Raw genomic sequence first — 144,179 nt, 5'->3', positions numbered from 1 at the left:
AAAACAAAAAAGAGAAAGGAAAAGAGAGAGAGAAAAATGAAAAAACAAAGAGAGAGTTTGGTCTGAGACCGTTCATCGCAGGCCCTTTCTGAGCCGGGGAAGAACCAAGCTTGTTGCCGCTGCCGCTGACGCTGACCAGTGCTGCTGCCTCCTTTTCATCCTCTCTTATTTTTCCTTTTGGACTAAACCCCACGAATCTCTTCTTGTTCTTCTTCCATTCAACTGAAACCCACCTTCCATTAGTCTATCACCAAAACCATCCATTAATCCCACTTCTACCATTTTTGTTTTACCCCACCAACATCAATCACCGATCCATTTCCCCATTCATTTTCTAATCTTCTTTCATCTTTCCTATCTTCTAAAATCCCAACCCAAATCCACCGAGCCACTTTCTCTTCCATTTCTGTAATTGATTTCTTGTCTTTGGAATCCAAAATACCCCCACTTCTCCACTTTCATTTCCGGTTCTTGTCATTCCATTTGGGAGGTATCTGCAACATTTGTGAAGAAGGCAATGGAGCAGCTCGTGAAGTTTGTTGTTGTTTAAGCGGTTCTGTTAGCATCACTTGAAGTCTCAGTTTCCATTTTTGTTTGGTCTTTATTTGTTCAAATCAGTTTGTAATAATCCTTTCCCCATTTTGATTCCCTGGCTTGTAATAAATCCCTATCCCCTGCTTCCAAAGTTCATTGATCGATTGCATCATGGAGCTACAAGTACCTTTCGTGTGGTCGATTGAGAGTTGCGATGGAGATGAAAGAAACCGGTGTTTGAAGAAGAGTTGCAAAGAACGAAAAGGAGTTGCAGGCCAAAAATAAAGTATTTGAAAAAACAAGAGTTGTGGAGAACAAAACAACTTTTCCTTTTTTTTCTCTAATCGTTCTAGTTCTCTTTTTTTATTTATTGTTGATATATACAAACGTATTTGAAAGAGTAACCGCATAGGAGAAGTATATATCATTACTTTATTCTTGGACGGTTCAGATTAAAACAATTCAATCTAACGGTTATTAAAATTCAGTGTAAAAGATTCCTCTTATACACGATCGTGCATGAAAACCGCCCCTAGATTAATATTTAAAGTTTTGGCCTTTAAATCATTTTTAAAATAAAATAAGATTACAATCAGACGGCCCAAGTGCTGCCATGCACATACGATGGGACAGAGCATCCGTACACACGCAAGCCAACTGCACCCCTGTTGTGCCTCACAACCTACCCACGTTACGTTACGTCTATTATCAAAAAAAAAAAAATGTTACGTTATGTCGTAGCAAACCACATGTCACAAACTGAGGGCCATACCTACGAATTTAGCTCGTCTCCAGGGAGCCCAAGACACCCAGGGTGCTGCCAGCCGTTGGGCTGTGCTGCACACATTCCTATGCATGCGCCGAGATGTGTGCGACACAACTCAACCACTGGATGCCCCTTGGCAGCACCCTGGGCGCAGAGCTCCCTGGAGGCGATCCGGATCCCATATCTACACCCGTGAACATCTTAGCCCATAAGCCTGCAACCCGAGAATCCCTGGCCCGAATCTGCGTCATGTTTGATTTGACTGGCCAACAATTTGGGCTGGCCCATATACCAGAAAACCCGAATTTGAGCCCAAAATCCAGGATTTTCATTCCTCTTTTTTTTAAAAAAAATCTCAAGCTTTGGGGGTTTGATATGGGTTCTGCTAAGATTGAAGATCGAGAATGATTCAATTTGTATGCTTGTTCTTTGATGTGAACTAATTCGGACATAAGACCCACATTTTGTATTTTTCACTTTTTTCCCCTATTATGATGTTGCAGAAATTATTTACATTTTCAGAAATTACAAAAAAGAAATTCTAAAAAAATATGGGATGTTTCTTTCACTATTTCGAATATTTTAGGCATAATCCCCATTGTTTCTATGCATCTATCATGTCTAGTATGCTTCCCTATTCATAGCTGCATGTAAGCATGAAATATGTTATTATCTAATGTTTATAATGTTTAACCATGTTAAGATCAGCCTGTATTCAAACTCAGAAGTTTTAGTCCAGTCCAAGGCTTAGTACTTAGGTTTGACTCATAATACAAAGCAAGCTCATGACTAATATTTCTTAGTCTTTATTATGCAATATAAGGATTTAATCTCAATCATAGAAGCTCAATTGGAATCAACGGTTGAGATAATGTAGGAGCTTTTAAGGTTTGATATGTGGGAAGTAACTTTTCAGTTTCTTAGTGAATGTTGATGTGGAAACCAACTATGGTCAACAACAAGAGTCTTCTCATAGTGGGTAATGATGTGTAGAGTCCTTATTGCATATCTTTTCATACACCCTAGTGGAAATATGTTGTGGAAGCAAAGAAGATGATGTGAACTCTTCGCATCCTTAGTGCTTGATGATGTGGCAGCCTTTCTCCCAAAGATTCAATTGGTTTAGACTCTTTCAACTACACTCTCTTTGTCATTTCAATTCTTCTCCTTGGAACAAGTTTCAATGTTTAGGAACAAATATACACACTTTGGGACAAGTTTCTATGTATTGAAATTATTAAATTATTTATGTTTTTTCTTTTTATTTTTTCTATGTGCAATCTTAGCCCTAGGATTATAGGGGATGGTTGAGATAATTTTGAAGGATTGTAAGACCTATAAATAATGGTCAATTCTCAAATACTAGATAGTGAAGTTGAATTTTGATGAATGAAAATTATTGTTGCTCCATTGAGTGTACACTTAAACCATGATGAGTTCTCCATAGAAACCAAGCTGAGTTTCTCCTTTCTTTGAATAGTTAGGCTTTCATTCATCTTTGAAGACCTGTACTTTTCAGCCTAGAAGAGTTGAAGTTATCGCCTCAAAGATTCAACCTTGAAGTGTTAAAACTGAAGCCAGTTTCGAACCCTTCTTAAATTCGGAGCTATGTAGGAAGAGTTCCTTGACACCCTATTTTGACCCTCTCCCGTGTGGAATTTGAGAAAATCCTATTTCGCACAAGTTATGGCCTGTCTCTTAGCTTCAAAACCCAATTTGAATCATCCTAATACGATATTTGATCAAAGAGATATCTGGGATATAGTGATTGGAGGTCATTCTGCTAGAAGCCAATATTACATTATTTTTTTTTTAAAAGGGAAAATTTCACGGACACCCCCTCTAAGTATATCGAAAATCATCGGCACCCAAATTTATCACAATATATCACAGACACCGTTTACTTTATGAGTTTATTTCCACTCGCTGTTAACACTTTTATAAGGTGGCAAAATTACCCTTATCATAGACTGAACTTCCCATTATACCCTTAAAGGTTAAATCCCAAATACAAACCATTATTGACCGATTCCCATTATACTCCTCGTTTTCGCTGGGCTGAAGGCAGAAGAAGAAGAACAGAGAACTCCTCTGGCCACCTGCAATCACGCCATTATTGACCAATTTCCATGCTCTGAAGGCGGAAGAAGGAAGAACTTCGATAACCGGTCAAATCCAGGTGAGCTCAAATTTACATTATTATTGCACTATGATAACTGGTCTCTCAAATATTCGATGGTTTCTTATTGATTCTACAAATCTTTTTGTTTAAGATACAACAACTTTTTTTTAGATTTGAAGTTTATTAAACTTTTGATTCCAGGTTTTTCTTATCCTTTCTGTTTGCATTGAAAAATGGCCGTTTCGGGCTTTCAAATCCAACTCCAAAAGGGGGAATTTGGGATCTTCTTCCAATAACAAATCTTCTTCTGCAAAAGATTCAGAGTTGAAAAAGAAAGTGCCCCTTCGTAGGTCGAGAAGCGTGAGTGCTGTGGTCAGAAATTACCAAGACAAGGAAATGCCTTCTTCTAACTCTACCTCGACAAGCACTGTTGATTTTCTGAATAAGAGAGATAATCCATTGTTCAATAGCAGCACCTTGTCACCACCAAATGTTATTGAATCAGAAAACGTGATTGGAATCGTCAAATTCGATGAGCAAGCATCCAGATTAGGTGAAGCAGCGGGGAAATCAGTGGGTAGTGGTTTTGTTTCGGATAGCAGAAGAGGGCGATCAGTTGCGAGGCATTCTGATTATGGGAATCAATCTTTGGCTAATCGATCGACGCCATTATTCACGGATTGCCGCAGGTAATGGTCGCCGGAGCTGGAGCTGGAGCTGGCGCAGGAGATGACCGGTCACCCAAAATGGACTTGCAGCAGTTCTCCAACAGTAAGAATTAAGACGCTGGGAGAAAATGAAATGAGAGTTTTTTTTTTTTATTTAAATAATTAAGGGGGTTAAAATGGATATTTCAACTTTAGATACTAACTTTGCTTAACATCAGGGGGAAGGTTGATATTTTGTGATAGATTTGGGTGTCATGATATATGATATACTTATAGGGGGGTTTCCATGAAATTAGAAGGCTCTCATGGAAAATTAGGAGCATTGTCAAGCCCTTAGTTAGTAAAGTCGCGTATCATAGCGTATTATATGCGTTCCGTATTTTTAAACGTATAATACTCCCATCCCTGTATTTTCCCGTATTTTTATAAAAAAAAACGCGTTTTTTAAGCAAGCACATATTATACTTGAATAATACACGTATTATACTTTTTTTTATAAAAAAATTATCCAAAAGATTAGAATTTAGGGAAACGATTTCACTTTCCCTTTCGTCCCTTTCGATTTGCGTTGAACATCCAACCGTAGCAGGCAAAAGTAGCCGCCCTCCATCTCCAATCATCTCGCCATCTCCGTTCAACAAAGCGGCACTTAAGTCCTACTTCCTCTTGTTTCTCTGGTCTTTCAACTTGCTCATGTCATTTTGACAATCTACATTCATTTCTGTAGATTATTGATATTTTGGTATGTTAAATGATAATCTTAGAGATGTTATATAGCATATTATATTATTGTGTTTATTTTAGTTAATAAAATCATGATATTATTTTGTTTATTAGGTGGTGAATGCATGTTATATAATGAATATATGTCCGTTTTTTAAAGTATTATTGCCGTCTATGCCGTATTATATCCGTATTAAATGCGTCATCGATATTACCGTATGCATTTTATGAAGCGGATTTTTAAAAGTATTATTACCGCTCAATCCGCTTAACGCCGTCGTATCCGTCCCGTTCAATTGCCGTCCCGAACTTACTAACTAAGGTCAAGCCCAACCACCTCCCTCTTCAAATGGAGAATTGAAAATTCCTTTATATGATTGTAATAAATAGCCAAAAATATTGAGAAAGCTTCCCTTCCATTCACTAGCTAACGGATATATACAACTATAATTATCCTATCCAAAAGGAACCTTAAGGTATGTAACATCAAGGAATGGCATCTTTCCAAGGACTTTTGAATGCTTTATGATAGAAGAGGAATCATCTTTTTATTGAGTTCAATCCCTTTTAATTTGTTCTAGAAAGCCTTTATTCGAACTTATCTCTCTCGAATCCCTTCAACCAAAACTGATCACTTTTATATTTTTTAGTGGCAGTTAGTATCAGTCTCAAAGGTAATTAAGATTTTTTTTATTTTATTTTTTGGATAGAAAACAAGGCTATTCATTCATGCATGTCCAACGTCAAAAGAAAAAAAACAAAAAACATAACGCAGATAATTGATATGTGATACACAATATTTCAAAATTGACAAAGTTTAGAAACTAGTGAAAGACATATGGTCTTGATATATATGTCATAGGCGGGACCGATCGAAAGAGAGAATAAAGGTGAACCGACCGGGTTTGGAGCGCACTCGTACACCTATAAAAGCCCCCACTTCTCCCTCTCTTTTAATTCATCACTAGCTAGAGAGAGGCCTTCGAGCTAGTTTCCTGCCATTTCAGAGTTAAACAACAAACATGCCTGTCGCCTGCCCGATTGATAAGGATGAGATGGATCGTTTTATCAAACAATTCGACAAAAATGGTGATGGTCGTATAAGCAGCGATGAGATCAAAGAGTATCTCAAGAAACATGGAAATTGGTTCGTCAAATGGTTCACCGCCGGTTCGAAAGCCAATAATGCCGTTAGAGTTAATGACTTGGATCACAATTCGTACATCGATAAACCAGATGAGTTCACTGCCTTCATGAAGTATGTAAAAGAGAAGGGAATTTTAGTAGAATAGAGGGAAAGTAAGCTGTGTGCTCGCTCTTGTGTTTTTCACTTGTCTTACTTTGGAAGATATATGGGAATAATAGTCTTTGTATTTGGGTAGGGAAGTGACTATGAATGTGTTTGTACGTGTCCTCGTCTTTATAATATATAACTTGTTTATTACTACAAATAGATGTCTTCATTTTTTATTTTTTATTTTTGGTATGTATCCTTGGAAAGCGTTCTAAGTCAATTTTGCATTTTCGATTAATAAAAATTGTTGATTTTTTAATTATATGATTGATCTTTGTCTTGATCTCAAAATCTATTTGACAAGCAAATTACAAGGTGCATGTGGACGGCATACCAATACATTGAGAAGATATATATATATATATATATATATGATCAAATTTGACATATGGCCTTGTTCATAATTTGATAGATATTCATCCAATGATTGGAAATGCCACAACATCTTTCCATGTCATGTGACACAATTATTAAGTGCTTAATCCATAAATTCTAGGAGTTTATGCAATCTTGGAAAACTTCAACCAAATAAAGAAACATCTAATAAGCGAATTGCAAGGATGGCGAGGGAGAACATCACCTTGGTCCAACTAGTGTAGGTAGGAAGTTCAATACTAGTGGGCAAGCCTTAATTTGTTTGACACATGCTTTAGCTATTAATAAATTTTTATTTAAATTAATTTTCCAAAATATATTTTTTTTTTGGTAAAGATTTTCCCAATTTACTCTCAAAGTCCTTGTTCATTAAAATCCCTCTGCTTGAGGGTTTGCCGTCTCCCTCTTTTGTATGTTCTTCTTATAGTATTCAGTATGTGTGAGTGATGGAAGCCCATATTGTTTTGAAGAGGAGTTCGGAAAATCCCAAAGATCTCACCCGAAGGAGCTCTGATGATTAGCCCGCATTTAGGCCTGACAACAAGCGGCACATTCAGTTTTCAGTACCCCAACTCTAAACAATTTGGATCCTCTATTGCCGAGCAGCCGTGCGATCGGTGTGTGGCCTCACACAAGCAAGGCATGGACCCCACCCTGGCAGGGTGCTTGGGCAATGGGTGCGGTGGTCATTTCGCCCCTACTTGAGTGAGGCCGCACGGGTGCCCGATAGTAGAAGATCCTAATTGTTCAGAGTTGGGCTACTAAGAACTGAATGCGCCGCACCGCCTGTTATCAAGCCTGAATGCGGGTTAATTGTGAGTCAAAAAGAGGATCTAGAACCATTTTTTGGGTCTATTTAACAAAAATATCCTAGAAGTACATGCGTGATCCACTTCAAAGTCCAACATTTTTTAGGTGGTATAGTCCTTCAAGAGAGAGAGAAATAGTCAATCCCCTCAACCTAAGTTGGGGTTCTACCCTAATTCGTTAGTACAGTGTGCTCAATAAGTCGGAGTTCTGTAAGAATTTCAACAAGTTCTCTCGATAAGTCGGGTTCTTGCTAAATTTTGTCAACAAAAGTTAATTTGTTTGATAGGTACGGGTCCTGCCCGAATTTCGTCAACAAAGCTCATCAAATAGAGCTGAAGCTCCGTCGAAATTTTTATGCGAAAGTTCACCCGTGAAGCAAGGAATCTTCCCTTTCTGATTCTCGTTGAGGGTTGTATTCTGGTATGTTCACCACTCATTTTATTTCAAATTTGGCATAATGTAGGTCTTTTAAAGTAATATGTCTTAGTGTAAATATAATTAGTGTGTTTGCATCTAGTTGATGTAGGACATGTATCATGATCGCATTTATAAATTTAGCCTTGCATGTGGTATAGAATACTTTATTCTGAAAAAATCTTTGAACCTTAGCATCTAATAGAAGACTGGCTCATCCAGACGGAGTGGGTTACGTAAAATCTTCCCATCTCCACTATCTGACCTCTTACCCATACTCTGGCCAGACCATATAAAATCAAGGGTTTTTTATAATTACCACCCCAAAATCTTTACTATCTACTATTACTCCCCCAAAAACTTTCAAACAACTAGTACCCCGCTCTGATGAATACTAATCACTAATTGACCCCCTCCGTTACATTTCCGTAACAGTGGGGGTTAGTCGTGACAGTGTGTCGTAGTCACAAATTTTTTAAGACCAAAATACCCTTTTGGGGTGGTAATTGCAAAAACAAAAGACAAAAAAAACCCATCACCGCCCTCCTCCTCTTCCTCCTTCTCCTTCTTCTTCTTCCTCCTCTGCAACCCCAAAATGTGGCTGCCATCAAACCAAAATCAAAAACCTTGGATGGAATGAAATCACGCCGCAAAGTCTCTTCTTTCTCTCTCTCTCTCTCTGGTGAGGGGGATATGAGTAAAATAAATCTCCTTTCCTTCAGCTGGGTTCTTCCAAAGCAAGCTTAAGAGTCTGATTTTGCAGTGATTCCTTGTATATTCTTTGGTGAAATTCATCCCAATTTTCCCTTCTTGGTTATTGTGTCGCATGAAACACTCATTAATAATCTGAGAGACATCAAAATTAAGAAATAGCACCAAAATTTAAGCACCCACCACGTTAATGGATCCAACTATTATTAGCATGAAGAGAAGAAAAGAGAGAGGAGCAGAATCCTATAATATATGCTAGCTCGCTCATCTCTGTCCCTTTCAATGTCTTTGGATGCACCCATTAATGGAGACCTGAAAGCATTATCCACTACCCAATAGCATTTTAGAATAAGTTCCCTTTCATGTCTCATCTTCCCCCCTTAATTATTTCACACCATATGTCCATTACAGAATATCTGTTGCTCCAAAAGTCCAAATCCATTGATCATCCATTTTTTACTTTGAATGACAAAAGCTTCCTTCACCCTTCCTTCACTCCCCGATTCCTAGAATCTTTCATCGAATAATCTTATCTTTCTAATTACGTATTTTTTCTAACTTTCAAATTTAAAAGTGAAAGATTAAATGGGGCACATTGGTGGGGTATCTGATTCAAGTTGAATAGATTATTATCCTTCCTAAAAATGGGGAAATAATTCATGAAAAAGTAAAATTGAAATCAAAAGGCAAAAATTGATAATAAACAAACAAAATACGAAAACCCTTTCCTTTTCTTTTACGATATTAACACTGTACAAGTGTACATCCATCCATGGCGTCACGAAGAAATCATAAAGTAAAGAAAGGGATACAAGGGGAAATAAATAAAAGGAGGGTTTGCTCATTGGTGGGAGGATTTTAAATGTTCTTCTTCTTAGGCAGCAGTCAGAACAGTGGTAATTTAAGATTTTTATGTTCATCACAAATTTAGGGTTTACGATTTGAAATTTTTTCAAGAGAAGCTTGTGGGATCAGATGTTTACTGATGATCCTTTTATAGGTGGAGAGACTTCGCGGCGTGGTTCATTCCATCCAAGGTTTTTGATTTTGGTTTGATGGCAGCCACATTTTGGGGTTGCAGAGGAGGAAGAAAAAGAAGAAGAAGGAGAAGGAGGAGGAGGAGGAAGGACGGTGATGGGGTTTTTTATTTTTTGTTTTTACAATTACCCCCCCAAAGGGGCATTTTGGTCCTAGAAAATTTGTGACAACGGTACACTGTCACGACTAACCCCCACCGTTACGAAAATGTAACGGTGGGGGTCAGTTAGTGATTAGTATTCATCAGAGGAGGTAACAATTGTTTGAAAGTTTTTGGGGGGATAATAGTAAATAATAAAGATTTTAGGGTGATAATTGTAAAAAATCCTAAAATCAATCGTAGCCATATCCTTTAACCAAGGTTGGGTTACCTAAAGAGGGTTCTAGGCACATAAAAACCTAAGCGGCGACTCATTTTACTTTTAAATTGTGCATCTCGCAACCCTGCATCATGTTTCATTTGAATTGAATCGCTAATAGAAACCAACCTACAGAAGGTGCTCCCGACACCCGCAAAGTGTCTTGCATCCATGTTGAACCTTACACAACCGTAGGATCGGATTGGTGAACCTTCACTACGTGGTGAAGAAATTTTGTTTATCAAATGATTCAACTAACCTAGTGTCACCAAAACCTAATTTACCCGACTGAGGCAATCATCGGTGTATGTATAAGTTCTCTCGTGATGACTCACCGAGTTTCAGAACGAAGCGTCCATTGTAAATGTACTTGTATCTCATTCTGGCCGGTCCAGCCCGGCCCGGTCCAGGTCTCCATGATGACCAAGACAATTCCATCTTTCTTTTGACTGCCCAATTACAAAAGGCCACAAAGTTCGAATAAAGGTTTAAAGAATATTTTTCTTTTTTAAAATGGCAATTGACTTTGAATTAAGATCATTTTACATTCACGTGGGATAAAGGGCTGGGAAATATTCCGTCATACCTTTGACCGATCAATTACAATAATTTCGAATAAAGGTTTGGGACCATTATTCTCTTAGGTTCCTGTCCGGTCAGTTGTTCGGTTCCTCTCATAGGGGATAGAAATGACGACCTCACCTCCTATCCAAGTGAGATTACGTCGTCATTTGGGCCCCCTATGAGAGGAATCGGACAACCATACAGTGAATCTGAGAAGGAAAAAAATTCTTTGGAATAACCAGACCATATTTTAAAGAAAATTTTGCCACGTGGATTTGAAAAAAAAATTTGGATAAAAGAATATCAATCGATCTCGTGGTTCTTATGTTTAGACATAGGACAATGTGAAATTACCAATTGTTTCCCTGAGAATTAAAAATTCTCACTCATTCAAATTTTTTTCCTATAAAACTGATATCATTATACCATCATGGCATCCAATTGGGCGTTAAGGGGGTGGGTAGTTTGACCGCCTCATGAATGTCATACACTCATACTAAAGCCTAAAGGGTGTCAAAACCAAGTTGAAACCTTTTATCACGAGACCATTCAATAAATGGTTTGGTTTTAGTTTTAAAACTAGGATCGATAAGTTAAATGGTTTGATTTTAATTTTTTTAATTATTTAAATCAATATTAAAATTGATTAAATTTTGATTTATATATTAAATAAATAACACCTTCCTAAATTTTCGACTTCCACATGACTCCATCCTCACATTAATGAAATTGTTTATCATTTTTTTTTTTTATCTAATCATTCAAAAAGACAAGATAGGTTTATATTAAATAATTGTATATTTCTTTTTATATGAGAGTAAATTTATATTAAATATTTAATATGCATTTTTCTATGAGAGTAGCTTCTTGGGTACGTATAGTATTTTCTATTAAACCATTCAGGAAACATTTAATCGTTAATAAACGGTTTGATTTTGATTTCTATCTCTAACACTGTGAACCGAACCAAACCATACCGTTTAACACCCTTGTTACTACTCATACTCAATCCCAAAACCTAGCTATCAACGGCAATGGTCCTTAGTCCTTACTATTATGTAAGACTGACACAAAGGAACTCAATTGGTCGACTCTAATACTGAAGCGATAAGGAATTTGGTCTTTTTCTTGTCTTCTTTTTTTTATCTTTTTTCTTAATTCGGTCTGGGCGCTTTGGATTGGGTCAATCAGTCTAATCTTACTTTTGACAACTCTGTAAATAGGTTTAGGAGAGGATGATCATTGACTAATTGATTAAATGATCGAGATAAACTAATTGGAAATTGTGTGAGGCTGGGCCGGTTCAATTAATTTTTTTTTCTGGGCTTGAGATTCTAACAATAAATACAAATTAACCTTATCTCAACTAAATGGAGTCGGCTACATGAATCATTGCCCTTCAATCAGTTCTATTCGAGGTCATACTTGGTACAAGGTCTAAACTATGCATGTTTTTTTTCTCCACTGATCTCTTAGGGTCATTTTAAGTCTACCCCTAGTTCTTTTTGTTCCTTCTATCAAAATCAAATTAGCATCCAAAGGCTTTCATTGATGTGGTCATGCTCACCTCAAACAACTTTCTCGTAGCGTATCATGTATCGGAGCTACTCCCAAATCAGCTCTAATTTGATCATTTTATACTTTATCCTTTCTAATTTTGCTACACATCCATCTCAACATCCTCATCTCTACTACATTGAATTTATCAACATGATGTTTCTTAACTGTCCAACATTCTGCACCATACATCATAGTCGATTGTATGATTATACTATAAAATTTTCCATTAAATTTTAAAAGAATCATCGATCGCACAATATTCGGAACGTACCTCTGTACTTTATCCATCCTATTTGAATTCTGTGTAAAGCATCATCTTCTAAATCATCTTCTTCATTTATGATTGAACCCAAATACCTAAAATAATCAATTTGCCAAATTTCCTTCTCATCATCAATATTCACTACATCATTATCTAGCCTAGTGTATCTAAAGTTACACACCTTATACTCTATCTTCATTCCACATAAAACCTTTTGATGATTCCAAAGTTGATCTCCATAACTCCAATTGGGTGTTAAGTAACAATAATTAATGAAAAATTTTCCCTTCCCACAAACAAGCTAAGAACTCTTTCTAATAGATACAACTATAATTATCCCATCCAAATATTAGAAAAAACAACGCAGTAGAATGGCGATTTTGCAGAAGAAATGCAAAAGAAAAAGAAAACAAGGTTGTACGTAATTCCACCTAAGAAGGAAGGCTACATCCATTGTCGAGTGATAGAATAAATCCACTATTTCTTTGAAGCAAATACAAACCCTCACTTTCACATCTTTCAAAGAGATAACTACAATATATAAGAAAACCCTAACCCAAAAAATACAAAACTGCCCCCAGAGACCCACACTATCTGATTCGAGATTTGAACCAAAACAGGAAAAAATACATATCAAATCAAAGATCTCGATCATGACAAAACGGCCCGCTGACGTATGCACTTTTAGGCCATTTATGCACGTTTCAAAGGCTAAACGATCCACCGAAAGAACACCACAGCAGATCAGGCTTCACCAATTACACCAAATGAGACCGTAAGTAATGTAGCACCAAGAAATGGCATCTTGTAAGAACTTTTGAGTGTTCACACTAGAAGCTTAGAGATAGCTGAAGAAACAGTCTTGAGTTAACTGAGCTTTTTAAGATACTAAAGGTCGTTAAAATGTTTTCAATGAGCTCCCATTCCCTTATTCTAGGCCGGAAACCCTTTATTCGAACTTATCTCTCTCTAACCAAGCTTTTTTCATTCAACATGGTTAAGAATTCAAAGTTTGTAAGGATCAAGGAAGGTATATGGATATTCCTTTGTTTTAGGATTCTTTTGACTGCCATTTCTTAATTCCCAATTACGATAAGTTCAAATAAAGGTGAACGGGGTTTGGTGCTCTTGCTCTATAAAAGCTTGCTTCTCCCTCTCTTTCAATTCATAGCTAGCAAGAGCTTCGAGTTACCTAACATTCAATACAACCAAGCAAGCAAACATGCTTAACTGCCCTTCCCCAGTGGACCAGAAGGAGATTGAACGGTTTCTCAAACAATTCGACACCAACGGTGACGATCGTATAAGTAGGGATGAGATCAAAAACTTCCTCAAGAAACACGGCAAATGGTTCACCAGTATCAAAGCTAGGGGTGCCATGACAACTTATGATTTCGATAACAATACGTACATCGATAAACCAGGAGAGATCGCTGCCTTCATGAAGTATGCAAAAGACAATTGGAAGGGAATTATAGCAACTACTTGACGATCTTTATCCCCTCCAGTTCCCTGCCCAAACAGTCTACCCGTGTGCCCCCCTCCCCTCTTATTAGAGGCACTGGGAACTGGCCGGGTAGAGAACTGAAGGAGATAATTTTCCGATTATAATAACATAGGCAAGGAAAGCTGTGTCTAGTGTGGTTTTTTTTTTTTTTTTTTTTTTTTGTGTAACTTTCTCTTTACTTTGTAAGATGGGTATAGAAGTCCTTGTATTTGGGGAGCGGAGTGACCATGAAGCCTGTCTGTGTCCTCCCCTTAATTATAACCTGTTTAGTACTATAGTGAATAAATATCACTTTGGGCATTTAAGTATAACTCTCTTTGAGAAGCAAACTAAGGTGTGCGAGTTTACTGAAAAACAAAATAAATGACAAAACCAATCGTATATTAATTTAGGGGACGAGTTTTCTATTCGGGAGTGTCGCCCCTCCACCAATGAGAGAGGCCAATACGAAGGTGCATGAAAGCATCAATAATGACGGGATTTTCGACTTTCATGAAAGCAGGGCGGTTATTTTGCCTCATTTTGTGTCTGGTGCAAGGGCCACACTCTCGGACAGGCTCATTCGTCCCATAACCCTTTACTCCCGGGGAAACTTCTTACTGACCAAATTCAAACTTGATAAGGATTTTCTTAATCAATTTGAATAGATGATCCGACATCTTATTATTAGTCTGTTTCATATATAAAAGAAGGGAGGGGGAATTGCTGCTTAGACTGTGTGGCCCATGCATCAAAGCGGATGACAATGAGAATGCGCGAAGGTATCCAACAGGGGTGGAATTTTTCAAATTACAAAAAAAAAAATAAAAAAAATTGTAATCATCACCCTTAACTCCAAATCATTTGATATTTGATTGTTAAATTCAATTTACTTTGAATTAAATCTTTAATTACATCTAAAACGATCATTATTAAATAAGATAAGAAATTTAAATAAGATCAAAAATTTGATGTACAAGATTTACATCCAAGAATTATCCAGATGGCCGGAACAAAATTTAAAAAAATAAAAAACCAGAAGCCTTGAAACTCCACCTTCGACATGTCCATTATTAGAGTTCAAGAACTCGAACAATGACTACGGGATCCACCTTTGGCATTACCATCAACAGAAACCCCATAGACAAAGAAGCAGACTATATTCTAAACATATAATTATACTAGAAAGTCTTTATTCCAACTTATCTCTCAATTTTCTAATCCTTCCAATTAATTAAAACTAGCCAAGGCAGGTATCCAATTCCTTCTTTTAGGGTTTTTTTTTTTTTTTTTTTGGCTGCCACTTCTGAATACCCAATTACGATAAATTCGAATAAAGGTGAACAGGGTTTGGTGCCCCCATCGTGTTCTATAAAAGCCCATTTCTCCCTCTCTTTGAATTCATAGCTAGCTACAGCAATTTTCAGAATTCAATACAACAACCAACCCAACATGTCGTATCGCTGCCCTCCCCAAAATGCAAAAATGCAAAACCCAACATATCGTATCACTGCCCTCCCCAAAATGTGAAACCCAACATGTCGTATCACAACCCTCCTCAAATTGCGAAGGTGGAGATTTCAGTTTCCAGAATTGAATACTCCAACCAACCAAACATGATGTGTAACTGCCCTTCCACAAAGGAACAGAAGGAGATTGAACAGTTTCTCAAACAATTCGACACCAACTGTGATGGTCGTATAAGCCGCGATGAGATCAAGAACTTCCTCAAGAAACACGGCAAATGGTTCGCTGGTTGGAAAGCCAGGGGTGCCACTACAACTAATGATTTTGATCAAAATTTGTACATCGATAAACCAGAAGAGATTGCTGCCTTCATGAAGTATGCAAAAGAGAATTGGAAGGGAATTGTAGCAACTGCCTGATCCATGATCAACTTCCCTCCATCACCTCACCTCAATAAAGTTGATGATATAATATATACATACCTGCAGGGATTATGTACTTTTCCTTGCATGGGTTGTAGCCTGCATGCCTGTGCCCTCCTTTATAACCTGTTTAGTACTTTATATTGAATAAATGTCATTTTGACCATGTGAGTTTCAGTGTGTATGTGTGTGCGCACGCATGCGTACAAGGCGTACAACTAGGGCTGCAACAAGGTTGGGGTCATGCTTAGCTGAGGCCTCAACCCTGGCCCGACTCGACCTGACTCAGGGCTAGAAATTTCCAACCCTGACCCGTCCTCAGGGTTAAATATCTCAGCCCAGACCCTGTTCGAGCTCAGGACGAATTCGGGCCGACAAGGCCAAACTTGCACCCCTACTTACAAATCTCATCACTCTAGAAGGTAATACTAAAAAATTCAAAAACTACCAAAAGGGTACACGCCAATACTTGGACTATGCATGTTTTGAGAAAATATATGGTCAAATTTTTCTAATATTTGGAATTGCCGCAAGACATTTCCACGTGACACAATTAGATGTAAAATCTATAAATTTTAAACATCTACTAAGCTAGCTAGTAAGGGTGGCAAGGGAGAACATCACCTGGTCCAACTAGTGTAGGAAGTTCAATACTAGTGGGCTAGCTTTTGTGCACAAATGGTTTAAACTTTTATTTATTATGTTGCAATTTTATTGAAAATTGAAATAAATGACAAAACCAATATTATGTAACTTTACTGTCAACCTCCTTAGTGATCGAATTCGAACATGATAAGGATTTGGATAATCAATTTGAATCGACGATCTAACATCTTATAATTATTCTGTTTCATATGTAAAAGAAGGGAAAATGTTCTATGTACCGAGGGCACAGGCTACGCTCAGACATATGGGAGGTGGGCGAAATAACAACCCCCCCCTTAATGGCGAAAATACCACCCTCATGTGTCTAGGCGCAGCCTATGCAGTGCCTATGCTGTGCCACAGAAAACATCGACCCATAAAAGAAGGGAGGGGGATCGATACCAGGCTGCGTTGCTCCTGCACCAACATGGGGGCCAATGATAGCATGTGAAGGCATCCAACATGGGTGGGATTTTTCATCTCATGGAGGTAGGATGGTCATTTCACCTTTCCTGTGTCTAGGTGCAGGTAACCATGCAGGCTGACAACCTTCTTTTTTTTTATAAAAGAATTACACAAAAATGTATCATATTAATAAAAATAAAACGAAAAATTGATGAAGAAGTGTCTCCAATCTAGCTTAGGTCTTTTCCCTCTTAACCATTTCATATATAATCCCATATACAATCTTATTTAATATTGGAAAATAATTCCTATAGGCTCTAGGTAGGAACCCATTTCCATAGTCTCCCACTATTCTTTTGCCTCGTGAAGAGTTGATGTGATTATTTAGACTGTTTGTTGGATAGAGAGGTGTGATCTACATTAACCACGTGTCAAATTTCATACTCAAATTCAGTCAAAACCCTCTCATGCATGTCATTCATAGCTTCTCTGTAGGCAGGGGGGCATCTTCAACTATAAATAAATCACCACCCATTAGGGTGTTTTTTTTTTTTTTTTTGCTAAAGGTCAGCAATGTATATATAAAAGAAATGGGAAAATATGTACAAGGAATGACTCATGATTTCCAAAAAAGCTATCCTGAGTTCTAACGTGAAACCTTCGGCATAGCCCTTAGTTTACCGTTAGCCGAAGATGCAATCTAAGTAAATCTATAGAAAAGCCGTTCTAGCGCTTCCCAATAGACAGTCTGCATAATAAAATGGGGTGGACTAGTCCAACAAGTGGTGCATTTCCTTTTCGCTGCGTGGGTTGCAAGCGCATCAGCTGCAGAATTTGCTTCTCTGTAGCAATGAGTGATTCGCCACCTGATAGTGTCCAGAAAAGATGAGGCCTTCCACCACTTATTCATTAGATACCAAGGAAGCTTACTAGAGAGAATTGTAGAGACGACCGCCTCCGAGTCGCATTCAATCCCAATATTTTCAGCTCCCATTTCTCTAGCATGGTCAACTCCAGTAAAAAAGGCCCCCAGCTCAGCCATGTAGTTTGAGCCCACTCCTTGGTACTGAGAGAAGCATCTTAAAACCACTCCTAAGTGATCCCGAATTATTCCCCTGCTCCAATTGATCCTGGGTTGCCCAAGGAAGAGCCATCGATGTTCAATTTCCACCAACCTTGTAGTGGTTGCTTCCATCGCATTTCTACTATTCTTTTAACAGCTGGTTTTGAGATTGTGACTTTTAGCATACGAGCCAAGGCAAGGTCTTGCACCGTTTTTACTTGTACCCCTTTCGCCCATGTGCAATCCCCAACTTCCTTAAAGCATAGCTTTGCCACTTCGGCTGGAGTTCTCTTGCAGTTTTCATGGCGACGTCTATTGCGCTCCCACCATAAATTTTTGCAGCTTATAATCAGTAATGCGCCCCAAGCCTTAGGGAGGGCTACTGCCTTGGTCTTCCTGCGCCACCAAGAAAAGATCTCTTACCGATTTGATTACAAATTTTGCGAATTCGAACAATCTTCTACAATCTCTAGATATCTTGAAAGGCTTCTCTATCGTACCGATTTGGCCTTGTTTAGACAATTCAGTAGATATCTAATATTTGGAATTGCAAAAGCACCTTTCCACGTGACACAATTAGATGTAAAATCCATAAATTCTAGGGGATCACAATCGAAAAAAAAACTTCATCCAAATAGAAAAACATTTAATAAGCTTCTAAGGGTGGCAACAGGGAACATCACCTGGTCCAACTAGAGTAGGAAGTTCAATATCAGTGGGCAAGCCTTGGTGGAGACATGGTTTAAAATTTAGATATTAATAATTTATTTATTAATTTTAGAAATTTACTGAAAAACAAAATAATTGACAAAACCAATAGTACATTAATTTAGGGGACGAGTTTTCTATCCAGGAGTATGGTCCCTGCAATGCAGGAGGGCCAATGGGAACATCCATTAAAGCATTAACAATGACGGGATTTTTGACTTTCATGAATCGATTGCTTGTCCTCCAAGGCAAGCTTCGTGACACATGTCGCGTTGTCCTTCTAGTGGGTTACTTGATAAGATCCTGCCACGTGCCGACCGCTTGTTGATTGGCTATTTTTGGGCGTATAAGTAGAGATGAGATCAAAAACTTCCTCAAAAACACGACAAATAGTTCACCAGTATCAAAGCTAGGGATGGCATGACAACTTATGATTTCGATAACAATACATACATCGATAAACCAGGAGAGATCGTTGCCTTCATGAAGTATGCAAAAGACAGTTCGAAGGGAAGTATAGCAACTGCCTGAGGATCTTTATCCCCTCCAGTTCCCTCCTCAAACTGTCTGCCCGTGTGGGTCCTCACCCCCCCCCCCCCCCCCACTCCCTCACCCCCCTTATTAGAGGCACTGGGGAACTGGTCGGGCAGAGATCTGAAGGAGATAATTTTCCAGTTATGGTAAGAATGGTTACAGGGTCTACTTTCGACATTGCCATCAACAGAAACCCCATAGACAAAGAAGCGGACTACATTTTAAACATATAATTATACTAGAAAGTCTTTATTCGAACTTATCTCTCAATTTAGTTTAATCCCTCCAACTAAAACTGATCGATCACTAAAATCTTTCGGTGGCAGTTTTTTTTTTTTTTTTTTTTTTTTGATGAAAGTGTAATCACACAAACCACACACCAATACCAAAAGGTTAAGTATTAATTTAAAGTTTGTGAGGGTCAAGGAAGGTATCCAATTCCTTGTTTTAGGGTTTTTTTAATTTGGCTGCCATTTCTTGATACCCAATTACTATAAGTTGGAATAAAGGTGAACAGGGTTTGATGCCTAATCGTATTCTATAAAAAGCCCATTATTTCTCCCTCTCTCTTTCAATTCATAGCTAGCAAGAGCTTCAATTCAAGTTACCTAGCTAACATGTATAACTACCCTCCTCCCCAAAATGCAAAACCCAACATGTCGTATCACAACCCTCCCCAAAATGCGAAGGTGGAGATTTCAGTTTCCAGAATTCAATACACCAACCAACCAAACATGATGTGTAACTGCCCTCCCTCAAAGGAACAGAAGGAGATTGAACAGTTTCTCAAACAGTTCGACACCAACGGTGATGGTCGTATAAGTCGTGATGAGATCAAGAACTTCCTCAAGAAACACGGCAAATGGTTCGCTAGTTGGAAAGCCAGGGGTGCCACCACAACTAATGATTTTGATCAAAATTCGTACATCGACAAACCAGAAGAGATTGCTGCCTTCATGAAGTATGCAAAAGAGAATTGGAAGGGAATCGTAGCAATTGCCTGATCGATGATCAACTTCCCTCAATCACCTCAATAAAGTTGATGATATATATATATATATATATATACCTTCAGGGATTATATACTTTTCCTTGTATGGGTTGGTTGTGGTAAGTTAGCAGGGAAAGCCTGTCTGTGTCCTCCTTTATAACCTGTTTAGTACTTTATATTGAATAAATGTCATTTTCACCATGTGAGTATCTCTCTCTCTCTCTGTGCGCGCGCGTACAAGTCTTACAACTAGGGCTGAAACAAGATCGGGGTCATGCTTAGCCTGAGGCCTCAACCCTGACCCGACCTGACCTGACTCAGGATCAGAAATTTCCAGCCTTGACCCGCCTGCCCTCAGAACCAAATATCTCAGCCCAGGCCTTATTCGGGCTCAGGGCGGACCTGCAGGGCGGGTTCCGACCGACAGGGCCAGGCTTGCACCCTTATTACAACTCTCAACAATTCTAGAAGGTAGTATTGAAAAATTCAAAACTATTAAGAGGGTACACGCCAATACTTGGACTATACATGTTTTGAGAAAATATAGGATCTAATTTTAAATTTTGACAAATAATGGACAATTATTATATATATATATATATATATTATAATGTTTGGAATTGCCGCAAGACATTTCCACGTGACACAATTAGATGTAAAATCCATAAATTCTGAACATCTAATAAGCTAGCCAGTAAGGGTGGCAAGGGAGAACATCAGCTGGTCCAACCAGTGTAGGAAGTTCAATACTAGCGGGCTAGCCTTTGTGTACAAATGGTTTAAACTTTTATTTATTATTTAAAAATTTTACTGAAAATTGAAATAAATGACAAAACCATTATTATATAACTTTACTGTCAATCTCCTTAGTGATCGAATTCGAATATGACAAAGGATTTGGATAATCGATTTGAATCGACGATCTAACATCTTATAATTATTCTGTTTCATATGTAAAACAAGGGAAAATGTTCTATGTACCAGGGGCACAGGCTGCGCCCAAACATATGGGAGGTGGGCGAAATAACAATCCCCCCTAATGGTGGAAATACCCCCCTCATGTGTCAGCGCAGTCTATACTATGCCACAGAAAACATCGAGCCATAAAAGAAGGGAGGGGGATCACTATCCGGCTGCGTTGCTTCTGCACCAGCTTGGGAGCCAATGATAACATGCGAAGGCATCCAACCTATGTGGGATTTTTCATCTCATGGGGGTAGGAAGGTCATTTCACCCTTTCTGTGTCTAGGTGCAGGTACCATGCAGCCTGACAACCTTCCTTTTTTTTTTTATAAAAGAATTACACAAAAATGTGTCATTTTCATGAAAATAAAACGAGAAATTGATGAAAAAATGTTTCCAATCTAGCTTAGGATTTTTCCCTCTTAACCATTTCATATATAATCCCGTATATAATCTTATATGATATTGGAAAATAATTCCTATAGGCTCTAGGTAGGAACCCATTTCCATACTCATCCCACTGTTCTTTTGCCTCGTGGAGAGTTGATGTGATTATTTAGACTGTTGGATAGAGAGGACGTGATCTACATTAACCGTGTGTCAAATTTCATACTCAAATTCAATCAAAACCCTCTCATGCATGCCATGTATTCTCATATATGACTATAAAACTGAATTGCAAATCACTTATAGCTCCTTCCAGTTCTTTCTATAGAAAATGAATAAGGGAGAATTGTTTAAGAACACTTATCTATTGTTAATGATTCTACAATGGAGAAATGATGTATCCAAGATGATACAATGGCTGAAACGACCATGTAAAAATGCAAACACTGACTTGAAGATATAACAACCAATCATGGCTTTCTGCATCCAACTTGTACTAGTCTGATGCACCCCTTCGAGTAATTCGTGATTGGGTTTCAAATCAACAGCAGACAGTACAGAAAAACCTTCTAAAAAGTAGGGGAAGAAAAGATTGTGTGAGAGATAGAGAGAGAAACCACAAATGACATGTTTTGGGCTATCCATTTCACCTCTATTTATAGTGGTGAATGCATCTCTTCAAGGCACCCTATGGAATGGGTGTGTCCATTAACATGGATGGATAGTATTAAAAAGATTTCAATCCAAACACTCATATGCAAATGTCTCTTGAAGGTATCACATGGTGTAGGTGTGTCTCTTGGTTCCAATGGATTGGATTAAAAGATTCCAATCCAAGTGCTATGAATGCACCTGTGCAAATGGATATGTCTCTTTAAAGAGACATGTCCATTACGTAAACTTTTTCAATTAATTAAATCCAAAAAGGATTAGTACGTGACTAAGCCAAAAAAAAAAAAAAAAACAGGCCAACTTTGAACCAAATATTGACCCAAGAGTGGATCAACTTTTACCTGACCAACTTTGAACAAAAAATAAGTACACTACACCAAATCGCACTATCATGACACAACTTGTCTCGACGTACGCGGATATGCATTTGTTCTTCAATTCTTAGCTTTAGAGAACTACCACAAACAACCAAAGACAATTTCCAAGTTTCTTTAAATTAATTATTTTTTGGGAGAAAGAATGCTAACCGGTGTTGTGTGTGGGCATGTAGTACCTATGCCCAAACACAGTCTGGCACAAAAAGTCCGCCGCACCCTTGGACCTTTCCACTTTTCCAGGGGGTGTGGTGGTCTTTTGCGACGGGCTGTGTTGAAAAGTGAAATAAAAATTACATCTATAAAAGTATAATAATTATTTACCAAAAAAAAACAGTATTATTATTAAATAGGATAAGAAATTTAAGTAAGTTATTATAGAATCATATTGGGTAATGATTTTAAAAGTTCTCTTTTTTAGGTTTGATTACTTTCACTTCTCTTCCCTTTAATTTTCCTTGCGCAGCCAAATGAAGCATACATGTTTTCCAAACCTTCCCCACCTCCCTTCCCCTCAAAAACATATTACTAATTAATCCTTGTCCTAACCAAATGGAAAGTAGAGAATTCAGTTATAATAATGCAGGAACAAAAATTAATGATAAAATTTCCCTTCCCACACAAAAACTATGTTTTTCTATTGGTAGCAAAAGAATATAGGGCCAATTTCATGGATACTCCCTATGACTATTCGAAAAGGTAAGTATACCCTAAATTTTGCAAAAATGTCACAAACTATTCTTATTTTATATTTTTATTTCAACTTAATCCACTCTGTTAGGTCTGTGCAGTTAAGGAGCTGTTAACTCTTTTATAATGGCGAAATTACCCTTATCATAGGGTGAACTTCCTATTATACCCTTAAAGTTAAATCCCCAATATCCCAAATACAAAGCAGAGAGCGTCGCCGACGGGGAGCAGTAGCACCACCCGGCGACGCTCTGGGTAACGGAGGGACGGATGGTCGTGCAAAAGGTTATGCACGGGAATGATGTCATAGGGTTCTTCCTCTGGAGGACCTGCTGAGGCGGAGGGCTGTGGTGGTGGTGGAGGCGGCGCTCCTCCTCCGATGTCGACGGAGGCAGAGCGGGAGGGAAATGGTCGTTGTCTCAAGCTCATAGCATCGGATTCGGAAGCCCAAAATGTACGCTAAGCGTGATTTTCCGACTTTTAGGGCCTGAGCTGTGCAGATGGATCGAAATAGCGTGCTTTTTGGGGCGGTGTGGGCCTCAACATGGGAAGTTTAAACTGAAATTTACAGTAAAGAAAAATCTTCTGAAGAAAATAAAAATCGACAACTTGAGCCTTAAGAACCGTAAGGAACAAGAATAGCAATAAGGGAAATAATCAGTGGAAGAAGAAAATACAGGGGAAGAACAAAATTAGAGGCAGGTTCAAAGAAGATTGATCCAAGTAAGTCCTCAGGAGAGAGAGAGTTTTAGTGGACAACATCAACGCTCCCTTTTCCTTTCTTTCCTCTTCTTCCTCCTGCAAACCTTGAACCCAAATGAGATGCAACATCACTCTTCTCTCCAAAACCCACCTCCTCATCCTTCTCGTTTTGCTTCCACAGCTTCAGATGCAACAATGCTCTTCTCTCTAAAACCCTAGAGGCCAAACCAGAATCAGTCCTAACAGCCGTCAAAACCTTCGCACCTGCAACGATCGCTAACCTCGGCCCTGGCTTCAACTTCGTTGGTTGCGCCGTCGATGGGGTTGGCGATTTCGTTTCTTTACGAGTCGATCCAGATGTTCGTCCAGGTGAGATTCCAACCGAAAAGAAGAGAATCAAAGAGACTTAAAATTGGTAAAATTTCCTTCTATTATAAATTTTATCAGTTTGGTAAGTTTGGCTTCTGAGTGAAATCAGTGGCGGTCGGAGATACAGTGGTGGTGATGAGTAAATTCGATTTGGAAAGAAGATAGAATCTTAGTAATTTTTATTTAAATTTCTAAGAGGGTAAAATTGACATTTTAATTTTAGGGGTAACATTGCTTAACGTCAAGGGGATGGTTGACATTTTTACAAAATTTTTATTTAAATTACTTATATATCATATATACCATCTCTTTCTACACATTGTACAAACTGTTGAATCTCAGGTAGTTCACACAAGTGTTGTGAAAAATCCTCTTCAACCACTTCTGAATTCTGAAGAAGGGGCATCATCTTGAAGCCATCTTTAATTTATGCCTCGCAATATGCTTCATTTTTTATATCTAAATCATTGGAAAGCAAATACTAAGGCATTGTTTATTCATCATCTTACTCCCATGACATTCAAATTTACATACATAAAAGAAAAAAGGTTCCTTTGTAAGTGAATAGTATATATGTCTTGTTTGATGATTTTTTCTAGATTCGCTCTGATTTATTTAAATAATTTCTGTTTTGCAGCCTTGTACTGTGGGTATTGAATCTTTCCTTCTCAAATATAATAAAGGCTTGGGGAGGTCCTAAATGATTTGAGGACTTAAAAAACCTTTCTACTTTCAAGTTCAGTTATAAGAATCGGGTCTACCTTGGTCGTGTTACTATGGTTTGGTGCAAGTTTATGCCTAGAAAATCGATGCCAGCATTTTCCTGGGCTTGGGCTGGGATTTCCAGCTCAAATCTACTTTATTTTTAGATTTTTTTTTTACCCCGAATATTAAATGGGAACCAAGGAGGCCCCTATTGCTTTATTAATGAAAAATATAATGAAAACACAGTTACAAGGGGGGGACATATCCGCCTTACCCCAGCCCAAGGGAGAACAGATCTCTCAGTCACTCAAACAAATAACACAACCCTTACACCAGAAACAACCAAAAATTTATTTTCTGAGAACTGGAAAACTAGCCTTTCCAAGGAATACGCCTGAAAGCACTTGGGTGCTCTTCACCAGTGAGATAAACATTGTTGGAGACAGTTTCATAGGCAAAATTAGCAACCCAATCTGCCGCTTTATTACTCCCCCTGTAAGAAAAAGCAATAGAAGGTCGGGTGGATTCACATAATGCAAGAAAAACCTGAAACCAATACAACCCCCTCCAAATGTTTTATTAATTTATTTATTTTGAGACATATTGCATGTAGCTTTGCTTAAATTAGCAAGCCAATCTGCCGCTCTATTTTATTTATTTATTTATTAATTTTTTAACTATTGATTGAATCTACCTCTTTATTGTATCTGTTTGGTTGCGGTATCTATTCAATAGACAAGATGTGGCTGGCAATGTTTCTTTGGTTCTTCAATAAATGCACTTACCCATATCTTTTCCCTTTTTCCTTGCATTAATGGTTTCCCTTTGGGAATTCCATACTCCCCCACTTCTTTGTTCTGGCCTATTACAGTGCTTCATTATCTGTCATCATATATATATTATGTGTGACCCAAAGCAGAACTCAGCTACCTACAGACCTATCATCTTGTTACGGGTCATTACTTATTTTGAAATTTTAGTTTCTCTTCGAAGTTCATGTCTTGCTTTAGTTTAAGGGGATATTGGTCTGTAGTTTGGCAAGCCTTATTTGATACTTTTACAACTATTCGTCCATGTCACAACTTTGAAGTAATTCTTTCCCTGATGATCATTGAAGTGATATTCTATTTTCTATTAGATTGAAAATGCATATGGAATTTTTTTTTTGACATCCATTTTTATCACATTATATTCCATCTCTCTGTGTCATTAAGTATCACATACATGTACTCACCCTATGATCATGTCATCTTTTCGTGCTCTACCTCTAATATTCAGTATTGCATCTCCATTTCTCTCTCTCTCTCTCTCTCTCTCTCTCTCTCTCTCTCTCTCTCTCTCTATATATATATATATATATATATATATGTGTGTGTGTGTGTGTGTGTGTGTGTGTGTTTTGAAACTCTCACTTTTGTGATATTTACTTAACATAAAAGAGACTTAAACTTAAAATATATGATATCCCATGGTAAATAAGTAAGGAATGTTGTGATATTTAATTTTTACGTAAGTTATTTTTCAGCCTTTATCTCGTGGTTCTTTAAAGATTCAATACTACATTCTCTTATTTTATTTAAAGTTTTTAATGATTCTCTTTATAATCTTATTCTCAATTTATGTTGTTATGCTTTTGTTGTGATGTTATTAAATGTTTTGTTCTTCTCATTGTGTTATTGTTTTTTTTTTTGCCCAATTCCTATCGTAGTTTTTTTGGAAATCTTTCTATGTTTGAAAAAGCTTCTTAACTCCCTTTCTCCACAATTTTCCTCCCTCATATTTCTTTCTCCCCGAGCATATGATCATATGGTCACACGTGCATGTTTGCTAGTATATATATATATATATACCAAAAATGGCCACTAAAATCTTCCGGTTTAAAAGTTTGTAAGGGTCAAGGAAGGTATCCCATTCCATGTTTTAGGGTTTTTTTTATTTGGCTGCCATTTCTGAATACCCAATTACTATAAGTATTAGGATTTTTGATAAATGCCTCCCTGAAAAAATCCATTTGTCCAAATGCCCCCTAAAACTTTTTTAATTGTAAACTCTCTCTTACTTTCAAAACATTTTAGCAATTTGGTCTATGTCGTTAGTCTTGAACGTTATGTGCAAACGGATTGATTTTTTTAACCAGTCTTAGACCATTCTACCCTTGAAAGGGTAGAATGACCAAACTACCCCTTAAATACCTAATATGACCATTGGTACGAACTTCTCAAGCAACTCATCTTCAACCCTGCAACTCATCTTCCTACAACTTATCATTAAAATAGTAAAAAATCAAAGCACCCACCCGCTTCTTCTCTCTCCCGTTTTTACTCTAATTTTTAGTTTTTTCTTCAATTCTTGTATTTAATTAATTTTTTATTCAACATTTCATCCTCATCGTTCTTCTTTGAACAGATCGAATCATCCTCATCGTTCTTCTTTGAACAAATCGATCTGCTTCAGTTCTTCTCCTTCTTTTGCAGGATGAAACCCAATGATGGACGCCGTGAAGAGGTTACCGGCGAATGGTTTGCCACGTGTGAATGCACCTGTAATGGAGACGAAGGAGAAGAACTGGATCACGGCGTCCATCATTAGGTTGCATCCTACAAATGAAGAAGAAGAACTGAAGAAAGTCGATCTGTTCAAAGAAGAATGATGAGGATGAAATGTTGAATAAAAAATTAATTAAATAGAAAAATTTTTATAAAAAAAAAAAAACAGGTAGGTGTTTTGATTTTTTACTATTTTAATGACAAAAATAATTAAAAAAATAAAAGAAGAATGATAGATTAAATACATTAGCAAGTTAGTAGGTAAGAAGGAAAGACAATCTAGATATTTTCTTACCAAATGAAAAAATGGATGAGAATCATGGATCCCCTGTGTTTGGCTTTTTCCGAAGAAAGAACATTTTTTGGGGCGAGGAATACTTTAAATGGGGCAGCTTCCCCTGACCGCTTTATCTTGGAAAATGCTTCCTTACAGCCACTTGTTGATCCCACCACCCTAACTTACCCTACTATGATCATGAATTATTACGTAAGAACTTATTCTCTCACATGTCTGAACTCTGAAAGTTCTGAGAACAAATAGAAGACTTCCTACGAAAGCTGGTGGTACTGGTGCGTCATCAATTGACGCACTAAACCTTTTCTCTATATTTTGTATGTAATGAAGGATTCTGTCATTCTTATTATTAGATTTACATTGCCCGCTGAAAGATTGACTAACTTGAATCACGAACAAATCATCTCAAATATATTGGATCCTTATAAGTAAATTGATCTAGGAAATTAAGACCAAGCATCTCTCTCCATTCTCCAAAGATGGTTGATTACACGAGCTTCTCCTTCAAGATAGAACATGAGGGCAAGGAAATTCAGCTGGATAACCACTAGCATAAGTAAAGATCGACACCCACATGGTATGGAGGAGAGAGTCTCAAGGATGTGAGAGCATATGGGAAAGAATCCTTGCACCGGAGGCATGGGGATATTCCTCCCCCACACACACACCCAAGTAACACCCACATGTTAGGGAGGAGAGAATGTCAATGATGCGAGAGCACGTGGGAACGAATCCTCGCACCAGACGCATGAGCCTCCCAATCCAAACCCAACCCAACCCAACCCAAGGAATTTGTTCTCCTAATTTTAATCACACAAGCATTAAAACAAGGAAAAAAATAATTCTATTAGTTTGGACGACAATCTTCTCATAGTGCATGTCATTAAACAATGATTTAGCATAATAAACACGAGTCGAGATCCTCTCTAATGAGACGCACGATCAATAAACATCCAATGGCTGGACTGACTGGGCGTGTGTCGGTTAAACACCGTAGTTATGATTCTTATTCCATATAAAGCATGAAGAAAGCAAGTCCTTTGTCTCAAAAGAATTTTATAATATCAGTATACAACCATTGTATGGAAAGCAGAAAGGATCTATAAGGCAGAGGTACGTACACACATAGATGCAAGAAAAGAAAGTAGTTTGTGAGAAGTGTTAAGTGCTGTGCTAGGAATGGCCGTCAGTTGGCCGCCGGCTTACGTGAAACCTCCCTTCCCCACAGGTGGGAAGCGTGAGATGAGTATGGAAGAGTTCAAGCAATGGTTGAAGCACTTTGATGCCAATAGAGATGGCCGTATAAGCAAAGAGGAGCTCCGGCAGGCCCTCCACCTCGTCGGAGGATGGTTTACCAGGTGGAACGGTGAACGTGGGGTACGCTCTTCTGATGCTGATTGTAGTGGGTTCATCGATGATGATGAGATTAAAAACCTTGTTTCCTTCGCAGAGAACCATTTGGGTGTGACGATTGTACCTTACTAGCCTTTCTCTCTCCTTCTACTAATTCCCCCTTACCTCACTGTTATCTGGAGTGGAATTGTAATGCTTTAGTCTCTTGAGTTGCTTTCAATTGTGGTTGTTATACGTTATTTTCCTTGTAAATGGAATTATTACTTTGTATTTCGTTTTCAATACAGATGTGAAAACTAAAAATTTTGGTCTATATATTTGTTGTGAATTATAGCACACAGATGAGATCAAAGGGAATAGTAAGAAAATAACCTAAACAGATCACAGAGATCGTGTGTTCAATCCATGTAAATAGGGCAACAGAACAGGACTTTCTTTACTACCAAAATATAAAATAGAGAGTATAAGCTTATCTTTGTGTATCAAAAACTAGCATAAAAAACAGTGGAAATAAATCCAAAAAAAAAAAAAAAAAAAAAAAAACAGATGCAGAAGTGTTACTAGGCATTGAGATGAGCTCTTCAAGGCTGTAACGGAACACCCTTGTGCTTGTATTGCTTCCCACCAAGTGAATATGAGTAATTCCACCTTTAATTATTGGGTAATCAAACCTGAGTAATCCTTACTTGATAAGAAAGAACAATTCAAACAAAAGGAATGGAAAAGATGGAACAAAACCTTGTGTAGCATGAAGAAGAAGGTGAGACCAGAGAGATTAATCACATTTTCAAGACCACAAAGAAACCAAACAGGGTGAATGGGTCGAGGAAAAGAAGAGAGGAAAGAAAAAATTGCTTTTGCATGTAGAAACAACAATACATGTATGTTTTCAGGGTAATGCCCATATTTTTATTAGCTTTACCCATCAATGCTTACAGTGTTAACTGGATCACATGAACACAACTTTTATAAATTCCAGTAACCTGATAGAGAATACGTATGAATCCATCTAATACATACTAGGCTGTACAACATTTTCTGCCATGAACGTATAATCAAACCCAAGCACAAATAATCGCTCAAGTTTGTCTCTGTCGCCACCCATCCCTGACCATGAACATCATAGCTGCACATAACCCCAGAACTGTTAGCCATATCAAGTGAATATGCTTATCTTCTAAAAATAATTAATATAATAATTCCAAATATAAAGCACAGAGAAAATATTGTCATGACTAAACTCCAAATTTATTTTTTTTAAATATAGGTAGGCCCCGAAGGAGAGTTGAACTCATCACCTCTTAATTATGTGGTGTGGTCCTTGCCAACTGAGCTAACCCCTTGGGGTTTTCAAGGTCTCTTTGGTACACAGACAGTCCTCCAATGGAGAGTATATTCTACTCTCTTATAATAAATCTGACCCATTGATCCATGGCGACAAAAAAAGAGGAGACACTATCGTTTCCTCAAAATTGATTCTATAAATCCTTACATCACCTCTCATTTTCTGTTAGTAAAGCCCATATGTAACCAGTGCTTTGGTTGCCCAAAGATATGAAACAAGCAAATCATTGGATTTCCTCAGAAAGGCTATTTTTCTCTTTAAAATAGTCAATAAGTGAAATTTTTCCAAAATTGGAATAGTTAGCGAAATATTTCTGGAAGCGGAAAAAACAGAATGCCTGCAGTCCACATGATGAAGTATCTAGAATTTAACTTTGGGTAATGCCCTGTTGGAATTTTCAGTTTGTTGGCACAAATGGTATAATAAGAAATTACTTAAAAGAGTCCTAACTAGCAAAACTCTTGCTGAAGTTAAAAAGTAGCAGAAACAAATGACTACGTCTTTAGATTGCAGTAATTCAAGCAACAAGAGGCTAGGGGGAACAGGAAATATACCAGATTGAATTCTAGAAACGAGATAATGACACTTCTGCATCCGAATCAATATGGTTGACCGAGAAACCAAGAAATCTCTTCAGTATCTTCAAACAATGATTTCAGGTAGAGGCACTTTCCAGTAATTCCATGAATTGAAGTCCTCCTGGTGTCAAACCAGATAAGAATCAGTTTATATACCTTCAAATTAGGACCAAAACAACGCAAAGCTTCCCAAGGTTTAAGCTTTATTTTCCAGTTATCCCATGGACTGAAGTCCTCCTGGACTCGAGCATTATATGAGCAACACTTTTTATAAATTTCAGTCAGGCTTGAAATTTTTTTTGAAGATGTAATTCTTATTCCTGTGTTTTGTAGAGGTGAAGTAGTAATGTTGGACAGCCTGATTCAGAGACAGTCAACATACTGAAGTATGAAATGGCATAAAAAAAACCCATGATTAATGGGCATCAACCTTTTTCTGTCATTTGTCTGTCTGAAAATCTGGGACCAAGGCTCAGCCCAGTAGCAAATAATTTTTCAACCAGAACTGGTTCACACCTTCGACTAAAAGCTTGTTACCCTGGAAGGGCTAGAAACTACTGCAGCCAGCTTTGGGCTGTCTTTGCTTCCTTTAAGAATCTTTACATTTCTAAAGATAAAAAAATTTGAGAGCAGATTTTATTGCTTCCTCTTGTCCATCTTCAAATAAAGTTGTATTTCAACACTCTAGATCTTGTTAAGAATGCAGAGCAGTGATACATAGGCAGTAAAAGTTTCAAATTGGACCTGCTCAGCTGAGGACATGGCTGGAAACATTCCATTCACAAGTGCGTGGAGAGATGTGTATGATTTTGTGTCAACCCACCGGTTTATTGCAACCTCACCCTGAAAACTCCACCATAAAGAGGGAAGTTAGAATGGTTACGAACCAGCCCTCTGATTATCATCTGCATAAATTGGCATAAAGGAAGGATTACCTTAGGATTAATGATGAAGATTTTTCCTTTGGGAATTCCAACCTTAAGGTAGCTAATCTCATCAGTATCTCTATTTCCAAAACCAGCATAGAACGGGTGACAATCTGGAGGAAATAACGCCTTGATAACCTGGAATTTGGATAAGCTGATCATTAAAATCAAACTCCCCTCCAGAAATACAACAACCTTCATCAATATTACAAAAATAATTTATAACTACCATCTGATTGTGTAGTATAGAGAAGGGACTGGGGGGGGCGGGGGGCAGAGAGAGAGAGAGTATGATCAAAAACTGTTTGTGAGCCATACTTGGAAAAGCAATGTACAACCAAATAGTGCTAAACTGTAAGGTATAATTCAAATGGGACTCAGTATTATAACGTGTACACATACAAATCTGATATGCCTAGGTTGTTTATTGTCCTTTCCAAGTTGCATGTTCACACTTTTACGCTGCACATCTTTTGGCAGTATTGTGCTTCTTTTGCCTTCCTGTTTCTTTTTTTTTTTCTTCCCCCTCCCCACTTTTTCCCTTCTCTGTTTGCAGGTCTGTCTTAATATCTGCTACATGGTATCAAAAGCAGGTGTGAACCTGTGTGCTTAATTTCTCTATGTTGTCTTCCCTCCTTTATTCACTTTTCATCCTTCAACAAAGTTCAGCAATTTTTCAGTTGATTGTGTGTCTTGGTGACATTAGTACAGTTAAAAGGGTGTTACCGCCACTTTATGGGTGTTTTGGGTATTCTGTAATTGGTTCTGGGTAGTTCTGTACTGTTTAGTTTTATTTATGTACTTACTTGTAATTTCACAGTTTTATACTAATATATTGATGGTTGGGGGTCTCAGCTAGGAATTCTATCGATCCTGGATCCCTCTATTCTCTTCTATCGTGTTCACTCCTCTAGCATCTCTTCTCTCTTCTTCTTCCTTCTCTTCTCTATATCTCTCTCTTTGACCACGTGGGGACTGGTTTTCCAAATTCTACTTTGTTTCAAGTAGATCTAGCGACGACTAGTATAGAAGAAGTTAAAAAGGTTAATTTTGAAGTACTTTCAGACCATAGGATCCAAGGAAACTGCAACACTTCCTGGTGCAAAACCAACCGCTACTCTTAGCCAAGGCCTTAGCCTAGTGCTGCTTGTTTGTTGTTGTCCTTTTGGGCTCTTGTCTTCCTCCTTCTTTAGTAATTAAATTCTTTTATTCACCCAAAAAAAATGTAGAAAAAACGGTTGTTTTTTGAAGGCCCTAAGTAATAATACGTGTCTTGTTGGGAAGGCAATGTACTTGTTAAGGATAAGGATTATGTAACCGTCCAGATTCATTGTATGTAGGCTAAGGGCTGTGACTGTGCTATGACTCAGCCCTAGCTAGACATACCTTACTTGCAAGCCTTGTCCTTATTATACATAAGAACGGCCTCTGTCATCTCTAACAAGCCAAATCATTCTTTGTCACTTCTCTTCTCAACTTGGTATCAGAGCCCAATCCTTTTTTCGGTTTAAAGTTCTTTTCGCCAAAGATTTTCTTTCAAACATCGCCGCCACCGAGACTTCGGCATCCCCTCTTGGTTTAGCATGGTCGACTGAACATGCATTAGTGCATATTGTCCCACGCTAAACACCACTAACCGCTGACCACCTTCACTCGCCGCTTCCATGGAGACTACCCACCATCCTAGGGACAGCACGGTTGCTTCGTCGATCGCCACCACAACCCTAGCGGCCCCTTTCCACTCCGCCTGCCACTGCCGCCAACCGGCACCTACCAGGCCCTCCGCCTGTTGTCGCCACCATTGTCGACCCCCTAGGCCCTCAGCTTGCTGCCATCTGCCTCCAGGCCCTCCACCTGGCCTGTCGCACCTCCCAGGCCCTCCGCCTGGCCCCTGCCGCCCCTCCCAAGCCCTCCACCTGGCCTCTCACACCTCCCAAGCCCTCCGCTTGGCCCTTGCCGATCTGGTTGGCCCTCCGTCTGGCTCATAGCGCACTTGTGGCCCCTTCAGCTTGCTTAGTCGATCCTTACTTGCTGCCGGCCTCATGCTACACTTCACCATCGCATCTTTGAGCCACTGTTGATATGTTTTAGTTACTCCTTGCAAGGTATTTCTCCTGCAACTTCTTGTGTTTATTCCTTTGTTTATATGACGGAAGATTCTAGTACTTCCCTTGGCATTGGGGTGGGGATTTGCGCTGCCTATGTACTCACCATCATCACCACTCTCTTCATCCAGGACCCACCAAGTTGAATGGGATGAACTACCATGCATAATCACGTGCCTGCCTCCTTACCATTTGCGGTAATCACTTTTCGAGGTACCTCACTGGTGACACCCCCATGCCTACTGAGGCTCCTGCCGAAGACAATTGGTTGCCTAATGATGCATAGGTTATGCCATTTCTGTTGAACTCTAAGGACCTATCTATCAGTCTCAGTTTTGTTCTGTTGAATCTTGCAAAAGAGTTATGGGACACTGTTAAGAACACGTATGGTCAGACAAACAACTATGCCCACATTTATGAGATTTGTCATCTGGTCTGTGAGACCACTCATGGGAATTATCTGTTTCGGCTTATTATTCTGCCCTCACTTCATTGTGGCAGCAGTTGGTACCACCCAGTTCCCCATGATTTGCGCCATTGATGCTGCCAAGCTCATGAAGGAAAGTTAAATGGAACGGGTTTACAACTTCCTTACTGGCCTCAACCCAGAGTATGATCAGATCCACATTCAGGTCCTTAGCCGAGATACAATCCCTACACTTCTCTAGGCTTATAATCTGATTCAGCATGAGGATCGACGCTGCTCTGCTATGATGCCCCCCCACTATCCCTCCTCATTCTGCACGTATTACAACTCCGCAGCTCCCTCTGCCTTCGAACTCTGCTGGTACCGTCACTAAACCTGGTCCTCCTCCACATGACCCGGTTAAGTGTGATTATTGTGGACGTTCTCGCCATACTAGGGAAACCTGCTGGAAGCTTCATGGTCGTCCTAAAGGGGGAGGGTGTGGCGGAAGAACTCCTCTCACCCACAGGCACATCTGACTGAGACTACTGATAGCTCTTCCTCTACTGGTACCTCTCTAATTTCTTCAAAACAACTGGTTGCGCAATGTATGATGACTCAGCTTGGTACTGCTTCCGCTATCACAGCATCTTCCACGTCACCTACTTCCCATTTAGCCCAGTCAGGTATATTTTTAGCTTCCTCCCACTCTCGTCCTTCTTGGCTCCTTGATTCTGGAGCCTCCGATCATATGACTAGTACCTCCAACCTGTTTCGTACTTATCTCCCTTGTTCGGGTAAGGATAAGGTTCGACTTGCTGATGGTTCCTTGTCTGCAATTACTGGTAAAGGTTTTGTGTCTTGTTCTCCCACCTTCTCCTTATCCTCAGTTCTTCATGTCCCTAGCCAATGTGCAAATATGCTTTCTATTTATTGTCTTACTATTGATCTTAAATGTTGTGTTCATATTCTACTCATTGTGTCTTTCAGGATCTAGTTACGGGGGCAACAAATGGTTATGGTAGGGTGTGGGATGGGCTATACTACTTGGATCCGGATCTCAATGTTACACTGCCTTTGGTCTCAGCTCACACTCTTCGGGCAGAAAGTTCTCTTACTCAGGTACATCAACGGCACCGCTGTCTGGGGCACCCTTCAGTTCATGTTTTACTTCATCTGTTTCCGTCTTTAATTAAGCATTGCTACTTGGACAATTTTAGTTGTGATATCTAGCAACTTGCAAAGCATTCCAGGTCCTCTTATTTTCCGACTGATAATAAAAGTATGATCCCTTTTTCTATTATTCATTCCGACCCATGGGTCCTTCTGTTGGAGGAAATCCAGTTGTAAGACAAAGTGAGAAGAAAACTACAGTAGTCCAGTGCTCTCTCTCTCTCCCTCTCTCTCTCTCTCTCTCTCTCTCTCTCTCTCTCACACACACACACACACACACACACACTAGCGAATTAATAACATAGAAGTAAAAAAATCTAACAATTGTAAGCATCTAAAAAACCTTGACTTCCTCTATACTGGCACTGTAAACCTTAAACAATTGAGTTGAACATAACACACAAATACATCCAACATACCTCCAAGCATGCTATCTTGAATTCATGAGGAGCTCTTCTAATAACTGCAGAAAATAGAAAGTAAGAGAAGTTCTCTCAGGGCATGGTTTTGAAGTATAAAACTAATTAATGCCTATCAAAATATGTCCAGATACAGCTGCAATTAACTTTGATTGTATTGTGTTAAGTTCTGTACATATACTGCAGGGGTATGGTTGTCAAATCCCCTGCGGTACCCTATTACTACTAGGATTAGTTTGTGATCACAATAGGGGGAGTGTCCCTATCGTTAAATGAATCTATCAAGCTCTGTCCTTGTTTTATTTATAACTGCAAAACAAATAAAATCCTAGTAGGAGTATACATTGGACAAAACTAAGACTAACTACCAACTAACAAGGAAACTCAAGGAGACAAGCATATGGTCTGTCCTTGTTTTATTTATAACTGCAAAACAAATAGAATCCTAGTAGGAGTATACATTGGACAAAACTAAGACTAACTACCAACTAACAAGGAAACTCAAGGAGACAAAAGCATATCATGATAGGGACAGTCCCCCTATCGTGATCACAAACTAATCCTAATAGTAATAGAGTACCGCAGGGGATTTGACAACCATACTCCTGTGTTATATGTACACAACTTAACATATTGCATTAAAAAGATACTACATGGACACAGAAAACCTATTTACAAATTTGATCTAGCAAGTTCTTTAATTTGAAGGTTTTTTTTTTTTTTTTGGGGTGATAATTAGAAGAAATTTAATTTAACTGAGGATATCTGATCGTTCATGCACGGCACTAAGAAAAATCAGTATGATACTGAGGTTAGTAGGATTTGGACTGCATGTCATCGATCAATTGATTGACATTCTACACTGCAATCATGAGTTTTTTGGCTTGGTCCCAACTTAATAGGGGTGGAAATGGTTAACAGTTTACCCACCTTACCTGTCCCTAGTTTGGAGGATAAGGAAGAGGATTTAATACCTATATGAAAATGGGCTTATCCGTCTATGTGAGAGTAAGGCATTACCTGCCAGTTGCCACCCTCTTCTCACCACACAACAGATTGAAATAGTTAGGTAATTCAAACTCAAGGTATCTGGACAGGAACAAGCATTGAATGAGAAAACAATGACCAGTCAGTTTGACAGAGTTCACCACCCTGTCTTGGTATTTCTATGCTATGAAAGACAGCGGCCAAAAAATACACCATTTGCATTCACATGTATCATATCTGCAGGTATGTAAATGGTGGCATGCTCAAGTATTTGAGATGCCTGGATATACCAAGCTTTGAAATTTCAGACCATTAGAGATAAAACTGCACAAGGCTTTAAAAAAATAAGGATGTAAGCTTGTAGCATGTACATTATCCATGATCCTCCAGCAGGTTTCATAGCGTAAGACCTCTGCAGGTTCACAGTTTCCAGGATTCAGTAAGACTTTTCTGAACAAGTGATCAATTAAGTGGTTTCCAATAAAATTTTGAGGAATCAGTAAGAATTCTTTTCAAATTATTTGGCATGATTGAATACATTCTTACATCAGTTAAGAGGAAGGAAAAAAAGGTCATGTATACCGCTTACCCTCTCGGTAGAGGGAAGGAAAGAGCCCATCAGGTGAAATTACAACTGGCCCATCAGGTAGAGCCTTTCCATCCTGCAAAGGAAAGAAGATTGTGTTGTTCAGGAGAGAGAAAGATGGATTCTTGATTAAAACAAATAGTTGTAATAATAAATGTTATGTGGAAGCTCCATGACAAAATTTCCCAATTTCTTAAATTCAGTTTGAATGCAAAATTAAATTCATTATATATCACCTGCTTAAGGTTGAACAGAAACTGCCTCGTGAGAGATGCCTGAGAAATTGCACGAGCACTGAGGAAAAGCAACTGATAGCCATTTTCCTGCAATGCAAAAGAACGATACCATGCTAATGAAACACATCTATTATCTCAGTGCTAACCAGTAACCACATATGTGGTAGTATTAAAAGCTTTTACATTGTCTTCCATAATAGAGAAAAACTTCCAAGAACGGTTAGGATCATCTCACTATACAATTATTTCGACATTGTCAATATTCAAATTTAAAGATTTTCTTTTGTTACCAATAAGAAAGGGGAGACTGTAAGGTTCAGAATATTGGTTGTAATAACTCTTCTTGGAAAGCTTTCCCTCTATCTCCTCATTTCTGTTTACTAGGTATAGCCTAAAATAAGGTTTCTTATCTGCAATACTCACAATCTTTTCTGTTAGTTCTTGTTCTGCAAGTTTTTCATGACAAATTTCAGATGTAACACTTGTCCACGCCTTGGTTCTGTATTAACTTCAGAACAAGCTAGGTATTTTGTAGACCCATTGAAAGCAGATATGCACAGCTCAGGCAGTTGGGTTAGATTCAGAACCGAACCCAACCTAAAGAACTCATAACTCATTGGAAGATGCTCAACCAAGCCCAGACTTTAATCTATGAGTTTCTAATCCACTAAACCTTAAATAAGGTTGTCTCAGGGACCCACAGGTTGCATCAAGCTCGGCTGTGTTAAGCTTACATAACTAAAGCAAATGAGTTGAAAGAAAATTACATTGAAGAAAGTGCTTGAAACCTGTTAAGATATGTACCGCAGGGGTATTTCTGTCATACCCTGTGGTACATTATTATGTTTAGTTTTTATTGACCATGATAGAGGGAGTGTCCCTATCATGGTGTATGTCTAGTTGTTTAGCTATTTTATTGTTTTATTCTCTTTGTAATTACTTGTAACTAGACTTATAATCTTAGTTGGTTTCATACTAAGAATATATTTTCTAATGTTAGAAATATAAGGGTGTTGACCATGACGAAGCTAAGCTGGTCTATCGTGGTCAGCTCTCTCTCTCTCTCTCTTCTTCTTCTTCTTCTTCTTCTTCCTTGATCCTGGTATTCTAGAACAAATTTTGTCACATGGTATTAGAGCGATGAAGAAGAAAAAGAAAAAAAATGCATACCTGTGCATGAAAATCCACTTTTGTTGCAACTTTTACTCTGAAGAACTAGTTTCTTCTTCTGTTATGCTGTCTACATGAAGACTACTATCTACATTTAGCTCTCCATGAAGATATTCATCTACCAGAATCAAGTTTCATCCATATAATGCAGTGGTACCTTGTTTTTTGAAGATTTCTGGCAGAATTTTATTTCTGAAATTACTTTTGATTTGTCCATCAGATCAAATTAATATATTAGGGGCCTTGATGCCCTCTCTGTTGAACAGTGATGGCCACTGAGAGGGGGGGTGAATCAGTGGACTATAAAAATCTTTTCCCTCAAGCAGGTTCACCTCCTAGATCACCTGTTGAGATCTTTAACACTCACCGCAACCAACCACACAGTCTTCTTAAAAGGCAAACAGGCACACAACCACACTCTAACTAGCAATCTTGACACAGTTACACACAACCACAATCACTGATACTGCTGCCAAGAGCTGCTAAACAAAGTGCTGCCAAGAGCTGCTATGTCAACTGTTGGAGATCCCTCACTCAAGCACACTGACTCAATCACAACTGGAGGATTTGAATACAAACCACAAAATCGTGTACACACCCCAGCCAGACTCAAAGGCTCTACCAAGTGTGTACACCCATCCTGCAGAAAGGCACTTCTAACCAAAGCAAGCAAGCATCCACAACACAGAGATATACGTGCTTCGGCAAGTTGCCTACGTGCACGGAGTAATGGTCACTTGGACCTCAGCATCTACTCATCACTAATTTTTCCAGCATAAAACTGAGAAGCCGCACCCACGGCAGATGATGTGCTAGTCACACCTATGACTCAGGACATCTGACCTGCTTCTATCTCTAAGTATAGAGACAAGGGTGTTACCCCCAATGGTTTTCCCAGCACCCACTGGTAACCAGCACTGTGTCCAGATGCAACTGGACAACTCAATAAAAATAATTGGGCTTATACAAATGCCCTACAATGAAATCCACATAGCATAGGTCTATGGCAGTATAACCTAGCTAGCATATGCAATGAAAATACAGTATATCAAACACAACAGAATAAAGTGTAGAAAATCTCACAACCATGCACTGTCTTTGATCACCGATGTCCGGTGATGGGAGTCTGCACTCTGCGCTCACTGGAATCTTCAATTTCTCCCAATTTGATGGAGAACTAAAATCTTCAAGTGTGCTCCACCGGAGTCCTGGAGTGGTTCCTGGCAGTGTGGGAAACCACTGTCTTCTTCCTTTTCTTTCTTTTCCTTCTATTTCCTTCCCTTTCTTTTCTTTTCTCTTCTTTTCCTTTCCTTTCCTTTCCTTTCCTTTCCTTTTTCTTTCTTTCTTCTTCCTTTCTTTCTTTTTGCACTAAACCTTCCTTCCTTCTTCTTCCTTTCTCCTTCTTCTTTCTTTTGTCCTTTTCTCTTTTCCCTCTTCCTTCTTGGCTACAACCACCTAAAGAAGTTCTGGTTCTATGATTTCAGAATATCAATGGCATCAAGGAAGGGTTGGAGACATGAGATAGAGAGGGAGACTCAAATCATACAACACCTCTTAGGGCTTAGGGCTGCAACCCCTTTTTTTCTTCTTCCTTCCTTCTCTTTTCCTCTCCTTTTCCTTCTCCCTTTTTCTTCTAATTTTCTCTACACGATTCTGAAGCTTCTTTTTCATTTTGGAGAAGAAGAAGAACCATTTCTCTCTTCTTTCTACAAAAGATCAAGTAAAAGACTAAATAGCCCTTTTTAGATGGACCAATGGAATTTACATAAAAGGAATCTTCAATCAAGCATTGATTAAAGTACTTCTCTTAAGGTAGAGAGAGATTGGCACAGTTTCCAAAGTACTTTTTGAAGAACCAATCAAAAGCTTTTAAATGGAATCAAAGACTTCTTGAAAAGCTTTTTAAGTCATCCATTCACAGCCTTCACGTGGGAGAGTAATGATTTCCTTTTTTTGAAAATCTCTTCAACTTTGATAATTTCAAAAAGAGCCCCTCTAATCTCACTTATTTATGTCATCATAGACATTAATTATATTTATTTGCATTTAAACCCCTAAGACCAAAAAGTGATCTTAAGCTGTTGGCCGAGAGCAAAATTTGAAATCCAACTTTCCAGATTTGCTTCTAATTTGCGCATCCAAACGGAAAAAATCATAACTCCCTCATTTGACGTCGGATTGACGAACCGTTTGAACCGATGGAAAGAAGACTCGACGAACTAAAATATTCATGTAGAATACTCCACTCAGTTCTATCAATATACCCTCCAAAAATACTGACGAACACGCTGCTAGTGCGAAAACCTATAAAATCAATATTCTTAATGCACCTAGCCTTCACCCAAGGCTGTATAAGGCATCCAAACACTGCAATGAACAATCTCATGCTGCCACATAATCCCTGGACGCTCCAGTATCATTGCCAACATGCCACGACACTGTCAAATGACCAAAATGCCCCTGGATAACTCCCAAACACTATGGGACCTCTGTATACACTGCCATACCCCTGTAATGATATCACTGTCGTAGTGAACACTGTAAGAACTACTGGGGATGGTGAGGATACAATCCAGTCACTGCCTGCACTGCCATAAGCATGTCTACTCAACTAGAATGCTGCTTGACTGGCCTGAGCGTTATAACTGCACCAAGATACATTGTGTTGACCACAACAACACACATGCACTGTGTTGACAACAATGACAACCAACACACAGTCACTGCCATCTGCACTGTGTGTTCAACACTCTCTGGATAGGTCCTTCGACCTTGGTATGAAGCTGATCCAAGACCCTGCTGAGAAGTAATTTAAAATAAAATATACTGCCTGCAGTACTTCTTTTTCTCTGGGCAGATTTGCTTTGTTTTTTATGTGCATCGAGCCAGCAGATCATCTTGAAATTTTAGGTTTTTTTTATTTGATCATATTTATCCGACTTATCTGGGGTCTTATTTGCTGTGGCTGCTCTTGGTATGATGATGGGTTATCATTAATTGCATTCTCCGCATTATTTGTCCATGTGTAGCACGATTGGAGTTATCATCTGGTATTTGAAGATTATTATTGTCATACGCTCTAGTCATCAGTTGAAGATTATTATTATTTTCCTGTTCGTATCATATGTTCATGTCCTCCACAACAATATTTTCTTATGAAGATGGTTATATCGTGGTATTCAGCAAGACAGCAACAAGATTCTTTTATGTGCTTCCCAACAACCTTATGTTGCTACTTTTGGTTCCCAACAACCTTATGCTGCTACTTGTCGTTCCCAGCGACCTTATGCTGTTACTTGTAGATCCCAGTAACCTGTGCTGCACTTTTATCAATGGTATGGTATGCTGTAACCTATACTGCACTTTTATCAGTGGTCTGCAATAACCTATACTGCACTTTTACCCGTGGGTCATGATGTTGTTGTTGCTGCTATGATTTCTTGGATTGCGGTTGGTATTCTATGCCGCTTATTTTGTTCGTTATTGTCTATATTTATTCGACATGAAGATTTTTCTCTACTATTGGTGTTGATGATTGGTGTGATTGAATTGGTATTGCTACCGGAACGAAGTTCTCTTTGTGCTCATTGGCGTTTACGACTGCTATACATGTTCAAAACTGGTTCTGTTGTTCGAAGCTGGAGCCCTTATATATATATATACACACACACACCAGCTTGATGGGGAGTATTAAGATTGTACAGCAGGGGTATTTCTATCACACCCTGCAGTACTTTATTATGTTTAGTTGTTATTGACCATGATAGAGGGAGTGACGGAGTGTCCCTATCGTGGTGTATGTTTAGTAGTTTTATTGTTTTATTCTCTTTGTAATTACTTGTAACTAGACTTATATTCTTAGTTGACTTCCTGCTAAAAATATACTTTCTGATGTTATAAATATAAGGTTGTTGACCATAATAGAAGCCAAGTTGTTCTATCATGGTCAGTAGTGCTCTCTCTCTCTCTCTCTCTCTCCTTCCCTTCTTCTTCTTCCTTGATCCTGGTATTGTAGATAAAATTTTGTCACAAAACCATTCACCAAAACACTTTCAGCTGTTCAACATTCATACATACAAAAAATGTTGTAAAAATTGAATCAAATAATAAAATAATAACGGTTGAAACAGATTTGAAACATTCAATTTGTAATATGAAATTAACTGCAATGGCTTGAGAACAACCCAAAAAAGTTTCCTTTTACAATAGTTTCACTCCAAATAGTTCTTATTCGATATTAGAGTACAACTACTCCAATTTACATCCTAAGCTAAACATGCAAAAAGGGAAACCTGGTCAAACAATGAAGGTACATGCCCTAAACTTTTAAAAAGAGAGCTAAATAAGTGAAAAGTGTCTAATTTGATATAGGACTGAAGATAAAAAAATGCCACCCTCACCCCTCCAGTCTCCATTGAGATTCAAATCTTGAACACAGAATTCTAGCAGTTTTTTCTTTGGTAGGTGGATGAGAAGATTGCATTCAGTAGAATCCGTCCAAGAAGAGGAAAGACTACTCAGTAGGAGTACTGATTGAGTATGAAGAGATCATTTTGGGCTCTAATACCATTTACATTTAGAGAATCCAGTGATATAACTGCCCACCAGAGTTGTCAAGGCATCGCCTCGTGCCTTGTTGGTACCGCCTTGACGTCCAGGCCCCCTCCAATGCCTTGGGTCGCCTAGACGCTGATGACTATGCTGGCCACTAATACTCCATTAGGTAGATAAATTCTTGGGGGTCATGATGTTATATATTACACAAGATAGCTCTCTAGAACGGTTCAGAAAGAAGAACAAAGACAAAAGATCAATTTCAGTTCAACCTTAGAGTAGCAAGGCCATGACCACCTTTAAGAGGCATGTAAGCTCGTATTTGATCTACAACATTAAGCTTGTAAAAAATTTTGATGCATTAAATTTGCAGTTCAATGTCTCATTAACAGCTCTCTAAGTTGAGCCCTGCCACTATACTGCCTAAGGTCCACCTTTTGCTAGGTGGACATGAGCAAGTTGAAACATTAACATTCACAATGTGCATTTTTATCTGAAAATTCGCACAATAAAAGCACATAATCATAAGACAGAACATACCTTAATTGCAGAGAATAGATGTGTAACACCTGTCTGTGACCAATCTTTTCCAACCAAAGGCATGAATTGTCCAAGAACATCTGATCTGTGGAAAGAATACAGTACAAAAAGAGAAAAAGGTCTGATTAGAGAAAAACAATTGAGGTCTTAGGAAATTGTGCATTCTCTCATCAAGATAAAACCACTTTTTGTGGGGGGAGGGTAAAGCATGAAGAGAAAACCTGTGATACTTTGAGAAGCAAAAGTAATTCTATGCATAATAGAAGAAGTGATTCACAAAGTTCTTACTTCTGAAAGCTTGCATTCAAATTAACCGAAGATTAAAGACAAACCAATCTATCAACTAATATAAAATAAGTAAAAGAGCAGCATTGCCAACCATAACCTTATATACCAAGAATATATATATCAACCATACCCACCTTCACCATCTCTAAGCGGTGTGCACGGAAAAGCTCAGGATTCCAGATTCAAAAAGATCTCAAGAACAAAGAAATTAAACAAAGATCACCTCAAACCCATCTGCCCAAGCAAGTGCATTTCCACCACTATTTGCTTCATCCTTTCATAAAAGACTAGATTGAAAGAGAGGTAAATCTATCTTTGGTACACTAATAAAGAGCTTAATCCTCGAAACCAAACTCTCCAAATAAGGTCCTAACATATTAACTCATTACTCATAGACATCATGTGCCAGAAAAATCAACATATTAATACATGCATGATTCTCACTCTTCTCACTTGGAAGCAGCCTACAGAATACTCCTTTATCTCAAGTCCTATCCTAGAAAGGGAGTCTTATATTCTCCTCATAACCATCTCTGGATAGAAGCATACACTGATGCAGATTGGGCTGGCAATCCTGATGATAGGAAGTCAACATCCGGGTACTGCACATTTGTTGGAGGTAACCTAACTACTTGGAGAAGCAAAAATACAAGCTGTTGTAGCTCGATCTAGTGCTGAAGCTGAATTTCGAGCTATGGCACAAGGTATTTGTGAACTTCTCTGGCTCAAGGGACTCCTTCAAGATTTGGGGATGAATGCTGATCTTCCAATGTGACTCTACTGTGACAGCAAGTCAGCAATCAACATTGCTCACAACCCGGTCCAACATGATCGTACCAAACATGTTGAGATTGACCAGCACTTTATCAAAGAAAAATTGGAATAGGGAATTATTTGTATTCCGTTTATTCAGTCTAGTGAACAGCTGGCTGATATCCTTACCAAAGGAATCAGTCATAAGTTATTTTTTCCTATAGTTAGCTAGTTGGGCATGTTTGATATGTATGCGCCAACTTGAGGGGGAGTGTTGTAATATGGGTTCAAGGGTAGAATTGTCCTAAGGGTATATTTGTCCTTGTACTCATTCCAGAATGTTCTTCTCTTTATTATAAATAAATATGGCTGTAGTCACTAAGACTCAAGCCAGTATTCATGGAATTCAACAGATTACTATGACAAAATCGGACAGTGAAGCCCCAATTTGCCCCTTATGAGAAGAACCTCTTCCTGAGCCATGGTATGTTTATTATTGGCAAATCAGTACGTGAAGCTCCAATTTGTTTCTCATGAGACCTCCCACTTCAGCCATGGTATTTCTATGATTACCACTAGCAAATCAGTTAGTGAAGCTCCAATTTGTCTCTTATGTAGATCCACCAAATGTGTGCACAAGCTTGAGCTTGTGTGTGTGTCCTTAAACATCTGCTGCCAACCCAACCAAAAAGGACTAAAAAAATCCAAGAAAACATCATCTAAGCAGGAGGCCCCTTACAACATTTTACTGAGAAAAGCAATCAGCTCCTAATTTGACAAAGACCATCACAAGAATGGCAATGCCTCTCTTTTATTATTTTTTTGTTCTTTTTTTTTTTTTTTTTGGGGGGGGGGGGGAGGGTAATGGAGGAGTGGTGCTAAAAAAGCTAGTGCTTAGTGGGGGAAGACCAGAAGGTCAATGAACATTCAAGATAAGCAACGCAGTATTCTGAGGTTCATAACAAATAAAAATAGAAGAAAGGATGCGTAACCACCAAACTTGCATAACCAAAAAACATAGATGTCATTATTGGATCTCCCAGCAGTCATATCTGAATCTCAATATTTAGCAAGAAAGTTGAACCCCAAAATGTGATCCCTCAATTTTCAACAATCTAGAAACATGTATGCAAAATAACTCCAAAAGATCAAGTCAGAAAGATCTTACTTTGTAATTGTACCATCAACATCGGAGACAACTATACGAGTATTCCATTTCCACAAATAAATTCTAGCATCCACCTGTTCAATAAAACATTTCAGTTAAGCATGAATAGAGAACTACACACAGTAAATGAGAATCTAGGTGAAGATGTTGCTATAAATGGTAGTGAATGCTATTATAAATAGAACAATCGATAAAAACAACCTGCTGCCTCCCCAGCATTGCAGTTGAAAATGTGAAGGTTATAAAGTTCCGTCCTTCCTCCAGATTCAAGGTTGCCAGCTGTTCAGATGTTGGAATGATTGATCTAACCTTCTTTTTAGTGGCCTTGGTTTTGGGTACATTTTTATCGTTGATCATATCACCAGTGCAATCTGAAGCATCAGAATCTCTAGTGCTATTCAGAGCTGGCCGTATAGAGTTCACAGTTCTTGATTTTCCGATTGGGAAAGGCCAGAGTCTCCAGCTTCCGCCAGATTGAACAATCGCTCTTTCTGGATCCCCTACAATTGTTTTCTCAACTCTGTCAATAGCTATCATGCCTTCTGGCTCAAAGATCTGTTCACATCCAAATGCAGCCATCCCTAAAATAATTGGGGCAGCTGCATTCCATGTAAAGAAATGACCACAAAATTTGACAATAAGCCTATCATTTTTTGTAAGTGCAGGACCCAGAGAAATGAACTTCTCCACATCCACTATTTCAGCATCAAATGCTTGCGAAGCAGCATCAACCCCCATTCCTTCATATAGCAAGTGCTTGCAGAGAGATATCTCTGCATAAGGCATGGGATATAGCAAGTGCCCATAGTTCAAAAAGTTCTAAAATTGTCTAAAGGTAAAAAGATGTGGAAAATCCAAACAGCTAAAGTTATCTTACCAACAGGACTGCAGGTTGATTGAAGTCCAAGTTCCTCAGAGGCTTGAGTACCCAAAATTCTAGGATGTTCATGTGCTAAGTTATGTTCAGAGTCTGCATCTGGCTTTGACAAGGTCGAGGCAACTTGCCCTAGAAGACCTAACTTCAAATTTTCAGAATTTGAATCTAGAGAATGACTTAGAGGATGATGAGCATTTGATCCTTTCAGACTATCAATGTGCCGTATAATGGGTAAAGATTCTGGCAACCACACCCCCTTTTCCCCTGAAGCCATAGGAGCTTTTGGAATACTAATTGGACTTGAGTGAGTCCCCGATTCCTCAATCAAACCTTGAAAACTTCTTGCAGGATACTCATCATCAAGCTTTCCCGGAGACGAAGATGAAGCATGATTTATATTGACTCTCACAGAGTCATCTTCAATGCCATCCAAGATGAGGGCTGGATGATTTTCGGTCTGCATGGATTCTTGAGAAACTGGTTCCTTAAATTGGACCTCAACTGGATCAAGACCATCAATGTCACCAAACAGAAGCAGGTCTTCTTCTGAATTCCCTGATGGTGGAATGCTTTCTTTCACAAAGACAGAATCAACAATTGCTTCTTGAGTATCACGACCAAACTCCGATGAAGGACAGTGATATTTTATGTTATCATCTAGACCAATATGTTCCTTCCACTGGACTGGACTTGAGCTGCTGCTATCAGAATAGGTGTGCATACTTTGTGGCACTGCTTCTTCAATCAAATCAAAGATTTCCTTGACACCAGCCTCTTGATTAAGCAACACTAGCACCTTTGATGGCTTTCCAAGATCTACCCCATTATACTCGGATATATGAGAATGAGAAAGATCTGTTATTGGGGATTCATTCTCCAGAACCTCAACCGGTACTGTCTTCAAATTATCATTCTGAGGAAGGCCATCGGTCACAGTATCTTGGTGATTCACTTGTAAAATCTCAGTTTCAACATAATTAAAAGTACTCACATGCAAATTGATTGGTACAAGGGACTCTGCAACTGGGTTAAGAGAGGTTAACTCATTTTCATGAACAGTTTTAGTGTCAAGAAAATCAGAGAAATCTCCATCTCCTACAATTCCTGTAGAACAAAGATTTTCTTCAACTGTGAGTACTCTAGAATCTGGTTGTAGGGTTACCTCAGTTATAAGCTCAGAGTTCTGATATAGAACTTGAGCATGAGCCTCAACTTCCTCACACCTGCCATAACAAAATTCCAGTCTCTCAGTGGCTTGCTCAAAGGAGCCATTCATCCCTACGGTTGAGATCTCTGTCGTTTCACTGTATGTGAAGAAGTTAAAGTTTTCATTTTCAGTTTTCTCCTCAGAAATACCATTGCTTAAAGCAGTAGACATTTTACCGGAAGATTGTTCTATACCAGAATGTGTACTCTGCCCTGCTTCAAGCTCGACCAAATTTGGATTCTGCGAACCAGCCATAGTACTCTCAGAAACAGAACCTTGGGTCCTCTCATCAAAAACAGTACTACTTGAACTAAATTCATCAGTAACTGTTGATACTTCAGAGATTATCTCACATCTATCAAATGCCTCAAACGTGGAAATCTCCATGAATTGCTCGTCGGTTGTCAAAGGTGACTCCATTGGACTAGTCGCCTCATTAGAACTCTCTGGATTATTAGGACCAGACGCAGAATTATTGCAGGGATCAGTTTCTACATTTACAAAAGGAAGATCAGAACTAATGTTAATGATATCAAGAAGCAACGAGCCACCCGGGCTTTCTTCGTTATTAGCCTGCAAATCCTCATCAACCTCATTGACTGGCACGGCAAACTTAGAAGCATTATCCATATTATGCTCGATGATTGGAAGGTCGGTAGACCACTTCACCTCCAAAAGGTCAGCTGCAATTTCTGTACGTTCCAGCGAACTCATCCGTTCGGCGCCAACGCAGCTGCCTTCACTCCTACTACCGTCTTTCTTCATGGATTTACGTCCAAATACGAATCCCAGAATTCCAGACCGACGAGAACTCGAATTCGTCAAAATATTTGCATTCGCCTCATCAGTTGGAGCGGCGGAGCTTGGATGATTAGCATCAAAATCTCCACTTTTAGACTTTTTAATCCCTTCACTCTGAGACTGCTCCTCCGTCTCATCGCCGGAAGATGGAGGAGACAAGACAGAGTCCCCTTGTTCCCCGTTCAACTCTCTGAAAAAGTAAGCTTCTCCTTTATGATCCAAGTACATATGAAACTCAGCTTCGACTCCATTAACATTTATACTAACCACCTTCTCCCTCGTCTTCAATACCCCTTGAAACTTGCCAAATTTGACATACCAAGGCGATGACTTGAAGCTTCCATCTGGTTGTTGGACTACAATTATATCAACAGCTCCTCCGAAAGGGTGAAAAGGGCCAGAAACTGTATAAACGCCGCGGCTGATGTAGCTACTCAGCCTCTCCACCGCGTACATCTTCCCAAGAGACGATTTTCTCAACGACCCAGATCGCAAAAACTCAAAATTTCTCCATAAATCCAAACCCCAATTGTAACACCCTACTAAACTGTGAGGTTCTTGGACTACTTCAGACTCGAGACAATGGAATACGGATCGGATACCGTCGATACCTCTTCTCAGATCACCAAACAGTCCACCAAATTCATCTGTTCTTCGTCGCCCAGTAATCCAAATTATAGAAAGAACCTCAAAATATTATCGAAAACTGAGCAACTCAAGAATCTGATTAAAAATCTTTTCTGTGTTTACCTGGAAAACAGAGGGCCCCCATATTAGGAAACCTGGAAACTACCCGAATACTCGACGGCTCAACCACCAATGCCACGAAAGGCGACGAAGAACAATCATTTAGAAGGCATATTCGCGTATATCTATTCAGTTTTGCTGAACCATCGTCGTTAGTGACAACAATGGAATTGGAAAAATGAAATTACTTTAAATTAAACAAAAGAAACAGCTGAAACTTTATACAATTAGGATGAACAGATAGCCAAATTCGAAGAACGAAGAAACAGAAAACAAACACGAATTGCCAATATTAGCCAGGCAATAATGCGTTCTCTCGTTCTCTCTAGTCTGGGAGAGAGAGGAAGAATATGCCAGGTGGGGTTGGTTTTTGTTTTTTTTTTTTCCTCTCTCTTGGATGGGTCGACGTCGACTCGTCAAGGTAGTTTCTTTCTGTCACGAGTAGCCACGTCACCTGAACAGAGCCAGGCAGATAGCTATTGATCGTGGTGGGGGGATTAAAATCCCCTATTGTGCTTTGAGAGTTCGACATGTGGAAGAAGTTTTATCCAACGGTGTAAACTTGTATTTTTTTTTTTTTTTCTTTCTTTTCGAGCTCAACACCGTTGGATGTCGCAATTTCTATGTGTCAAGCTCTTAGACCTGCACTGCAATGCACCGCAAGATTAGGGCACTGAAGAAGATTTTTTTTTTTTTGCATTGAATAGCTAAGTTCGCATGGTCGAGGTTTTAAATTACATATTTCTTTAAATTTTTAAAGGGGAAAGAGAGCATTGCATGTGCCCACCCAAACACAGGGGGCATGAGAAATAATCGATACACCCTTAGGATTTTCTGTCTTTATATTTGGGTGTGGCGGTCATTTTGTACGCCCTTGTGTCTGGGTGCAGAGCAGAGCATTCTGTCTCCCATTTTGGGAAATATTTTAAAAAATGACCGAGTTTGTCTCTACCCTCGGTGAATGGGATCCCATTCACCGAGGGGCAGAAGAGGGCAGGAATGGATATCAGGAGGGTATTTGGACCATACTAGAACCCTAGGAGGGGTTTGTGAATCATAGGATGGTGGGTGAACCATCCTCTATGGGTGGAGGAAAACTTTCTCCTTCAAAAAATTAAAGGAAACCCATATAACAAAGTTAACGGAATATAATTTGTAGTCTGTGGATACTTCTCCTTTTTAATATATTCTATTTACTTGCATAAAAAAAATAACAAAATATTTTAATGCAAAGAAGGGAGTGTGATCATAGGAGTTTCTTCCTATCTTGCTGGATATTTCAGGTTTATTTTTAAGCAAAGAAAACGGTGTATTAGGCATGATGGAGAGAATGTGCTTGCTTGATATGTCATGAACATTTTCTTTTCTGTTTTTCTTTAATTTTATTTGTTTTCATAAAAAAAAATTGTCAAAAAATTCTATAATACAACCCATTTTTATCTATCCTAATCAAGGGCCATGGCCAACTACATAATGGGGTCCTACCAAAAAAAAAAAAACACTACAATGGGGGAGAGCGAATGGCCATAGGCCAACAAAGAAAGGGGGAAGGTTGAGAGGGTATTAAAATCCTCTGTAGTACCGCCGTATCAGCAAGACAACAGTGCACATTCGACGGTAGAGGCCATGTGTGCCATGTGTGCCACCTAACCTCTATTGTACGGTCAAATGTGCACCGCCACCCCATCGGTACTGTAGAGCATCCTGATCCACTGAGAGGCCAACATAAGGAATTAAGGAGGGGGAAATCTAGAACTTGATATATGCCTAGCTGTTGCTACTTCAACAATCACCTTAACCAACTGTGCTTAGCAATTGTTGGCGATAATTCGATTCGAGAGAATCTCTCTCATTAATTAAAATATTAAATTATTTATATATTAATTTAAATTAAATGAGAGAAAATAATGTTCACATTATTGGTAGATAATATAATAGCTTTCACATATACTCTCTCTCCTCTTTAATGATGTAAACCCTACCTATGTATACAAATCTTACGACAGGCCCTTCAATGTATCCATTGGCTTATATAGATCCCTTTCTTATTAGATTTATATATAGGTTAAATATACATTAGATATCGACCTTGTTCGATCAAATAATATGACGTAAAAATTAAAATAAATAAAATGTACATATTATATAATAGAAAAATGGGAAATGATCTTTACAAGGTTGCATGTGTAGCTTGTGCCCAGACATAGGGCTCTGCAAACTAATGTTTCCACTCCCGTAATAAAAAAATCTCACCTCTATTGATGTTCCTGCATACTTTCTGATTGACCCCATACTTATATAGAGCTACGCTGCCTAGTAATGATCTTCTCCCCGAAACAATTAAGTCATCTTTAACACGTATAGATTCATACAAAGAGGTTTTTCTCATCGGCCGGTCATCATTGCCTTCACTATCATAAAGACCAATGAATTGGAATCTTTTGCTCAAAACTTTATTCTTAAATGAGCAAATACAACCATAGATAAGTGTACATCATCACTGCATCGTTTTTAGCTATATTCCCATATTCCCATATTCCCAATTCCATTTCATCTGGAAGGAAAAAATATTTTTTTTGCTTAGAAACCTAAAAGCCTAAAAAAAGAATGTCTCCTTGTCCCTTTACCGATGGGACGTCGATCGTTTCTTTGTCGCTTAACGTGAAGCTATAACATGTGTGTTTGTGCGCTCTCCTATTTGCTTACACATCCACGGGAGGGGTTCAATTATGCTGTGCCTGTCCTACACTCTGGTGGTTGGCGTAGTATTTGTGTGCACGCGTTCGCATGCAATGAACAGAAGTGAAGAGGGGGCAGAGGCGAAGAGAAACGTGTGAACAACCAAGCAACCAAACTAGATGAAGTCATGAACGAGTGACTCGTCAATCGTCATGAATGTGGTCCAGTGATTTACATTTTACAGTTAGCAGTCAGCAGTCAGCAGTCAACACCACGAAGCAGTTTTTTTTTTTGGGATAATAAACAGGATTATTTATTGGATCCAGTTCTTCTATGACATGCTGCCCATAGCGGTTTAAGTGGCACAGACTGAGCCACATGCATAAAGATCATCTTACCCCTACTCAAATGTCATGCCCGAGTAGGGGTAAGATGGTCATTGTATGTGACCCAATCTGCACCGCATAGGCTGCTCGTAGATCTGAAATGTTATTTATTAGCAATTGGGGGACATGCAAATGAAAAATTACACAAGTCCATCAGCCATGGAGTGGAAATAGAGCAAACTGTATTGACAGGGTCTTTCTATCTAAAGAATCTGCAACAATGTTGGATTCTCTAGAAATAAACTCAAACTTACAAGAAAGGGGTTAGGAGGCTAAAAGCCTGATATCCATGATAATGGGATGAATATCCAAGGAGGGGGGGGGGTTTCTTGAGTGATCGTTGATGCAGGAAATAACCTCTTTGTTGTCTGACTCGATAATCAACTGGTCCACCACCATGGCAATACCTTCTAGGAGACCGAACCGAATCGCCAGAGTTTCTCCCACCAAAATATCCTTAAATAGTTCCACAGAGGATTTAGCCAGGAGAGGAGACCCATGTTCACCACAAATAACTACCCGAATTCCACATCTTTCAGATCTTGGATTCCTTGATGCATCACAATTGTCCTTTAGGGTCGATCTAGGAGGGCATTCCCATCTCGGAAGATGCTGATGAGTTGCTTCAGCTTGGAACTTTGGAGGTTGTTTGGTAGGGGCTGTGAACTGCAATGAATTCTTCATGGGCTCGAGCTGCACCTTTAATGATTTCACGTTGATTCTAGTTTTTCCTACCAAAGACCAAGTCATTTCGACCTTTCCAAAGGAACCAAAGAAGGAAGCACATAAAGGATTCCAGCTCTATACCTTCTTTTTTGCCATAAAATGTTGAGCTCCTTCCACTTACCAATCTAGTCCGCTAGAGAAAACGATAAATCCAGAGGAAATTTGATTGATAAAGGGCAACCAAACCACACCGATTTAGCAAATGGTCAGTGAAGAAGAAAATGATCTATTGTTTCAACTGCAGCACCACATCTCAAGAAACTGTTGGACAAGTGTGTGTCCATCAAACCCGGTTCGGTTCGGTTCAACCCGATTCACCTTTGTATTGAACATTTATACATTTTAGTTTAATATTGTCACATGCGATATAAACTTTTTGAGCATTATGTGTCCGTAAGTTATACTTAAAATGGTAGTCACAACTAGGGTTTGGGCTGGGCACCCTTATCATATGGTCGTCGCATTGGGTATGCCTAGACATGTGATGTCAGGGTACGAATGCGAGTGCTCACATGTTTGATGTGTGCATTAGCGAAGAATCTACTTTGTCGATTCCCTCATATATTACTTGCCGGATGTAGGAAGGGATAGACATGTGTCACCGACACCATACTGAGGAAACCCTGTCACTGCAAAGTGTGATCGCATTCTTTGGTTCATCAATGACTGAGACTCAAGCGAGTCAAAGTCGGTGTTCAGGGAATGCGTGAACACTTTGTGAGTGAAGGAGTTGTCCAACACGGTCACCTTGCCCGATTGGGGAACACCAAGATAGAGACTGCTCATGTGCATGGTCGGATCGAATCTAGATCCATCTCGTTTTGGAAATGGTTTTGCAAAATTTATTTTACATATAATGATACATTATTTATAATTATTTCAAATAAAGTGTTTTATCGAGTTTTACGGGACCCGATCGGATGCACAGACGCTCTTATATGGACATGTACTATGGATTGGGGTTTGGCAGTACATGTGTACATGCCCTAGATTCCATAATGATGGTGTTGATTAGTGGGGGGTTGTATATGATAAATTGTTATCATATAGGGAGTTATTTGGAATTTACTAATTTAATTGGTTCTTTATTTAATTAATGGATTTGGTACTAATTTTAATTATCCATTAATAATTAAATAAAGAATCTAATTAATACTTTCCCTATTAGATTCTGCTTCTTCACCTGTGTAGCACTTTGAGTTTAAACAGAACTGCCAAACTGAGAGAGAGAGAGAGTCAGACTCTCACTAGGGCTCTATTAAATCTATCTAGGATTTAATTAAACCCTATTATTATAAATAGGGGACCATAAAACGCAGAAGGGAGAAGCTCTCCATGTTTTTGGAGCAGACACTCTCTCTCCTATATTTTTGGTTTCTCTCTCTCCCTCTTGTGATCTCTCTTCTTCTTCTTACTTCTCTCACCTATGTTTGAGAGTTGGGGTTTATGAAACCCTAGATATGTGCTGAGGAGTTTGAGGGCATCCGGGATTGGCGTGTAGAACCTTGGTAGTACCATTGGAGGTTCGGATCCGTTTGCTTGGAGCGCTCATTGGGAGGAAGAACCACTGCCTATTGGAGGAGCAACACTTGAGGCTCACCAGGGTTAGCGCTTCTTTATTAATTCCTTTTGTTCATTGATTATTAATATTTATGGGATGCGAAAGAAACTCGAATCGATTAATTTCCGCTGCGCATTCGAGTATGGGATGGATCCCTCTTGCCATGTGATGGACTAGAGACGAATTTCTCCGTCCCTATTGTGATAATTAATTTTATGGGACGTAATAGGGAAGGAGAAACCCTAATAGAGATGCACCAGGGTTCCCATGGGAAACCATGAGACACCCTAAAATTAAAATGGGGCACCCATGGGACACCATGGGATAACCCAGGGCGTGCAATACCCTAATTGGTTTATAATTGGTTTCCCTACGGAACCATGGTTTGATCCCTGGACCGTTGTTTGACCTACAGTGTGGTATCAGAGCCACCTTTCCCACCCATGAATATTAGATAATTAATGGTTAATATGATTATCATGAGTGGGATGCAAGTTGGCACATGGGTGGTTAGGATATGGTTGTTATAACAACCTTCCCATGTGCACATGGGTAGTTACAAGGTTGTTAGTGTAACAACCTACCCATGTGATGATGGATTTGGTTTATTTTGTTTATTCCAATTATTGAAGCATATATCCAATTAGGTTGTGATTACTAATTTTGATTTTAAAATTTTTTAATCATGTTCTATATGTGGGGGGAGCGCCACGTTGCAAGCCTCTGCGCACACCCTTCCCCATTAACCTACCCTTGTGCGCATCCCCTTGTGGGGCTGCTGCGAGCGGCGCAAGCTTGAGGGCTGCGGGCTGCGTGACTGCGTCCATGGGCCACGTGCCTATGGGCTGCGCGAGTGCTGCGGACTGCGCAATGGTGCATGCACCCCCTTGTTTTCCCTCGAGTTTAACAAAAAAAAAAACAAATTTTTCAAAATAGAATTTTATTATTTTGTTTTGTTTTTGGAGAATGATGATGGGTGAAGAGATTCTCTCTTTACCCACTTGCAATTAAAATGCGATTTTAATTTTATGGGCTTGGATACATGATATCACATGCGATGTGGTGGTTCAATAATTAAAGGAATCCATGTTTTAATTTTGGTTCACTTGCTTTAATGCCCATGCATGAAATTATATTATGATGTGATTATGGGAATGACATTCTAATAAATGAATGGATTGTTTATGTATGTGATACATGGGGTTATGAGTGGATGTGATGCTTCTCTCTCTTTCTCTCTCTCCCCCTTTCTTTTTTATAAACAAATGTACTCCACCCCATGGGCAGCCCAAATGGTGGGTTGGTTTTTCCATGTGGGGTTTCTTTATTATTATGGAAAGGAAAGTGTATAGAATTTTTCTAGGTTTCCATTGTAATTTTAGAGGAGTTAGGACTCCCAGGGCATGTAGATGGTGATCCACATGTGGCGCTCAAAGCTTATGGAGATGCAAGTCACCTACTTTGAAGACGTGATCGGGCAGAGGAGATGATAGAGGCGTGGCATCCATGGCATGATAAATGCACCCAAAGTTATTAGTTTTATTTTTATTAGGAGGGTTCTTTAATTACTTCTGATAAAAATGCCGCCATCCCATAATCACTTTTAATTAGTGTTGATTAATTATGTTGTTTAAATCTATCCATGTATGTGAGAGTTAATTAATCCCTCTTTATTCACAATACATGTATGATATGGACTAGTCTTAATCGGTAAACATGTTCATGGCCTCCTATTGAAGATAAATGTAGAAAATGTGTGACATGACCCCGCATAAGCCGATAGGACATTGCCAGGACCTCTGTCACGTATTTATCTATATTTACCTCCATCTAGATACGTTAGGGTATGGATAGTGAGAGGGCACTGCGACAGTGGACCATCTTTCATGATTCCATGATTCTAACTAATGCAATAGGTAAGTACATGACTTGGGTGTATGTCAGCCGACAGGATCTGGACATGACACCCAGGTGGCCGAAAATATTAGAAGCCCATGAGGCGAACAGCTTAGTCCACACTACCGTGGTGTGTATAATGACTCCCGACAGGGTAAATTATGCATGCAAGGGTTGTAGATATCCAATTCATCTTTTGGGTTATGAGGGAAACCCAAATCATGAAAGACCATTGATGTGTGTGTGCTCAATTTATTATTTTCAATGGTCATTAATTAGCATGTGGTTATTTACTTGTGCATGTGTAGATTAACATACGATGGCTGCCATTAATTATAACCTATTAACACTCATTAGCAAATACAAACTTAATGGTACAAACTATGTCGATTGGTACCGGAGCATTAAGTTGCTCCTGATCTTGAAGGATCGCATGACGATTCTAGATGAACAAGTTCCTCCTCAACCCGACCCGAACGATTTTGAGGCAAATGAAGAGATGCAAGGGTTCTCTCATGAGGGATTCCAAGGCATCACTCTATATCCTAGGATCGTTGAAAAAATCAGTTGTAGACTCAGTCAAGGATATACGCACTGTTGGGGGTAAAATGGATAAGCTTGCTGAATTGTTCAACAGGCAGTTGACACACGCACATTCTGATGCGGTGAGTCAAATCCATAACTCCAAGATGTCTCAGGGGACTCCAGTGATGGATCATGTAATGAAAATGATCAATCTGTTTGAAAAATTGGAATCCATGGGGACTGATTTCAGCCTGCGATACAAGACTGATGTGATCTTAGCGTCACTCACTTCTGCCTATGCACCTTTTAGGATGTCCTACAAGATGTCCGAGAAGGAGATGGAGCTCACCGAGCTTGCTAATGCACTGGTAGAGGCTGAAGTGTCCTTGGAAAAGGACAAGGCTGAGGTCAATGCAACTGAGGCAAAGCCTTCTTCAAATGGGAAGAAGAAGAAAAAGAGAAGTAAGGGCAAGACCCTGAAAGCCAAGGGTGGGAAGTCTGGCAATAAAGGCAAAGGCAAGTGCTTCTATTGCAAGAAGGAGGGTCACTAGAAAAGATACTCTCGTGCTTACCTGGCAACTTTGAAAGACAAGAAGCCGGATGAAACAGAGGCTGCTAAAGAAGGTACATGTGATGTTCACGTTCTTTATGAGTCTAATTTGTCTTTTGAACCGACTAATTCTTGGTTGGTGGATAGTGGATCCACTGTTCACATTTGCAATGACTTGCAGGGGTTCAAGGAGACAAGGAACCTGGAAAAAAATGAAGTGCGTCTTCGGATGGGCACTGGAGCTGAGACCATGGCGTTGGCTGTGGGAACTTTTATTTTAAATTTTAGTTATGCTAGTTTAGTTTTAAAGGATTGCTATTATGTACCCTCTTTCAAGAGGAAGATAATTTCAGTTTCAAAACTTGTTTTGGACGGATATAGTTTTTCCTTTAATTTTAAATTGATTATTCGTTTTAATAATTCCTTTGTGGCATCCGGATATATGCAAAGTGGTTTGTATTTTCTAGATTGCCCTATTAGAACGAATGTTGTTTCAAATGTTGATTTGAAACGGAAAGCAGCTCCAATGAACTCAACATATCTGTGGCATCTAAGATTGGGTCACATTAATGTGGACTGAATTAGTAGATTGGTGAGGGATGGGCCCTTAGAGAGTCTGAGGGTGGAACCATTCCCCACCTGTGAGTCATGCCTTCAGGGCAAAATGACCAAGAAATCCTTTAGCAATAAAGGTGCTAGAGCCACAGATCTGTTGGAGTTGATACACACTGACGTGTGTGGATCCATAAACATACAAGCAAGATATGGGTATGAGTACTTTATCACGTTCACCGATGATTACTCTAGATATGGTTACATATACTTGATGCGTAGGAAATCGGAAGCCTTTGATAAATTCAAAGAATTCTAAGCCGAGGTCGAAAGATAGCTCGATAAATGCGTCAAGTCCTTACGATCAGATCGTGGAGGGGAGTATCTATCGGATGAGTTTAAAGAACATCTCATATCCCAAGGGATAGTTAGTCAGCTAACTAATCCAGGCACACCACAACAAAATGGTCTATCCGAACGACGCAATCGGACCCTATTGGATATGGTCAGGACGATGCTCACTTATAGTGAGCTATCTCTTTCTTTCTGGGGGTACGCTTTAGAGACGGTGATATATATCTTGAATAGGGTTCCATCTAAGTCTGTAGCCAAGACACCCTTTGAGTTGTGGAAAGGGCGAAAGCCTAGTATTCAACACCTTAGGGTATGGGGTTGCATAGCACATGTGCGAAAGCAACAGACAGACAAGTTAGAATCCAGGACTTCGAGATGCTATTTCTTAGGCTACCCCAAAGGCACGATAGGCTATTATTTCTATGACCCAGTTGACCAAAAGGTCATTATAAGTAAACATGTCACATTTTTGGAGGAAGAAATGATGACCCAGAGGTCCGAACCAGTAGTCATAAAAGAGCTATCAGATGGCCCAGAAACGTCACTTCCAGAAGTGAGACCAACTGACATACCCGCTAAAATACCAACACCTGAGAAACCTCGACGCAGTGGGAGGACTATTAGACCACCCACCAGGCTAACTCTTCTAACCGAAGAGAAAACAGTGGAAGAGTTCCACATGGTATCGGTTGAATCGGATGATGATTCAATGACATACTCTGAGGCTCTAAAGGATGTGGATGCCACTAGGTGGCTGGAAGCAATGCGCTCTGAAATTGATTCGATGCATTCTAACAAGGTCTGGACTCTAATCGATCCACCACTTGGCGTCAAGCCGATTGGATGTAAATAGATCTTCAAGAGGAAGAAGGGCGCAAATGGAAAGGTCAAGGGATTCAAAGCGAGACTGGTGGCAAAGGGTTATACCCAGAAAGAGGGTATAGACTATGAGGAAACCTTTTCACCAGTAGCGATGATGAAATCCATTAAGATTTTATTGGCTATCGCAGCACACTTTGATTATGAGATCTGGCAGATGGATGTGCAGACTGCATTTCTAAATGGGTTCCTTCAAGAGGAAATCTACATGGAATAGCCAGAGGGGTTCTCTTCCTTGGAGGAAGAAAGAAAGGTGTGTAAATTGCAGAGGTCCATTTATGGGCTGAAGCAGGCTTCCAGGAGCTGGAACATCAGGTTTGATCAATCAATCAAATCATTTGGTTTTGATCAAAACATGGATGAACCATGCGTTTACAAGAAGATCAGTGGGAGGGCAGTATGTTTTCTTGTTTTATACGTAGATGACATATTGCTGATTGGTAACGATGTAGGACTCCTTTCATTAGTAAAACAGTAGTTATCCACAACGTTTTCGATGAAAGACCTTGGTGAAGCTAGCTCTATCCTTGGGATCAAACTCGTAAGAGATCGCCAGAAAAGGATGCTAGGCTTGTCACAGGCTACCTTATAGACAAAGTCCTGGCCGGATTTAGTATGGAGAACTCCAAGAGGGGAAGTGATCCCTTCAGGCATGGAGTCAGTCTTTCCAGATCTCAATGTCCTTAGTCTCAGACGGACATTGAAGAGATGAAGAGGATTCCCTATGCCTTAGCAGTAGGAAGTCTAATGTACGCTATATTGCGCACGAGGCCGGACGTTTGCTATGCAGTAGGTATTGTGAGTCATTACGAGTCTAATGAGTGGAGGTGCCATTGTATAGATGAGTACAAAATAGAAATCTATAGCCGATCCCTATTTTTATGAACACCTTGCATCATGTGATGCGGCTAATAAAGTGTTTGGGTTAGGAAGTTCCTAACATTTCTGGAGTAGTCCCTGATCTTGTCAAGGGCCCTATTCCCCTGTTATGTGACAACAGAGGGGCCATTGCACAAGCTAAGGAGCCTAGGGCTCATCAGAGGAACAAGCACGTGCAGCGGAAGTATCACCTCATCAGAGAGATTATCCAGCAAGGTGACGTGAGTATCTCCAAAGTGGACACAACTGAAAATGTGTCTGATGCCATGACAAATGGTTTGTCACCAGGAGTGTTTGAGAAACACATGGAGGGCATGGGTTTAAAATGTATGGGGAATTGGCTTTGATGTACAAGTGGGAGATTGTTGGACAAGTGTGTGTCCATCAAACCCGGTTCGGTTTGGTTCAACCCGGTTCACCTTTGTATTGAACATTTATACATTTTAGTTTAATATTGTCACATGCGATATAAACTTTTTGAGCATTATGTGTCCGTAAGTTATACTTAAAATGGTAGTCACGACTAGGGTTTGGGCTGGGCACCCTTATCATATGATCGTCGCATTGGGTATGCCTAGACATGTGATGTCAGGGTACGAATGCGAGTGCTCACATGTTTGATGTGTGCATTGGCGAAGAATCTACTTTGTCGATTCCCTCATGTATTACTGCCAGATGTAGGAAGGGATAGACATGTGTCACCGACACCCTGTGTCACGCCCCCATCCCAGACAAGGGATAAAATACATTATAAGGGGTGACTAGGACAACGCTTGTCATCCTATTAAGCTGCCAGGATCACGACACAAAGGTCCCAACGCATCATAACTAATATTAAAACAATATAATATCGAGTGCGGAAAGGAAAATATTACATTCCAAATGATCGGTAGTTTTGCGGAAGCGTATAAAATCAATAATTACAAGATGATCAAAGCCTAGATGATAAATACCGTAGTTAATCCATTTTTCATTACCATCTAATAATGATTAACAAGGGTATAACGAAGAAATGTTTTTACATGGGCCTACGCCCTAAAATAAAATAAAAAAAGGGAACAAGTCCCTAGAGTTCTCACGGCCCGTAGGCGCAATTGTCACAAGGACACCGTTGCCATGTTCCTCTAACACGCCTTCCGCTCCTCCGTCACCGCATCATAATCTAAAAATTGTGTACACGAGGGGTTAGCTCTCCACCGAGCCGTGAGGGGATGGGGATGCACAAACACACAATTCACATAGTCCAATGATGCATGCATATGTTAAGTAAATTTTCCACCTAACATCACAACTAAGTCAATGGCATATGCTACTGTGACAACTCGGGAGACACTGTGGGTCACTTAACTTATCGCCACAATGAAACCTCAATTGTCACCGGGACCTACGCCGATCGAAGCCTCCAAGACCACTCGGTGGCACCCACGATAACCAATACTACCATGATCGGCCTCTCCCACCTCCACGTAATCCGGTGTGCGATTACCCAACACCTAAACCCCGTTGGTAAGGGTCGTAGCATAAGGGTGTAAAATCCTAGCCACGCCTACATGCAAGTCCTATCGTCCCGAGAGGTAATCCGGCGCATCAACTTTTCATCCGGTTTAGTGCCCGGTTACCAAGACGGCATGGCGCATACGTTCAACATGACATTCAACATAATTTCTTCATAAATATATATATTATCCGGGAGTTTACCGCACCCACCGCACCGAGACCCATCAAAGTAAAGCATCTCCAATTAACATCATAACATTCATATATAAAAGTATGCAATATGCGCAAGCATGCTTAATAATTTATAATGATGACATAATATACAATGCAATAATAATATCAAGCCCAAACAACCAAACCCACTCACAATATGTGTTATGCCCCGATGTTATGAGTTGTCGCGAAATCAAGTAACACGTCGCAAGATGAAAGCTTTAAACCTAAATAAAGAGTGAAATAGGATTAATTAAGTAAAGGGACGGATCCCCAAAAGGTCTCCCATTAATCATTTAAGTATAAGGTTTCGAAGTGAAGTGGTTGCGGTGTGGTTTCATGCCCAAATTCTGCAACCACATGTAAATCCTAGGAAACCCGGGGCCCGGACGCTTTTAGTCAAGGTCGGATGCGATGTGGTTTCGAAAACTCGAATCGAGTGTAAATCCTAGGAAACCAGGGGCCCGGATGCTTTTAGTCAAGGTCGGATGCGAGATGTGGTTTGAAAACCAATCAGTGTAAATCCGAAGCTTCACGGGGGCCTTTTCAGGAGGTAATTTCGTGGTGGTTTCTTGCAGTGCGAAACCACATGTAAATCCTAGCTAACCAGGGGCTTAGGATAGTTTTAGTCAAGGTCGGATGCGAGATGTGGTTTGAAACGAATCCGAGTGTAAAACCACATACCGCAGAACCGAAAATTGAAGGGTTTCTCACTAGGGATTCATTTTCCAAGGGGTTTAAAGGTAGGGAGGCTTCAAGAAAGCTTCCTCCTAGGTCCATTAGGGTTCTAAGACCTCATTAGGTCCATGTAATCCCATGGATTTAAGAGAAAACAAAGAGAACCTAAATTAGGACATAATATGGTAGAAACCTTAAATTTCTTAAATGGAAAGAGATTACTTAGGCTTAGGGCTTGTAATGGAGTGAAATAACTCCACCATAGTCTAGGTTTAGAGGTTCCATCGATTCCTTAGGTTCCAAGAGAACCCTAGGTCCAATTTCTCCCATTTCCCAAACCCCAAAACCCAAAATAGAAGAAAAGAGATGGGATTGAATGGCTTACCCACCCCAAGGTAGAAGGCTCCATGTTGAGGCTCCAAGAAGTGATCTTCAAACCTCCAACCAAGATTCTCCACCCTTCTTCCTCCTTTTCTCCTTCCTTCTTTCTTCTTTCCTTCTTTCTTCTTTCTTCTTTCTCCTTTCTCTCCTCTTTCTCTCTTCCACGATTTAGGGTAGATGGGAGAAGAAATGAAAATGAATCCTTCTCCCCCTTTGTCTTATTTATAGAAAATGGGCTTGGGTCCTTTAAGTTAAATGGGTCAAATAGTTAAATGGGTGGATCCAAGATAAATGGGTCATTAGGCCAAATGGGTAGTTTAAGTTAAATGGGTCAAGAGGGCTTAATGGGTTGACCCATGGTCTTATTTAGGGTACAGGAATGGGTTAACCCATCTTTGGGTCAAATAGAGTTAAATGGGCCTGCCCACAACCTTAATTAGGGAAAAGCCCATTCTTAGATGGGTTCATAAGAGATGGGTATAAGTCCCCAATGTACTTCCTAAAGGTACGTGGGACCCGAACTTAAATTATTCCCTTCTCTCATGAAATAGCTCGAGCGGTTCAAGCCCTGACCCGCACTTCGAGGTTACCAAGGGAAGAATAATTAATAAGACTTGAGGCTAGAACTTACTTTTCCATTGCCATGGTGAGTCAATGGTAAGCCCGTATCATGATCAATAATTTGTAATCGGGTTTGACCACCAGAGAATACCACTCAAAGACGCGTGGCGTTGATAACCACACGTCACGGGGAAGAAATAATAATTAATTATGATCCGGGGTGCGGGTATAACACCCTGTACCTGAGGGAACCCTGTCACTGCAAAGTGTGATCGCATTCTTTGGTTCATCAATGACTGAGACTCAAGCGAGTCAAAGTCGATGTTCTGGGAATGCGTGAACACTTTGTGAGTGAAGGAGTTGTCCAACACGGTCACCACTGCCCGATTGGGGAACACCAAGATAGAGACTGTCAGTGCATGGTCGGATCAAAATCTGGATCCAAGACTGCTTTTGGAAATGGTTTTGCAAAATTTATTTTACATATAATGATACATTATTTATAATTATTTCAAATAAAGTGTTTTATCGAGTTTTGGGACCCGATCGGATGCACAGACGCTCTTATATGGACATGTACTATGGATTGGGGTTTGGCGGTACATGTGTACATGCCCTAGATTCCATAATGATGGTGTTGATTAGTGGGGGTTGTATATGATAAATTGTTATCATATAGGGAGTTATTTGGAATTTGCTAATTTAATTGGCTCTTTATTTAATTAATGGATTTGGTGTTAATTGTAATTATCCATTAATAATTAAATAAATAATCTAATTAATACTTTCCCTATTAGATTCTCGCTTCTTCACCGTAGCACTTTGAGTTTAAACAGAATCGCCGGAGAGAGAGAGAGTCGACTCTCACTAGGGCTCTATTAAATCTATCTAGGATTTAATTAAACCCTATTATTATAAATAGGGGACCATAAAACGCAGAAGAGAGAAGTTCTCCACGTTTTTGGAGCAGACACTCTCTCTCCTATATTTTTGGTTTCTCTCTCTCCCTCTTGTGATCTCTCTTCTTCTTCTTACTTCTCTCACCTGTGTTTGAGAGTTGGGGTTTATGAAACCCTAGATATGTGCTGAGGAGTTTGAGGGCATCTGGGATTGGCGTGTAGAACCTTGGTAGCACCATTGGAGGTTCAGATCTGTTTGTTGGAGCGCTCATTGGAGGAAGAACCACTGTCTATTGGAGGAGCAACACTTGAGGCTCACCAGGTTAGCAGTTCTTTATTAATTCCTTCTGTTCATTGATTATTAATATTTATGGGATGCGAAAGAAACTCGAATCGATTAATTTCCGCTGCGCATTCGAGTATGGGATGGATCCCTCTTGCCATGTGATGGACTAGAGACGAATTTCTCCGTCCCTATTGTGATAATTAATTTTATGGGACGTAATAGGGAAGGAGAAACCCTAATAGAGATGCACCAGGGTTCCCATGGGAAACCATGAGACACCCTAAAATTAAAATGGGGCACCCATGGGACACCATGGGATAACCCAGGGCGTGCAATACCCTAATTGGTTTATAATTGGTTTCCCTACGGAACCATGGTTTGATCCCTGGACCGTTGTTTGACCTACAGAAACTTGGGTCCATATTGAAACGCTTCTTAAGACAACCTTCCCCTGATGCCAATCCATCTGAACATGCTCGCCATAAGAAGGAGCGAACACTGGGGAAGGAGATACAACTCCAAACTTTTTCCCAATTTTTTTTTTTTTTTTGGGGGGCGGTGTTAGAGGCCTATTGCACTATGCATAACTTAGACAATTTGTATGTTGTCCTTGACGGCCCGAACTTGAACAGGGCCTGGGTAGAGATACCTTGGCCTTGAGCGCAGGTCAGGATTGGAAATTTTTGGCTCTAAGTCAAGATTGGGCCGGGTTAGGATTGAGGTATCAGGTTGAATCTAATCTGACCCAACCCAACTCTGTCTTCTTCTTTTTTCTTTTGTTGTTTTTGTTTTCTTATTCTTCATATTATTTCTTCTTTCTCTTCCTAGCCTGGCCAACCCATGCATCTTCCTTTCCTGCCCCCATGGTAAGGGCTAACCACGGTCAGCCCGACCCGACCCTAAGGGCGGGTTAGAGTTGGATTTTTCTGACCCTAAGTCAAGGTTGGGCCAGGCCTGGGCCCAGCTAAGGGGACTTAGGGTTGGGCTAGGGTTTTAAAAAGCCCAGTCCAATCCAACCCTATTGCAAACCTATACGTGTCTATGTCTTTTCGGGCCATGGTTTGAGGAATTGATATCAAATTAGCTGATTGGTATCAGTATTGGTAAAGACTGATACTGTTTTTTGGCCAATCCCTTATCGATGGATCAAAATGGACTAAAGGTAAAATTTTACAAAAAAATCCATTTTTTTTTTTTGAAGAAAATAGGGATAAATCTGTCCAGTCCTTATTGATATGGGGTGCTTCGTATTGTTGATTAGAGTTACTGGACTTCTAGAGTATAAGAGCAATGAGTATCATTGTTAACTCTCACCTCTATTTTGAAGGTTTGAAATACTTTTTCTCATAGCAGATGCTCTAGTTCGAAAGACCGTGTCTGCACACATGGGCACTGATGCGCCGCATGATGCGCCCAGCAACACCCCAATACTAGGGGCGATAAAGATCCGTGTGTAACACATTGGCCGTATTCCACTTTGTGGGTTCATGACCTTTGTTTGATTGAAGCTATAGGACCACAACATGTTCACATGACTTTTTTATTTAGTAAATTCGTGTAGTGGTTGGTTGTTTTTTTTATTTTTTGGTAGATTGTAGTGGTTGGTTGTATAGCCTACAGAAAGTATCTGAATCCAACGGCCTCTGTGCACGGTTCACAATTCTTAAGAGTAGACGTTACAAACGTATCATGTACGCCAGAGCGGGGCGCAGTTTGCATTTGTATTTGCCGCCAAATTTGCAGAAATTATAAAGCGAAAGATAAAGCGGAGCAACCGAGAAAGAGTGTTTCTATGGAAGAAGAAGACGATGACACAGTTTCTTCAGCCAGCGATTCAAGTGAGGAATACATCAGAGTCGATGAAGATGATCACGAATCGGAAGATGTGGAGGAGCGATCTTCTGCTGATTCTTCTCCGCCGAACGAAACTCGGAAATCAGAGAATGTTGCCGCGCTTTTGAGGTAAAGATGCACGAACTAATTTCCCCACTTCTTCTCTAGGAAACTTGATATTCCTGAGTCTCGACTTGCGAATCTAGGGTTTCATTTTCCCATTTGTAGTTATGAACGTGTCACTGAGCTTCTGGTTTATAGATATATTTGTGTCTTCCAAAGTGATGAGTTTTGTTTTATGTCTTTCTTGAGAAACGAAAAAGAAGTAAGAGGGTTTTATGGTTATTGTTCACCAGAGGAAACCTTGTTGTTAGAAGGCAGCCGCTGCTACCTCGGGTCCTTTCGGTTTCAGATGGTGCGGCCGTAGCTAGAAACCCTTTCAAGCCTCCATGTTCTCAACGGTACAGTGATCAGAACGACGAACTTGCTCGTCGCCTTGGTGCTCGTAAAAGATTTGTCCCTTGGGGTTCTTCAAGGCCTGCATTGGTCGCTATAACCAATCGCTTGAATATCCCGACTGTAGTTGAGAACGATATCCCAGAGGAAAGCGTGTCCCTCCCACCTGGGGTTGAGCCTTTGGTATTGTGGCAACCTGAAGAAACTGAAGAAGAATGTGGGAATTCGGCTCCAATTGTGGTAGATCCATTACTTGTTCGTTTCCTTAGACCCCATCAAAGGTATTGGTTTTGCTTCAACTTATCCGACTTTCATTCATCAGAGTTGTCATATTTGGGTTATATTGGAACACCATTTACTTATTATTTAGAAAGCCCCCACTATAGCCATTAGTTGCATATGGTAATAGGACCAATCTGTTATTTAATTATATGTGTAAGTATGCCATCTAAAAATTTATCCAGTAACATTATTTTGGACCTTATCACCAAAAAATCATTATTTTAGACCTTACATTATTTCAGACTTTTATAATTTTTTTTTTCAATATTAGAGTACAGAGAAATACTAGCAGTGAAGAAGAAAAGCTATCCACTACAGCAACATCTGTTTCATCAGTTATAACGGTCAATAATAGTAAAGGGCTTGACTTTGACCATGCTATTTTTGTTGTTTTAGACCTTGCATATACTTTCATAATTTAACAGTTGGAACTTTTCTGTGTTATATAAATTGAGTATCATTTGGCTGTATTTCCCACTGCCACACCCCGACCAAAAGAAAACCATAACCGAAGTCCAGAGTGGACCTTCGAACAACGTTCAACAAAATTCTTTGATGCCTGATGGGTTTAAATCTTGCCAGTGGTTGGTCCTGTATATATTAAGAGCTACAAAAACACATCCATGCAACTCCATGAGCCAAACATTAAGGGCTAACTCAACTCCCTCTTTAATTGATTCATCAATTGTTCTATAGCTTCAGCCTTTCATGTGTCCTAAAATTCATAAATCAACTAGGCTGAAAACTTAATCAAACAGCTCCAGTTTCCATGAAATTTTATGGATTGTTAAGAATGGTGTAGATGTCTTAACCCTCTGAATTTCTCCAATTTGAAAGAAGCCTGGTCAGGATATCTAGTTGGTAAAAACCAAGCTGAATTTTCCGTCCAAAAACCAGCTCTTAAAGATTTTCAGATAAACTATCTTAAAATTATTTTTTTGATTAGTAAACTATCTCAGAATCCTTCTTTCAAGTTTCAAGCAATAAATTATAGATTTCAATTATAAATAATAAGTTCAGCAATGTCTATACATAGAAATTCAGAAACTTGCAAGCTGAATGAGATTTTGATAAAGCTCACCAAAACCAAGTATTTTAATTGAGAGAAGCAGTACTAGACACTCCAGAAACCTTGAATGGCAGCAACATATGGCAAGTAATGGCATAGACTCCTGGGGAAATAAGCTCCCAAGATTACATATCTCTCAATCAATATTCAAAGTTTCAAAATGTAGGAAATCAACTACTCAAGTCACAAAAAAGTTCCAAACTTCCTTTAGCTCTTTTTACATGCTATCTCAACTCTTATTATAATTCCATTAAACTTGAAGAACAAAACTGCTAAGTTCAAATTAGAGTGACTTGTCAAAATTTCTCAGTACCTCACACTTTTTGAAATAGAAGCCAACTTATGGGGTGGCACATGATGACTTGTAGGCCTCTATTTGATCTTCTGAGGAGTAAAAAGTAAACCATCGTAATTTACCCTTAAAGCCTTACCTTTGATGGGAAGGCTTAGGGGGAACCCTGTTGTCGCTTCTCCTTTGCTTCCTATGAAAAGGTGAAAATATAGAATACTCATTGATGAGGTTCTCAATGCATTGCCATTTGATTCTGCAATTGCAGAAGTTGCTGATTTAACACCATCTTATATCTCCAGTTAATTTAACCATCATTCCATTAATTAACGGGCACTTCTTAACTTTTCATCCAGAGATGGAGTTCAGTTCATGTTTGACTGTGTTTCTGGCATAACCAGCTCTGCTGGTATTTCCGGATGCATTCTGGCAGATGATATGGGGTAAAAAATTTCAGTTATTGTGGTTATTTCTGTTGATATAAAATCTCCATTCTGTTATTCTTTTTTTCTTTGATCTTGTTTCAATGTTGTTAGTTTTTGTCTTATTTGTGCAGTTTGGGAAAGACATTGCAGTCAATTGCGTTGCTGTATACACTTATTCGTCAGGGATTTGATGGGAAGCCATTAGTTAAGAAAGCAATCATTGTCACCCCAACCAGCCTCGTCAGCAACTGGGAGTCAGAAATTAAGAAATGGGTCGGGGAAAGAGTTCATCTTATTGCATTATGTGAAAGCAGCCGAGATGATGTGGTCTCCGGAATCGACAGTTTCACAAAATCTCACAGCCCTTTACAGGTAAATTTGTGTTCCAGAATTGACAAGTTTCTTGATTTGTACTGGTACTGATCCATTCATTTATTTCTGTAAGGTGCTAATTGTTTCTTATGAGACATTTCGGATGCATTCATCAAAATTTGATCAAAGTGGTTCCTGTGACCTTCTCATATGTGATGAAGCCCACAGGCTGAAAAATGACCAGACATTAACAAATCGGGTTAGAAAATAAATTTCTGGCTTTTGTTCTTTCTATATTTTATATTTTATATTTTTAACTTTTATCCTTAAATACATTTCATGACATTGCTAAATCTCTTAGTAATTCTTTGAGGGTTGTCCTGAATCAGGCTTTGGCTGCTCTTTCATGCAGGCGGCGCATTTTATTGTCTGGTACTCCAATGCAGGTGAGAGAGCATTTGGTGGTGCTTCTTTATATGCTTCATATTTTCAACTTCTTTGTTGCATACTGATTTTTTTCCCACTGATATAAAGGAAATTGTGTTTTCCCCATATTTCACAGAATGATCTGGAAGAGTTCTTTGCCATGGTTAACTTCACTAATCCTGGAGTGTTGGGTGATGCTGCATATTTTCGACGTTACTATGAGGTTAGTTGATTGCCTAATATATTGTTTGTTTTTCTTGTACTGTTGTAAACAAAAGTTACCAATATTCTAGTATGCTGTCCAATTGTCATCAATATTAGGTTATAGTTTTTGGTGTATTTGTTGGTTTTAAAAAAAAAAATCATTGTAACAACCATTTCTGGGATCAGTTGCAACTCCTAATCTTTTAAATTTGTGTGAAGGTAACTCAATTATACATATATGTATCCTTGGTTATAACAATGTGTTGTAATTTAGATACAAGGGTAGTTTGGTCTTAATTTATTTTCAGCGGTATTCTTGTACTTGTACGTATTCTAGAACATTCTCTCATCTATTATAAATAAATTAGGACTGTGATCTTTAAGTCACAAGCCATTATCCCTTAGAATTCCATCATGGTATCAGAGCTAGGATCACCCTCGAGATCCACGCCCTAATGCCTATAGCCGCCACCCATCCCTAGTGCCACCTCGCCTCCGCCTCTCTCTTCTCATTTTCTTCTAACGCTACCACCACCTATTGGCCTTTTTTCTTTTCACCTTCGGTGGTGATTTTCTTTCCCACCGAGGACCCCTTTTGGTTCCCTTATGATGCGTTGAAGAGATCTTAGGCCTTCTTTTTGAGATCAGTGATTTATGTGATGTTTCTCCAAATCCGTTTGTGTCTTGAAGATTTCGACTTTGCTCTATTGTTGTTAGAGCCTTTTGTTCGTGATTCTTTTTGATCAGCAACTATGTTAGACATTACTACTGCATCAACTGTCCAGGACGGAGTCAACGATCGTGCCTTTCATTCGTTCCCTATTAGCTCCATCAAACTTGATGAGAGCAATTATTTGATGTGGTCTCGTTCTTGCTTCCTTGCTATTGATTTCCGTGGTTTTTCTGGTTATCTTACAGGGGAATCTGAGAAGCTTTTTACTGTTGGTCCGTCTCAAAGGAATGGAGTTTAGACAACTCCCTTGTCATATCTTTTCTCATCAGCTCCATGAACCCTAACATTGCCCTAGGTTACCTTTTGCTGGATTCTGCTGCCAAGATTTGGAAGCCTGCCAAGGATCCCTATTCTCAGGTCGACAATAATGCTCGGGTGTATGAGCTGCGCAAGAAGATCCATGAAACTAAACAGAAAGAGATGACACTTTCCCAGTACTATTCCGAGTTGAGAAGTACATGACAAGAACTAGATTATTATGATGGTTTTTTTGCTACTTGTTCCACCGATGCCACAAATTTCAAGAAACGGGAATACAAGCTCCAAGTGTATGATTTTTTGGCTGTCCTCAAAATCGAGTTTGATCAGATTTGGGCTCATGTTCTGAATCGTGATCCTTTTCCTACATTGGAGCAAGCATATTCCATGGTTCAGACGGAGGATAGTCGTTGTACTGCTATGTTGCAACCTATTTACCAGGATCAATCTGTACTTTTTTCTGCTTCAGGATCTTCATTTTGTGGGTGTTTCTCTTGTGGTTCTAGTGATCGCTCTGTTTCAGACAGGGAAACGGTGAAATATGATCACTGTGGGAAAGAGCGCCATACCAAGGAATTTTATTGGAAGCTTTATGGCCGTCCTGCTAATGGCTGTGGTCGTGATCGTGGCCGTGGTTTGGGATCAACACAGGCACAATATACCGAGACCTTTGACATTACTCTCACAAGGGCATCTCTATCTCAGGAGGATTTGTTGACTTTCCATCGTTTGATGACCAAGTTCAAGACATGTCCTACACCCTTTGCAGCCTCAGCTGTCTCCCTGCCAGTGACCTCTAACTCAAATTTTGCCCATTCAAGTATTCTGTCGGTGGCCATTGTGCCTCTGTTGAAATCCGTTCCTTGGATTATCGACTCAAGGACCATCGACCATATGTCCGGTTCTTCCCATAATTTTTTTTGAGTATTTTCTTGGCTCCGATAAGGGCCAAGTTCGAGTGGCTGATGTTTCTCTTTCCTCCATCTCTGGGGAGGGATCTATTAAGTGCTCTCCTTTATTATCTTTATCTAAAGTGTTACATGTCCTACTTTTGCTACTAATCTTCTCTCCATTAGTAGTATTACTCAAGATTTGAACTGTAAAGTAACCTTTTTTCCTTCCCATTGTGTTTTCCAAAACTTGGCGACGAGTGACAGCGGTAAAGTGGTTGGTGGATTGTACGTGCTAGATATAGGCTCCCATCTTCTTCAGCTTCCCCCCAGACATGGCCGGTTTATTCCCCATCTGATAATAGAAGCTCAGAATCTTTTACTTTAATTCATTCTGATGTGTGGGGCTCTGCCTAGTGTGTTTCAGTTTTTGGGTATCAGTGGTTTGTCACTTTTAGTGGCTACCATACTTGACTTACTTGGGTTTATTTGTTACATCATAAGAGTGAGGTTTTTCATTGCTTTCTGTCTTTTCATAAGATGGTTCAGACTCAGTATGACGCCAAGATCAGAATTCTTCGCACTGATAATGGTAGGGAATATGTGGATGGTTCGTTTTAGTTATACCTGGCTACTCATGGCATTATTCATTAGATGAGCTGTGTTGATACTTTGGCTAAAAATGGTGTGGCCGAACGGAAGAATCGACATCTGTTTCCCTCATGTTTGGAATGCGCGTCCTTGCCCACAGTATTGGAGTGAGGTTGTCCTTACGGCTGCAAATCTCATTAATCGAATGCTTTCCTATGTTCTAGAGTCTTGCTTCTTTATCGAGCTGTTGCTTGGCTCCTCCTTTATTGTTTCTCCCAAGTTGTTTGAATGTGTGTGTTTTGCCCGCAATCACCACCAGCATGGGAATTTAGATCCCCGCGGCCTCTGGTGTACTTTTCTTGGCTATTTAGCCACGCAGAAGGGATACAAGTGTTATCACCCTCCATCTCACCGCATGTTTATTACCATGGATGTGGTGTTCCACGAAACCGAGGCATATTTTTCACCCTCCGCACCTCTTCATGGGGAGTCATCTCTACAGGAAGATGTGCTTCTAGTTACCCCAATGGAAATTCCCTTGCCCCTTTAGTAAGACAGTACTATTCAGGAGGACACAAACACAGTGCCTGCCTTGGGGTAGCCCACGGTTTTTGCTCAGGGGGAGCCCAAGGTCTCTACTTAGGGGGAGCCCACAGTTTCTACTCAGGAGGAATCCAGTTCGTTAAAAGTTTTTGTTCGCTCTCGCTTTCGGCATCGACAGAAGCAAGTTGATGCTACCGCTACCACTGAGCCGAGCCAATCGTTACCTCCTGGTCTAAGTCCTCCTACTTCGTCTCCACCTGGTGAGTCTTCTTTTCCCAATACTCCTACTAAAGATTCTACACTTGACTTGCCAATTGTTGTTCGCAAACCCCGTAGGACTTGTACCCAACATCCCATTTCTAATGTGCTCTCATATGATTCCCTTTCACCTTCGTTTCGTGCCTTTGTTTCTTCTTTGTCTTTTGTTTCTATCCCTAAACACTACCAGGAAACTTTAGCTGATTCACAATGGAAGGCTGCTATGGTTGAAGAGATGAGGGCACTTGGGAAGAATGACACGTGGGACTTGGTATCTTTTAATTCGGGAAAAAACTTGTGGGGTGCATGTGGGTGTTTACTGTTAAACAGAAGATGGATGGAACAGTGGACAAATACAAAGCAAGGCTGGTTGCCAAAGGATTTACACACACGTATGACATTGGTTACCAGGAAACATTTGCACCGGTTGCAAAAATGAACACCGTTCGTGTGATCCTCTCTTGTGTAGTCAACTTAGGCTGGGAACTACAACAACTTGATGTGAAAAAATGCATTTCTCCTCGGAGAACTCGAAGAGGAGGTATATATGGATGTCCCTTCTTGTTTCTCTAGCAAAAAAACCCATGGCAAGGTGTGTATTTTGAAACGAGCTTTGTATGGTTTGAAGTAATCTCCTGGAGCATGGTTTGGTCGCTTCCATAAGGCAATGATGTCAGTTGGGTATAAATAGAGTAACACTGATCACACTCTATTCATTAAGAAGTCAGGTGAGCTCATTATGGTCCTCATTGTATATGTTGATGACATCGTGGTTATAGGGAGTGATGTTGCAAAAGTTGCTCGTCTGAAAACCTTTTTAGGCACCGAGTTTGAGATTAAAGACCTCGGAAAATTGCGATATTTTATTGGGATTGAGGTTGCTCGGTCAAGGTATCTTCCTTTCTCAATTGAAGTATACACTTGATCTCTTATCTGACACAGGGATGTTGGGTTGCAACCAGCTGATACACCACTCGAGGCAAATTCCCATCTTAAAAGTAAGGATGGTGAGCCTGTTGACAAAGGAAGCTGTTATAGATTGGTCGGGAGATTGATATGTACTGGTTAGTTAGTATATGCATGATCACTATTCCATGCACTTGGAGGCTGTGTATCGAATTTTGAGGTATCTCAAGTCGGCTCTTGGTAAAGGTGTTCTTTTTTCTCCTCATGACCACCTGCGTATAGAGGCCTTCTCTGATGTTGATTGGGCTGGTTCTCCTGACGATAGAAGATCTACTTCAGGATATTGTACTCTTGTTGGTGGTAATCTAGTCACTTAGCGAAGCAAGAAGCAGGCAGTTGTTGCTAGATCAAGTGCAAAGGCTGAGTTCAGGGCTATGGCCCATGATATTTGTGAACTCCTGTTGCTCCAGGGTCTTCTTTAGGATCCATAGGGAGCCCCACTCGACCAGCTTGGGAGGGAATTCTGGTCTCAGATCTGAGAGGTATTAAAATCTCCCAATCACTAACTGTGGCTGACTTGATATCCAAGTTAAATCTGCTGCAACTTCAAGCCTTTCTATCTCAGTAACCAATCACTGGAGCTGGGTGATATTTGGAGCATAGGATCCCTGCATTGAGACCTCCACTCAATCCTGTTGTGGTCCACATCTGATGGCTGGGTTTGCTTTTCTTAGCTAAGTTTCTAATTTCAGTCCTTAGTTTCTATTTTCATTACCATGTGATATCTTTGCATCTAGCCTTCACCTTGACCTGAGATTTCTAGGATTTGTTAAATCCTTAGAGTCCCAAACTCGATGGGAGTTTGAGCCCCATCGGTGGTTGCTGGTTAGTGTTCTGATTATATTTAGTTTTCTGGGTTTTACCCCAGTTTTACACCCTGTGATAGAGGGTATTGTGCTGCTGGTTGTGCTACCTTTGGGCTGGGTGATGCAGGGGCTGTTCCATGGGACGGCCCAAACCCGTTGGGGACCCATATGAAGACAAACCGAGTCCAATTATGTTTTGGGTTTAGTAGGATATTTTGTTTTTATTAGTTGGATTTTATCTGAAACTGAGTCGATTAGGAGCTTGGGTTATTAATAATTTCCTTTTATTGCTATTGATAGAGTGTAGGTAGGATTTTATTTCAGTTATCAGTCTTAGTTAGTAGTCTTTATTTATTTCTTTAAATACATGGTTGTAACCCGCAGTTTCAGATTGGATGAATTAAAAATTTTGAGTTTGTTTATTGTTACTGGTGAGGTACATTGGCATGGCAATGGTTGTGCGACCATACCTCTCTCTCTCTCTCGTCTCTGGATTCTCACCCTATTCTCTTTCTGTTTTCCATCGATAGCTACTCTTCTAACCTTCTTCCTTTTATGGTATTTGCTCCGAACCTCCCTGTTCTGGGTTTGGTGATAGTTGCAGTCCAGCAAAGGTAGGTCGATCCCTCTTTGTTTGTTCTTCTCCACTCCAAACCTGGGGCTTAACTTTGATACATTCATGCGATCCAGCTCCTGGAATTTCATCCCCAATACTATCCCTGTTAGCAGATTGAAACCCGTAATCACTGCTGCTCGTGTTTTACCGCCAGTTCGTGATTTCAGCATTAATATCTCAATTGCTAGTGGATGATTGAGGCAAAATTTTGCTGGGTTCAATAGGGTTTGATGATGCGATTTATTGTTTAAAGTATTGAATCGATTGGATTTCATTAGGGAGAGATTTCCTTTTCAAAGTGATTTTTTTTTCCATTACTTTTCTTCTCCCTGTCGTAAGGTTGAAGAAGACAATGGTGATGGGTTGTTAAATATCACCATAACCTCTCTTTTCCAAAATACCCTTGCGTCTCCTATTAATTCAAAGCCAGTCCATCCCATATAATTGCTTCCAATTGTGTCCCCATATAAAAAAAATATAAAGATCTGTGTCCTAACCCTCAACCACTTTCCTACGCAACTCTTGAAAATTCTGGTTAATTGCAATTGTGCCACTGCCTCTTAGATTTGAGTTATCTATTATTTGGGTGGATCCGTAAGCGATCCTATGCGGGATTTCTGAAACCCAGATCTGCATTACTGGGGTTGTTCCTTATCTTAATTAAGTATTATTAAAAGTGTTAGGGAGTGATATATGTATTGTTTAATGGCTGTTAAGTTAGTTATACATCCTGATATTGGTTACGAGATCAGTATCTATATTAGGTTATAACTGTGATCCTAATTGGGGTTAGTGTAGTGATACCTAGCCTTACATCAAAGGGCCCATAATCTTCTGCTCATCTGGTTGGCTCTGCCCAAATTCCATCCTCTTAGAAGATTACTGACTTCCTTAGGCATTGACCATGCGAAGCCAAAGATTCCAAACCTCCCCCCAAACTTGAGAAAAGCAATATGGTGCATCGTCTTTCTTCTTGTAGACACATGTAACAAGCATTAGTAATGTAGCTCTAGATAGGAGAGGGATCCTACTAGAGGCCAAGCAATAGGATCAAAAGGGGGCTGCTGGTTCGAATGGGCAGAATTAGGGTTTTTAGGTCAATTTCTAGGGTTAGGCTTGGGGGAATGGAGCTAAATCTTATATGGTTTTAATAGGCAGGTTTTACGAAGTTTAATAAGCTAGGTTTGATTAGGTTTAAATAAGGATTTGAAATTTCAGAAATTAGGGTTAGGGTTTCGGGTTTTGGGAAATAGGAAAACAGTCAAAACTAGGGTTAAAAGGGGGATTTTGGGGCAGTGTTTCTGGTCGAGTTCTCCTGGGGTAGGGAACAATATTTGACCAAGGTATGAGGCCTAGGTGAGGGCTGGAAGTGATAGATCTGAAAACTCTAGGGTTTTGGGTTTAATGGAGTTGCGGGAATTTTAGGGTTTGAGAGATGAATAGGAGCAGGCCTTAGGATCGAGTGTAAGTGGAAAGGGGAAGGAGTTATGGTCCAATTCTGGTGGGGTTTTGGCGAGGGAATGATATAGGACAGAATTAACAGTGTTTAGGGTTTATGGAATTCAAACAAAATAAAAGGGGGATCGATTGGGGGGGGGGGGAGTTAGAGGATTAGAAGAAGAAATTTGTGAACAAGTTGGAGCAGAAATCCACTGGCAGCAGCTTGGACAGAAGTGAAGGATAGAACCACCTTCGAATTGAGATCCTCTCGACCGTCACTGCGCAAGGAGTCACAGGAGATCCACCTGCCCTTCTTCCTTGATAGAACCACGAGGCAAACACTAGAGCAGTAGCAGCAACAATCGGCAGCCAACAATTCTGTTTTTTTTTTAAAAATATTCAACTGTGGGGGAGCCTCCCACGAATTAACTTTATTATAATAATAGGCGAAAGGCCAAAACCCATTACAATTTAAACACATCCTTCAAAAATCGTGGAAGGGTGTTGCTAAACGTAAAATAACTTAAAACTTAAAGTAAAAAGGCCTAATTGTCCTTACTAACTTAAATTAAAAGACATTTAACTAAATCACTTAAATTGAACCAATTGGATGCAACTATTTTGAACCGGTTCAATTTGAAAACAGAAAAATAAACTAAGTATAAGAAATACTAAAATGCAAACCTACTCTATGGCTCCCAACCTAGGCCTACTTTCATGGCTTCTTCTTCTTCTTCTTCTTCCTTTGGATGTGGGCACTTGGTGTTGCATCAATTAGCATTTACAAGCCCCTTGTAATCCAGTGATTTATGGTGAGGATTTTGTCCAATAAACTTTCCAAACAAAGAATATCAACTGGATTCCACTTTCTCCATTTCTCACCTGAAGTCTGAGGTGCTCCTTCAACATTTGCATGTGACGAGGGAGGCTTGGTCAGCTCTTATCAGTTATTCCTGAACCAAAGATCCTTCCATAGTTTGCTTTTGCCTCATCCACTCTATTTTGTTTGATGCATTTTTCCTTATTGGTTATGCAGTATGCAAAATATAATTTAGCTGAATGAACCAATACACAAGTTAGAAGGTATGCATCTTGCTGTGGTTTAATGGACTGATTATGTCAAAGCATACCAAATTGTGCATTTATGATTTGCATACTGATGAAACATTAACCTCAGATATTTTGTTTTAAAAAAATTGCGGAAGTACAATTTCCTAACCATATTTAGTCGTTATGTTTATATTTTGCATTTTAATGAGACGTTAACCTTGGATTCGGAGTCAATTCTTTCTTGTGGCACTAAAACTGTCGTATACAAATTACAAAAGGTATCTGTTGGTGTAAGGCTAATATTGCATTGCTAGAATTAATTATCTTTCTTACAATTGATTTTTTTTTTTTTAAACTTTTAAAGTGTTTAGTGTTATGATACGAGTTATTGTTAGCATGTAACCTTTACTCCTTGTCTTGTCATATTGTCACATACACCCTAAATCTAGACCCCAATCATTTGTGGAAGAGAACCTACATCAACTGACGAAGAGAGAAAACTTGGTCTTGAGCGATCTATGGAACTTAGTGCCAAAGTAAATCAGGTAATCATTTCTCAGAAGGTGATGTGGCTGAAGTTTTAAGAGCTAGATTTCACTGCTTTTGTATATAGAGAGATATTTATTCCAGTGTTACAGTAAACTAATGCTTTGGTTCCTTAACTTGAAAATGTTAACTGCAGAATTTTCGACGTCAATATACTTAGAAAAGTAACTCTGCTTTTTCTTTCTGGCACTGATGACTAATATAGGTTTTCAACGGAAAATTTATATTCTTCCCTTTCAACTAACACGAGGACTTGCATTTCAGTTTATACTGAGGAGGACAAATGCTCTCTTATCAAATCACTTACCACCAAAGGTATGGTGCATGTTTTGGTCACTGTGTCACTAAAATTGATCCAAGTTTTGTGTAATGTGCTTCACATCTTTTTCTGTAACATTGATGCTATTCGTTGTTTCTAAGAAATTTCTTTCCTCCTGTTTGTTGTTGAGTTGTAGTTCTAACTTCTATGTAGGCCATACGTATCTGAGTTTGGAAAGGTTTATAAATTTTGCCGAAGAATTTTGAGAATAGTTAATGACCTGAAATGTGAAAAATTCTAGTAGACAAGTTTGTATTATCTTGCATGAATTGCTTACTTGTATGGGGTTTTACAGCAGAAGCTAGATTGCATTCATACGTTAAACATTTGTCTGTAAGAATTATTTTTGAAGCCTAAAACAGAGGTCTGTTTGATTTGGTTTTTAAAATTTAGGTAGAATGGGATATTTGACTTCTTATATAGAATCTTTAGCAATTTTAATTTCTTTTCAAATTTATTTATACAACTCCAAATGATCAAGGATGCAGCAAGTCTCTAACAAGTTGAAATGATTGGATTAACATGTTAGGGTAGAGAATTAATGTGGTGTAGGCTATAATATCAGAGAGAATGTTGGTCATTGCATGTAGACATCTTTCCATAAACCGTACTTGTAACATGAAGTTTGAATCCGTGTATTGTATGCTGTTTTTTATCCTTGATAAGTCTTCTTCTGTCCTCCTTGGAAGTTGCTCATGATCAACCTTGGAATCAAAAGGTTTAAGATAAGTAGATGAAGAGGGAATATATGGTGTATAACTTTAGTTATAGTAGGACGGATAATGAGGTGGTGAAAATTGATGAGAGGAAGATTTCACCAAGTGATTATTTTAGGTATCTAGGATCAATCATAAATAAAGAAGGTGATATAGAGGATGATGTTTCATAGAGAATTAAAATAGGATGGATGAAGTGGAGAGGTGTGTCCGGAGTGTTGTGTGTCGACATATTACTTTAAAACTTAAAAATAAAATTTTATAGGACAGTCATACGACTGGCTATGATGTATGATGCAGAATGTTGGGCAGTTAAGAAAGATCATCTAGATAAACTCAGTGTAGCTGAGATGAGGATGTTGAGATGGATGTGTGGCAAAACTAGGAAGGATAAAGTAAAGGATGATAATATTAGAGCTGATTTGGGAGTAGCTCTGATACATGATAAGCTCTGGGAAAGTTGTTTGAGATGGCATGGCCATGTTCAACACAGGCCTTTGGATGCTCCAATACGAAGGAGTGATTTAATTCAGATTGAAGGAGCTAAAAGAGCCAGAGGCAGACCTAAAATGATCTGGGGGAAATGGTAAGGAAACACATGCATAGCTTAGGCTTTATATCAAGTATGACCATAACTGATTGGAGGGTAAGGATCCATGTAGCCAACTGCCAACTCCATTTACTTGGGACAGGCACATAAACATAAATATTTAATGCAATATTTATGTGAAATGACAGGATTTACCCTCAAAAGCAAAAAAGTAAGGTTATGTTTTTTTTTCACCAGCCTTGGTTACAACAAGATTTTTCCATTATGTTTATGTGCAACATAGAAGCCATATCAAAGTAATATGATATAATTATGTTAGTAACGGTCTAATATGAGAGAACCAACATATAATAAACAAAATATAAAATATAATATAAGCATATTTATCAAAAAACAAAGCAATAAACATAAGTCAGTGTAAACTCGTGAAGTGTCAACATGGCGTGTGTCACTTTGGACCAAGAAAGAGCCTGGACGCCTAGACGGTGCCTAGTCGACGCCTTGACAACTATGACTGCAAGAGCTATTTCATATTAAATATTCATTCCCTATTAATTTTTCTTTTTTTCACTTCTCAATATTTGCTTGATGTAAGAAAGTTCAGCCAGTGAATGCGTTGAAATTGCTTCTAATCTAAGCTGTTGGTTATGCCCATGCAGATAATCGAAGTAGTTTGCTGTAAGCTGACTCTTTTACAATCAGAACTTTATAATCATTTCATACATTCAAAAAATGTAGGTTATCTGTCATTGCTTTTCTTATTATTTTTTCTTAGACATGTTATGATACTGATTTGATGTAATATAATGGGAAATGAATACTGAATCCCATCACACTCTTCCTTTGACCGCCATTGCAGGTCAAGCGAGTAATAACAGAAGAGACCAAGCGGTCAAAAATTTTGGCATATATTACTGCTCTTAAAAAGCTTTGCAATCATCCAAAGGTAATTTAAAATAAATGTTTTCATTAAGAGAGGGCACCAACTCCGCCTTGTATCATTTATGGAACTTTTCTGGGGATACAAATTTTCGTCATATTCTAAAGAATGGAATATGGAATATGCGTCTTTTGTCATAATGTTCAAGAGAGTAGCTATTATAATTTTTGATCAATTTCCATTTCTTCTTTAACTACTGCTGGCAATAGTGAATATTAAATTGCAATAGCTTCTCTAAGAGTACAACAAAAGCATAAAACAAAGCTAAACAAACTCAATTAAATATTTCTATATCACCACAATGTATCTAAATGTTATGTTATTGACAAGTTTCTTGATAATGTGATGTGGAAGTGTCAAAGACAAAGACTTTTTGATACCTAACCAGGATTTTGGTCTAATAAGGGTTGGTGGGGAGTTTTATTTGTTTCTTAGGGTTATTTGTGTAATTACATTTTTTATTTTCTTTATACAGTTGGATACACGTAGGAGATTTTATTAAGTTTGTCTCAGTTTCCTTCTCTGAGCCAACTTCAGTCTTTAAAGTCCTATATATGCAACCTATTGATGGAGTTGGATAGAAAATTCAATTTAAGAGTTGTACCTCATGGGTGGTGACCAACTGCCATCAGCTGCCGACTCGTTGGTAAGGCGAGAGCTTCAAGACCGATTTCTGGTGGTACACCCCCCACACAAGCACCACCTGACGAAGAGGGGATGGGGAAAGCTACAGGCCCAAAACCTTCCAACCCTTCTTCCTAAATGGGGTTTGCATATGCTGCTACCTCCTCTCCTCTCTCTCATTCTCCCAATCTAATCAGGGCTTTCTTCTCTCAGGTGAGTCCCTCCTCTTCCCTTCCCTTCTCCTTATTCCTATTTCCTGTTTCTGTTTCTTCTGCACGCTTTGTTTCCTTTTATCTGGTTCAGTTATCTTGCTGTTGGATTATTCCTTGATAGTGTTACTGTTGGGAGTTGGGATTGAGACCCCAAATCTGCAGATTCATCACATCAGTCCCGACTGGCCTGAGTTCTTGGGTGTGAATCACTCCATCCTAGGTGACTTAAAACTCCTGAACCTAAGCACACTTGATTCTCACAAAAGGATTTTTGTTTTTTAAATTCTGGATGCTGAAAACAGCCTCCCACGAATTCTACATATATAGGGGAGAAGGGGACTTAATAGTCCCTTGGATACATGAACTTGAATTATAAAGGACTGTTGGAATTCCAAGGCTAAATGGAATCCCCAACACCTAGAAACTAAAAACCATACATAGAAAATAATTCCTAGATCTAGAAACTAACCCCAAGATATTGAAAACTGTTCCCAAGACATAGGAACTACAAACAAGACCGATAAAGGAAGGCACTTAATGTTGCCTAGGAATATGAAAAGACAACTAACTACTTAGATTTTTGAAAGACAAAAGAAATAAAAAAACACAAGAGACTAAATAAAAAACTGGGCCACACATTGGTCCTTACAAAAACTGCACGCAGGCTAGGCCTGGCTAGATCACGCTAGATCTGGGCTTGGCTGGTTGGGCTGGGCCGCAGGCTTAGCCAGGGGGCTAATAAGGCCTGGGCCTAAGCTGGTACTTCGTGGGGTGCTTGACTGAGTCTGGGCTGGGCTTGGCAGGGGCTGCCGATGGCCCTGCATCAAGATCTGCATCACTACAGAGTCATAGAGGGCGAAGAGCCAATTCCATTCAACCAAAATCATGGGGAACTGCTACACTCATTACATATTTAAAGGGTAGTTATAGAGTAGAGTCATGGGGGACTGCTAAACCCATTACATATTTAAAGGGTAGCGATCTGTGGACATAATTAAATATATGTATGATGGTGTCCTGGCGGCATTAAACATTCAAAAGTCACCGTTGTAAATTTAACATTATGACTTAGGGCTCCTGTCACCATGTGTGAAGTCTTCCATAGTTGCAACACTATGGCAATTTATTTGGCTACTTGACTCTTTCACCTTACATACTAGTCCTTCCCTGTGTGACCGACAAGCCCTAACTACTCAACTCTTTTCCTCCCCCTCAACCTTTAATACGCCTCTTTAGTCATCATGGCCTTTGGATCTCATTCTGAACAGGTTCGTCCATGCATCTGCCGAATCCCCCCAACATATGTATTACCAATCCTCCAAGGGGGCATTTTAGGAATCGCTCTTGAATCGTGTTAAAGTATATCGAGCTCATAAGGAGAAGAGGTTATCTTGATTAGAATATTCCAATATTCTAGTCGAGATTCCCCTTCTCCTTATGAGTCTCTCCTATTTGTGTTTTAGTTAAAGTTTCCTAGTCCTAGTTGGAGTCTCTAGTTCAAATTTATTTTCTGTAAATTTGGAATCCTAATAGGATTAGGAATTCCCTCTTTGTGTAATCTGTTTAGTATAAATATAAACAAGGTGAGGGAGACTGTCAAGTTCGACAGTTCTTTTCTCTTCTCCATCTTCTCTTCCTCATCTCTTCTTCTCCACATTCTCGGTTCTGGTTCTCTATTAGTGTGCTTAGTTACATGGTATCAGAGTGCAACCTTTAAGTGGTTGTTCTCCTGCGATTCTGGTTTGAAGGTTCTTATTTAAGTTTTTCTTAAAAGGGTGCAGCACCCTATGCTGCATATTAATACAATTTAAACCCTCGATGGAGTTTTCAATTGAAAACTAGGGTTCTCTTACATACCTGAATGCAAGATCAATTGGAGACTTTCCTTTTCAAGCTGTGGTACTCTTTGAAGATCATATCTGCAACTTTCTTCTTGAAGAATAAACTATCTCTAAGATTACATCTTGAAGACTTTTGATATTTTAAATCCAGACAGTGGATTATTATCGAAGATTGAAAGTTTTGGTGAGCTTTTTTTTATCCAATCGATCCAATTTTTCTTGTGAGGTTTTGGATTCTATTTTCCTTCTCCCAGAACAACACTTGGCAGTCTAATTCTTGCTGATTTGAGTTGGTAAACTCTTGGGATTAATATTTCACACTGCCGGTTGTGTTTTTCTGCTAATTTGGGTTCATAAACCCTAATTCAATACTGCCAAATCTATTGCTGTTCTGGTTATTGGTTCTGCCAATATCACTACTACTGATTTGGTTATCACAACCTAACTTTGCTACTGCTGCTGTTTTAGGGTTATTTCAACCCTAATCTGGTTCTATTTAAGAGCCAATTAATATATTGCTGTTGCTGTTACCTTAATCTGGTTTGATGGCTGATCCCAAATCACCAATGGACAATGTCCAAGTTCAGATAACTACTATTAACCTCTCCGGAGTTTCAAAATATTTATTGTGGGCCCAGGCACTGCAAGCTTACATACACGCCAAGGACAAATTAAAATACATTACAGATGATCCTCCTGCTCGTGATCCTAAAGACCCTTCTACAATCACAGTCCATGATGAAGGGATGCGTGAAAATTCTATGAGTTCAATACACTTTAACAAAAAGACTTTCGTCATCTTATTGTCACCTCTTATCATAGTTATCAAGGGGTCGTCTAGCGTCCAGGCTTTTTGGTCGCCTTGATTTTGGACCCTCCCCAATGCCATGGTCACTTTGCCGCCTTGATAACTATGCCTCTTATCCCATTGTGCTTGGAGCACCAACCCCGACAAACTCAAAATCTTGACTGTGCAGAATCTTGACCCTTTCTTGGAACTTGATCAGACCTCCTTAAAAGAAGGGGCACCATACCCATTTTCTTCCTATTGGCCTCTCGGTCGGCGGTGACTAGTGTAAGAACAGTAGGAGGGGTCAAGGTAGTAAATTCCAATCACAATTGGGTTACAACAAGGATCAGCTGTAAGCCCTTATTTGTTTGCGTTTATCATGGATGATTTAACCAGAGACATTCAAGATGAGGTTCCTCGTTTATGCTTTTTGTTGATGATATTTTTTGGTGGATGAGACAAAAGTAGGGATTGATGCCAAGTTGGAACAACCTTGAAATCAAAAGGTTTTAAGATTAGTAGAACGAAGACGGAGTATATGGTGTGTAACTTAAGTTACACTAGGACGGATAATGAGGTGGTGAAAATTGAAGAGAGGGAGATTCCACAAAGTGATTATTTTAGGTATCTGGACTCGATCATAAATAAAGTTGGTGTTATAGAGGATGATGTTTCACAAAGAATTAAAATAGAACGGATGAAGTGGAGTGGTGCATCCGAAGTGTTGTGTGATCAACGTGTTCCTTTAATACTTAAAGGAAAATTTTATAGCACAGTCATATGACTGGCTATGATGTATGGTGCAGAATGTTGTGCAGTTAAGAAGCATTATATAGATAAAATCAGTGTAATAATGAGGATGTTGAGATGGATGAATGGAAAAATTAGGAAGGATAAAGTAAGTAATAATCATATTAGAGCTGATTTGGGAGTAGCTCCGATACATGATAAGCTACGAGAAAGTCGTTTGAGGTGGCATGGCCATGTTCAACGAAGGCCTTTGGATGCTCCAATATGGAGGAGTGATTTGATTCAGATTGAAGGAACAAAAAGTGCCAGGGGCAGACCTAAATGATCTTAGGATAAGTGATGAGGAAAGATATGCATAGCCTAGGCCTTGTATCAAGCTCGAATAGAGCTGATTGGAGGGCAAGGATCCATATAGCCGACCCCATTTAGTTGGGAAAAGGCTGAGCTTTTTTGTTGATAGAGTCAGATTAGCCTTTGGAAACTGTTGGACAATAGGAATACTCTATTACATATAGTGTAATAAAAATAACAAAACATTAAAGAAATAGAACTCCTAAACCATAGGACAGGAAGAGGAGTTCCATGGGAGTAAAACTCTATCACAAAACAAGGATATGATGTTGGAACTCTTAAGTTGGTTACCAACCAAACAAGTAACTAACTTAAAAAAATAAACTGCTAAGACAATCCCATGATAGGGAGCACCAAATCTGGTTGTTGAGCTGGCTGAACCTGCTGGGTTAAGTCGTTGAGTTGCCTCAGCTGGTGAACTGCTGAGTTGACTTAATTTCTGCTTCTTTCTTTTGGATCGTCCAGTAAACCTTTTCCATGATCAGCACCTCACTAATATCATTATCTTGCAAATATTTGACCCTTCAGAATTTTCCTCTTGATATTCAATTCAAAGGTTTTGTCTGTAGACATGCTGGAACTATTCTGTATAGCTATTCCATAATTGGTTCTATTTCCACCGTATTAACTTGTTTTATAGCTAATCTATGACACAATCAAAAGTGGGAGTCCGGGAACGTCAGGGTTTGAGGACTGTTTACGTTTTTTTCCATCAGAGATGTTTTCTGGGAGGTAAATAGTTTTTGTTGTTCTGAATTTGTGTATTTGTTGTTTAATGACCTATTTCTCAGGGATGCCAGTTTGTTGTTTTGTTAGATCGGGTTCATGGACGGGTGGTGATGGGGCTTGGGTTGAACTGTCTGGAAAGATGCATGTCTTAGCTCGGTTACTTGCTCATCTGCGTCAGAAGACAGATGATAGAATTGTCCTTGTCTCAAACTATACACAGGTATGTTTACATGTAATTCTGGCTTTATGAAGTTGTTTGGTATATCGCGCTACTTACGTTATCAGCATGGTAGGGCTCAAGTATGTTTGAATGCATTTTCTTGTTCAATGCTTCATTGTTCCTGAACATGGTAATACTGGAGTATCAAATATAATTAGTCTGTGTAACCTACTCTCCTGATTAATTCTGTATATCAGCCATAAGGATATTTGTGCATAATCATGAAGGGACTGATCACATAGTGTGGTATATTAACAACTGTAGAATGAGAAGTAATCAACAACATTTTTGAGGCACAAGAGCTATTCTCATACTAAAGACAATGTCACTTGTGTCCAAAGGAAGCTATGAACTGAAAGCAACCAACAATTTTAGTTCTAACAAAAAATTGGTAAATTAGATTTAGGACACTATTTTTTTTTTTTGTGTAGATATATAATTTTTCCGTTATGTCCTGATTACTTATCATAAATTTATTATTGCTTTTAAAACTGGTTCTCCTTAATAGTTTGATGTCATTATTGTCATTCCTTGTTATCATTGTAGGGAAGCTTATAATTTCTTTTCTATTCATCATGTTTTGCCAGGTTTCCTTCTAATATGGGCCACTCAATCCGCTAAAGTGACTCTCAAGTCATTTCTGTACTACTTAAAAGCATAGGAACTATTCTATATCTTTTTCTCTAATCTTTGTAGAAATTTGACACCTTTCTTCCAACGAACTTTGTGAGGTGTGTGACGAAACCAGAGAGAAAGCAAAACAGAATCTGTGAAGAGAAGAGAAGAGGAGAGAGAGAGAGAGAGAGAGCTTGGAACAACAAGAGTAGATATTAAAAGCAACACCAGTCTGGAACATATATAGCAGTTGTAGACGCCAGTAAGCACAAAGAACTTCATCCTGATAACAATATCAATTCAAGCACACCAATCATCATCAGCAATAGTAGAGAACAATTTCGTGTCGAATAAATCTAGCCATCAACGGGCAAAATAAGCGGTAGTGAACACCAACCACAATCCAAATAGCCGATCCCATTAAGTTGGGATAAGGCTGAGTTTGTTGTTGTTGTTGTTGGACAACAACCACAATCCAAATAATATAGCAACAACAACAAAATTATAAGCCCTTCTCAAAGAGGGCAAGTGGTAAGTAGTAATCTACACAAAGAAGACAGATAAAAGTACAAACATTAATGCATTTACAATTTACAAGTAAAACTAACCCCAGAAAATGTTCCCAACAGAGGTCTACAGTCCCAACAATATAGATTAATCAACTAAGAGTAAATCAGGCTGCTGCAAGCCTGCAAGCCTATAACAGAGATATAGAATCAGAAAATAACCCATCCTAGTAACAGAAGCTGTAGGACTCAGAAAGGGCTTGTGTCTACTGAACCAAGGTCCGATATAGGTGCAAGGATGCTGAGAATCTTAGGTTCAAACAACTTTCAGATTTTATGATATCAACAAAACATGAAATTAGAAACTAGGAATAAAAATAGAAGGTTAGAAACTTACAATAAGAACGAAGTTGCAGAATGGTCTCCAAATCTGATCGAAGGCTTCCTCTGATGTGCTGAAGGGATGCTCTAAATCTGGGCCAAGTCCAATAACCAGTTGCAGAGATCTGATGTAGTGATAAAAAATAGAAGGTAAACTCCAAAATAGAAGCTTAATGGAGAATTTTCAATCTGTCCAGCAGAAGGAGCCCAAAGTTGGATCAAAGGTAGGCCTAGGGAGTCTCCTTAGATGCTCCAAATATCACTCTAGTTGGGTGAGTGATTGAGAAGATATGCAGCACCAAAGTTGCTACAGGCCCTGGACAGAGAACTAGAACCGCAGGTATGAAGGTGTCTTCTGATCAGCAGTGGATATCACCAGTAGCTTGAGTAAACAGTGTGGGATTCACCAGGCAGCACCAGTGACCTCAGAAAAGCTCGGATGGTCTCAATAGCCTTGGTAAATTGCAGACAAAATTAGGGAATAAAATAGAAAGTAGAGGGAAGAGAAAAGAGACCGAGTAGAAGAAGGGGATGGGGACAAGTGGCTCTCTCAGCCCTGGTATCTCACCAGTTGGACTCTCTCAGTCACTCAGCCTCTCTCAGGACAATAAATTGCCAGAAAGAAAAGTTTCATTCATCATTAAAATCGTGGGAGACTCACAAAATTAGAAACTTACAATAAGAAGGAAGTAAACTGAAAGTAGAAACTAAAATATGTCTTAACTGAGCTAGGTTGCTTGATAGACAATCTAACTGATCTTTTAAGAGAATAAACTCAAAATAGAAACAAAACAAGGCCTTCTAGATCCCTCCAACTGATCCCCTTTAGTTGCTTGTTGACCAGAGACGGGAATACCCGATCGGTAGCAGTTGGAATCATCTAGAAAACTTCCTTATTGCTTTCTGAAATAAAAGAGAATACTCTATCCCATGATTTGGGTTTGAGAGACCCAAAAAATCCCAGCCCAAGTAGGCTGGCCCAGTTTAGAAACTGGTTGGCACTGTGGTTTGGTCCATAGTTGTCACGGCATCTAGGCAACCCAAGGGTTTGGAGAGGGTCCAAAATCAAGGCGACGCCTTGACAACTATGGTTTGGTCCACTAATTGGTGTGATGGACCAGGCCTGTGACTCTTTCGGCTAGTGTGGTGCTTGCCAAAGAATTGATCTACATCATCCATAGTTATCAAGGCGGGAAGGCGTCCATGGTGTTTTAGAGAGTAAAAAATAAGGCGACACAGCCATGGCGGCAAGGCGCCCGCCATGGCGCCAAAGGCGCCCAAGGCGACCAAGGAGCCTGGACGCCATGGCGTCGTCTTGGCGACGCCTTGATAACTATGACATCATCATTGCGAATCAAGTAGCAACATAAGGTTGTTGGTTACCAAGTAGCAGCATCAGGTTACTGGAGACCAAATAACTCAGCATAAGGTTGCTGGGAACCAGACATCATAAGGTTGCTGTGAATTAAACAACATAAGGTTGTTGTGAACCACTAATAAATTGCATTGTTGCTGAATACTACAAATAACTATCTTCATATATTTGGCTTGTTGCTGAGGACATGAGCAGATGACACAAATAAATAATCTTCAACTTATGACTTGAACAGATAGTAATAATAATCTTCAATGAACTTGTTCCTGTATCAAAGTATTCTGAATTTGCGTTGGTGGAAGAAATCCAGGAAGGTTGCCTCAAAGCTTGATCTCACGGTGGGAGGGACAATAGGGTTTGGGGATACTAGGACGTGAATCGCAACCAAGGACCTCTGAATCTCAGGTAATATAGCAAACCCGTGAGTAGTTGCAGCAGCGGCTAGAGCGGTATATCCTAGCAGGAACAAGGGCAGTGGTAGAAAGTAAAAAGTTCCTGCAACTGATACTGGCAGTGGCGTTAATTCAGGTTAAACTTTAAAGATGGTTGGGATCTCCCAATCCACAATTGCTTCCCACTTCAAACTGGGCTGGCTGACGGCATAAGGAACGAACAAAATAACTACAGACTGCTACTGTAGTGCACTGAGAGTCCGAGAGGTTTTCTTCAATCTTGGGCTGACGAACTGAAATGGAAAACTAGAACCTATGAAGGAAGACAAGAATTGATTGAAGAAAACCGTGCAGGTACAGCATTGCAGAAATACTTTTTTTTATTGTTGTTTAAACCGGGGTTTCATAGCCCTTTCTTCTTCTTCTTCTTCTGATACCGTGTGGTGACAAAACCAGAGAGAACCAGAATCTATGAAGAGAAGAGAGAAGAGAGAGAGAACGATGGGAGAGTGGATGTGCTGAACAGCCTGAACCTGAACCACAATAGATTCAACTTGTTTATCTGGGTGATGCTTTGTTTTATTTATAAGAAAGTAAACAGACTCTTAGTAGGATTCTACTAAGAGTCAAAGTACAGTTACAAAAGGAAATAAAATAAGACTGAACAACTCACACTTAATCTAAGACTCAACTACTAACTAAAGTAAGCCACAACACAATAGGGACAATCCCTCTTATCGTGACAGCCACTTACTCTTATATGTGATACATATCTGAACAAGGTTTAATGTGTGGTAATGACATGCAAACTTATACCCCCAAGCAAAATAAAATTTACATATGCAGATTTGTTTGAATTCTTCTAGTTAGATAAAATTTAATGGCTAATGCTTCTCTTGATCTTATAGAAAAATGATATGAGTGACTACTCTTGAGAGTTGAGACAGCCTGGAGCAGAATCTGAAAGGAATTATATTTTGATAATTGATACTCTAGTTACTTTGATATTTCGCGTCCCAGTTATTTTTCTTAAAAAGCTCTGTATCTGTTGTTTACTCTTATTGATGATCCATCAGACCCTGGACCTTTTTGCTCAGTTGTGCCGTGAAAGAAGATATCCATACTTGAGGCTTGATGGAACCACATCTATCAGTAAGAGACAGAAATTGGTCAATCAGTTTAATGATACATCTAAGGTACAGAATTTTTCGATTTGGTCATACTTATTGTAATTTTTGCTTATTTATTGATTATTGATGACTTTAGCGTACATCGTGTTGTGCAGGATGAATTTGTCTTTCTCTTAAGCAGCAAGGCTGGTGGTTGTGGGCTTAATTTGATTGGTGGAAATCGACTTGTGCTTTTTGATCCTGATTGGAATCCAGCCAATGATAAACAAGTAAATGATTATGTGTTGAAGTGCATTTAGAAGAACCTACTGTTCACATAGTTCATATCTTCTAATTCTTTCCCTCGTTTTCCTCCCATAAATAGGCTGCTGCAAGAGTTTGGAGGGATGGACAGAAGAAGAGAGTGTACATATATAGATTCTTGAGTACTGGGACCATTGAAGAAAAGGTTTTGATGGGTTAAACAGTTTTCTTAGTTAAAAAGATATAACTGAATTGCATTTTGGAATTGTGTGAGAGTTTGGCTTCCAAGCAGCTATTTCTTTTTGATTAAGTATTATGGATTCTGTAAAATCTTATAGGTCTATCAACGTCAAATGTCAAAAGAAGGGCTTCAGAAAGTTATTCAGCAGGAGCAAATGGATGATGGTCTTAAGGCACAGGTTATTATAAAAGCTGCCTCTGTTTTCTTGCTTTATTCCTTTTTTTTTTTTTGAAAGCAAAGTGAAATGATTATTTTGTTTCAGGGGAACTTTCTTTCAACAGAGGATCTGCGTGATCTTTTTGCATTTCATCATAATGTAAGGTAAATTTTCACTTTTGTTTTTGAAACACAATATTCTTCTTCAGTTGCAATTAGCGGATCACAGTTTGTGTTTTTAAATGAAGAGTTCACCCACACATGCACATAGAAAAGATTTAGGATGGTAGGAAGTTCATTCTGTTTTCCAGCTAAGGCATCATTCTCCTGAAGAATCAAAATCTAACAGTAACATAAAGGAGTTGACCTGGTACCTGTTTTGACAACTAATATAGACTATAGAGTTATATTTCCAAGCTTATAATATAGAATCCAGCATCATAGGAAAGAATGAACATGCAATTCATGATTCAGTCAAAGACCAGGAATATAAGAAGGGTAAATGGCCTGGCTCAATCACAAAGTTATATCCACCTTACATGTAATGAAAGAAGAAGAACAGGAGGAAGAACCAAAGAAGAAGAAGAAAACCCTACCTGTCACAAGAGAGTTGGCCGGAGTCGCTGAATTCCGTCAGAATCAAGGAATGCTGTCAGCGTTGTGAGGTCAGGGTTCAGTGGTTCACCGTTTTAGTCTTTCTGAGTCGTGAACTGAAGCCTTCAAAGTGTTTTCCTCTTCTTTTCTATTTTTCTTATCTTTTTTTACATAACATATTCCATGCATCTTACATGATAATATCCTGTATATAACCCATTACAAGTGTTAGAAACATGATCATTTTTATATTATTAAAGAAAAAACATATGAAAATAATGTTTTCACCTAGGCAGCCAAGGCGATGCTCAGGTCACCAAGGATATTGCCTTTTATGATTTTAGTAAGTCAATTGATCGCCTAGCCCTCAGAAAGCCGCTTGGACACCTAGGTATTGTCTCTATGAACACTACCACCACCACCACACACACACAACCAAAAAAAAAATAAAAAATCCAATGCTCAACAATGAACAAACTGAAAAAGTCCAAAACTGATTGCGCTTTTGCCAAACTGACCTAGAGGCTTCAATACGGAAATGAATTGTACTAAAATTTGCAGTGTCAACCCTGAGTTGGAGATCAAAAAACCAATTATAATATGTTGAGAAGCAATGAGATTTGACTTCTGAGATCATCAAAGCCGTTTGGACTTTGGAATCCCTTCACAACATTTACCAGATAAAATTGACCGTTAGAAGGGATGAAGTCACTGTGGTCTGAAATTTAGTGTGATATTACTCTGCTAGGAATATAAAGTTGGGGCTGTCTAAATGACACCTCTATAGGTATATTTAGAAGTTGTAACCTTCATTTGATTGCCCCTTCTCTTATTCCCAACAGTTCTTAAAGTGAAGGGTTTTCAAAATAATTTGAAAGTGAATTATCATTATGTCATTATTAAAGTCTTGCACATTTTTCGAGTATACATGTGAAAAGACTGGATTTATCCTCTTTGAAAAAAAGTTTGTTATGCTAAAAGGGCAGAAAAGTAAGGTTATAAATTATTTGACACTTCAAGGGGTGTCAGTAAGAAAATCCTTAGAAAGTTGAGTGCAAACTGGTAAACCTAGATGAGTCTACAATCATCATTTTATTAGCGAATCTGGCAATTTTGTTTCTTGAAACCAGCAAACTTCAAAATTTGTAGAAATCAACAGAGCATTCCAAAATCATGAAAGTTAGATAGAAGACTTAAAGAGAAACTTTGGTGTCCCCTCCAGTCAAGAATTGGGGCCTCACAATTACTAGCCAATATGCTTTTCTCTCATACCTTTCTTCATTCATGGTTCGATATTCTGGTGTCCTAAGCGTAGAGGAACCACACCAATCCATCCCGAATTTGGTTTAAACTCAACTGCGGTGACGATACTGTAAGAGAGGTTCTGGGGAAGCAGCGAGGCTTTCACCCATTTGCATTAGTTCATCCAAAGTTCCTTACCCTTATGCATGAATTTTGGAATAAGCCATCTTCCTATCAAGGTTAAGGAGTCAACTGAGCATCTCAGCAGCGGGATTGAATACCCGGATCGAATCAGAGTTCACATCACCCGCCCTGAACAAATAGGAGGTGTGGGCCACAGGTCGCACATAAGCCGCCGGGTTGCACGACAGAAGAACACCCAACATAAAAATGCACCCTCCTCCATGTGAAATATGAATCTTCATTAGAGCTATCAACAGTCAAAATTTTAGTTCAATCGGATAAGTTTATTTACAACCAGACTTCTCTGAGGGTCCTGATCTGGTTTGCCAACTTGTAACTTGCAGTAACTCTGATTTTTACTGCAGAAACTGGTATACTTTAATTAGAAACAATGAGTGGCCATTTCGCTAAGCTTAAAAATAAGTGCTTATGGCTGGAAAAAAGAGGAAACCCGCTTATTTGAGTTTGGTAAACTCAAATAAGTGGTTTCTGATAATTTGAAGGAAGCCAAGGAAAGCTTTTAAAAATATTTTATCTTCACAAGCTCTTTGTTAGCTTGCTCTATGTTGAGAATATAGTGTTGGGATCTTTGGTAATGATACTTTTCCAATTAGGGAGTTATTTGTAATTCTTCATAAGTGGTGTCCTTAGTTGCCATTAGTGTTATTGACCTTACTTGTAATCAAGCAGAGTGTGTAATGGTTAAACTAATTTAGTCTAGCCATTTGGACGGTGTTTCTTCTACATTTGCAGATACTGGTTTCAGTTCTTAGATTGTCACACTTTGAATGTAATTAAAGATTGCTTATCAAATGGACACAAATCTCTTATTTTGGCATTTCTGCAAAACAATGTATTTCAGCTTTGATAAGTGCTCAAAATAAGTGGTTAGACAAGTCCTTAATTAGCACTTATTTCTTCAAATAAGCCAATCCAAATGGCCCGGGTTGATTGGTTCTTACCATTTACCACAATAATTCACTAATGGCAGCAATTATAAGGGTTTTAACTTTTAACAACTAAACCCATCATTGGCACAATTTTACAGCAGTATTGCAGCAGCAAAACTTAATGGAAGACCCAAAGGAATGCTCTACTTTTCAAACTCAAAGCATAATAGATTGAATGACAAGGCTTCTCATGTCCCAGGCCCTTTATGTAGATTTCAACCACTATAAGAGCTAGAGTCCATTCTAAAGCTGGAAGTTCTATTAGCTACCTACATACTACATACTTGAAACACTCTCTACCCTGAAGACAACTATCAACCAAAAAAAGTAGATGCGAAGACAACTACTTCTCCCATGTTAGACCACTTGTCCGTTATAAAATTATAAAATATCCTTCTAGCTTATAATTTAGCAAAAAATGATTTTCTGTAGAAGCACCCATGATACTCAGGTACTCCCAAGCCTATAACAGCCTTATTTCTTCATCGTTTATGCTTTGCACTGTTGGATTGATTTCCATGGGGTAGAGTACTTGACAGGCTCAAAGTGCTGTTCTATGACAGTGTGGGGGAATATAAAGCTCAAAAACATGATCTTGTTTGAGTTGTTTCAGAACAATGAGGCCTTTAATCATTTAAGCTGGGTGGAGGTGAAATTACGACTTATCTTTGAAGAGGAGGCTCCTGCATAAAAGTGCTGATCTCCTATCTCCTGGTAATAAGTAACTAGAAAATACATCTATGACTAAAAGGAAAGAGGGGCTTGATGCCACAGTGATGACTTTAGATTCACCATGCACACTTAACAAAGGAAAAAAGGGCAGAACTTTTAGGAAAAATCTTCTGTCTTGGACTAGGAAGAAGTTTGAAAGTCAGCTCCATAGAGGAGTCATTCCTCAATGAACTATGAGGATAGTCTTTTAAATCTTCTCAATTTACCTGGAGAACAATGGAGCCATAAGAAAGCCTGGCTTTAAATCTATTCGTGGTGATTTAGAATTTTTGGGGTTTTTATCAGGAGAATGGAGGCAAGAAATTCTTAAGTTGAAAATCAGAACTATTAAAATGACCTTGAAGGAAAGTTTCCTTTCCACTGCATAGTTGGTTGGACACGTGTAATGTGGTCCACGTGTAAGCCACATTGGCTCAAATGTAGTCTTGATTTGGAAGCCAATCTTGGGTCCATGAAGGTGGGTAGCTGCCTGCAGCAGTAGCTATCTGGTTTGTTCTCCATAGATACAGTTTGTTTTTTTTTTTCTTTTTTGGCCAAGAAAATAGTCTCTTAACTTCCATCCTATATGTTTCATTGGTGCAGAAATTCATGTGCAGAAATGAACATTATATGCATTTCACATAGTATGTATAGATTCTTCGTATTGAAGGTCGATGCCACTTTTAATTGTTTTATCATAATGATCAATATTCTATAATGAATATAGACATTGTGTAGCAGGACTACTAATATCCAAGACCATGGGGTATGTTTCTGATCAACATATCGGCTCTAGTTGCTTGCCCATACAGACATTAGAGCCCAGGAGTACCCTTATTGAGCTGGATAAGGCTGATTATAAGTAGGTGGTGTCTACTAGAAGTAGGGTCTGTGTGGATTGACAATTGTGCTAATCACAGCTCTAGTGATTAGATAATTAGTACCATCCAAGGCTTTAAGGTCGGAAGTAATGGACTGCAAAGAGGTGCTGTTGTGGGACTATACAGTGAGAAAATGGGTTTGAAATAGTGTTTAGATATGTATTGAAGTACAATTTAGACAGATGCTGTCTGAGTTTTTGAGAGGCTAACCGCTGGAGGTCTGGTTATGGGGCATGACGAAAATTGAGAGGGAAGGTTGAGATTGAATAGAGGATATGTTAAATATGGATTCAAGGTTTCAGATTGCGTAATCCAGATTGGTGGTGATTTGAACTGAACCAATGTGCATATGCAATGGACCATCCGATCTGGGTTGGATTGTGATTAGCTAGGATGATCCAATGCTGTGAACTATGACCATGGTTTGAGGAAACGAATTGGAATCGGTGGAATTGGCTGATTTGAGGGTATTTAAACTGATTCTGGCTGATTCCCAGCCGATTCTGGCATTATTGGAATCGGAATCAGTGGAGGCCGATCCTGTTGCCAATTATGCTTACTTGAACCTTGACTATGATATCAAAGAAGCCTCATTACTTATTGGTCCTGGGAGTCTTACCTTCACAGGGCCTTGGAATTTGATCGAGAAGCATGAATTTGATTCCAGTGAATCTAGTTGTCATTGATCTTCTCCCGAGAACTTTTGCATTCTTGACGTATTGCTACAAAATAGCTTGCTCAAGAAGCTAGATTCAAGCCTCATAACACATGAGAAGTGCAACCCAAAGACAGAATTAACTAAGAATTAATTTCTAAATTGGACAAAAAGTCATCCCAAGAACCAACAGCTAGTTAACCTGGACCCAAACTATTAATGATGCCAATTATCTTTTATCATGATCATTCAAAGTTGTCAGCCTCCTATATAATCTAGTGTAAAGTTAATACACTAGTACAGATTCTAGGGAAATATAATTGATGCTAACTTGTCCGTGGTCATTAGCTTAAGTCTATTACAGCGATTCGGTTGCTTTTCTGTGCATGCATGTGTGTGTGTGTGTAGTGTAAAGCATGGCCTGGGCTTAGCTTCCTTCTCCAGGTCTAATGTGACATCAGTTGAAATTATTAGTTTTTGATCTGGTTCTCTTTATGTAGGTCTGAAATTCATGAAAAGATGAACTGCATACGTTGTAGAAGACATGATTTAGGGGCAGATGACTATCCTGAGAATGCGAATGAGGTAGAAGATAGCAGCAACTCAACAACCAAATGTTGTGAGTCTGACCAAATGGCTTCTGATATAGGTGGATTTGCAGAATTTGCTGGATGTTTGCGTAAGTTAAAAGACTCAGAGAAACAGGTTGGTTACAGGTCATCTGTTCCTAGTTTTATGGTCTAGTTTTATTAAGTGCTTTGTTTCAAAATTTACAGTTTTAAGCTTGGAACTCCCTCTAGAGAGGATCTAAGTGGGTTGGTGTATCTTTTTTACTTTAATTCTTTTATACTTTTGAGAGTTGTTTCAATTTTATGTTTTCAGATTGGAACCCCCCTTGAGGAGGATCTAGGAAGTTGGGGACACCATTTTCATTCAACGTCAGTGCCTGATGCTATTTTTCAAGCTTCAGCTGGTGATGAGGTGAGCTACTAGATGAACTTTACCCTGGGTTTTGACTAATTTAAGAAACATGTCAATATCGCATGCCTACAGAGCTTAGTCATTGCTTTATAAATGTTACAACTGCTTATCCCAAAAGCTTGAGCTGTTAAGTAAGGGCCACAAAATATATATCAGCACACAACAAAAATAAGTTTATTTGAACAGTAAATGCCACAATTGTTTTTTCTGAGTTTATTTATTCATTAATTTTTTAATGCAACATTATTAGTTATTCTTATTGCAAAACTACATATTGACTGCAGCTGGATGTATAGGTGGAACTCGAAATGGATCACGTTTGGATTGGATTTAAGGAAATCAGGCCTTGATCTGTCTATGGCAACTGTTTATCTGGATTCTTTTAGATATCTGATGGATTCTGTTTTCAAAGATTCATATTTGAATCCATTAAGGAGTGTGCATCACATAAAAAAGTCAAAGAAGTGTCAAAGAGAAAACCAGGAACTGCTGATGTCAATTCTGAAAACCCTGAACCAAGCATTAGTCTGAACAACCTAACATTTTCACTGAAACACTAGGTATATAATTGGGACAAAGAATACATCGCCCAATGACTGAAAATGATGCTATTCTGCATGTCTGAAGCTTGAAAGAAGAGATGGTTGTCATTAGTTAAAATACCTCACCAAGCTTTCGCTTAGTTATTCCTTAGTTGGGCTGCACTTTTGCTATGCTAACAATTTAAAACCCTGTCATTATTTAGTAAGTTGATCATCAACCTAACTACGGTATGATACAACAACAACAACAACTCAGCCTTATCCCAACTAAATGGGGTCGGCTACATGGATCCTTACCCTCCAATCAGATCTATTCGAGGTCATACTTGATACAAGACCTAAGCTATGCATGTCTTTTCTCACCACTTCTCCTAAGATCATTTTAGGTCTGCCCATGGCTCTTCCAGTTCCTTCAATCTGAATTAAATCACTCCTCCGTACTGGAGCATCTAAAGGCCTTTGTTGAGCGTGGCCATGCCACCTTAAACGACTTTCTCGTAGCTAATCATGTATCGGAGCTACTCCCAAACCAGCTCTAATATGATCATTCCTTACTTTACCCTTTCTAGTTTTGCCACTCATCCATCTCAACATCCTCATTTCCACTATACTGAGTTTATCTATATGATGCTTCGTAACTGCCCAACATTCCGCACCATACATCATAGCCGATCGTATGATTGTCCTATAAAATTTTCTTTTAAGTTTTAAAGGAATACGAGGATCACAAAAAACTCCGAATGCACCTCTCCACTTCATCTATCCTATTTTAATTTTCTATGAAACATCGTCCTCTATATCACCTTCTTTATTTATGATTGAGCCAAGATACCTAAAATAATCACTTTGCGGAATCTCCCTCTCAGGCTCTCATTAAGTTTCTCCACCTCATTATCCGTCCTAGTCTAACCAAAGTTACACTCCATATACTCTGTCTTGGTTCTACTTAGCTTTAAACCTTTTGATTCCAAGGTAGATCTTCATAACTCTAACTTGGTGTAGATCCTTGCTTTTGTCTCATCCACAACAACAATATCATCAACGAAAAGCATACACCAAGGAGCCTCATCTTGAATGTCACTGGTTAAATTATCCATGATAAGTAGAAACAAATAAGGGCTTAAAGCTGATTCGTGATGTAACCCAATTATTATTGGGAATTCACCACCTTGGCCTCCTACAGTTCTTACACTTGTCACCACACCATCATATACATCTTTAAGCCTCTCCTATAATTTCATAGTATGACTCATTATTTGTATGCCTTTATAGTTATTGCAGTTCTGAATATTACCTTTATTTTTGTAAATCGGAACCACGATGCTTCTCCTCCATTCATCTGACATTTTCCTTGTGCTCATAATCTTATTAAACAGATTGGTTAGCCATGATAAACCACAGATTCCCAAGCTCTTCCACACTTCTATTTAGATCTCAACTGGGCTTTGTGCCTTGTTTACTTTCATCCTCCTTAAAGCTTTTTTTACTTCAGACACCCTAATTCTTCATATATATCTACGACATATGGTCTCTTGATGGATAATGCAGTCTTCTGAAACACTATTGCTCGAAGTGTTTTCATTTAGTAGGCTGCAGAAATAACCTTCTTATCTCCTTTTAATGTCCTCATCCCTTATTAATACTTTACCATCTTCACTTTTTATACATCTAACATGGTCGAGATCTCTACTCTTCCTTTCCCTCATTTTAGCTATCTTATAGATAGCTTTTCCCCCCTTTCCTTTGTGCTCAGATTGTTATAAAGATCTTCATATTTCTTTGCCCTTGCTTTTCCCCCATTCTTCTTAGCTTCATTTCTGGCAAATTTATACCTTTGTAGATCTTCTACAACTTTAGTCCTTTGCCATGTCTTAAAACTAGCTTTCTTAGTCTTAGTGGCTATTTGAACCTCATCATCCTACCACCAAGTCTCTCTAGAGGAATGACTTTTTTCCTTTTGATTTGCCTAGGACATCGTTAGTAACCTTCTTAAATATAAGTAGCCATCTCATTCCACATCGTATTAGTGTCTTCCTCAAAGTCTCATTTTCCTTGTTTGACCACTTCATTAGTAAATGATTTCAAAGTATCTCCTTTTAAGCTCCACTGCCTTATCCTCGGGCAAAAAATCTCACCTTTCTTACGATTCTGTGTAGTGAGGCACACATCCATGACCACTAATCTATGTTGTGTGGTTAGGCTCTCCCTTAGTATCATCTTACAGTCCTTACATAACAATCTATTAGACCTTCTAGTTAGGAAAGAAATCTATTTGGCTACTATGATGTCCACTTTTGAAGGTAACTAAATGCTCCTCTCTCTTTTCAAATTTAGTGTTTACCATGGCTAAATCAAAAGCCACAGCAAAATCTAAAATTGAGATCCCCTCTTCATTCTTCTTTCCAAAACTATATCCTCCGTGTATACCTTCATAGCCTCTCCAAGTACCTAACTACTGTATGATAATAAGCTTGAAAAGCACTCCCAACATTTCAGTTTCTCTGATAACTGGAAATAAAGTTAGTCTGAAATTTAGTCGTGAGAAAAGTAAATTCTGATGGTAGTTTGGAGGGATAAATATTAATGTACTGTGGTTCACTGATTGGTGGTTTAGGACATGCAGGAGCAAAGATGAAAAGATATTAGGCATCAGTTCTCTGTGCCGCAATTGACACCAAGCAGAACTTTTGCAAATAATATGGTTAATAGCATCAAGCAAGAAATCACCCTTACAACGGCCTTCACAGTATTCATTTGAGAAACTAAACATTTCATTTAACCATTTGAAAGGACTATATGAGGCATTCGTAGAGTGAAGAGCGCAGATCTCTATCCCTTTGCTTAGTGCAACTTGAGTCTGCTACCTAGAGATAGCAATGGATCGGGTTAAAGTAGTGCCCACCCACCATAGCTTAGGTGTGGTATTACCTTTTTGTGAAGGACAGGTATGGTTTATGAAAAACCGTGGGGCCTCACCCAGTTGGCTCGTAAAAATGGGATCCCCATGCATGTTAAATAGAGTGGGTGGAAAACGACTCAGCAATATTTCAGTCAGGTGGGTGGATTTTTCCTGTACCATACCCACCCTGTGGCCACCCCTTCTGGTAACCCTTAATGTCCTACTTATAGTTCCTTTACAACATGAAGTTTGAAAGTAAGGGTGGCTCTATTTTGAATGATAACATTTTGTTTATGATTCGGGATCTATAAATCGGCTGTTGTTTTTGCTATTATAAATTACATTTTGTCTCAGTTTGTGGTACTGAGGGTCTATAGTTAGGTGCTAATGCAGTACGACTGTCTTTTCATTTTAAGCAGCTTTTATATGAATTTATTATCCTGGTTTTCATTGTCTTGGTTCCACTGGAAAACAAAATATTAGGAGTCCCTGAAGTTGTATTGTGTTATTGAGTTTCACTATTTGTTGGGCTTTAGGCGCCAGTTAATTGGTTTCTAATTTTTTTTGGGCACTGGTTTCTAATCTCTGGCTTCTCTAAATTGTCTAGTACCCAATAAATCCAGTGATTGGTATTCATCGCTTATTTTTCTAATTCATCCTCATCAGCTCCTTTTTCAAAATTTACTTTCCCTGGAGTTGCTATGTCTAAATAGTAGATTTTGGGGGAATTTAAACAGCTCGTGTTCTCTTCTTAATTATTTTAAGCCTTGCAAGTTAATTTATTAAACAATTGTGCTCTCCGCCTAGTACTGCATTACTTCAGCTTTCATATAGCCTCCCCCCCCCCCCCCCCCATGAGACCTAACAGAATCCATCTGTTTTATGCACTTCCATAATTTCATTTTATCCGCTTATTATAAGTACATAAATCTTTTCATTTCTTCTTTTTGCAGGTCACATTTGTTTTCACAAACCAAGTGGATGGAAAGCTTGTACCTGTTGAATCAGCAGTGAGTTCAGGACATAAAATCCAGATTGATACAAAGAAAAATTACAGTAACAAGTCTTCGTTTGTGTGTCAACAAATTCCACAACCAATCTACTCTATCTCGTCAAATGAGGATTCCACAAAGAGCTCATCACCTGCTCTAATCAGACCATTTCAGAGGGAATCGATGAAATTGATGAGAACATCTCTAAAAGAAACAATTCGTGCACCATTGAAGCTTAAACCTTCTATTGGTAATCATTTACCCCTCAAAAGATTGTCTGGTGGTTCTGAAGAACATGGTGACGATTTTATGTAATTTGTTTTAGGAATTTGCAGCACCTCTTCTTAATTCATTTAATTCTAATCGCGGAATAAGATCCACCGACCTATTTGCTCAACTGTTATAAACTATTTTTTGGATTTGTGTTCTGATGAACATCGAATGAAAAGAAGTAAAAATAAAGCATCCCCATGTTCGATTCTCCAATGAATGCTACGTAAAAGTAGTGTTTGGCAATCAATTCGATGTCTAATCTATTGGGCTTTGCACATTCAGTCGGGCTGGGCTTGGATGATGAGTCTGTTTTTAGTTGTTAGGGCACTGAACAGAAGCTAAATGAACAACCTTCCATGTGGCAGCCAACATGACAATTCCTCTTTTCCTAATCTAGCTGCTCAAGGTGAAAGTAAAACAATTTGTTACGATCCAATATTGATGTGGGTTTATAAGGTCTTGGGTTTTTCACCTTGTAAGTCGGTTTATGAGGTTAAGTTTTGACCAGAGCCATTGCGGTTGTTGCTCAGTTGAGTTGCGTATGCGGGGTTCAGGATGCATTATAAGATTCTATCAAAATATGAGAGACGCCTTCTTCCACTGCATTAAGGAGCCCTAATCTGAAAAGGAATGTCTAGACACCCTCCCCAACCAGAATGTCTTCAAAATCTATTGATTCTGATGAAGCATACAGAGGAATTCCCATGTGATTTCTAATTATCACGCCAAGGCCTTCACTAGAAAGCATTAGTTGGTAAGGCTGCATCAAAGTTTTACCTTGTTAAAATTCAAGGGAGGGGTAGACCAACCATGAGACTGGGCAGTAATAAGTTCAGCTGGGGCATCATGTTGCATACGACGGCCCCTAGATGAGACCCAAAACTCCTCAAAAACCCCTTGAGTTTTGTTAATCACTTCTAATGCAATCTGGATCCTCTACTGCTGACTGCTGTGTCCTGTGCAGACACGGCAAGGCATGCAATTATCACCTTACCCCTGCCCGAGCGACTTGCCCGAGTTGGGGTAAGGCGTCCATTTCTTCTGGTTAAAGATTAACTCATTTCTTGCAACTCATAAACACCAAAATATAAAGGGAAAATTACATACCCCTCTCTTGTACTTTGCCCTAATTACACCTTCCTCCTCTTGATTTTGCCCAATTACATACAATTCTCCTGTAGTTTTCAAAAAATTACTAATTCCTCCCCTGCCATTAGAATCTGTCTGTTAAGTGCTGACATGGCATAGTTAGATTTTTTGTAATGCCCAAACTAACCCTTGGTCATTGTGAGATAACCCTTTTACCCTTCTTCTTCTTCCTCCTCTTGCAACTTCGTCCCCACCTTTCTCCTGCAACCTCTGATTTTGACATTGAATCAAACTTTTCCGAACCCAACAATACCCTTCTTCTTCTTCATGCTGCAATTCCACCAGCCCCCACCCACCTCATCATGGGTAAATTCACATTTTTATTACCTTTCTTTTGGGTTCTTCAAGCACAATGTGTATCCCACATAAGATTTCTCCATCAATTTCAAGATCTGGAGGTTCTGCAACTGTCCCAACTGCTGCAAGAGGTGTGTTTTTATTTCATAGTCCATATTCTTCTTATCCAAACTCCCTAATACGCTCCTCCCGTTGTCTAAAACTGAATCGGAGGAGGAGAGATGATGAGTTCGAGATGACGATTCCGCGATTGATGCCTCCGCCCGTATCCTTATCACTTTGCGCTTCCCTGCGAATGACGACAAGAGCTTCGGGCGGCAAAGAGAAACCTGGCAAGACACATGAACCTTACTACTATTACTACTCACTTGGATTAGAGCTACTCCTACGAACGCCATGATTCGATTTAAAGCTAGCTAGCTCACAAAAATTAAACGATCGATCCAAGCTATAGCTTCTCTGTTTCTTGCTTTCAAAAGGGTATTTATAGATGGAAATTGGGGGTTCAAGAATGTGGGTTTGCATTTGGCAATTCTGGGTGCTCATCGATCAGTCCTAAATTAGGGTTTGATCATATGCAAATGAGAAACGGAGCAGTATCTAGAGGAGATTCCTTCGATTTTTAGGTGGGAGATGGTGAATAACTGTTCATGCTGCAGCTAGAGGAGGCAACTTGAAGCAGTGAAAAAAATGAGTAAAACTAACCTAATTTCTAGAATGCTAGCAGAGCCAAGCAACATGCCCACCAACCATTCAACCAAAAACCTCACATGGGAGTATAGTTACCTTGTCAGTCCAGCGTGTTCAAGCAGAGCAACAACATTGGAAGATTGAAATCAACACCTTCTACTGCGCTCTTCATGCGGTAATGGAAGCTATGATGATGAACCCATCTACTGTTCAGTCTTTGCAGTGCGTGAATTTAAAGTTTTAAGGAATAAGAGTCCGAGGAGGAGGAGGAGGCGGCGGTGGCGACAATGGTGGCGATGGAGGAGGAGGCAGCAGTTGTAGTGATGGCGGTGGAGGAGGAAAGAAATGGGTGTTTTAAGGTTGAGAATGATGAAAACGGTATCATTGTAATTCTACTTGTGGTATTTTAGAACAAGGGTAATATTGTCTTTTCAAATCATTAACTAACAACACCCTAACATAGACAGCCATAAGGGGTCAAAGTGTAAGGTAAAAAAATCAAAAAACAGAACGTATAATTAAGGCAAAATATAGGGAAGAGATACGTAATTTTTCCAAATATAAAAGAACTTAGGCTTAAGCACCTCAGCCCCTCTCCCTTTGTTGGAAAAGTGAAAACGGTCCCAATTTTGGAGCCTTCTTATGGGTTTTTTAAAACTCCACGTGAATGTGAAATACTTGCAGGGGTGTATGTATATCGTTTGTTTTCTTATGGTTCTGACTTCTGACGTACTCTGGTAAGTATACTGATGCAAAGCCATTCGCTTCTTTTATTTTCTAATTTGTTTTTTTCTTCTTTCGTCGTTTTTGGTAGGGTTGTGGGTGTTAAATATTGTTGCGCCCATGAGGCAAACATGGGGAATTTTAACTACGGAAAAGACAAGAAGTAAAACATTTTGGTGAGTCAATTTTTGTTAGCTAAAAGGTTTTTTGCAAGGCAACAGTCACATCAAGAGAATCTTTCTACACAAACTTCTTATTCTCTCTCATGTGGAAAAGAATGGTATGGGAAATTTGACTATTGGAAATGGGTAAGAGATCTATGCTTATGCTTCATTGTTTTGCCCTTGCATCCATGCGGAGTCAATAAAAGTGTGTATAGGAGGTTTTATTAACATGAATATATAGGTCGATTTTTTTATGTTTTATTTTTAATAGGGGTGGAGTGATAATTTCACATGTTCATTTTTTTGAATGCAAATTCCACGCAATCAAACAATATTCTTTTGGTTCCCATTGGGATATAGTAAATGGACCCTGTCTTAACTTGTATCAAATTTCTCTAATTCAAATTCAATTTTATTTGTCTTTGAAATTTTTTTATTGACACCCCTTAAAGTGTCAAATAACTTGTAATCCTATCTTTTTATTCTTTTAATAAGACATTTTGTTTAAATGAGAGAAAGTATTGTAATTTCATGCATGTCCAAAAAAATATACAAAACAATGAAAACTTTTACTATTGATATATGATAACTTCAAAATAGTTTTGATGGGAGGATTTTCATGCAAGGCCATGTAAGGTTTTGTTTTTTTGGTTTTTCAGGTAAAAGGCCGTATTAGGTAGGGAGTGGGCTACAAGACATCAAATTAATAAGGGTTTCATCATTTCCACACTCTATTGTGAGAGAGAGAGAGAGAGAGAGAGAGAAGGGGGGGGGGGGGGGGCGACCGTGCATGGTGCACATTCATATACAAAACTTTGACCAAAACTCTTTTATATCTTTAAGGCAATAGTTTTCATGCAGGGCTTGCATGGAGTGCAGTTGGATGGGGATGAGGTTTCACTGTAGTGCGGGACAGTGTCCAACGTACATCCAATAGATAGGCTGGCACGATCCACATGTCAACACACATCCCAATGTGGATTGTGCTAGCCCATCCGTTGGGATGTGTCGCTGGAGTAGATCCAAGTCCATTGGATGGGCATTTACATTGATCTGAAATGACCAAAACCCCACCCCCTTATAAAGACAGTCTAGATGAGATCTCCCGTGTATAAGTCATGTCTCCTATCTTTAAATAAGTTTTTAGAAACAAAAGAAAATACAATTAAATAGAAGATGTCAAGTTCTAAGTACATCTATAGAGATGTCATTTAGATAAGAGTGATAGATATTTTCATTAAATGTACTGGTAAACACACCTTTTAAATCTAAACCGTTGAAGCTAATGAAGTAAGATCTTAACCGTTAAAAATTTATCAAGTTTATTTCCCTTATTATTGGTTTTACCTCTATTGCCGGTCAAAAAATACAATAACTTCTTTTGTATGTATTGTAGTCAGGTGCATCTTCTTTATAGTCTTATTTTAAAGAATTCATTATTTTGCTATATAACAAACTCAAATTGATCTGAAGTTTGACATGTGACTAAGTGACCTAAGGTTAGAAACAACCTCTTTGCGAAAGCAAGAGTAAGACTACATACATTATAGCCCTTCCCAGATCGCGTAGTGGCGGAGCCTTGTGCATTTGGTACGTCCTTTTTTACTAAGTAACCTAAGGGTCTATCTGTGATTCTGTTCATGAAGTAGTTTTTTGATAACCCATCTAAACTGTCCATAAAGTTTCAATCCCATCTAAGCTGCCATGTGATAGAACTGCATCTAGTCATGCACCAAGTCAATACGGAGCTCTACAGCCCCAATCAGAGGCTGGTAGTCCTGGTACTGTGTCTGTAAATGGTGTGAAGCCCAAGGCTTACAAGAGAATGAAATCCAGAGTCTTGTTTGCTGGTTTTCAATTTGAGTCCATGACCCAGCTGTCAATGGATTTAGCAATAAACCTTCACCATGTGCAATGACCAACTTAATTAATTAAGAGAGAGATCCATGATTTGGTGGAATAAAACATAGATTACAAATGAGTACTGATACTAATCACCGAATGAAGGAGATTCCTCAAGGCCTTGGAACAATGAGTGGAGATTTAATTAACGTAATAATAAGTTGCAAGTACACCTCCTCCACCCGCCCCAATTTTTAATTTGAAGAAAGAAAGCTTTGTTTCTTCTGATCCAACATAGGAAAAAGAGCCATGAACTGCCCATATAAAATATTTAAATTAGTTTTAGAATTAGAAAAAAAAAAAAGTAGTTCTTGTTAACAATTTAGGGGACCAAAAGAGAGACGACATACTTGGACCAACAACCCTTCTTCCCTCACTGTTAGATTGTTGACTGGCCTTTAAAAGCTCTCCATCTCTAGAAGTGATTAAAAGAATAACCAAAGCATTCACAATACTTGTTGCAGCCCCATTCGGCCACACTCCACCTGATCTCCACTGAAAAAGGGCAAGCCATGTGGAGTGTGAGATTGGTGCCTTTTTCATATATAGAATTATAGACTTCAAACAACAAACAATAACCCAATTCATCCATCTCTCCCCTCTAGATCTTAATTTCTCACCATGGTTTGAGGTATCGGATTGGATCGATCGATTTTGGTCGGATCGGATTGGTATTGATCGAGATTGATTCCAATATTGATTCGATCCACCTGTATGGACAAGGGTAAAAATATAAAAAAATAATTTTTTTTTATAAAAAAAATAGGAACAAAAATATCATATTTACCTGAGTTTGGGCGATCCCAATCTATATCGATCAATCCGATCCAACCGATACCGAGATCACGAACCATGTTCCTCAATCTCTTCTCCTGCTGCTGCAGTAATCAATCCCAAACTCTTCTAGCACAAGAAGAGTAATTCACTTGTACCATTTTGTTGAAGCAACCTAGTCAGTCATACTTGAGTTCCTTACATATTTTCTTTCACCAGCTGCCAATAACTTGTCAAATAGTGTGGGCCAAATTTTAATTTGGGTGAACATGGCCTCTACAAGTGGGGATCAATGAGAGCACACGCAAAAGCATATTGGGGGTGAGATTTTCGTCTTTCATAGGGGGCAGACCGCAGGGGGTCATTTCGTCCCCATTGTATTTGTACGTGGGTGGTACGCTCGCCCGCAAAGAACTTTTCTCCTTTTAATTTATAAAGACATTGGTAAAAATTAGATTTATAACCATGATCTCATTCTGCCATAGGAAGAAAGATGCGTCAAATCATTGGATATTTAGGAAATTGTTTAATTTGATCATATGTCATATTCATCCTCAAATTCTATCATTTACTTTTTTACATTTCTAATGTCATATTCATATCCTCTTGTGTATATCTATGCACGTACCACATTGTATTCCTATGCATCTTGTTCTAGTTTTGAATTTTATGTCATCTGATAAATTTCGACGAAATTGAAACTTAACATATGAGTAAGGGAGCTAGTGACGTAAACAAAAACAGGAACCAACAGTCGAACTCTTCTAGGAATATCAGAAGGTGGGGATATGCTCTACCAAGGACAAAACAAGCTCTTAGATTCTTGTCTCAAGCTTTTCGAAGCTTGACAAATCGAAACTCTTACAGGTTTAAGAAAAAAGGAAGAATTTTCAACCATGGTCAATTCATTAATAATAATATTTCTCCATTCTACCAAAAAAATAATATTTCTTCATTATTACACCCATCACATATTTATAGAATAAAACCCTAGGATCTCAATCTCTACCCTTAATAAATCCTATGGCTGAGATTGAATTACAAGAAAAGAAACAAACTAAAACAGAAACAAGAAATATAGTAGGTAAAATCTATGGGAGTACTTGCTACGAAGGAGACTTAGAAGAAAAAACAATTGAAACTCATAAATATTATATTCAAAGAAGATTTCCACCCCATTTTGCCAAATCTAAACACTGATAGCAAGTTGGACTTTCAAGTAGATTGTGCTGGGCCTAAGAATGAATTGAGTGTTTTGAAGTGTTCAATTTTTTTGTACACCCATTTTCATAAACAACAATGTTTTCCCTTTTGGGTGACGATGTGTTAAATAGGGAGTGTTTGGTCATTTTGACCCTATAATATCCCATCTCATGGTTCATGTTTGACTGTCCATGGTGAGTGGTTATGCGCAAAACCGTTGTCAAAAACTATGTATCAGCAAAGGAACTAGTTTTCGTTAAGCCATCAGAAAGATAAATTCCTTCACCATTAGGATTCGGCTCCTCTCCTACGAGCCTAATGCCCAGGGAGTTCCCAATGAAGCATCTAATGGCTAGGTTGTTGGGCGTAAATCGGGCTCCACGTAGGCACACATCACTGCATGCGCCTAGCAATCTAGCCATTGGATGTCTCATTGGGCACTGGGCTTGAAAGAAAAAAGCCTGATCCTCACTATTGGCCATCATTGAGCTTGGATGGGTGTCATTAAACAGTGAAGGATATTTCTAACTTTCAACAAATTGTGGGGGGGGGGGGGGTGGTGGTAGGGGGTCCAAGGGGAGAAACCCTAGAGGTTTTCATTGACCATTAACATTAAATGCATATTTCTAATAGTATCTAATTGATCAGAAACTTGATAGGTTTGTCTTACATACAATGAAGGAACTTTCTGTGGGGGTTCCTCACCCCTTTCTCATCTTTTAAGATAACCCCAAAAAAACAAAAAAAAAATCAAAGTACATTTTTCTTTTGTGGGAATCATGACAGAATCAAACTAAGTTCTTCAGTCAAGCTAATTAAGCCAGTAGAGTAGACCCTAAGTTTTTGCCTTTGAATCAGCAGCTTTTGGTCTAAGAAGTAAGACCAGGAGAAAGAACATGAAACTCTAAGAGTTAAATATCTCTAATCTCTATTATAAGAATAATGCTTTCTTTTCATTAGAATAATATTTAAGGTAATTTCTTTGTTTCTTCCTTTTCTTTCCTAGAAATTACTGAATATTTTAACCTCTAGTGAGTAGTGACCCCTTTTTTACCATTTAAAAATGAAAAAAAGGAATTTTTTACTTAGAAAAGGAACAATACTGGGCATTCTTGGAATTGGGTTGCAGAGGCAAGACCCTAAAGAAGTACCTCCTGAGTCCCTGACCCACCACCACCACCTAAATGGAGGAAGTGAAGAGGGGAAGCCCAGCACGTGCCCACGTGCTTTCATCTATAAAACAAATATACAAAGCCCATTTAGGGGAAATTGGGAGAACAAAAATTTTAGTTTATTTTCTTTTCTTAATTGAAAAATTAAAAAAAAAAGAGAAAATTTCACGGACACCCCCTAAAAATATCCAATATCTCAGAAACTTATCATACTTGATCAAAATGTCACAGACATCCCCTATTTTTTTGAATTTGTTTCAATTTAGTCCACTCCGTTAGTCTCTGCAGTTAAGTGTCTGTTAATTCTTTTTAAATGACGAAATTACCCTTACCACGATGAAATTCCTATGATACCCTTAATGATAATTAATGATGTTAGAAGTTAGTTTTTTTAAAAAGACAATTTTACCCTTGTTTTTATTCAATACTTTTTTTTTATTCCTTTTTTCTCCCCTTCTTCTGCTCCTTCTTCTCCTTCGCTGTTTCTTCCACCGCCGCCACCCCCTCCAGCCCTCCTTCTCTTGCTCCCCTGCAACCCCGCCACCACCCTCTCCAGTCTCCCTCGCCCGACCATGCTCTCAGCAATCCAACCCCATAAAAACGCTAACTCTACAAATTAAATTAAAGTGAACCCTCGTCGGCTCGTCGTCTGTCTGCTGTCTCTGTGGGTTTCTTTCTCTCTCTCTGTGAAGCAGGAAAAAGGCAAAAATGGACATCGGCCGGAGCAGGTGATGGTCGCCGGAGCCGCAGCCATAGAGGGAAGAAGATGAGACAAAACCCTAAGTCATCCATCGTCTTCTTCCTCGCAGATGAAAGGGTTTTCTTCGAGAATAACTAATTCCTTCTTGTGTCTCTTTTGCCCACCACCCCTGTACTCCATTCCCCTAATTAATTATTTTTTTTTAAACTTTCAGTCAGTTGATTTGAACTTTGAATCTTAATCTTACTGCGGGTGAGGATGTTTTGTATATATAGATCTGGTGCTATGCTTTGGTTGGCGGAGATCCCTTCTGCTGTGGTAGATTGGAGATGAGTGCAATGCGAGGTGACTCGACTCTATTGTTGCTATGAAGAGCTGCATCTTAATGTTGTATCGGGTGAAGTGTCACTGAATTTTCTGTAAGGACATTCCTGAAAGAAATACAATATATAGGAGAGCTGGACTTGATAGATTCAAGAAAGCTCAAACGGTAGAGCCATTCTGTGTGACCCTTAATTCAGCTCCACCCACAACTCTGCTCCATCCTTTTAAGTCTCAACCGCTCCACCCACAGACGAAATTGCAGCAGCAACACCATGTTCCTCAAAAACCATCTCGAATGGGATATCTCTGGTGATTACGAGCCAGAATCGGCCGGAGCAGGTGATGGTCGCCGGAGCCGGAGCCGCAGCCGCAGCCGCAGTGGGAAGAAGATGAAATGACAGTTTTGTCCTTTTAATTAAATGATTAAAGGGTAAAATGGATATTTATGAAAGAAGATGAAATGACAGTTTTGTCCTTTTATTTAAATAACTAAGGGATAAAATGGATATTTCACCTTTGGATACTAACTATGCTTAACGTTTGGGGTGTCTGTGATATTTTGACCAAGTATGATAAGTTTCTGAGATATTGAATACTTTTAGAGGGTGTCCATGAAATTTTCCCAAAAAAAAAAAATTTGGAAAGAGAGAAGGTGGTCCCATCGATTCGTCTGCATCGCCAGCTCATTCACTGCTAATAAACTTACAGGTCAAAGCTCAGTCAACTATGCCAATGCATGTCCTTCTTCATCCCCTCCTCGTCTGTCACCCACCCCCCTCTCTCTCTCTACAGTCTCCAATGCTGAACCCCAAGAGTGGAGGAGGTCTTGGTACCAAGGATAGCCCCTTTCTGGCTTTCTCAGTTTCTCTATCTTTAGTGGAGAGAAAGAGAGAGATTTTTGAAAAGGCAAAACTTGCCTTCCTAGTACACAAACCAAGCAACCATCCTCTTAATTTACTCCTGTTGCTTTCCATGCCAGCAGTAGAATCTGCCATACACAGACTTACACCCCAACCCCTCCCTATAAAACTGCTGTGCTCTGCTCTTCTCTGGATCACATAGACAGCCATTCATATCATCCCTCCATAAATGTTAACCACTACCCCATCCACCCATTGGTTCAAAGGCTCCAAGGGTTCCAAGGAAAGGCAATTACTTCCATGAGTACCCTCTGTCCAATGCAGGAATCCATTAATGCAAACTTGTTTACAGACAAACATACACCTAAAAATTACTAGGATCACCCATAAATAACACTGTAATATATACTTTCTCTTCGTCACTCTACAAAAAGTCCTGAGGTGAAATGATGATTTACCTTAATGAGATTGCTATTATTGAGGTAATCTCACATCGATTGTGGGTGCTTCGACTATAAAAAATAAGAGTCACAAGAGATCATCCTACATTGAATCAATTGGTTTTAAAATGGAAGCTTAATATTGTATCAGAGCGGGTACGTTGGGCCTCTGTTGATGATGAGTCTTGCTCCACCCACGAAGATAGAGCCTACAAGAAGACTTACATGTAAGGGGGAATATTGAGGTAATCTCACATCGGTTGTGGGTGTTCCGACAATCAAATATAAGAGTCACAAGAGGCCACCCCACTTTAAAATAATTGATTTTAGGATAAATTACATGTCACCCTCTGGTTTTTGAAAATACTCAAATCACCTCCTGTATCAGACCCTAAAATGACAAATTAGTCTCTACCATTAGTTTTATATTGTTAAGTGATGATGTCAACCAGTTAAATAAATTTAAATTCCTCAACTACCCTTGACATCTAAACATAGATTTTGAAGGGTGGTATTGTAAATTTAATTCTAATGTTTTAATACAAGCATAAAATAGTCCTTTTATACTAATAACTAATAGCAGACTAACACTGTTACTATAGAGAGGGACGGATGGGTTTTTTCAAAAACCAAGGGATGATTTGAGTTTCATTTGAAAACCAGGGGATGACGACGTATAATTTACCCTTGATTTTAAGATTGAAGCATAATAGGTACATATGAAATGACCAACATCTTTTTTTAGAGACTATTAGTATTACCACTCTCCATAAACCTCCTCTCCATTCTTCTGCAACTTTTTTGTTTGGGGGGTAGATGAGAAGAAAATGAGAATCATCAACTCTAATACATGGAGGTCTAATGAAGATAGGGTGGATTTAGTACACAAGAAAAGGTGGTGCTGTTGTCCAGTTGAACAGTTGCACTTGCAGCCAGAGTCAAATACGACAAATCTAAGATGTTGGGCCATCACAGAGAAGTGAGAAAGCCACACATATCATGACATGACATAAGTTATACCATACATAAATAATACTATTCATTCAAACCCTGCTGCTACTCCAATTTTATAACAATAATAATAATACATATATTAATTAAATACAAACTCCACCTCCACTTCTTGACATGGTAAAAATAAATATAAGAAGCATCCAGTGGTGGTGATAAGTCTTGTGGGTTCTTCTTCCTATGGCATGCTTAGACATGTTCAACACAGAGCACCAAGGTCACTATGCTCCCATGAGCCCTAGAATCTCTTTCTCAAATGATTTCATAGATGCCCAACAAATGAAGATCAAGTATGAATGCACTTCCAGAGAAGCACCTGTGGCTGCTGCTTCATCTGATTTCGAATTCTCTGTCACCAACAACACTATGATGACAGCAGATGAGCTCTTCTTCAAGGGTAGGTTGTTACCCTTCAAGGATAACTGTACCAACCAGTTTCAGAAGATGACATTGAGAGATGAGCTCCTCATCGATGAAGAAGACTGTGTTGGTGTATCTCCAAAGCCCTCCAAGGGTTCTTCCATTAAGTGGAAAGGGCTTTTGGGTCTGAAGAGATCCCACAATCTTCCCAAGAAAGCTGATAAGAGTACTGATGGGTCTATGCAGAACAGAGCTGTAGAAGGAAAAGGGTCTATGTTGTTGGTTCATGAAGAGGAGGTGCCAGTTAGTGAAGCTTCACAACAGGTGAGCAAGAAAGTAAATTAATTTGTTCATAATAATTAGAAAGAAATATTTCTATTGGGTTCTGATGGGTTACCTTAACTTGGTTTCTTGCTGCAGGAACTTTTGGCAGATGTAGTGAGGACTAAAAATTCAAGAGATGTGGAGATTGGGATTTAATGCCATTGTGGATGAAGAACAAGGACTCCTAGCTAGAGATAATCATCATCTTTTTTTCTTCCTTTTTTTTGGGGGGGGGGGGGTATATTTCTGCTAATTCTAGAGGAACTGCTGATAATTTAGATTTATTTGTGGGTTAGGGGTTTTAACCTTGATTTATCTTTCCTTTCATCACCACTTTCTTACATTTTTCCCCCTTCCAGAGGTTAGTGCTTGACTGTTTTATGTATAAAAATTTGCAGTTAAAGATTAATTTCTATGCTTTGTGCTGTTTATTGATAGATCTAATCTTGAACAGTTTTGATTTGGATTTGTGAATATGTTCATTTGGGTGGAGGCTAGTTAAATGGTTCAAGTAGAAACCTCTTTTTTGTTTTTTGGTCTGGGAGAAATTCTTGAAGAAAGATTTGTTAAGTGATGAAAGTAATATATACTGACATGGTTACCCTCATAATGCATGGATTTAAAGAATCTCCACTACCCAATGAGAGGAGAAAAATGAGATAAATTCCATTATCCATCCATTGAGAGAGAGAAGAGGCCCTCCATTAATGGTGGTCCAGGTGGGTATATAAGATTGAAGAGGGGATGGCAAAATATATGAAATGGTGAACTGTCATTGGGACATAAGATAACAAAATTAGGGTATATATGGTGGCCATTTGGCCCATATCTCTTGTGAGAGTAGCTGAGTCTCTGATTGTAAGAATGAAAGTGAGTCATTGGTCATATTGGGCAACCCAAAAATTTAGTTATAAAGGCTAACTGCCATTTGGTTTCATGAAAGAATTAGTGTAACCTTAAGGAGAAGGGAGGAATTGAAGCCCAACCTCTGCCAGTCATCAATACAGCCCTTCTTAGCAAATGGATTTGGCGTTTGGGTGAGGAAATTAATCTGAAAAAATACCGGGAAGAGGAAAGGGGGGGGGGGGGGGGTTGGGGGTCGACTCTCTACTTTCTACTCCAAAGGAGTGAGACTGGAAGGGGATAATGTACTCCCTCCAGGTCTTTTTTTGAAGGAGCTCAGACATTGTAGAGGAGATTGTACTTTCTTGGCTTGATGAGTGGTGCTACTCCATTCCAGTAAAGGGTAAACATCCCTCCTTATTTTAGTAGGCAGTGTTGAATGACACCTTTATATGGATCTGGCTCTTCTCCGGCGCACATCGTGGGGTTGGGGAGCTCCAATTCACACACCAGCATACATCCCGATGTGTTGGCTTGTGGATCAACATCTCCCCAGCCATACGATGAGCCCTGCACACCGTGCCGCGTGGGAGAGGAGCTCAATCCCTTTTATATTGATGTATTTAGAACTTGACACCTTTTAATTGCCCTTTGTTTTATTTCCCTAATGTCAATGAGTCAAAGATAAAACATCTATCTATGTATGAACCAAAGATAAAACATCCCACAAAAATTGTGTGTGCAAACACTTGAAAAAAATGAAAAAACAAACAGCCACAACACAAATTTTAACATGGAAAACCCTTCAAGGTGAAGGGAAAAATTCTCAGGATGAAGTACGAGAGGAATCCACTAATATCAAATGTATCTCAAGTTTTTTCCCAAAATTTGAGGATTACAAGAATGAAAGAGGAACAATAACCACTTGAAGAAGTACAAGGTTACCTCATAAGCATCAATAAGACAAACCTTTCCCACTTCCAAAAGCCCCAAATGTTTCTTCCAATAGCTCGGAGAATCAACCAAAAGCACAAACATTTGTTTGAATTTTCAGCTAAATCGAGAGTGTGAGAGATAGCAGACAATATAGTCTCAAGAATGGCCCGAAATTATGCTCTTCAAGAGAGAGAGAGAGAGATTCAAAGCAATTGCTTTGGTTTCTCAAACAAGTTGCTTGTCCATTCCACTTCCTCAAACCCTCGCTCTTCTTTTTTTAAAAACTCCACTTCACACTAGGGATGTAAATGGATATTCGTAAATCCGTATTCGATCTGCGTTCGTATCCGTTTAGGAGAATCCGAATCCGTCCGAAACTAATCGGATATGAATATGATAATCCCCCTATCCGATCGATTATTATCCGATTCATTTAGCAGTCCAACGGTAATAAAATATCTGAAATATAACTATGTGTTTGTCTATCCTTTTAACTTACCTTATTGGATTTTGTTATCTTATTTTTATAAATTTATAAGTTAAGATAATGTGATTCTTTTTCTAGATTTACTATTGGTTTATATATATTGTTTTATGCAATGTGATACATGGAATTACATATCTATTAAAAAATCAAAAGTAAAAACGTAAGAAAATAAAAGATTAAGAAGAGTAGAAGAAAGGGTAATTACTGAACTCTCAAGTCTCAACCCTAACCCTCATCATGAAAATGGTAAATATGTCAACGGATAGTCGAAAAATCGTATTCGATCCTTATTCATATCCATTTAGGAGAACCTATATTCAAAAAATCACTATCCGAAAATTATCCGAATCCGTCCGAATATAATCAGATTCGAATATGATAATGCCACTATCTGACCGAATTCGATCCGTTTACATCCCTACTTCACACTCTTTCAAAGTGTCTCTTCAATTTCTACAAGCCACTATAGAAAAAGTATTCTTGCCTTCACAACCACATGGAACAACTCCCAACACAATCTTTAAGTTCTTTGTTATAAGGTCTGTTAATCGGCTGGTCATGTATTGATTCACTGCAATTTTATGTATGAGTTGTGGTTCCAATTTGTGAGTTTCTTTGAAATTAATTATCCAATTCTTGGGGACCTAAAGGGGTTCTCTCCATCTAACATGCATGTGGCTTTTCTAGAAGAGGTATATCTCTCTTCAACAAGCTTGTCCATGCTTTGGGAGTTCGGTTCCGCTGCACGTACCAATAGATGAACGTACATGTGAGAGTCAACCATCTGTCCTATTTTTTCCATTTACAAGGGGAGGAGGGGTTTTTACAGAAACAAAATTAAAATGTGATTAGCTCTCACATGTACATTCACCTGTTGGTATGTGTAGATGATCCATTCTCATGCTTTGGCGTGGTCAACTTGGCTGGAAAGGAACCTCATATTTATGATGCATATATAGGACGACTGACTTGGTCAGAAACTCATGTTCCATATCTTACCCAAAACTCTTATTGCATATCCTACCCATCAAAGAAAAAGAAAGAAGACTAGGATCAAAAAAAATTTCACCTATAGTGAAGGAAAACTTTCTCCAAAAGACAATGTTGTCAAAATTAAAAGATAAAAAAGCTTTCCTTCACGTACCCATGGCTGACCCACAAATCTACTATCATCATTACTCTCTCCGTCTATATGTTGGAGGTCAAATGCTCCCTCCAATGTTCCCCGGCCTTGAAAGTGCTCATAGGAAACACAATGGAAAATAAAACTTAGTTCTCTAATCATATTAGCCTCATGATCATTCCTCATGTAGGTATAGGGCATTCAAATATCCATCACATGGAAAGGGAGAACAGTTACCTTGAACGCTACAAGCACAATGTCTTTTACATAACTTAGCTCTTCCACTACCAAGCAACATAGGGAACCCTTGCATCATTATCGTTAGGAATGGTTGGCACGAATATTAAATAGATGGTCTCCTTGACTCGCTCACTCCTGGGGTTCAAAACCCTTGCCACATTCCTCTATGAAGAGAAGAAACTACAACAACTACAATTGATGAAGCCCGAGAGAGAGAGAGAGAGAGAGAGAATGATGGAGGAGGGCTGGTATGCTTGGACGTCCAAGCCTCCTCCCCCTTCCTTATTTATTTAATTGAAACTCTAAGAACAGTTTCCTAATAAACTTCTATCTCTCTTCTCTATCTTTTCACTAACTAGTAATACTACGACTCTTATAATCTTTGTCTATTTCTCACACATTTTTCTTATTAAAGATAGTGCTACTAAAGAGTCCCAATGTTGTTAAAATAGGAAAGAGGTGAGATCCCATTGGGATATCTACCCAAACTGTAACCGTAGATAATAACTCTAATTCTCAATTAAAGATATTTACAAATATATATATGTCTAAGGTAAATATAACTCTTATATTTTCTAAAGTGGTAGTTAATTACGATTAATTCTATGGACTTAATTAATAATATCACGTAATAAATCTTAAGCACAGAAATAATTACTGTCACAACCCTAACCTGTTGTAATTCTATATATAGAGAACCTAAAGAATTGATTGAATAACCAAAATATTTTCAAAACACTTATAAAGCAAATATTAATACTAAAACAATTTACAAGACCTGCCATCGGATTTGGATTTCATCAAATTGTGTTCAAATAATCTCTCTTTGATATTCTCTATGAGGGAAGTGGATTCTTTGTCGATCATCTAGTTTGTTCACAGTCAAACACCATGAATCCAACAACGATATATAGTCAAGAAAACATCAACTGTCCGTACACAAAAACTCATAATGTCTAATTGCAACGATAGGGTCTAATAGTAAACTGCCAATGAGAATCTTATTCTTCAAACAACCGACAATAATTCATTCAAGATTCTCATGTGATTCACTTCAATGTACATATGTATATATATGTACACTCAAACTTATGTATCAGAATCAACATTCATGACAACACATAGTGTGATGACCATATGAACAGAACACTCAATTCTATCCCTATCTATGAATAATTCTAACTTCTAAGGGACAATGAAAACCCATTAATATCATTGTTGCGTTAGGAAATCGTGTAGGGGTCCCTCGAGTGCCGTAACCTGCAAAAGGACCAGAATGACAAAGGAGAACCGATGTGGTTCTGACCTAGGACTCTCTGATGCCTAAGTTAGATCTCTCTGAGCAAACAGATGAATGATAGAATTCAAGATGATCGGTGGAGTAGATTACCTTCCTTTTTATAGTAGAGTATGGCGGTGTGAAGAGTCCGAGGTGATGGTGAGAAAATCCTCGTAATGGATAGAGTCCCTGGGTAGCAGGGTTCTTTCGTGAGTGGTTGTCCCCCTATGGGAGATGGTGTCCCAATAGGGTTGAGGTCTCCGATAGATAGATGTTGATGTGTTGTAGATAGGATGTCAGGTGTTTGTGTATATCAGGGACTGTACAGGTGGTGGTCTAGAATCTAGAGTCTAGAGTTCTCGTTTGCCCGTGATTATCCGTAGTCCATGCTCGAGGGGGTTCACGCCCATTGAGGCCAGTTCGACTCGCGCCCGAGGGGGTTCACGCCAGATCGGCGCTCGTGGCGATTCGTGCCCAGGGGCTTTGATTTGATCCATGCCCACCGACGCCTTTTCGATCGGTGCCCGTTGACGCTCGTTCGATCCGATTTGTGTCCATGCTTGGCTCTCCTTTGGTTCTGGCGTGGCCTATCTCCTTGGGCTGGGATGCGTGGCGTCCTCTGATTGGTCCATGTGTATCGGGGTTCATCAATCATCAAATCACTTACATCCATGAATACTTCACTAATCAATTTGATAGACACATTTCCAATACCCCTATGCCCATCCAATTCCTTGATACAACCAAATGACATTTAAAAATTCGTTTGAATTAGATATCCTAGGATCTGAATCCGGCCCGTACTCTAGAAGATTCATATTTTAGTTTAGTTCTTGCTCGTATTTATCATAGTTCTCACCTTTTAGCTCCATATGGTCGTTTTGATCCAAGTTTATGCCAAAGCTCATAAAGGATAAATATATATATATATATATTTATCCCCTTATTATATTCATAAGTTTGGGTTTTTATTTTACACGATTTTATTATTCAAATGATGGGTTTGTCCGATTTGCTATGAGACAACAAGTATCTTCCGAATTGAAAAGAATTTGATAAAAATTAAAAAGGTAGTTTATAAAATTTTCTATTTAGTTACAATTTTTTTTTTTTTTCCATCCGATATCTTCATGTTTATGTTCGTAATCCATCATAAAATGTTTTTTTTTCAAAGATTTTTGCTGCTTCATAGTTCAATGTTTTGATGGGATTGTGCAATTGCTAGCAAGCCCAGAGATTGTTAAACAAATAATTCTATTTCTAAGGTATTTATATCAAAAGAGAAATGAAGCCTAAAAGTAACAATGAAAATTTCTCTAAATATCCTAACCGAACACAAGATTTCCTTATGCGATGTTTTTTGTTTTGGATAGGTTTGCTTTCTAATTGTATTGGTGATTTGGTGCCCAAGGCAAAAGTTTCTCTCCACAAACACGTCTAAAAAAATAAGCGATCAGACATGCATAATTGTGTTATGTCGAAGGATGATCTAGATAGTCTAATTGTTACATATGTAGAAAATGGTCTCGATTGATCACATGCAAAACTCTAGCCCCAAATTCAATCATTCATCACCTTCTTTATATATGTCCATACATCTTTACCTTTTAAATACTATAGTTTTACCATATAATTAATTACTTTTGAGCTAAAACTTGGCTTAGAGCAAGAGACCTTAGATCTACTTTTTATTTTCACAAAATTTTATCCTCATCCAACCAACCCACTTGATAGAAAATTAAGTGTTCATCCACTTATTTATGCAGACATACTTGTTGAGAGAAGCCTGACTCAGTGCCTAATTGGTACTTTTTGTTTTTTTAAAGGAGAGGGAGGGTGGATTTTTTTTTGTTTTTTAATGGGAGTAGATCTTCTTGTCTGCAGAAAGAGAACAATGATTTTACCACGGGTGAAAGACATTCTGATTTCTAAGGGTGTTTCCACCATTTGGAATTTGGAGGTTTCGGAAATTACAAAATAAGCTTTGTGACAAACAAACCCCATAACATTTGTATAGCTGACTCAGGCAGGACCCACAGCTCCTAATCCCAAGACATAGAAAGAATCCCCTTAATAAATAAGAATGAGATACGAAACATGTCAATTTAATTTTAGAGACCAAAATACCCTTGTCAATTTTTTTTGGGGGTAAAGAATACCCTTGTCATTAATAGTTAGGTTAAAAAAATTAATTTAGAAGGGGGGGGGGGGGTGGGGTTAGGGGTGTCAACCTGTCTGGTTCTAGGCTATCGGTCCAGTTCTCTAGCGGTTCTAGCTGTAAGGTATCAAGATCAGATCCGGACCAATAAGCCCACCGGTTCCAAATTTGAGATCCAGGACTATTAAGTAATGGGTGGTCCAGTTCCGGTTCCTAATCGGATCCAAACATGCCCTTGTTGAGCAGCCAAATGTAAAACATTTTTTCCAATTGGAATGAGAAATCTCAAGCAAGCAAAAATCTTTCAAAAACAATTCATTAACTACTGGTGTGTGTCCTCTATGTGAAACAGATATGAGAGGGGTAGAATACTAGAATTTGAAGGGCCAAGTGTCTTGCTTAGTCTTGGATCATGTTCTAATAGCAACTAGACAACAACTGTATAATAAAAGTCACTTTAACTGTATGTTAAAATGGCAAAGATCATCTTTTAATATTTTAAAACAAAAAAAATGGTGCAAGACAAGTTCAAGTGTATGCAATTCTTCCGGTTCCAACGATTCCTTAACTAACCCAGGGACCAGATCAGATTCAGACCAATAATCTATCACTAAGACCAGATCCGGACCAATAAGTTATTGGGTGGGTCGGTTCTGGTTCCTAGCAGGACAATTTCGGTCCGGTTACCAGTTTCGATCCAAAATTGACACCCCTAAGGGAGGGCCATGCATGTAATCATGTAACCATCAAGGGAGATGTAAATCAGGAGAATTGAACTCAAGACCTCCTAGTGGCAATAGGCTTCCACACAATTAATGCTACCAAATGTGTTAGGCACTTGTTTACTTTCAATAGGATCTGGTGTATTAGTGTTGTTATGATTGTACCTCTTTTTACTTTGAATCATCAACATCATCATCTAATGAGATTCTCATGCTTTTCTCATTTGCTTAATCTCCAACTTGAATGCTCTCCAACATCTAATATATAAAAGGGTCGGCATTTTTTATGGAGGAGTGTGGCCCCTACGCATGTGCAGGGGCCAATGTGAGTGCATGCGTTTGCATCATGGGGTAGAGATTTTCATCTTTCATGGGGACATGATGGTCATTTTGCCCCCTTCTGTGTCTGGGCATGGACGGTACACTCCCCAGAGAGAGAGAGAGAGAGAGAGAGAGAGAGAGAGAGAGAAAAATCCTTTTTCTTTGTAATTTTGGCTTTTAAGTCATTGGGCATAGCATGTTGGGCCTGGGCTTGAATCAGAGATGAATAGGTTTTGTCCAGGAAGACTGCCCTTTTGGCGCCTGGCTGTAAGCTAAACCCATGCTGATTTGGACTGGGCTTGGACCTGGAATAAATTAGGTAAGACATGCCGGTTATACTGGATGGGCTGCACCTTAATACCTTGGCGTGTGTGATTCCCGGCCCATTAAAGCGCAAGTAAATAGGCTATGTATGAAATCCATCATCTAACAACCAAAAGGGTAAAAAGGGAAAATGTTTCCATTGGGAAGTTCGTGGGCGAGCTGAACTGATCCAAGTTAGAGCTTAGAGTTTTCTGGCTTGGACTAGTTAGGGGGGGGGATGGTCAATTGGTCAGTTTGGGCCGGTTTTGGTTAGGTTTCACCAGTTTCGTTGTGAGAATGAGTTACTCCAAAACCAATCCAATAAGGTTGCACTGGTTTGGGTTCGGTTTCTTATCGATTTCTCTAATCGGTTTGTTATTGGATTGATAGTGGTTTTGGTCTGATTTGGGTTAGGTTTGACATGTATATATATTCATTACTATACGAAAAATCATGCTTTTTTTTTTTATGAAATTTGGGCTGGTATCGGTTTTTTGTCGGGTTAAATCAGATCTGATCCGCCGATTTGGACAATCCTGATTCTGGCCCATCTGGATCTAACAGATCTTTGTACGAAAACTAGGGTTACGGATCTACACACTGATTTAGACCGATTTCAATCCAATCCGAATCAAAATTGGGAGCTTGGACTCCCTGTTTTTAACCCCTTCCGTGGGGTCAGCTACCATATCGCATTGCATTTAACTTGTATTTCATTTTTTTTTCTAGATAGTGGGAGCAAAATGACTACCCTACCCCTATGAAAAGCGGAAATCCTATCTCCGTGATGCTTCTACCTGCACTCTCATTGGCCCCGCACATGCTGCGGATGGAATCATATATGTATTTCCACCTTTCAATCAATGAGAAGCTCAAATCAATCTCACACAAACTCACAGGCTCCCAACAATTACTCTTCATTGGGGATAAAAGGCATTATAATATGCCTATGTGTTCTAAGGGCCTCTTAAAAGTATGAAGTGAATGGGTGAAGTGAAAGAATTCGGAAGATACAGAGCATGAACATGTTGCGTGTGTGGCTTTTAATTTAGAGGAGAAGAAGAATGATAAAATTATGGGAGAGGCTTCTCTGAGCAAGCAACGTAGGGGAGTGCACCAGTTAAAGTTGAAGGAATGATTTCGTAAGGGAGCAGAGAAGTGTATCAATCAAAGTTGATGGAACGATTTCGTAAACGAGAAGGGAAAACACCAAAAACAATTTCTGTGAAGGTTATCAAGCGGGCCCTTAATGTGAGAAGGGAAAAGGAAGAAGATGATAGCATACTCTCCGAAGCTTGCTAAGAGCCTGAGGGAAAAAGATCCACTCTGGTGCCCGCATTAGTTAGTGCGGTGCAATGCGGACGCTAGAGCTCGACACTTGGCAAATGCTAAATTCAACGATGCTGAGCTCAAGAAAAAAAAAAAAAAAAAAAAAAAAAAAGGGGGGGGGGGTCAATCGAGCTCAGTACCATTGGATGTAGCATCTGCTAGGTGTCAAACTCCGGCGCCGACACTGCACCGCACTAGCAGATGCAGGCACCAGAGAGAATTTTAATTTGAGCCTGAGACACTCATGTTTTCACTCCATTTTCATTATGAAGATGTCTCACGGCAGATTCCATTGCTCAAACCGAATCATGCCAACGTTATGGAAGTTCCTGGATAGTGTGAAATAAGAGTAGTACATAAGGCACCCTCTGATTTTAGAATAAAAAATGGAAAATTGGCTATGGATATTCCACACGGTTAGAGATTCATAAAGACACAAAAGGGTTCGCCAGGACAGTCGTTTCGATCCAATCTATTCTTTATGCTATTTAAATTTCAAATATAGCATAGTACTAAACCATGCCAAAAATCTCAATTATAAGAGAAGGTTATTTAAGCCACGCACCAAGGGAGGGTACATTAGCATCCTCTCTATCTATCACTCTTCATCGCATGAAATGACTGTACTGCCCTTTTATCTTTCTTTCCAACTCATCTCATTGATAAGGGTGTCAATCGATTGATTCAGTCCGGTTTTGATCAGGCTGAATCGGGTCAATCAATTACTAGGCAAATTCAAAACCAAACCATTAAAGAAGGTTTCAGTTTCGATCTGGTTTTTTTTGGTTTTTTGTAATTGAGCTACTATAAAATTCGGTCCGGTTCAAATTAAGGTAATTAATGAGAAAATTCTTGTTTGTTTTTTTTTTTTTTCAATTTCTTACAGAGTTAATCAATCCGATCTCGATTTTTTATCTGGTTCAATTTGATTTTTGGTTTTGACCAATGTAACTGATCAGTCTAATTTGGTTTCAATTTCTACAAATTCCATAAAACTCTAACTCAAATCTAAACCAATAAAAGTTTGGTTTGGTTTGGTTTGGTTTGATTTGATCCGGACTGAATCGGTTCATTTGGGATTGAAATTTGAAACCCTTACTCAATAGTGGTATGCTCCTCCTCTATAGTCTATGCCCCTCAATAATTTTCTTTAATGTATTGGAGGTGAGGAGGGGTATTGTACTTGGTACTTGCTGTTTCCTAAATGATTTCCAAAGCCAAAAAGCCATCAAATCAATGACCCTACAAACAAATATGGAATCTTATTAGTAAGTCTTATCTCTTCTTATAACACCAACTACTTCTCCCCTTATAGAAGTTACAAGTTACAACCAACCAACAACCTAGCTAGTAGCTACTTGTGACTCGTGATGAGTTCCTTTTCTATTACTCTTTCAGATTTTATCTTAATAGGATGGGGTCCAAAGCCTACTCCGAAAAGGGAAACTGGGCAAGGCTCAACTTCCTCTCTGGTAACCCTAAATCTAATGCTGGGTGTTTCAATGCTCTTTCTTTTTTTCTATTTTTCTATTTTTTTTAATACTGCAACTATCTCATCAGAGAACCTGCAATTGGTGTTAGGACTAACTTTTCCCAGCTCACACCTGCCTCAATTGTGATTTCATACGAAAAGTACTTTTCTTTTGTACTAAAAGTTTCATAATGCTTCACACCTTGGTTGAATGAAAACTAGGTCTCTAAGACCTTCAATATATAGTAATAAATTCACACTCAAATTTGATTAGTCTAGCAAACCCACAATGATCTTTGTCTCATTACCAGATTCCATTCTATATACCAAATCATCTCTATCTCTCTCTCCCCCCCCCTTGGGATGATCTATTTATTGTTGGGTTTGATTGTTAGAATTATATTTAGAATATAATTTCATATTATCTATTATGGATTAATACTAAATAAATTAAAACTCAGGTTAACTATGGTATTGATCTAATTAAGGGGGTCATTGAGTTATATTAGAAGTCTGATGTGGACTGACTTTAATGTGGGCAGATAGATTCCTATTTGGATTGTGATGAGTCAAACCCTATAAGAATTATTATATAAGGAGAGCTAGGTCCCCCCTCTACCCATAACAACTAATTATTCTCAATCACTATTAAGGAGTGCATTCTGGACAGAGAGAGAGATATTTAGTGTTCATCGTCCCTGAACATACGGTATTCTTATCAAGCCAGTTACTTTGGGATCGAATAGAGGGGAAGCACCTAAATCTTTGTTTTTTATTTTTCGCTGCAATCATCATCACTATGGATGCGAAACAAGGTTGGTGGTTCTATCCCTGTTTTCTATTATTTATTTGATTGTGTTCTTGAACGCCCAATGAAGACCCTGGCTTTTGGGATTTTGTTCCTATTCGGATCGATTTAGTCTAACATTGATGGCTTTTATGTAGACTGGTTGAAGGTTTGGTTCAATGGTTTAAATAGGTTGATGGAGAACAAAGAGAGTGAATAAAGTCTTTACAAGGTTGAATCTTCTAAATAGAAAGGTAGAATCTTCAACAAGGTTGGGTCTTCCACAAGAGAGTAGAAGAAATGAAGCCTTTAAAGTGTTGGACTTTTCCAAGAAAGTGAAGTCTTAAAAAATGTAGAGTCTTCCAAGTAAATGAAAGTGGTTGGTGGTTGAAGACATTAAATAAAACAGAGGAAAAAAAGTTGTTTTCTCTAAGGAGAGAGAATGAATCTTGCGCTCAACACGATAGTGGAGTCCTATAAAATGATAGAGGTGTCTATCAAAGAAAGTTAGTGTTGATTCAAGTGAGGAACCACAATGTGAGGATCCAACTGAGAATCCAAGAGGTACAATGTGGGAGCAACATGTGTACAAGGACTAAGCAATGAGCTAAGGTTAAGGTATTTAGAGTGAATGTCGGATAAGAAAAGGGTGTACATGGATGCTTGGGTTTGGGTACCAAATCACAAGGGTTGTATTATTTTCTCTTCTCTTGATTCATAGTGAAGTTGAATCTCACTCCATGAGCGTATGCGGTTTTGCCGAACCACTTAAATCTCTTGCATCTTCTTTGTGTATGTATTTGTTTACTTTTGTATTTTCATCGAGCGTGCACATACCGTTTCCATGTGTTGCTGACATTGCAAAGAGAAAATTGGAACACTGTATTTCCAACCCTCAACACATATAAAACTAAGGAAAATCTCCCATCATCTAGGAATGTGTCATGAAATTATCATATATGCTATGGCCTGAATGTATCGGCTAGGGATGTATGTTTGGATATATTATTATTTTTCTTTTTTTTAAATGCATAAAAAGGCATAAATGGCAAAAAAAATAAATAAATAAATTTAACCCTGACAAAAATCAGGGTCAATCAAGGCTAACCCGTCGTGATCATGTTCAATTATGGCCAGGCTAAGCTTGACAGGTTAGACTTGGGCTAAGCTAAGATGAATCAGGGTTGGGCTAGGTTTTTAAACAAAAGCCTTGCCTCAACCCGACCCTATTTTACCCTAAATATAACCACTATTAGCATGAGCAGCTTAATACTATTGTTCTTCATATTCATCAATTGCTCCCACTCTGCGTGACCAGGGCCCAACATGCTCATGCAACAGTTGATATTGTCTTTATACCTGATTCTCTTTATGACTTTCCCAGAATCTACGTGCTTCTGCAACACTGTCTCATAATCTCGAGGAAGCTTCTAGCTAGCCATCTATAGTGCATGCATTAACAAAACAATAATAGATACCAAATTAATAAAATTATGATTATTCTTAAAATAAAATATTATTTCAAATAATTAGCTCAACCAAATATAATATGGAAGTATATAGTTGTCATGCATTATCATTGATAATCACACTTCAACAACATTTTTTATTTAAAAATTATTTTTAAAAAAAACCCAAATTTTCCATTTTTATTCAACCATTTCTTGAATTTTTGAACATAAATTGTAATCCAATATATGATTTCATTCATTAAACAAAAAACCAGGGAGGGGGGCGAGAGAGAGAGAGAGAGAGAGAGAGAGAGATTTTCACCTTGGATTGTGTGAGGAACAAAAAAAGAGAGAGATTCTTGGAATAGATGTTTGAAATCTCAGACCTTACATGGAGCAAAAATAGTACAGTTCCTCAAATTGCAGACTGTTTGGTCAAGAATTGAGTGAAAAAATCATGAAAAATTGCATTCATTGGGAATATAAGAAGATGATTCTTGGAATACCCAACAAGCTTTTAAACTTTTAATGTCTCATGAATATAATAATAATAACAACAACAACAACATATCTGTTTTCCTGTCTACTTTCTTACATCTTAATTAATCTTCTATACTTTATACAGAGAGATGTAATGAATTGAAAGGGGGAAAACAGAAGAAAATAAAATTTTAAAAAAAGATACAACAAATTAAATCCAAACCCATTAACATCATCAGCATTTGAGTTTTTCTTCTGCTTTCATGGCAATGGAATTCTTGCAGTGAGCAATTGCAGCTTGGATTGCATTGTGAAGTTCTTCCATGGTGCTATCACTTGTATTAATCTCAGTTGCAATAAGAAGTCCACTATTTGAAGGAGAATTTCTCATAGAAGCTGGAGCAGAGAATTGTCCTCCTCCCCCTCTTCTTCCTCCCCTCCTCTCTTGCTTACAATTACCTCTCAAACTACTTAAATTACCAGAAAAAGAATGATTCTGCCTAAGAAACTGATGCTTATTATTCTCTTTCCTTCCATTACTGAAGATCAAGAGTGGTCTAACCATCCTTACATACCTCTTTAGAATATGACCCACATCAAATCTTATCTTCCTCTTCTTCTTTTTCTTCTCTCCATCTTCATCTTCTTCATCTCTCTCACTTACCTCACACCCTTTTTGCTGCCATTTAGTAATTCCAAATAAAGAGAGAGACTTGATGAGCTTAAGTTTGTTTCTTCCTTTTGACCCACCAGTACTGCTACTATGGTTGCTGTTAGTGGTGGTGGAGGTGGTGGTGCTCATACTACTGCTGCTGCTGCTGCTGTTACTGTTGGGTTTACAATCTTCTAATACATCTTTGATGGGAAGATTGAAACTTTCAAAGGAATTGGTGGAAGATCGAGGAGAGACAGGGAGATGGGAGAGGAGATGGAGAGGGAGGAGGTGTCCATGGAAGAAAATGTCATCGGCCGGAGAAAGGTCGATTGCGAATGATGGCGGCGGCGGCGGTGGCTGGGACTTTGTCTTGTCAGGTGTTGTTGTTGTTGTTGTTGTTGATGAGGGATGGAGAGAAATTGTGAAGGAGAATTCATGAGAAGGAGAGGAGGAAGCTGAAGGTGGAGAAGTGGAGATGGGTGAGTGTTGTGGTCTTTCTTCTCCTTCTTTGTCTGCAATCTTCTCTCTCTTCTTTGGGAGCTGTAGGGTGTCCATAGCTCAATCAATGATGTCCTCTGCCTTCTTTTTTCTTTCTGGTTTTTTGTTTATGGGTGTAAGCAATTTTGTGTAGAGATAAGGAGGTTGAGAAACTGTGGAGGGTGTGGACTAGAGACACAGAGAGAGAGAGAGAGAGAGAGAGAGAGACAGAGACAGAGAGAGAGGGGTACTTCAGAGTTAGTTTAGAGAAAGAAATATTAAATCTTAATTAGAAGTTGGAATTCTATAAATCTATAGTACTGGGAGCTTAATTGGAATACATGTCTTTAATAAGTATAAAGTACGAAGTATCTTTCCATGATAAAGTAGTATATAAGAAAGAGAAAGTACTTGGTGGCATATGGGATGATGTGGCAAATTCAGGCCATTCATTTGAAAGGAGGAAAGCTTCAGATAAGCCACGGGTAAAATACAAATGCTTGTCAGCCATATAACCTTCTATGTTTTGTGGGGCGGGGTGTTGGGCTGCGTGTCCAAGCACTAGGGGCCATTGAATGTTCGCTATACTATACTCCCTGTCGCGTTACAAAGGAGTCCAACGTGGGTTCGATCCCTCTACTGTCGAGCTGCCTGTACTGTGCCCTACTGTACAAACACAGTAAGGTGTGCAATGACCGCCTTACCCCTCCTGAGCATCTTGCCCGAGTGGGGGTAAAGCAGTCATTTCATGCCCTATTGTGTCTGCACAATAGGGAGGTTGGGGCAGCTTGGCAATAGAGGATCTAGGAAGAGTTTTAATTTCTTTATGGAGTGTGGTGTATACGCTAGCATGAAGCCAATGAGAGCATCAACAAAGATGGGATTTCCACCATTTATGGCGGTGTAGTCCGTTATTCCACCCATTTGGGCCCAGAGCCATGCTGATAGTGTCATTTTTCCCATTTTGGAAGAAAATTTCTTGTTTGGGAGCGCGGCTCCCATGCCTACACTCTCGTGTCGGTCTCTTCCTTTTTATAAAATGACCTCCCTAAACAGTTTGATTGAACCAAAAGGGAGGTGTTGATTAGGTCTTGTGCAAACTTAGAAGCTACGCTCCCAATAAAAGAACACTTTCCCATATAATTTTTAGAAAAAAGTTCCCTAAACCACCAAGGAGACTGGGGAATTTTTATCGTATGCGGTTCCCTAGTGCCTCTCACAAGAGGGTGGACTCCACCCGGGCAGAGTGTTTGGTCAGGTGCCCCGGGTAGGTCCCATCCCCTCTTGTGAGAGGCACTAGGGAACCACACCGGTCAAGGAACCGTAGACGATAATGATTCTGAGACCGGGTGCACCCGTTAACCTTTCTCTTTCCTCCTCATTTGAAATAACCTCATTGCATTCCCACATGTAAGGCCATTCTCTCATACTTCATTAGTGTTTTCCTCTATGCCGTTTGTTCAGAGAACCCTCTCCCATGTTTTTTTAAGAAGAATTCATATACACAAGGGTGAGTGGGATAGGGCAGGGGTGGAAGTGATGATGTGGCAAATCAAGTGGGTCATATTTTGGATTGCCACATCAGATTCCTGACTAGCATAGATACTGTACAAATGGAACACTCTAGCTAGCTTGGCTCAAATCTAACTTAAAATCTTAAAAAATTCTTTTAGAGTCATATGTTCAAAAAGAAAAAAGATTCAAGCATATCATCATCTGAAAGTAGATCAACACGCTTTGTGATTTTTGTCAAATGAAGAAAAGATCTGAAAATTCGGACAGTTGGATAAATATAATTTGAAAATGATTTTTATCAAATTTCAGAAAAATTATTCTAGGGGATCATATGTAGGCATATCCTCCCGTCCATGTCCATACTTTTTAGACCCTGATTTTTTCAATACCTTGCAACATGGCAAACTTGGATTTGACTAAAATTTTCCGTGTGAGCAAAGGACTCATGAATTGTCAAGCCATAATTATTAAAAAGTTGGATCGAGTTTCCTTCCAATCACGGATCCCATTCACTGAGGGGTGAGAGAGGGAGAGAAAAAACCCTAGGATGGTGGGTGAACTGTCCTCTATAAGTGGAGGAAAATTATCTTAAAAATTTTATTATTTTACTTCCGAGAAAGGGCGAGCCGAAACCCTGCTCAAAAAAAATTATAAAAAAAAGGAAGGAAGGGGGAAAGGGAGCATGAAAGATGAGAGCAGAGTAGTAAGAGTAATGAAGTGTGTATGAACAATGAACCATGAAAGTGGTGGTGGGGTGGGGTCAGAAGACATAATAGTTCTGTATTTGGGGAAGAGGAAGGTTCAAAATGAGATAGAGACAATTTCAGAAAATCCAAGTTGCCAGAAAGGCTGACTGAGAAAGGATATACTGGTATTCTGGTAAAGCAATCCAACTTTTTTTAGTGTTTATCTTTGTGTTTGGAAAGGGTTTTCCAATAAGCCAACTCATGAACTACCCCCATACTCTTTCAATTATTCAATTCAGCTTACACACACACACGTTTTAAGACATAGATACCCCCCTGAAATGGCTAACATACCCTTTCCATGTTTTATCCTTTTTTCTCTCTCTCTCTCTCTCTGTCTGGGCCTGGAGAGAAGGGGAGGGGGAAGCTAATCATAAAAACCAAGGGATAATTCAGTTGGCAAGGACCAAGACCTCACCATTTAAGAGGTCATGGGTTCTCTCTCTAGAGGGTCTACCAATTAATACATATTTGAGTGCAAGACAAAGGAATTGAACCCCTATCCCTCTCTCCCCCTCCCCACACCAAGAGGTGCTTTTCCAATTTCCACTAAGGTGTTTGTTTGTTCTTTGTTGTCGATGGCATAATCTTCTTGGCTACCTTGATGCCTAGAGAAAACTACTTCTCTTCCTCTCTTCTTTGATAACGTCATATCTTTTGTTTGGCAATCCTCACACCCCAAAAAGAGAGAGAGAGAGAGAGAGAGAATCCTTGGGACCTAGCCCTTTTCATAATAGCAGAATTCTTTTTTTTTTTAATAGAGAAAAAACATTTATTAAAAAGAGAGAACCAAAGATACATTATCCACTACGTCTACCGTACTGCTACTATCCTTAGCAAATACTGCAAGATGATGAGTTGGTTCAATATAGGTTCTATCTTTTTGTTAATACAAACTTTAACAAAAAAATTTCAGTAATTAACTGACTTAAATGTCTAGTAAGATTGAAAAAACTTCCCAAGACCATTGAGATGATTCTTGTTTCAACTAAGCCGCCTCGCAGACAGATGTCAATGTTTTCGATTCTTAAAGATCGTGCTTTATGCAACCCTTTGAGCAGTCCCCTTGTTTCTACTTCTTGTGCACTCCCTACAAATCCAGTGTCCATACAAGAAATAATAAAACATTTGTTGTGAATAATGACAGATACCCATCTGACTTCATAAGAATCTCTAACAAAACTCCCATAGCTGACAATTTTGAATTGTAGATGCTCACAACATTGTTGCATAGGCAAGAAGGAAATCAGAGAGAATTTTATCCACTTAGTTAGAGGCAATATTTTTGCTCTAAAATTCTAGAGTTCAATGTTTCCAAGAGTATAAGAGCATCTACAATTTAAATGTAAGTCATTTATTGAATGCCCATTTTGAGGAAAACCAAGATGCGCCGAAATGAAATAATCCACTTCTCCTATGGATTCACAAATATCACCTTAGGTTTTAGTACTTTCGAAAATACCCTTTTTAATTGGAACAGGATTCCATTACGATGCCCGGTTTGTCGGAAAATTTTTGTCCCCATAAGATAGGAGTGTGCTTAATGGTCATCTATTTCTAAAATTCTTCTATACATGCATGTGTATACATGTACATACGTTTTGAAAGTGAGAAAATTTTCTAAAATTCTCTTGCAGTATTTCTTTAGTTATACTGCGATTTGGGAACTAAGGTAGGGTTCCATCAACCTTGAAACAAGTGAGATCCAGCAGCTAAGAACAAGCCAGATTCTGATTGGAGGATCTGCACAAAATGCTGATTGATAAGACTAGAGAATGAAAAGGCCCACACATAACGTGTTCAAGGAGTACATTTGTTTGTTTGTTTGTTTATTTTGAAGTCAACATCTCAATCATGGATGTATTATTTGGTGGACACTCCCCTCCTCCCCCCCTATTCACCACTTCAAAAAATAAAGCCACTGACCACTCAAAATTCACATATTTCTACATCCAATAGATAAAAGAGACGTGAAAATATAGTAAACGAAGAACGGCAAAAGACCTTATTTAACAAGAAAACGTCACATAAAACAACACTTACCACTCACAATCCACCAAAACAAATCGCCCAGTGGGAAAGTTCTTCTTCCCCCACCTTTTTTTATGCCACTAGCCAGTCAACATTTTTATTCTTTCTAGCTTTGGATATAATAGAAAGACTTCCAACGAAGCAAAAGATAGAATCATTGAAGCTTTTTCTTTGGATTACTAGAGAAATTAATGGAAGAAAGTGACATTAGGTCTAAACCAAAGAGGAAATTTTTGTGATTAGAACCTAACATGATTGCATAATTAACTCTAAAATCATTTCAAGTCTGCCTTTCCGGTGACCAATGAGAGAACGTGATGGCTTTCTGGTAGGAGCAGGTCATAACTCATGACCACTCGACCCATTTTGGTGACCAATGACCAATTCAGCCATACCCATCTGATAACAATTGTTTTCACAGTCCAAGGCACCCCTTTTTCTTATTAATTGAAGTTAAAAAATGACAGAGAAGTTCAACAACGGCAGAATATGCAGCTCATGAGAGTCAAAGACTTCTGAAACTAAAGTCTCAAAGAACCATATTTGTTAAGTGAAGCTAACTCATTATTTTCCAAGGTGGTGAGATAAGAAGTACAGAACCTAGGTCTGAGAAGCACTTTTGAGCTCATAAATTTTGGCAAAGTGCAGAACTGGATTGTGGGGAATACATTGATTGAAGGAGAGTAAAGCAATAATCCATCCATCCAAAAAATAATAATAATCTTGAAATCCATCCAACCCTCTTTGGAACATGGACCACCCAAGTCAGACTACAGAAAGCGCAATCGTTTGTCTGAAAGAAAGCGATTAGTTAGGTAACAGGAATCAAACCATCCTGACTAGTCCATTTGATGCCATCACATGCTCTACCTTGTTTCTCAAAATTAGATGTTTTGCTTATATAAGTAAGTGATGCATGTTGTTCATAATATTTCAAGGGATCATGTAAACTCGGGTAGAACATGTTAACATAAAGACACCCAACCATGGAATTATCTACTTAAACCTCCAAAGGGAAACTGATATCTGAAACTCAATCTCACTGTTTCTAGTAATACACCAACAAAACGAAGTATCATCAGGTCGTGCATGACGCTTAGATGATTTTATTACAACAGGAGATGCAAACATTATAATTGAGGCTTTCAAAGAATATGACTAGTGGCATACTACATACAAGCCAGTTGAATCATCATAATTACAAGACTCGGCTGCATGTGATCAAACTAATTAACAGTTACTATTTACATTTTGTACAACTTACTATCTTATTCCGGACTGTAAAGAATCTGTTCAATGTAAATGTACACCTGCATCCAGTGAACAAACTCAGCATATCAGACTCCATTAACTTCAGCTGACATAATAGAGGGAGGGGGGAATTCAGTGAGATCTGTGGTGCAGCAGCTTGCCTACACTTCCTCACTTCTCAAGACAAGACTAGTGCAAGCTAAAATTGGTTACCCATAATAAATTAATACACAGTTCAAATCTTGAAATCTCCCATGAAGATCCTCAAACCATGTGATTGGGGGGGTTCAGCATACTTAACAAATAAAATATCAAAATTGTATTGAAATAGAGAAATAAGAGGTTGTCATTGAGATCTGGTGGGTTTATGCCTCTCAGTTCATCTTGGTAAAAGAGGAAAGTTGCTTTGCTTTCGTAGTCATCATTAGGATTAAATGGGAGTCACATAACAACCAAACAACAGAGGATGGAAAATACCTTCGGAACAAGTCATTTGACATCATCGGTGAGATAGCCAATAACTCTCCATGCATTTCATGGTTGAATTATCCACCATCTTCCTCAGTTTCAACATTAGGATAAACTTTGATGGTAGCTCTTTGGGTGGGAAACCCTGGACCAGTGGACATAGGAAAGGTTTTTAAAGACCATCAAAGTGGCATCCCACAGGTGTTTTCTAGGTCTGTTGGCTATTGACACTGAATCACAGCTGGAACTAAGTTAGTTTTGAAAAGTAAGTCACCTATGGATCAAGAATGGCCCTATTTGATAGTGAAAGTGGTAGCACCATTGGTTATCAATTGGTTGAATTCTGGATATGTAGGTCCTGGTGGTACATGCCACTCAGTAGGAAAGCAAGATCTATGTACAGGTCGCAATATATCCTTCATGTGGAGAATGAGATCAGCCAACTGTGGTTAGGGAAAATATGTACAGGGGCCATTACCCTGTTTGTAGCCTCTCAGTAATGTTCTTCCCATTGGGGGGGGGGGGGGGTGCTGTCGTAAGGTATCTGTGGTTCCTTTTTAAAATAAAATTCTATATTTGAATCACCCCAAAAGTACCCACCCCCCACAAAAAAAAATATCATTTTCTAGTGACCATGAACCATGAATAATAGTGACATCGAGTGAATCTGCAGACCATTAAGATAAGATCTCAATGCAAATTTACCCTGATGGTCATGTAGTATATCATAGCTCACTGCACCATGGGCTAGCCAATAAACTCACTGCGCGAGTTGAATACTACCTAATCAAGTAGTGAGGGCCAACCTGAGAGCGAGGCAAGCTGGGGAACAGGCTGAGATAGTATGACGATGAGAAGATCAAGTAAGAAACTAGAGGATGTTTCGCAGAGCTACTCTCAACAAAGATAATGACTTTTTCAATTAAAAAAAAAAGACATGTTACATCGCTGAGGACTTTTCTAAACTTACATGTTACAGGGTGTTGGCACCAGCAACCACCAAGTATTCTTTGATAAGTTCTAACTGCTCTTAATCCTGTGTGTTGCATTAAAAAAACTCCTTTTACGATTTCAGGTAAAATGGAGGACAAAAAGAGCAAAACCCAAAAAGACATGCAGTATACAGTGGCCAAAGAACCAGCTTTTCTCTATTTGACATATCATAGGCAGGCAGATAATACCTTCAAGCAGCCACTGCACCATTAGCTGTGTTCTCGAGGTTGCGTGGGACCCAAGTATTTCTCAATTGATTCTTTTTTATGTTCAGGATCAAGGCTGCAAAAGAGAACATAATTGTTAACATCTCATTCTAAATATCCACTTGATAATAAATGGAGTATGGAACAATTAGTATCAACAAAAAGACGCATGACCTATTTCTCACTCCAAGAAGGGCATAATGAACTGCACCAGCAGCAGCAGTAGCAGGAGCTATTGCAGCTCCAGGAGCTGCACAGACAGCACTGGCCAATGCTGATCCAGCACCAGCACCACGTTGATATGTCTTCAGGGGAGTTCCAACAAGAGCTGAAGCTGTTTTCTCCAGGCCATCACTGAGACTCTCATAAGCCTGTAAACTCGAATGACCAACAAAAGTGTTGTTTAAATCGTGATCAATTTTTTTTTCACCAGATCTTTGATAGATATATGAATCTAATTTATGGGCTATAACTATGATAGATGGGGAAAGAAGTATATGTGAAGGTCACTGCACAGATCCACAGGGTCCACTGAATGTACCAAACATTAAATGGATAGACATTGACATTAGCTTGCACTCAGCAAAGAAGAGAAAGATATTAAAGGAGAAACCCCTCCCCCGACCCCACCCCCCGGTTATCAGCAACAAAAGAGAGAAACCTGAAAGCTTCATTGAATATACCAGTTATAGCTATGGGAATTTATTCTCCATATAGGAGATCTTCCAATTGAGAAGATCCATCCACCTGAGACGAAGAGAAAGGTCTATCTATTTTATTTAGTTATTCAGTTAAACCAATGATTCGTTATTGGAACAGATAGCAACAACCATTTCATCGGACATGCTGGAGTTTTGTGGAAAGAGCCCCTTATCGGATTTGAACCGATGACTTACGCCTTACCATGGCGTTACTCTACCGCTGAGTTAAAAGCGCCCCTTTGATGAAATTCCTGAATATTAGCCGCTAGCCACTATGAGTCTTGCGCCAGTTGGGTGTTGTTCATTTGTTCATTTTACCCCTTTCTACTGTGTAGTTCAAGTCGATTCCTCTATCCTGGATTACTATACAACTAATATGCATTAGAAGATACAATCCATGAATTGATCATGGGTTAGAAGGTTCACAATTAAAATATTGATGAATATGAGAGCCCTCTAGCACAAGAATTGATCATGTTTTACCTGCATTACCACACCTATTTCAGAGGATAAGGATTTCATAACCTGCAAGTCGGTGGGTGTGATGGGCTGACCCTTGAAGACAATTTTTAGCAAACAAGTGGTAATCAGCATAGTTGTCAAGGCGTCGCCTTGAGACAAGGTGATTCTTGAATGCCTAGGCAACCGTTTTTCATGTTGTTAAAGGTACCCAGACAGAATATAGGGGGGAAAATAAAATGAAAAAAGAGGAAATGGGGGGTAAAAGGTAAAGAGAGAAAATGGGGAAAAAACTAAAGAGAATGGAAAAATAAAATTGGGGAGAAGTAATAGAATCTGCCACTATTGCTGGAAAGGTTGCAGCAGCAGCCACTGTGCCAAGGTGACAAGGCGCGTGGCGAACATGACAACTATGGTAATCAGAAATGCAAAGAGTTCAGGAAAGAGAAGAATCCTGATGAACGGAACTAATAGATGGACAGATTCAGTAATATTGAAATGAATTGATGCAGATTTATCACCAAACTGGGCTTCTTTGCATAGGAATAAATCTAGGGTTGGGTTGTATACATGTTGGGCCTATGATACCATAGGTTTTCAATGTAATAAGTCACATTTATGGACCTAAAGTTTGGGTAATAGGGTTGCATACGAGATTAGCTGTTTTAATTCCTTGCTTAGTTTTGTTTTTATGTAATTAGTGGTCATGTGATCACTTAAGTGATCATGTGACTTGGTTAAGTGGTCATGTGACTATTTAATTGTTATGTAAGTTGGGCTGGATTAGGCGCCTACAAGTCCAACCATGTTTTGAGTCTATTTCCTTTAGTATTTAGTTTCGTACTCAATTTAGGTTACCTAATAGGTTAAGGATTGGGTTAGGCCATTCCTTTTTAGTGTAGGAGTGTTTTTGAGTCTTTAATATAAGGTTGTAAAGGGGAGGGGGAGGGGGAGGGGGGGAAGCACTGGACACGAATTTTGATTAATGAAAAACTTTTTGCTGCTCTTCTTCTCCATTGAAGATTTTTGTCTTGTGTTTGATCAAGGCTGGTGGGATTGGTATTTGATCCAATCGACACCTTGTGGTGTGAAGCCTGGGTGGTTCGTTCAAGCTCTCTTTGTTTTTCAACATTGTTCAAGTTCTGATTTTTCAAGGATCTTTCATTCAAGCAAGCTGCTGTCCAAGTACTACTTCAACAACTAGTAAGTTTGAATCATCCCAAACCCTAGCCTTTCTTCTTCTAATCCTCTAAACATCCAAACCCTATAAATCCCAAATCTCTCTCTTTGCAAAACCCAAACCCTAACCACATTCCCTTGCTGCCGATTCATTCTAGCACCCTTCCATCCATTAATTCTTAACGTAACCTTCACTGGAGGACTTCCCAACATCAACTTACCTTAACCCTACCATCAAACCCTAGACCTCACTAAACCTTGACCCTAATTTGTCCATTTCACCTATTTTAACCCTAGCCGATCCACCTTTGGAAGCAGATCCTGGTTTTGGCTTCTAGTTGGATTACATCCAATCTAGAACTACATTATGGAAAGTAGAGTGAAACACTGTTATGTGATGGCACATACGCTGTTCTGATGTGTGATATCTTTTCTGCCTATGGCTCCTATGGGATCTGATTTAAAAGAACAATAACTAAGAGCAAGAGAATATTTGGAAGAGGATGCAGGAGAGGAAGAGAAGATATCCAAGAGCAAATCTTGCTAAAACCCAATTTTATTCAATTCTTCCATAAATTATACATTAGGATACAAACTTTTATACTCAACAAGGACCCGCTTACTTGACTAGTTTAAGAAGTTAACTGGGGGTGGGGTGTTTTATCGACAAGTCAAAGGAACTTGTTTAATAAGCTAAAAGTTGCTGCCTCAAGAAGTCACTTCTCCTTTAGTTTCTTAACCCTTGAGCAAACAAAGAAAAATTACTGAAATACCCTTACGCAAAATGACACACCTACCCTGTCCAAAATTAAAATTATACCCTCCCCCCCAAAAGTTTAATTGCAATCATGCCCTTACAAAAAAATAGCAAAAGTTCCTATCAAATGGTCCCTTCTGTGGATACAAAATTACAGGCCTTGAACTAATCTTATTAATTTGAGCTTGGCCTCCAAATGGGCTCATGCTTTCCATGCTAGTGGAGGGCTGTTACATCAGTAAGGGTGGGCAAAAACCCCATTCTCCCCCCCCCCCCCAAAAGAAAAAAAAACTGAGGTCATGGGATCATCACCCCTCCTTCCGCTGGGGAATAAACCCTCTCTCTCAATTACAGATTGAGAGCACCTATCAGGTATTACTTTCCTTACACGTTTTCCTTCTGGGTAAAGAACAATTCTTACCTGACCCTCCTACTGACCCGTTGCCAACCCTAATTGTCAGTGCGGTATTACTTTCCCTACATGTTTTCCTTCTGGGTAAAGAGCAATTCTTACCTGACCCTTCTACCCACCCGTTGCCAACCCTAATTGTCAGTGCTCCCGGCATAGTTCCATGATTGTATAATGAGATATTGACACACAAGCTCCAAGTGAAAGTTTCAACTGTCTGAAGAATTACAGATTAAGAGCCCTGATCAGGTATTACTTTCCTTACACGTTTTCCTTCTGGGTAAAGAGCAATTCTTACCTGACCCTCCTACCTACTTGTTGCCAACCCTAATTGTCAGTGCTCCCTGCATAATTCCATGATTGTATAATGAGAGATTTATTTTTCATTTTTTATGTTTTAGGAGCATAGCTGGATTTTTTTAGGCGTCGCAGGGGGGGGGGGGGTTGAAACTGGGATTTGATCCTAGGCATGGGGGATGACAACAATTTACTACTGACCAGTTGCAGAGGCACCTTTATGTATGCTGAAACATTGAAATCCATAATTGAAGCACTATGAGAAAAAATCAAGCAAATAAAAAAAGGCATATGGACCATGGAGAAGGATACCTGTTGGATTCCTTGTTGGGCATCTTTGGGCTGATTAGATCTTATATTTGACTTAAGTCTGCTTCTCATAGACAAAGGTGCAGAAGGGGGAATACTTGTGAGAATATATTCCGTCTGGAGTAGGATGTCATGTGCTCCAGCAGCCAAATGTACTCCTAGTCCAACAGCTTCAAGTGAAATACTTCTAAGAAATGCAATTGCACCTAGTAAGGATTTCTTGCATCAGTAAATCACCTTCAATTACTTTTACTTTGGATCAATAAAAGCAGCAGGAAAAATACAGAGACTGCATCCAGCATGTTTTACAAACCAAAATAAATGGAGAACAGAAAAAAAAAATGTCCCCATATTCATCCTGTCTGAAATTGACGTTCTTGATTCCTAATCTAGGTTTGAAAATGATGATTCAAAAAAAATGCAATTTAATTGACAACCAGTGAGAATGGTATGAAGTTGCCATCTGTCACCGAACCCAGTAGGGGGACTTCTCAGACTGTCATTAATCTTCTCTTTTGCTCTTAAGGGATGAGAAGAATTCTGTTCATTCCATAACCAATGAATTAAATAACAGTTATCTAGATATAGGAAATTCTTCCTTCTATAATCTTGTATGCTACTTAAAACACAATTTCTTCAATCATTTTGTACAAGAAAAAAAATATATTTCTACTTGGAAAAATTTTAGCAGTTTATTAAAGTGTGGCACACAATTCACAATTCACACCTTTGGAGTTTATGTTCTCCCAGCAAACAGGACAATGAGTACAAATAGACCAAATTGATAGATGGAAATCAAATAAGAAAAAAAAGGCAGAAAAAAAAAAGAAACAATGTGCTGCCTCTGAGCAATCTCTCTCTTCCCTCTTTAAGTGCTTTAAATGCCCCATCTTCTCCTTTCTTTAAATGCATTAAATCTCATCTCTCCCACTTAACATTAAGAGACACAAGTTAAAAGAGCTTCCTTAAAAAACTATCTTCTAAATTACCAAGCTACTCACCATTTTTGGCACACAAAAAATATGACCAAACTACTCCTACAATTTAGCCAATATAACTAGCGGTTCTATAATGCAGTCCTTGTTTAAAATTGAGCCTGGTTTTAGTAATAGTTTAGTTTGGGCCTCAGTTTTTGGTATTCAATTATAATGGGAGGAAAAATAAAGCCCAAAACTTAAGCCTAAGAAAGTGCACGAAAATTAGTATTTTATTAGTTAATTGTAGGTCCCATGTCAGGATTCCAAGTTTAATTGTTTAGAAATCTTGATTCTTTATCTTGTTGGCAAAGTTAGTATGCCTAGCTGTCCAAATGGGCGAGCCTTGGGCAAGCCTTGGCGCAACGGTTAAGTTGTGCTCTTGCAACCTGTTGGTTGCGGGTTGGAAACTTGGAAACAGCCTCTTCTGCGAAGCAGGGGGTAAAGGCTTACCCCTCCCAGACCCTGCAGTAGCGGGAGCCTCGTGAACTGGGACGCTCTTTTTTAGTTTTGTTTTGCTTTATTTTTTCCCTCTCACATTATTTTTTCTCCCTCCCATTATAAACTTCTCTCCTACTCTCTCAATCTTTGGACAGCACACAAGATTTTCTTTCTCCACCCTTCTTTCATCGATCCTATCTTCTAGACAAGATATTACCAACTTTTTCTTCTCTCTCCTATAACCATCGACAGCCTTTTCTCTCTCCTCTACTAACTCATTGATTCCCATTATGACCAATTTACTAATAAGATGTCAGTCTCTGACACAATTCCTGTTTAGAAAGTCTACTTAGATGAAGAGTCTTATCTTGTGTTTATTTCGAAATTAGTATTCTTGTTTATATAGGAATAGGGTAAAGCACTAAGGGATGCTGCTAGTAGTTAAGAGCCATATTAGGAATTCCAATGAGTCAAAAAGTCAAACTTGTGTGGGGAATCAGGGGTCTAGTTATTACTTATACAAAGTTGTAATCAATCTATTTTGGTAATGAATTTTTTATTCACCCCGGAAAAAAAAACCCCCTATTTTGAGAGGACTTGCTTAACTTTTGGTTATGGTTAAGGAAACTTCCAAGTGGTTTGATAGTCAACACTAGCTTTGTTTATGATGAACGAGCCCCTATCGGTTTTTCCTTTCTTCTTTCAATTTCCTACATTTTTCTATAGTTCTAGCTGGGTCCACTACCAATAAACTCTCTAAATCTACCTGCACAATTGAATTTATGTGATTTTGGAAGATCCTAGAGTGCAGAAAGATGGATAAGATAATACTAATAACACACTCAATGTACAAGCAGAGTGAGCAGTTTGTGTACCTCTTTGCATTCCCTTGAGTAATCTGTGATCCTTCTTGTAGTTCTTGACTGGCAAAGAAACCAGCTTAGTGGCACCAGAACCAACAGCAAG

The 144,179-nt window shown here is 39.0% G+C and overlaps 5 protein-coding genes and 2 long non-coding RNA genes across 11 annotated transcripts in view; 2 read left to right on the top strand and 5 right to left on the bottom strand.

The window, feature by feature from the left end:
• Positions 1-5,429: 5,429 nt before the first annotated feature.
• LOC122658106 lies at positions 5,430-13,711 on the bottom strand. Its single transcript, XR_006332418.1, has 3 exons — positions 13,407-13,711; positions 7,131-7,136; positions 5,430-5,440 (listed from the first exon to the last, which is right to left on the bottom strand). It is a non-coding gene; the product is annotated as an uncharacterized LOC122658106 (long non-coding RNA).
• A 1,645-nt stretch (positions 13,712-15,356) lies between these two features.
• On the bottom strand, positions 15,357-19,915 carry LOC122658105. Its single transcript, XR_006332417.1, has 2 exons — positions 19,786-19,915; positions 15,357-15,438 (listed from the first exon to the last, which is right to left on the bottom strand). It is a non-coding gene; the product is annotated as an uncharacterized LOC122658105 (long non-coding RNA).
• Positions 19,916-29,821: 9,906 nt separating this feature from the next.
• LOC122658103 (phosphatidate phosphatase PAH2-like) lies at positions 29,822-50,130 on the bottom strand. Of its 4 annotated transcripts, none has more exons than XM_043852994.1 (11): positions 47,089-50,125; positions 46,413-46,702; positions 46,212-46,285; positions 44,003-44,087; positions 37,739-37,825; positions 37,506-37,578; positions 35,930-35,973; positions 31,836-31,964; positions 31,645-31,743; positions 30,877-31,021; positions 29,822-30,103 (listed from the first exon to the last, which is right to left on the bottom strand). In XM_043852994.1, exons 1-10 carry the CDS (start codon positions 49,550-49,552, stop codon positions 30,965-30,967), a joined length of 3,402 nt encoding a protein of 1,133 aa, XP_043708929.1. In that variant the 5' UTR covers positions 49,553-50,125; the 3' UTR covers positions 29,822-30,103; positions 30,877-30,964. The 4 variants fall into 4 exon arrangements, with proteins under 4 accessions (XP_043708929.1, XP_043708927.1, XP_043708928.1 ...); XM_043852992.1 differs by having other exon boundaries at positions 46,413-46,711; positions 47,089-50,124; XM_043852993.1 differs by having other exon boundaries at positions 30,882-31,021; positions 46,413-46,711; positions 47,089-50,124.
• A 16,841-nt stretch (positions 50,131-66,971) lies between these two features.
• Positions 66,972-103,535, top strand: LOC122658923 (protein CHROMATIN REMODELING 25). The gene is made up of 21 exons (XM_043854083.1): positions 66,972-67,307; positions 67,535-67,915; positions 69,631-69,717; positions 69,831-70,071; positions 70,145-70,270; positions 70,401-70,457; positions 70,574-70,660; positions 79,242-79,337; positions 79,603-79,653; positions 81,583-81,657; positions 81,783-81,869; positions 87,072-87,163; positions 87,248-87,380; positions 91,726-91,845; positions 91,935-92,048; positions 92,144-92,227; positions 92,361-92,441; positions 92,526-92,584; positions 98,136-98,340; positions 98,518-98,616; positions 103,011-103,535. Exons 1-21 carry the CDS (start codon positions 67,138-67,140, stop codon positions 103,362-103,364), a joined length of 2,799 nt encoding a protein of 932 aa, XP_043710018.1. The 5' UTR covers positions 66,972-67,137; the 3' UTR covers positions 103,365-103,535.
• An 11,309-nt stretch (positions 103,536-114,844) lies between these two features.
• LOC122658924 lies at positions 114,845-115,850 on the top strand. Its single transcript, XM_043854084.1, has 3 exons — positions 114,845-115,415; positions 115,512-115,607; positions 115,656-115,850. The coding sequence occupies exons 1-2, from the start codon at positions 114,912-114,914 to the stop codon at positions 115,569-115,571; spliced, it is 564 nt and encodes a 187-aa protein (XP_043710019.1). The 5' UTR covers positions 114,845-114,911; the 3' UTR covers positions 115,572-115,607; positions 115,656-115,850.
• A 75-nt stretch (positions 115,851-115,925) lies between these two features.
• Positions 115,926-130,569, bottom strand: LOC122658666 (BRI1 kinase inhibitor 1). The gene is made up of 2 exons (XM_043853711.1): positions 129,554-130,569; positions 115,926-115,936 (listed from the first exon to the last, which is right to left on the bottom strand). The coding sequence occupies exon 1, from the start codon at positions 130,553-130,555 to the stop codon at positions 129,581-129,583; it is 975 nt and encodes a 324-aa protein (XP_043709646.1). The 5' UTR covers positions 130,556-130,569; the 3' UTR covers positions 115,926-115,936; positions 129,554-129,580.
• A 5,258-nt stretch (positions 130,570-135,827) lies between these two features.
• Positions 135,828-144,179, bottom strand: part of LOC122658664 (autophagy-related protein 2) — a 25,666-nt gene continuing 17,314 nt past the window's right edge. The window contains exons 10-15 of one of the 2 annotated variants that reach the window (XM_043853707.1): positions 144,089-144,179; positions 141,802-142,004; positions 137,862-138,058; positions 137,670-137,763; positions 137,459-137,548; positions 135,828-136,079 (exon numbers count right to left, since the gene is read on the bottom strand). The exon at positions 144,089-144,179 is cut by the window's right edge and continues 42 nt beyond it. In XM_043853707.1, coding sequence (XP_043709642.1) covers positions 137,691-137,763; positions 137,862-138,058; positions 141,802-142,004; positions 144,089-144,179 — 564 coding nt within the window. In that variant the 3' untranslated portion in view covers positions 135,828-136,079; positions 137,459-137,548; positions 137,670-137,690. The remainder of the gene's footprint in view (positions 136,080-137,458; positions 137,549-137,669; positions 137,764-137,861; positions 138,059-141,801; positions 142,005-144,088) is intronic. The other variant, XM_043853705.1, reaches the window with a different exon arrangement.

Source organism: Telopea speciosissima, chromosome 4 (assembly GCF_018873765.1).
Source record: "Telopea speciosissima isolate NSW1024214 ecotype Mountain lineage chromosome 4, Tspe_v1, whole genome shotgun sequence".
Classification (NCBI taxonomy): Eukaryota; Viridiplantae; Streptophyta; class Magnoliopsida; order Proteales; family Proteaceae; genus Telopea; species Telopea speciosissima.
This window is presented reverse-complemented; position numbering and strand designations above follow the sequence as displayed.

Coding starts and splice junctions, on each gene's coding strand:
- LOC122658103 (XM_043852992.1), bottom strand. CDS start 49,552: ATGTACGCGGTGGAGAGGCTGAGTAGCTACATCAGCCGCGGCGTTTAT. Junction 35,974..37,505: donor TCCTTCCCTCTACCGAGAGG/GTAAGCGGTATA, acceptor TATTTTCTGCAG/TTATTAGAAGAGCTCCTCAT. Junction 31,022..31,644: donor CCATGTCCTCAGCTGAGCAG/GTCCAATTTGAA, acceptor GTTTGACACCAG/GAGGACTTCAATTCATGGAA.
- LOC122658666 (XM_043853711.1), bottom strand. CDS start 130,555: ATGGACACCCTACAGCTCCCAAAGAAGAGAGAGAAGATTGCAGACAAA.
- LOC122658923 (XM_043854083.1), top strand. CDS start 67,138: ATGGAAGAAGAAGACGATGACACAGTTTCTTCAGCCAGCGATTCAAGT. Junction 67,916..69,630: donor TTCCTTAGACCCCATCAAAG/GTATTGGTTTTG, acceptor CTTTTCATCCAG/AGATGGAGTTCAGTTCATGT. Junction 92,442..92,525: donor ATGATGGTCTTAAGGCACAG/GTTATTATAAAA, acceptor ATTTTGTTTCAG/GGGAACTTTCTTTCAACAGA.
- LOC122658924 (XM_043854084.1), top strand. CDS start 114,912: ATGGCATGCTTAGACATGTTCAACACAGAGCACCAAGGTCACTATGCT. Junction 115,416..115,511: donor TTAGTGAAGCTTCACAACAG/GTGAGCAAGAAA, acceptor TTCTTGCTGCAG/GAACTTTTGGCAGATGTAGT.